This window comes from Girardinichthys multiradiatus, chromosome 2 (assembly GCF_021462225.1).
Source record: "Girardinichthys multiradiatus isolate DD_20200921_A chromosome 2, DD_fGirMul_XY1, whole genome shotgun sequence".
Lineage (NCBI taxonomy): Eukaryota > Metazoa > Chordata > Actinopteri > Cyprinodontiformes > Goodeidae > Girardinichthys > Girardinichthys multiradiatus.
In genome coordinates this window covers 31,908,499-32,027,619 of record NC_061795.1, presented here as the reverse complement: position 1 = coordinate 32,027,619, position 119,121 = coordinate 31,908,499, and the positions used below count along the sequence as shown (strand labels likewise).

Genomic DNA, 119,121 nt, shown 5'->3' with positions numbered 1-119,121 from the left:
CCAGCACCTGCCTGGAGCTGAGCAAAGAGGTCCCCAGCCCCATGTCTTTGTGGCTGACGAGGCATTCCCCCTGAGGAGGAACATGATGCGGCCCTTCCCCGGACGCATTAAGTGTTCCCTTTATGTTTTTCAGCAGTGTGTGTGTATATATATATATATATATATATATATATATATATAGGTCGTTAAGAGTGCAATGCATTTCAGGAATGAGAGGAGCTACAATATTTGCAAGAAACAAAATTTATTGCAATAAAAAAACTACAGGTCCTTCTCAAAATATTAGCATATTGTGATAAAGTTCATTATTTTCCATAATGTCATGATGAAAATTTAACATTCATATATTTTAGATTCATTGCACACTAACTGAAATATTTCAGGTCTTTTATTGTCTTAATACGGATGATTTTGGCATACAGCTCATGAAAACCCAAAATTCCTATCTCACAAAATTAGCATATCATTAAAAGGGTCTCTAAACAAGCTATGAACCTAATCATCTGAATCAACGAGTTAACTCTAAACACCTGCAAAAGATTCCTGAGGCCTTTAAAACTCCCAGCCTGGTTCATCACTCAAAACCCCAATCATGGGTAAGACTGCTGTCCAGAAGGCCAGTATTGACACCCTCAAGCAAGAGGGTAAGACACAGAAAGAAATTTCTGAACGAATAGGCTGTTCCCAGAGTGCTGTATCAAGGCACCTCAGTGGGAAGTCTGTGGGAAGGAAAAAGTGTGGCAGAAAACGCTGCACAACGAGAAGAGGTGACCGGACCCTGAGGAAGATTGTGGAGAAGGGCCGATTCCAGACCTTGGGGGACCTGCGGAAGCAGTGGACTGAGTCTGGAGTAGAAACATCCAGAGCCACCGTGCACAGGCGTGTGCAGGAAATGGGCTACAGGTGCCGCATTCCCCACGTCAAGCCACTTTTGAACCAGAAACAGCAGCAGAAGCGCCTGACCTGGGCTACAGAGAAGCAGCACTGGACTGTTGCTCAGTGGTCCAAAGTACTTTTTTCGGATGAAAGCAAATTCTGCATGTCATTCGGAAATCAAGGTGCCAGAATCTGGAGGAAGACTGGGGAGAAGGAAATGCCAAAATGCCAGAAGTCCAGTGTCAAGTACCCACAGTCAGTGATGGTCTGGGGTGCCGTGTCAGCTGCTGGTGTTGGTCCACTGTGTTTTATCAAGGGCAGGGTCAATGCAGCTAGCTATCAGGAGATTTTGGAGCACTTCATGCTTCCATCTGCTGAAAAGCTTTATGGAGATGAAGATTTCATTTTTCAGCACAACCTGGCACCTGCTCACAGTGCCAAAACCACTGGTAAATGGTTTACTGACCATGGTATCACTGTGCTCAATTGGCCTGCCAACTCTCCTGACCTGAACCCCATAGAGAATCTGTGGGTTATTGTGAAGAGAACGTTGAGAGACTCAAGACCCAACACTCTGGATGAGCTAAAGGCCGCTATCGAAGCATCCTGGGCCTCCATAAGACCTCAGCAGTGCCACAGGCTGATTGCCTCCATGCCACGCCGCATTGAAGCAGTCATTTCTGCAAAAGGATTCCCGACCAAGTATTGAGTGCATAACTGTACATGATTATTTGAAGGTTGACGTTTTTTGTATTAAAAACACTTTTCTTTTATTGGTCGGATGAAATATGCTAATTTTGTGAGATAGGAATTTTGGGTTTTCATGAGCTGTATGCCACAATCATCCGTATTAAGACAATAAAAGACCTGAAATATTTCAGTTAGTGTGCAATGAATCTAAAATATATGAATGTTAAATTTTCATCATTACATTATGGAAAATAATGAACCTTATCACAATATGCTAATATTTTGAGAAGGACCTGTATTTACGTAAGTGCCTGAGTTGTATGACTCAACACTGAGGGAGACGAGCACAGAAGGACCTTGTACTGAGAAGAGGAATGTAGTGGCATGGAGAGAAGGAACGAGAGGAAGTTTAGGTTCATCCCTGGAGAAACTGCCACAGGCATAAAAATGCTACATTATTCGGGGTCCACATGGTCCAAATTTAGCACAACTGTGCTATGTTCAATAATCATCCGCATTAATTTGAGCTTTATTAATTCCTGTTTCTCTAGTGACAGTCTTTCCAGGGATGGAGCTAAACCCAGGAGGAAGTGTTCCATGGAGGAGTAGACCCGCGTTGAACCTCAAATGGCTCCTCCCGGGGTCGCACTGTCCTACTCCTTCCTGCAAGATTAAACAGTTCTTAAATTAGATACCACACTGAGCTATTGTGCTGATGTGCAGGTCTACTCTTGTATACTTTGACATGTACACACCTACGGGAGGTTGGGCAGCAGCAGAGGATGAAGGAGCAGAGTCGGGGACAGATGAGGCAGCAGGTGCTTCTGTGTCCTCACCATTTGTGTCTGTCAAAAAAGACATGGCAAGATAGTACAATATTAACATTAGTCAAAGTTAATGTTTTCCTTTTCATTATTAAATGTTTTTTAGCAATGTACCTTCTGTCTCCGACGTATCCTCTTCCGGGGGTGGAGCAGGTAGGTCCTCTGCCATCTCCTCCACCTGGCCCATGTTGCTGGTTGTGGGCCGTGGAGCCACAAAGGGGTCGAGGAATGAGAGGACGGCAGAGAACCTCCACTTTTTTCCCGCACCTGCTGCTGCTCCACTCCTCTTCTCCAGCTCCTTCCTTCTCTCCTTCAGGTACGTGTCCCGCAAACCCTTCCACTTTTTTCGGCACACGTCCTCTGAAAATATAGGGATTTTTTGTGAGATGAAGTCACTTGAATATTTGTGTATTCCAGAAAGAGGCAATCGGCGACAAGCGGGTTTTCCCTCTTATTTTTTTTGGGGGGGGGTGAAGTGCCGTTGTAGCCTGTCTGCAGTTGCCATTTCACGGATGAATCGTGATATTGTCTTATTCTTATTATGCTTGAGAATATTTTCCCCTTTTAAAAATTAGCCCAACGACAGACAGGGTACAGCTTCACGTTAGCAAGTGACGTGCCGATATAAATTAGCCAAAAGACAGTAGTACAATGGTGCTATTTTAAAGTTGTACCTGCTACTCCAGTCTCCTCACTGACTCTTCTCCAGGCTAGGTCCTTCCTGTACTTGTCTCTGTAGTAATAATTAGTTGAGTCATACAACTCAGGCTTGCCGCACACCGCCACTATGATTTTGTCCTCCATTTTCACGGACAACCGCTTCTTATCCGCTGCGGTCTTTCACCCTACGTCACAGCCACATCCAGTCCCTGATTGGTTGACGCAACACGAATTTAGGAAATAGTTCAGATTTTTCAACTTGTCCATTGCGCCGCTCCGCTCCCGCTTTGCTTGCCGCGCTTTCCGCGCCGCGTCCTTGGCGCCGCTCCGCTCCTGAACGCGCCTCTACATAGGGATAACATGTAAATTGGCCGCTCCTTTCGCAGAAATCGCGTTTGGTGTGAACGCCATCCGCGCTTATGCATTTTAACCCTTTTATTAATGGTATTTTTAAAGGTGTGTGTGTTTGATTGTGGTGCTAAGCTATCAGCCTCCTTTGTTAGCTTTCACTGCTAACAAGCTAAGAACACGTGCTTGCCTGCTAGGGAACATTTAACAGAAAGGTTGTTAGTTTTCAATCTAGTAAATAATAGTCCCTAAACATTATCTTACAAAATCTGATAACTAGAAAACACCATTAAGCCCCATTTTTCCAGAAAGATTTGGCTCTTTTCCAAAATATTCCCTTAATATTTCTTTAAATATTATTTCAATAAATAAAGGCAGCTAATGAGACCCCATTGAGAATTCATCCAGAAGGTTGGTTTTATTCAGCAGATCATTCTTAAACATTATTTTATTAAAATATTTTATCTGATCTTGCATTGTGAAGGGTTGTCTAAAGGTTTGCTGATTATTGACTAAGTTGGTTCCAAGACTAACTTAACTTCACTTCCAGATTCTTCAAGATAATCCTTGGTTCTCAAACATAAACATTGAATGTTAATGTTGCATCACTCTGTTGGTCATGATTTTCAATCATTAATCAACTTGTTTATATTGTACATAGCCCATTAGTCTTCATTATTCTTTAATTCTGTTTGGTAGTTTAGTTGGATTGTTTTAGCATAGTAAAGAGTTTGTTGATTGAAATATGTTTGACTTTGAGTTTACTTATTTTTGTTAATAAATTCTTGTATTTTAAGAAATTGTGTGAATTCATTCCATATATGTTCAGAGTTTTTGCTGTTCAATAATGTCAGAGCTCATCTCACACCTTTCTATTTTGTCCTAATACCATCGCCTTACTGGGCTGGTATTCACAGGACAACCCTTAACAGACCGAAATATTATTTGATAAAATATTAAATAATATTCTCAGATTCATAATCCCAATACCTAATAGAAGAGCCTTTATGGTAATGGCATCTTCAAAATGTCGCCTGTATGGAGAAACTAGTAAGGTGTGACTTTAACCTGTTTTTCAACACAAACCGTCCTCAAATCTTGAAGAGTGTCATTTCTATGCACTCCACTCTTCAGTCCTTTCCATAGATTTTCATTTGGGTTCTAGTTGGGTGATTGACTGGAAACTTTATTTAGTTCCTCTTAAACCAATTGGCACTTACCTTGGCTTGGTGTTTGGGATCTAAAAAATCCCAACTTATCTTATCTTTAGGGTCTTATCAATAATTAAACCTTACATTTATTCTTTCTTCCTTCTTTTAATTACACAAGGTCTGTTAGTGCAATATGTTGAAAAGCAGCTCCACACCATGATGCCCCCATCTCCAAACACCACTGATGGCGTGTTTTTTTTTTTTTTGTGGTGTTGATGTGCAGATCTATTTCTCGTCCACATGTAAAGTGTGGAATGATATTCAAAAGTTCATTTTTGGTCTAATCACCTAGTATTTCAATGATGTGTCCACATGTTCTGCAGCAAACTTAAGAGGGGACATGTTATACTTTTAAATCCTTCCTTTTCATACTTAAATCATTCAGTTGTGGTCTATAAAAAGTGAAACTGCAATGCTTTGGTCTAAATGTCTTGATATTGCAGCTCCACAGGCCCCTCTTTTACCCCTGTTCTGAGGTGCGTCTGAGAGCAACTCATTTTGGTACGGCCTCTTTAAATGCTGCTGAGGTGCTTCACATCCCACCCCCCTACAGGTCAAAGAGCACTCCACTTTAACCCATTCAGCCATTTTTGTAGTTTGATAGAGATGCAATTATATAGCGGTGCTGAAACAAGACAAAAAGGGCAAAAACAATGCAAAACTGTTTATGTAATTTCAAAACACGCAGTTCAGCACGATGCTACTGCTATCAAAACAGTGGCCAGGGTGTCATATCAACACACAATCAATTCATGTCTGAGATAGTTTGTTGTCATTTTAACGTTATTTGCACCTTACCGCTTTGCTGTGTCCATCGTTCCCATAAACAGAAGGAACTGACCGCTTCATCAGATGAAGTCTTTCAGCAAATCCTTCTTGATACTGGCGGAGGTTGCTGAAGGCACTCGTTCTTGAAGTGGACCACTTACGTGGGAACATTTCCATGAAAAATAAAATGTAACCAGACACTTTGAAGGGGTTATGATGCTGGGGGACGGTGTAATGAATTGTGTGGGTTAATACATTCAACAACCGAACATTTAGACTTATCTGCTTGCAGAGGATAGAGAAAACTGAATGGACTGAAAAATATGACCCAAACAGAATATGAAGATATCTATGCAGCACCTGGAGAGACTAAATTCAACTTTTCGGCACACCTACAGACTTCAAGTATACTACAAAATGTATTTATGGGCTAAAAAAGTGTATTTTGCATGATATGTCCACTTTCACAGTGGAGTCCTGTGCAATGAGCATCCATGGAGGCTATTGCAGTTGAGTCCATTACTTATCATTTTCATTGAAAAAATGTTTCTGATAATTCTAGCTCTTTCTAAGGCTCTCTCCATAGTGTTCTTAGCCCTTTGATAACTCCCCTTTTTAATCCTTTGACTCCCATGACATAAATCTTGCTAGAAGCACCCAGCCGTGGCTGGTTTATAGTGAAACTATTGTTTTCGCTTTGGAATTGTTGCCACTACAATGATTATTGAAATATTAGGAAGTTTATAAATATTTCTGTAACCAATGTCGGCATTATGTTTTGTTCTGTGTTATTTTACAACAATGTGGCTGTAAAAGTCTTGAGAGAGCTATTTGCTTTACCCACAGTGGGATGCTTTTTGTGTGATACTTTGGTAACAGAAAATAGGAAAGGACCGCACCAGTTGATAATACTTTGCACTGATAGGAGACATGATTACTTTCTAAATACAGACAGATTTCAGGTGTTTTCTTTGCTCTCAATCGGTTGTTGTGGTGTCTTTTCAAGTTAATACACATTATTTATGGACTTGTGTATGAATTTCTTTGTATGCATGGGTTAGTTGGCTGTTTCATTTACATGTCTAATAGTAATTTCCTCACTGTTGATGAGAAAGAAAAAACTAATTTCACCAATTTCAGAGGCATTGGTTAAAGTCGTTTGACAGGGCATTGACAACTTAAGAGCATAACTAATAATGGAAATAATGAGATTGAAATTAGTTTCAGCCCACTGTCTTGATTCAGGGAATTTTCAAAGTTCCCTCTTACACATAAGATCAATATAAATAAACAGATATGAACACCACCACTGGAAAACACAAAATACAGACATGACTAATATGATATCTTGATATTAACATATATAAAGGAAAATCCCTAGATCATAATGTCAGACAGTGAGCAGTTGGTTACTGGTTGCCCTACAGAACAACCCCAGCATTATGACCGACTGCATTCTGAGAAAACTTTGAAAACCAAACTACCAGTTGGTCATGTTTGCTCTGACTCCATCTTCTCCTGCCTTTTATAGTTTTCAGACAGTGGTAGCCTACATATCGCTAGCAATTCTAACGGATCATAACAAATCCAAAAGAAATATGTTGCTGAGATGAACAAAACCCAAGAGTATAATGTGGTCAACATACTCAAAAAGGTTTAGGTGACAAAGTACTTTCAGAAAAAAAATACATATTTATGTGTCTTAAATGATTTAAAATTACTATACTATTTATCCATAAACATAGGCACCTACTAGGGTATAAATAAACCAGGGAGCTATAGCATCAAAAGTAAAGGTAAAAGATCGCCTCATAGAGGGTGGGGACAGGTAAAGGTGGGAGCATCCTAATGGTTAAGGTTTGAAGATCCAGCCTTATGACAGTGTTGTGCTCTATACTGGGCATCAGAAGCCGGTCACCTACAAGTGTCCCCTGTCCAGCGTATGACACTTTGCCTGCTCTGTGAATCTGGAGGAAAAGAAAAACAACATATCAAAAATATATTGAAAGAATATGGGAAGTATATATATCCTCAGCTAACTCTTTTAAATGAATTGAATCAGTTCTGAGAATCTTCACCTGTCCCCATTTTTTGGATTTCACACAGAATGACGTCACTACATTTTCAGAGTTGTTCCCACCAACCACAAGCAGCTTGTCAGCAGCCCCCAGGAAGTAGAGGGTAGGAAGGTCTACGTCAGCTCTTGTCAGGGTGGGAAGCAGTTCAGACCATGAGTCTAGGATATAAAGACAGCACATCTGTATTTTATGTGTATGCATATGCAATGGCAAATCTGCAACCGCAGAACACAGAGCAGTTAGAATGGAAAATTGTTAGGTAGAAATGTTGTGCTTATGTTGTGCACCTTGCTTTGTGTTGTACTTCAGCAGTAATTTCTCTCCTGTCCTCTGAATGCTCCCCAGCACATAGATACATTCTCCAAGGCTGGTAGTGAGGGGAACATCATGGGATAAGGACACAGTGAACTGGAAGTCGGTGAGTGGCAATGAGGATACAAACCTAAAACAGAAATGATGCACATGACTTAAGGAAGCATATCTGAAGCGGGGAACAACATTTTATAAGATGCTTACAGTGTCGGTCAGAGGATTGCATGCATTTTTAATTGGTGCAAATGTTAGCGTTTGGGGTTTTTAATGAAGCATTTCAACCATGTTTTTTTCTGGGTGGAATGATGATACAACATACAACTTCAGGGAATTTCAAAAATTGGGCTTCAAGTTGGAGTGATAGGTTAATGAAGATTTGCTCTGATTAAAACATGTTCATAATTATACATACAGGCTCAAATATACAGTGGGGTGAAAGTGTTTGTTCCCTTCCTAATTTCTTTTTTTTTGTGCATGTTTGTCACACTTAAGTGTTTCTAATCATCAACACAACACAAGTAAACACAAAATGCATGCACTTAACTGTGCTGTATCACACTGGAGTTCACATTCTGTAGCCACACCCGGGCCTGATTACAGACACACCCGTTCATGACCTCAAGCTGAAACGAACTTGGGTTCTGCACCATGACAATGATCCTAAACACACCAGCAAGTCCACCTCTGAATGGCTGAAGAAAAACAAAATGAATACTTTAGAGTGGCCTAGTCAAAATCTTGACCTGAATCTATTGAGATGCTGTTGCAGGATCTTAAAAAGGCTGTTCAAGCTGGAAAACCCTCCAATGTGGCTCAATTACAACAATTCTGCAAAGACGAATGGGCCAAAATTCCTCCACATGGCTGTAAGAGTCATTTCAAGTTATCGCAAATGCTTGATTGCAGTTGTTGCTGCTAAGAGTGGCCCAACCAGTTATTAGGTTTAGGGGCAATCAATTTTTCACTTAGGGCCATATAGGTTTGGATTTTCTTCTCTCCTAATAATAAAAAAAACCTTAATTGAAAAAATACATTTTGTGCTTACTTGTGTTGTCTTTGACTAATATTAAAATTTGTTTTATGATCAGAAACACTTAAGTGTGACAAACATGTAAAAAAAGAAATCAGGAAGGGGGCAAACATTTTATTCATAACATTTTTACATAGGACTGCACGGTGGCGCAGTTGGTAGCACTGTCACCTTGCAGGAGTTTGCATGTTCTCCCCGTGCATGCTTGGGTTCTCACTGGGTACTCTGGCTTCCTCCCACAGTCCAAAGACATGCCTGTTAGGTTAATTGGTCATTCTAAGTTGCCCTTAGGCGTGTGCATGTTTGTTTGTGTGTTGCCCTGCGATGGACTGGCAACCTGTCCAGGGTGTACCCCGCCTCTCGCCCATAGACTGCTGGCACTGGCTTCCCCGTGACCCACTATGGAATAAGCGGTAGAAAATGACTGACTGACATTTTTACATATAACCAGAGGTGGGTGGTAACTAGTTACATTTACTCAGTTGCAACTTTTTGAAAAACAAAACAAAAAATTACTACTAGGAGTAGTTTTACTGCACTGTACTTTTTACTCCCACTTGAATAATATTATTTGGAAATATTGAACAAGCAGGTTTTTACCAAAAATGCACCAGACATAGAGACACATGTCTGTGTTTGGTGAGACTTCTGGTTTGTAAACAAGCTTCATTGTTTTGATGTTACTTTCTATCTGCTGAGCCTGCTGTGCCATTTGGAACTGAACATGAAGCAATTGTAGATATTGTCACTGGATATACTTTGCCATGTTCTAACACATATACACAACCTAATGTGATGGTTTTATATGGTTTTATGTTGTGGAAATGTGTGTTTCTTCTGCTCTAATTTGCCCTAATTTGTTATTTTGTAATCATGTGATTTAGTTTTACTCATTTTTATTTTTCAAAGTACCAGAACCTGCACATAATTAATATTTTCTCTGTATGATTACATGATTTTCACAAATTAAATCAGATTAAACAGTGCTACTCAAGTACTCAGTACTTAAATACAGGTCCTTCTCAAAATATTAGTATATTGTGATAAAGTTCATTATTTTCCATAATGTCATGATGAAAATTTAACATTCATATATTTTAGATTCATTGCACACTAACTGAAATATTTCAGGTCTTTTATTGTCTTAATACGGATGATTTTGGCATACAGCTCATGAAAACCCAAAATTCCTATCTCACAAAATTAGCATATCATTAAAAGGGTCTCTAAACGAGCTATGAACCTAATCATCTGAATCAACGAGTTAACTCTAAACATCTGCAAAAGATTCCTGAGGCCTTTAAAACTCCCAGCCTGGTTCATCACTCAAAACCCCAATCATGGGTAAGACTGCCGACCTGACTGCTGTCCAGAAGGCCACTATTGACACCCTCAAGCAAGAGGGTAAGACACAGAAAGACATTTCTGAACGAATAGGCTGTTCCCAGAGTGCTGTATCAAGGCACCTCAGTGGGAAGTCTGTGGGAAGGAAAAAGTGTGGCAGAAAACGCTGCACAATGAGAAGAGGTGACCGGACCCTGAGGAAGATTGTGGAGAAGGGCCGATTCCAGACCTTGGGGGACCTGCGGAAGCAGTGGACTGAGTCTGGAGTAGAAACATCCAGAGCCACCGTGCACAGGCGTGTGCAGGAAATGGGCTACAGGTGCCGCATTCCCCAGGTCAAGCCACTTTTGAACCAGAAACAGCGGCAGAAGCGCCTGACCTGGGCTACAGAGAAGCAGCACTGGACTGTTGCTCAGTGGTCCAAAGTACTTTTTTCGGATGAAAACAAATTCTGCATGTCATTCGGAAATCAATGTGCCAGAGTCTGGAGGAAGACTGGGGAGAAGGAAATGCCAGAAGTCCAGTGTCAAGTACCCACAGTCAGTGATGGTCTGGGGTGCCGTGTCAGCTGCTGGTGTTGGTCCACTGTGTTTTATCAAGGGCAGGGTCAATGCAGCTAGCTATCAGGAGATTTTGGAGCACTTCATGCTTCCATCTGCTGAAAAGCTTTATGGAGATGAAAATTTCATTTTTCAGCACGACCTGGCACCTGCTCACAGTGCCAAAACCACTGGTAAATTGATTACTGACCATGGTATCACTGTGCTCAATTGGCCTGCCAACTCTCCTGACCTGAACCCCATAGAGAATCTGTGGGATATTGTGAAGAGAACGTTGAGAGACTCAAGACCCAACACTCTGGATGAGCTAAAGGCCGCTATCGAAGCATCCTGGGCCTCCATAAGACCTCAGCAGTGCCACAGGCTGATTGCCTCCATGCCACGCCGCATTGAAGCAGTCATTTCTGCCAAAGGATTCCCGACCAAGTATTGAGTGCATAACTGTACATGATTATTTGAAGGTTGATGTTTTTTGTATTAAAAACACTTTTCTTTTATTGGTCAGATGAAATATGCTAATTTTGTGAGATAGGAATTTTGGGTTTTCATGAGCTGTATGCCAAAATCATCCGTATTAAGACAATAAAAGACCTGAAATATTTCAGTTAGTGTGCAATGAATCTAAAAATATATGAATGTTAAATTTTCATCATGACATTATGGAAAATAATGAACTTTATCACAATATGCTAATATTTTGAGAAGGACCTGTAGCCTTTTTAATTTTTACTTGAGTAATTTGTTTGGATGGCTACATTTTACTTCTACACTACTTGAGTAACATTGAAGTAGTCCTTCAAATTTTGGCTACTCTACCCTCCTCTGCATATAAACCCACTTCTGTTTGGTCAAATTCCCTTTAGTAAGTTGCAGAATAATCAGATATCTATTGTTTTCTGTTAACAAATTTCTGCTGTAATTCTGTCTCAATGTTTGACTATACTTTGCATCAAAGCTTCGTACAGAGCTCACTTAATATTGTTGGTTGGTTTTTTGGCATGGAGCTGATTTTAAAGATTAGTCGAAGCATTTTCTCAAGGTTTGAGGTACAGGAAAGTGTGGAGGCCTAATTTTAGCCTTATTTAAAAACTTTCAAAACCAGTTTTGATGTTTGTTTTGGAACACCAGGATCATTGTCCATATTAAACTGTGTAGCTTCAGATTTCAGAAAGCTAAAAGATTTGGAGCTAGCCCATCTGTCCGATTGTAACCCCATTATGCTATTCAATAGTGCAAGTGGCACTGAAAAAGATGATCAGCATAATGCTCCCACCACCAGGCTCTGCTGAGCTGGGCTCTCCTAGAAGAAGTTAGGAGGAGGGTACGGATTACCAGGAAGTATTGGACTCTTGGTCCAGTTTTAAAAGTAATATTTCCTCATTATCGAGATGCATAATAGGACAGAACATTTCTAAGGGGTTGCCTCCTCCCCAGGGAGGAACGTTTGATGTTATGAGCATCGAGTGCATTCATTAATTTCAGTCTTTAGTCCAACCTTTCTTTACATTTCTTTCCTTTATAATGCAATATCCTTTTTCATTATGTAAAGCAATTTGAATTGTCTTGTTGCTAAAATGTGCTACACAAATAAACTTGCCTTGCCTTACCATGCTTGACAGTTTGTACAGTGTTCTTAGGTTTGAAAGCTTCAGCTTGACAAAAAAAACTTTGAGTAATTAGGATATAAGGACAATCTTTGTCTTCTAAAGACATTTGGCTTATACTCAATCCTGTATGAATATTACTGAGCCTGTATGGTTAGAACATCTGCATTTAATTTAAACCTGTGCATCGTTTTTTTTATTTTTATTTCGTGAGATCGTAAGTCATATAATTACTCGTCGATGATGAATGTTAACTTTTGGCTGGCACTGTCGCACAGTGCTGCCATAGCTGTTTCATAAGAGCCCAAACCTCCATGTGTCCTCCCATGGATCGTAGCGCTCCACAGCTGTGTACAGAGCTGTGCTGGAGTCTGGAGTCACCAGAGAATCCAAATACCAGCCTCCAACTGCATAAATATAGCCTTCACAGGCCACTGCGCTGAAGTGTCTTCTGTGCTGTAAAACAGTAAATGGTGATCATTTGTTTAATGCTGACAAATAAAGGAAGGAAAACATTATTCATCTTGGACAATATAACCAGACAGATTATTGCATCAACGGACTGTTATACCTTTATCAGAGGTGATGTAGCCACCCATGAATTGTTTAAAGGATTATACCTAAATGAAGCCATAGTGAACTCCCAGCCTCTCTTCATGCGCTGCCTGTAGCCTCCTATGGCATACAGGTAGTTATACAGCACCACTGCAGTAAAACACCACTTATCCGCCCTGAAGGGAAGCTCTGTAAGTGTGTGCCAATCTCCACTGTCCTCTGGCCCATTCATGGTGAAAATGCGCCGGGCACATTCCGTTTCTGGGTCGTTCCAAGAAGTTAGGTTTTCTTTCCTGAAGCTGCACAGGCATCGCTCTCCTTTTACTCTCAGGTTGATGACTTCCTCCCTCTCCTCATCGCTCAGACACCTGGTGAATAAATCTGTCTCAATGATTTCTGAGGTTTCAGGAAACCATGAATAATAACTGCAAATACCTCAGCACATGTGGCAGCTCCAGCAGGTTCCAGCTCAAATAAGTGAATACTGTGTTCTTCAGCTCTAAACAGAAAATCTCCTGAGCAAGGCTCAAGTATGAAAAGCAGTTAGATGGACTGAGTTCATGTGTCAAGACTAACAGGCACCTTGAGACGAAGGCTTCAGCCAAAAGATAGCTGCCCACCTGAGGAGCAGGAAAGACAAGAGAGCGACTGAATTTAGCCTTAAACAACCTGTAGGGATATGAAATATTGACCAAGAAGGCTTTATATTTGACTGGATACCTGAATGTGTGACCCCAGTTCTTCTTGGGGAACTTTAAAATCATGATTGAAGCAGAACTCAAGGAGATTGTGGAAAATGGAGGAGGACACGTGATCAAGATTAATGAGGCTTTCTGAGGTCTCTCTCATACTGGATTGGGACAAAGCCCTGAAGTACTCGCTGCACTCTGATAGCTTATGGAGGTCCACCTTTGTAAAATTAATTGTAAAACTAGATTTTCATTAACTTGGCAAGTTTGGAAACTTACAAACTGATATGTACTCACATGAAAGGCATGTGTGCTGGTTTGGATTGTAACCTTGGCTCCATTTTCATCTCCTAGATGATACGTGCGGAGAGCCTCGTTAGTTTTCCACTCCTCTGAGTCTGCTTGACATGATCTTCTATGAGGGATACGGGTGGATGCTATCCAGTTGTTGGGAACCAAATTAGCACCCAACAGTCTTTTAATACCATGTTTCAGCCATACGATTAAACACTTAATGAGTATCATGAAACACTGCCTGATTGCATTAATCATACCGAGATTGTTCTATGAATATGAAGTATAGGAAATTGAAACGGTGCTGAAATGCAGCTTAGAAGCATTCATTCGAACATCCAGAACTATAAACTTTCCACCTAAAGACAGTTCAGCATGACCAAAAAAGCCACTATCCAATGTGAGGGAAAACAAAAAGCATGGTGGTCACCAGCTTGATTTCTTTCACTTTCTCAGCTCACAAAGTGATGTTTCTTTTCACCAGAACAAGATCAAAGCCATTTATATGGCATTCCAGAGTATATACCGACAGAATAAAAATAGCTGCAAATTAAAACAAATCCTCTGCAGCAGATCTTCTTTTTAATTTTTACTGGGTGTAAATGTTGTCGGAGAGTCCCTCGATCTTTGAGCAGAGCTGTCCATTTTGGCTGGTCTATTCTTAGATCTTGTAGGTGGAGCAACTGTCAGCTCTGTGGGATTAAATGTGGGACCCACACTGCTCTCAACGTCATCACTAGGGACTCAAAGAACTGGTGCATCTCAATAACTTAGAATATTTATTTCACTAATTTAGTTAAAGAGTGAACCTCATATACAGCATAATATAGATTCATTACATGCAGGCTGATTTCATTAGTTGCAGAATTATGTCTTGCAGGTAATAAAACCTAAAACTCAATTTCTTTGAATATTTTAATACACTGAAAACTGCAATATTAATATAAGACCAAAACAATGAGACTACTCACTACAGGAATGTTAAGTTATGGCCTACAAGACCATGGGGAGGACTGCTGACAGCAACAGTACAAGAGACAGGCTTCAAAAGCAGGGTGATCCAAAGAAGGTCATTATTAATTGAATTGGCTGTTTACACAGAAATCTGTACCCAATATTAATGAAATGTATAGTGGCAAGAAAAACTAGTGAAAAAAGGTGCAAAAGCAAAATGGGTTAACCGACGCCTTGGGGTAACTGTAAAGCAACACTGTAAAGCAAAGCATATTCAAGAGTTTGGAAGACATTCATGAGATGAGGGCTGCAGCTGGTTTCAGTGTTTCATAGGGTAGCACACACAGATGTATTCAGGAATGTGTTTTATCAAGTCCAGAATCAACAGTCATCTAAACGTGGATTTTAGAGTCCTTCATGCTTCCTGAGAAGCTTTAGAGACTGAATTTTATTCTCTACCTAGTTGGTACCTTCCTACAATACCAAAACATACTAACACTGGATTTAATGACCATGGTATCTCTGTGTTTGACTGACCAGCGCACTGGACCGACCTAAACCCAATACCGAATCTATGGAGAATTATCAAGAGTGAGATGAAAACAGCAGAGCCAACAACAACCCAGATGAGCTGAAGGCCGCTAGTAAAGCAACCTAGACTTTCTTAACATCTGAGTAGAGCCACGGGCTGATCGCCTCCATACGACACAGCATTGATCAAGTAATTCATCCAAAAGGAGCCATGACCAAATTCTGAGTGCAGGTACTGTAGAGTGTCCAGACATTGTTCAGTGGGCTGACATTTATGCATTAAAATCATAATTGTGTTCTCATGTTCTGAGAAACTGAATTTTGGTTCTCATTAGCTGTAAGCCATAATCATTAAACGGCACTAAAGAGTTGAAATATTTACCCTGTGTGTAATGAAACTACATGACAGTTTGTTTTTTAATTGATTAATATAAAGTAACATTTTATCATATAATTATATATAATTTAGTTAGATACTCCTGCACTTTGCAACTTTATGGAAGATTAACTTCACATTTAACGAGAAATGTTAATACATTTAATCTACATTTTTACATAAAATAGACTGACAGACAAGCAGTAATACAGATTCTGAGCAAACATGTTTAATTGGTTTAGGATTTTCCTTGTTAGTAGAAAAATAAACAGTAAAGTTGTTATAGAATGACTGCAACAGGAAAACATTTTGAATAAAACAGCACCCTTATTTACTTCAATTCCATCATCACATTCAATTTGTTCAAGCATGTATGTTTAATTTAAATAAAACCTTTAGAGAGACGAGATTAAAAAAAAGCCCTCAGTTTACTGCGTGCTTAATATGAGGTCGTTTTCGATTTTATGGAGTTCTGAGGAATAACTGGAAAAAAAAATATCTAATTTTTTCCCAAAAAGTGACACAAGGAGTATTTCAGTCACAAGAAAATCAGTTTAAACACAATAGGACACAAATAACAATAATCACCATTGAGAATACATTCTGCTGTAGAACAAACATTGAAACTACTGAGATAAAATTACTAAAAACTCAACAGTAAAAAGCTTTCTATACTAAAATCTCTGTAGTTTGGAATTATTATAACAAAATAAAGCAGTGACCTCTGACATGCACAGATACAGCGAAGGGATGAAACATGCATGAAAGTCACAAAATGGTCCATAGATGAAAGGTCCATCAAAAATTGTTAACTTAAGTAGGTAGAAATTAAATAGCTAAACATCTACTCACAGAGGTTATTAACCCATAACAACACTGTATATAGTGTTGCAGTTTGTGCATTTTCTTACACTTTTCTTTACATTCACAAACCATAATCAGACAAAAAGCGAGTGTTTATAAAATCCTTGCATAGGCATGAGCAGAGCTGGAAGGATGATAGAAACAGTTAAAGACAGTACATTCAGATTTTTTGGTTGGAGGAATTCAGGAGAAGAGCTTTTTTTGCTTGAAGTAGGCATCAAAACGGCTCTGAGCGTAATCCTGCATAGACAGAAATGTTTGCAAAGCTGTAATTAAAATGGAAAACACAAAGAATTTAAATGTCGGAAGGTAAACTACATGTTATAGAAACTGTTTAACCTTTTGACGTACAGGTATAAAATAAACACCAACCCTGTTTGTATCTTTGTGTAATAATTTGAATAAAAATGATAGTATTCAAAGCAAAGGATATCTTTACAAAAAAATGGTGAAGCCCTAAATTGGTCTGTTCTTGGTTTTATATGAAACCATGTTTAGTTTACTTTGAATAGTTTTAGTTTATTTACCAGCAAAGTAAATGTGTCAGAAGGAGATCTTTCATCTGCTGTAACATTTATTACAGAGCTGCACTGTTCCTTCAGGCTGCTACTTATAAAAGAGAAACAGAAACGTCCATGGATAACAGCAAGGCTGAACATACTACAGCAACAGTTTTGTTTTATCCTTTAAGGTTAGGTTCTATATTCTCTAGAGAATTTACACAGAGACTAATGTTGACTGTACTGATTCTGCTGATATCTAATATACGATGCTAACCACCATTTAAATTGTGAGTGAATAAAACTATTTCACCTTAGTTGTAAAACAACAGTAAAACCATGTGAAATCACCTGTGTTTCAAACATAAATAATAATTAATGGCGACTCATGGGAGGAAAGAGAAAAGAAGAGAAATCAGAATTGGTTGAAATCAGTATGAGGAGCTCCATAAAGACACTAGAGGCATACCCAGTAAATTCCCATCAAAACCCAGTTCAGATCAATTGGCTTTCATAAAAAAATGTATAAGTGTGTAAATGTTTTAGATTCTAACGCTGCCATATATCATAAATCAACATCACTAGGGCTACTCTCTCAATATGTGAAAGACAAGGTAGAGCCATACTGAATGCTGTGACTAGTCTAACTTTAAATAAACGATGGGAATTCATGCATAGCGAGTCTCCATTTTTTATTTAATAAAAATATGATCATTAATGGGGGGTAGACTATATGTGCAACATCAATGTCTTCAGTTTTTCTTGGAGGTGCCTGGCCAATAAAAGAAATCCTGTTATAGGGCTGAAACAATCGTGATGGATGGATTATTGAAATAATCGTCAGCTCATTTAGTAATCAAATAATCGTTAACTGGAGTATGCTGACTCTAAAACATGACATTTGCTGAGACAACAACCCACTCAGTGCGGTAATTAAGCCAAAACCGTACAAAAAATATTTACATTTGCATTTAAAAAAAAAAAAAAAACTTCTGTCTGTAAATATGCTCTATCCAGAACTTCTCAAGTGGCAAAGCATTCTGAGCATTGAATTGAGTTTTTAATGTTGTTGCCATTTACAATGCATTTAAAACCGCTTGTTTATTGAGGTATGTTAATTTACTACCAGCATCTCTCGTTAGATTAATCAAGCAATTGAGAAAATAATCGCTAGATTAATCAGTTATTAAAATAATCGATAGCTGCAGGCCTAGTGCCTAATGGGCAATTCTGCATAATGCAGCTACAGCAGGTAAAGATGCAACACCTACTGGTAGGGATTTAAATAAATTATTACACTTATATCCCCACCAGTAAATGCTGCACAGTTACCTTAAAATGTAAAAATATTCGGACAATCAAGAATCTGTTTGCCTTTTAATTTTAATGTAAAAAGTGAATTGAACCATTTTTGTTTAATTTCTTTTGCAGAATAATTGCAGAATATCAGATTCTTGATTGTTCGTATCTTTTTAGAAAGTCAACAAACACTTGATGCATTGTTTTAAAGATCGTCATGTGCTGAAAAACCAAAACACAGCCTTACCATATATCCAAACTCAATCTTGGATATCTTAGCTTGAATGATGGACCACAGCCCCCAAAGGAAATGCGATGCTAATGCATATCTATGGTGCATAATAAAAGCAACACAAGTTTAGGAGTGTGGAGATTCTTCAGTAACTCTAAAAACAGTTCATCACGGCTGCAGTGAAGCATTTTTTAAATGTTTACCTGTTGGCTTCAATGATCAAATCCTCTTCAATTTGTGCCTGGTCCAGGTCAGTCCTGGAGAGCCGATGTTGCTCGGCTAAATAATTCCTTATGAAGTGAAGCTGAAATGATATTTTAATTATTATTTCACATGTCTTCAAATTGTAGAAAAAATATTAATTTACGGTTTGCGCTCATGAACACAATTCCATTACCTTGTTTTTACCACTAGATGTCCCCACACAACCAAAGCACTTGCTGTATCTACTGGGGTTGTGATAATCTTATAAGTCGTACTTAACCGTGTGAAGTGTTGCATATGTTTTTTGAGTTTAACATGAACTATTAAAGTGATTAAAAATAGTTCATCTGATTAAGAGTCAAACTGTCACTAAAGCCTCAGATATCATTCATTTTAAGCACACTAAATATATGATCAAAAAACAGCAATAACAGTGTTACTATTTAAGCATGTTTAACAATATAGAGCTACTTAAAGGGAAGCTGTATTTTCTATTGGGGCATGTTGGTTGGTCATTCAGGTTACTACTTTTGAACAGAGGCTGAGACTTCAGCAGATAACAGGAAGTCTGAACATCTTACAGTAAAGCTGCTGCTTTTTCAATTTGAGCTTTCATCCTCTGTTATGGACATTCTGGGTTTGTAAATATTGTTAGCCTATTGAAATTTCAGAGTGAAGCTAAGCGTTTACATTGTTTAGGCAAAACACCCAGAGACTGCTCTTTAATAATTTACTGATAAAAACCACGGCAATTGCCTAAATAGGATGGAACAAAGAATAAAAATGTTCAATGATTTTGTCTTTGTTGAAAATGATGAGTTTAAACAACAGATTCTTGATCGGTGCATCAGTAATCTGTATGGTTAACGAGATGAATAATCTGCATCATAAGGAGCCATGATTTGACTGACCTGCTGCTCTCTGGTTGGGTAGTTCTCAGGTGTGACTTTGTAAAACGGCCACTCGTTGTATGTGTAATCATACATCCACTCACAGAAATGGTTCCCAAAGTCGAAGCCCCTACCGAAAAGAAAATATGATAGAATTAACATTGTTTAAGACGGGTCCAAATGACTCATTCAAATAAAAGACCTTGTTAAGAGTTTCTCAACCCAAGACGTCATTCTGTTTCCAATGAATACAATGAATGATGAAAGTGCTTATTTTACCTGTAATTGTAACTGCTGTATTCGAAGTCTATAAGCATAAATCTTTCTGTCGATGTGTGGTCCCTTTCCTCCAGCATGAGGATGTTTCCTGCAAAACAAGAAATAAGAAAACCAACATTATACAGAGATAAGGCAAACATTTTGGTTTTTTTGATATCCGGTTTAAACAATGGCTGAAGTGATGAAAAGAAATTGGTCTCCTGAGCCAAGAAATGTCAAAGTTATTGTATATTTTACAGAACTAGTACGGTAATTAAAAGCAATATGGCACCGTGTTGAAAAGAAACGCTGCTGTGGATACTTTGTGGGCATGATTTTCAAGACCTAAAGTGTTGCTGACAATCACTTTCATCCTTTCCTGCCAAGCTTTGCATGTTAACTGCCAACTGAAAAGTTTAGATCTGTCAGTATTTTATTCTGTTTTATTTTATTTTACCAAACAGGTATTTAAATAGAGTTTATATGAAATATGAAACTTAACCATCAAACTGTTCAAATTTCCCATGTTTCATGAACGCAACATGACAGGGGCGGACATTTCAGCTCAGTGGGGCATGCTGTCTATCATGCTCTCCCACCCCTGACATCTGAATTTGCTGCTCTTCATTTAAGCTTGCTCTTCATCATATTCAGCTTCTCTTTTCATATTCATTCCTGCCTAAAAGTACAATTATGTTTTGGATATTCCCTGACATCTAAAAGTAATGTGTCACCAGATCCCAACATACTGAGATGCTCAAAAAGCAGAATGTTTAGGTATAATGTTGAGATCTCCATATTGAACAGATTTATTTGAACTCCACTACAAGAAAAATTGACTAATGGAGGATTATTGTATCTGTAACCGCCTGTCACCCAACTCTTAAAACATGGGCACAGCCACCTGCTCATCAAATCCTTCCTTAGTTTCACCTAGTTATCATACATCTAGTCAGATATCTAAAATGTATGATATCTGAAAAACCTTAAAAACCCAAAAATTGTCACTTTTTACCTTCTTGGACGTCATTATGGCAAAACACCACTGGAGACGGGGTTGCTGCCAGCAATGAACTGTTGATGAGACAGTCAAAAGGGCGATATACACAGAAAAAAACACAGTAAAAGGTTTTAGTGTTGCATATGCAGATATTGCAACAGAATTCAATCCATATATTTAGTGGTTAGGCACAAAGAAAAAGTTATTAATTGTGGTGTTAGTTGGAAAAGAGAAAGAAAAAAAAATAAACGCTTTTAAGCCAAAGAGGGTGCATCGCATGTATGTTTTGTTCCAGTTCTGCTGCGGTTCCAGTTTCTTTAAAATCCCTGTCTCTACTTTATCAATAATGTTTAAAGGTTTAACAAATATAAAATCTGACATACTCTCTCATAAAGCTACATAATCCACGGACTTAATAAATAAAAGCTAACTCTAAAATCCCATTATATTCTTCTTAGGAGCCAACCGAGTGATAGATGAACAAACCAAAGGAAGCTTCAGGGAAAAACAAACCATCCCCTAAAGTCTTGTGTGCTAATATCAAAAGACCATAATCCATCCAAGATGAGATTAAGTACAGCTGTCAAAGCAGATATAAATGGGTTCCAATAACTGTAATGCTAATCCTGCTTCAGAAGACAGGTGCATATCTACAAGATAGCATCTGTTTAGACATAAACACAAAACAGATAATAAACAGCAGCCTGATTCTGCGTCGATTCGGACTTTTGGACTATGAGGAGAAATCAGAAGTGAAGTTGTGGAAACGCTGGTTCAAAGGTCATTAACTGGTCTGAGAGCACGCAAAAAAAAAAAAGAAAAACATGTAGACTCCTGTTTTCTATGAGCTTTGTTCAAGCAACAAATTCTTTTAAACACTATTTGGCAGGTTTGTCCTAAATGGCGAAGAAAACCTATAATTAAATACCTACTGAAATGGATTTATAGTGATTTTAACAAATAGTTGAGAAGAACCTTGTATTCACTGATAATCAGCCCAATGGTATTTCTTATCAACCACGGACTCCTCATGTGGGTTATTAAACCATATTTAAAGATTTGGCTTAATCATTTGTCTCTTGCCTAAAACGCTATAAAACCTACCCTCTGTAATATCAGCTGGTTTTATCTAGATATTTACTCTGGTCATTGGACAGAGTAACAAAGATAGGTCTCAGTATAACCTTTTGTAGAGAATGTGAAACTGAAAAGCACTTCAGAGCTGGTTGGATTTACTTCAAAGAAAAATCGGATCTAACGAGAGATGAAGAAATAAAAAACGGAGCACTTTCTCTGGCTCTTCAAAATGTTTTAAATCTAGTTGGAGACAAATCTTAAGCTCCAAATGGCTGGTTGGCAGATTCAGGATCTTAAGATAGATAAAAAGTAAAGCCTTTACCAACCTACAGTCTGACCTCTAAAAATGGTTTTAAAAAGGGAACAAAGAAAAGGGTAATTGAAAAAAAGAGAAGAATAATCAACGCGAACTATTTTTACCATTAACATAGAATAACCCGTTTTTTCTTATTTTCTCTTATATTAAGCTTCATTGGCATAAAAATGAGAAACAATTTGACTCAAGTGGTTTTTCACTTAAAAAGGTGAAATTCTTTAGTTAAAAACATTTAAGCTTGACCAACCATATTGGATACTAGTATCTGAACCAGGGGTGCACCGATTGCAGTTTTCTGGCCCCATTTCAGGTCTTTAAAAAGCCAGACCTGCCAATTCCGCTTTTGGCTGATGCCAATTTTTTTTTTTTTTAACTGACACTGTCAGGTGTTGGTCACAATACACCTTCAAAGTTCCAATCCTATTTTATTGAAAAACATTGAACAATACCCGTGAAACAATACTAACTTGTTTTAACTATTTATGAGGCAGAGCTCTCAAATATAAATGAAATGTTTAGAGCATTTGGTCTTTCGTTTTTCACATTTTAAAAATAAGCAAAACTTGCACAATAGATTAGACAGGCATTAACAGAAATGTGGGGGATTGTGAAGGAGACTCAAATCACTCCCCAGTCAAAGCATGAATACCCTAAAAAGAACCAGATGCGTACAGATGATCCATACGTTCATAAAGTACAGCCGCTTACGCTCTACATCCCAACTACATTACATATAGGGATGGACGATATTACAGGTCCTTCTCAAAATATTAGCATATTGTGATAAAGTTAATTATTTTCCATAATGTCATGATGAAAATTTAACATTCATATATTTTAGATTCATTGCACACTAACTGAAATATTTCAGGTCTTTTATTGTCTTAATACGGATGATTTTGGCATACAGCTCATGAAAACCCAAAATTCCTGTCTCACAAAATTAGCATATTTCATCCGACCAATAAAAGAAAAGTGTTTTTAATACAAAAAACGTCAACCTTCAAATAATCATGTACAGTTATGCACTCAATACTTGGTCGGGAATCCTTTTGCAGAAATGACTGCTTCAATGCGGCGTGGCATGGAGGCAATCAGCCTGTGGCACTGCTGAGGTCTTATGGAGGCCCAGGATGCTTCGATAGCGGCCTTTAGCTCATCCAGAGTGTTGGGTCTTGAGTCTCTCAACGTTCTCTTCACAATATCCCACAGATTCTCTATTATGTTCAGGTCAGGAGAGTTGGCAGGCCAATTGAGCACAGTGATACCATGGTCAGTAAACCATTTACCAGTGGTTTTGACACTGTGAGCAGGTGCCAGGTCGTGCTGAAAAATGAAATCTTCATCTCCATAAAGCTTTTCAGCAGATGGAAGCATGAAGTGCTCCAAAATCTCCTGATAGCTAGCTGCATTGACCCTGCCCTTGATAAAACACAGTGGACCAACACCAGCAGCTGACACGACACCCCAGACCATCACTGACTGTGGGTACTTGACACTGGACTTCTGGCATTTTGGCATTTCCTTCTCCCCAGTCTTCCTCCAGACTCTGGCACCTTGATTTCCGAATGACATGCAGAATTTGCTTTCATCCGAAAAAAGTACTTTGGACCACTGAGCAACAGTCCAGTGCTGCTTCTCTGTAGCCCAGGTCAGGCGCTTCTGCCGCTGTTTCTGGTTCAAAAGTAGCTTGACCTGGGGAATGCGGCACCTGTAGCCCATTTCCTGCACACGCCTGTGCACGGTGGCTCTGGATGTTTCTACTCCAGACTCAGTCCACTGCTTCCGCAGGTCCCCCAAGGTCTGGAATCAGCCCTTCTCCACAATCTTCCTCAGGGTCCGGTCACCTCTTCTCGTTGTGCAGCATTTTCTGCCACACTTTTTCCTTCCCACAGACTTCCCACTGAGGTGCCTTGATACAGCACTCTGGGAACAGCCTATTCATTCAGAAATTTCTTTCTGTGTCTTACCCTCTTGCTTGAGGGTGTCAATAGTGGCCTTCTGGACAGCAGTCAGGTCGGCTGTCTTACCCATGATTGGGGTTTTGAGTGATGAACCAGGCTGGGAGTTTTAAAGGCCTCAGGAATCTTTTGCAGGTGTTTAGAGTTAACTTGTTGATTCAGATGATTAGGTTCATAGCTCGTTTAGAGACCCTTTTAATGATATGCTAATTTTGTGAGATAGGAATTTTGGGTTTTCATGAGCTGTATGCCAAAATCATCCGTTTTAAGACAATAAAAGACCTGAAATATTTCAGTTAGTGTGCAATGAATCTAAAATATATGAATGTTAAATTTTCATCATGACATTATGGAAAATAATGAACTTTATCACAATATGCTAATATTTTGAGAAGGACCTGTATAGGGATGGACGATATTATATCGTCATTGTACACCAACTGGAAAAATAAAAGAAAAGTACCAATCACTCAAAGTTATGAATTGGCCAATTTATTCTTGATTGGTGATCCAATTCAATAAATGCATCAAAACCAAGAACGACACTTTGTTAAGCTTAATAAAATCAGATAAAGGGTAGGGATTAATGCTTTGGCATAAATGGGGAAAATCTTGTAATTCCTTCTTTTTCTGGTTGATTATAACACCTGCATCATGTTTTTTTCTCTCTTTTGTTGAATATATTTTAGGCAAAACAATCGAATTGGTCAAACTTGGAATCAACAGCTCAGACCTCAAAGAAAACGGATTATTAGCATGGAGACGGAAGTGCCGGATAATTGCACCTCTAAAAATGTATTATTGTGATAAATAGTCTTTCTGCAGCGACAACAACAATAAACTCTAAATAATGACATTTATAATACCTAAACTGATATGATTGAGATTACTTTTGCTATTGGGATCTTTTTCCTCCACTGTTGGCTTATGAGTGTAAGTCAATGCTATATTTGTTTCAAAGTGGAACTAAATATGTGCTGTTTAGCTGTACAGATACACTACCAACCATAGCTGGTTTAGTGATGTAGTCTATTTGATAATGAGTAAGTTTTATTTAAAGAGCATTATGTGTGTCTATCAGTCTGTATGCAGGGACTTTAGCAAAAATGACTGAATTAAGTATTATAATAATTACCATTGTCCTCACAATACATATCGTGCAATCATTCAGCCGAACTCACCGGAGACTCTTGAGCTCAGCAGGCAGGTCAAACTTCATCAGTTTCTTGTACTTCTTCACATGTGTGTCACGCACAAAATGAATCTTCATCACTTGATCCATATATCTTTAAAAACAGTAGAGGACGCAGATGTCATGTACATACAATACAGTAACTGTACACAAATAAAGTGGGACAGTGTTTTGTTCTTACTTGTCAATGGTCCCGAACAGCCACTTGGGCTCTTTGTTAAAGGGCATGACCATGTCATGGAAGTGTGCCAGCTTGGTGGCAATCTCAGCCGAAATGACTGGATCTGACAGCTGTTCCGTGCGCATGCGTGTGTTCTAGGTATTAACAGAGACATTCAGAAAAGAACAAACAATAAAACAACTATCATCTAGAGTATCAGGAAAATGTATTTAGACTCCAAGTGTTTTATACTGGCAGGTACTGTTCCAAGCGTCCCTCCGGAAAAATGCCATAAAGTTTTGGCCCCAACGTTCGCTCTGCCAGAATAGCAAACATCACACTCTCCAGGACAAGAGAATCCACACCCTGAGTGGGAGAAAACAGTCAGCGGAAGATGTTTGTTTCACTCTTAGGAAAAAAGGAACTTTTAAAGAAGAGCCAGTCCAATAACAAACATTAGCAGTGAGGCAGACTCATGGCCAAATACAGCTTCTTCATGACCCCGTACTAAGCTCACCAACCTGCAAGATGGCACCGTAGACTCTCAGGAGCACCTGCCGGGGTTCTTCCCCCAAACATGGAACATGTTCAGGCAAACTACACATGTAAAGTAGATTACTCAATCCACCACTGGGAAAACAAAGACAACATTCACAGCACAGGTTACATAATTGTTCCATATCCTGTTCATCAAGAGGTCAAGGAAAGAGTTCTTTCAGATTTAAGAGCACTAAAAGAGATTAATGGCAGTAAAGTAAATGCAACTGGTCAAACATTTAGAAATTGAGAAAGTGAATAAAATATAAACTCTAATTTTCTATTTAATATTGCATTTAGCAGACCTTTGCAGCTATATTGGCATTGCAATAAATGATTTAATACATTGTGCAGCCATTAGGAGTCTGCACTTCATCTCTCGTTTAAATTCTAAAATACTTTAGACTGGTCAGATACCAACTGGATAATTCTGTGCTGAACTGAGATTCTTTGAAATACAATTTTAGATTGAAAAAAAACAACATTGTTTTATTTGCGGAACACCCACAAAATGAGCAGTTAATGCTCTCTTACACTGAAAGCCAATATCTGCAAATGGAGAAAGCATGGAACAGGGGTGAACCTTCACAGGAGCAGCTGCCCAACCACAATTACTCCAAGAGCACATCAATGACACATGTAGGATGTCACAAAAGGACCATGAACAACATCTAAAGCACTCCAGGCTCTACTTGACTCAGTTAAGGTCAATGTTCATAGCCAAAACCCATGCTGAGATAAAAATAACACAATGGCCCATTTCATGTTTGCAAATAACATCCCGAAGATGCCTAAGCCTTTTTGGGAAGACATTCTTTGGACCAATGACACAAAAGTGGAATATTTTTAAGATTCGACTCCTGGGACATCTGCTGGAAGACTAAAACAGCCTTTCAGAAAAAAAGAGCATAAATACAGTCAACATAGTGGAGATTATAGTTGGACAATTTGCCTTAACTGATAGAGCCATGTATCATGCTCTGAATAGCTCAGTAAAGTGAAGGCTTTGGGGTGGTGTAGTCAAAGTTCATAAACAGGATTTTCATGCTCAGAATACTTCAAATGTGGCTGTATTAAAGCAATTTTGCAAAGAAGAGTTGGCCAAAACTCCTCCACAGCAATATAAGGAGAACATAGCCAGTTATTGCAAACACTTGATGCTCCAAAGAGTGGCACAAAACAGTTATTGATTTAGAGGGCAAATTATTTTTCATATATAGTTTTTCTCCTTAATAAATTAAATCCATTTTTTAAACTGCTCTTAGATTTGCTTTATTTAACTTAGTCTCATGTTAAAAATTGTTTGGTTGATTAAAACATATAAGTGTTACCAGAAAAGAAATTATTTGTAATGACAATGTAGGAATTAGTTTATTTTTGCCAAGTGAGAAAAGGGATCCATTCGCCCAAGAACCCAGTTGAGAATGAACCGCCACTGAAATACAATGATAAAACCAAAATAAAAATAAAAACTAAGTTGGAAGTATTGTGTTTCCCTCAAATTAGTACACATTAGAAAAAAAATACGTATCCCAACTTGTCCTACAATGATACAGCCATCCTAGCGCTGTTCCTGTTATTAATTACCTGACGATACTAATTTGAAAGTCCGCTTCTTGGACAGTTTTCCAAGATCCAGACAAAAAATCTCTGCACCACAAAAACGCTCTGCATTTTGTGTCCCGATCGACCTCATCGCTTCTTCCATCCCGAAAAGACTCAGCCTCTGAGTCATCGTCCAGCGGGGGGCTCGGGGTCCTCAAGTGTCGCTCATCGACCAAAAGCGAGCTCGCAATGACTCGCTTCTTCTCTCCCGGAGATCGGGCGTCTTCCAAGGAGAAAGTGGGCCTGGAAATGTTACCGCAGCGGAGCGCTGGCCCCGGTTTCTCCGCTGTGCCCAAACCCTCCGTGCCGCAACAGATACTGTGGGTCGCATTTCTACAAGACTGCATCGTGAGTTTCCGGGTGAGGAGTAAATGAACCCCGCCGTAAAATGTCGATGTGATGAGGCGTCGGGACGGGCAGGCTGACACACGCAGTTCACCGATAAAGCTGCTTAACTGGAGGAGCCAAACATAGCTGGACGTCCTGAACCGCATGGGAGGCGCTTTAAGTATGTTGTATTCAAATTACTTTTTATTGCCGTAAGGGTAACCAGCAGTAACATCCGTATAGCCGGAGCGACGTAATAAACGTCCAATCACAATTCAAGGACCGTCCTACTATCGATCTTATTGGTCAGTGGTACGTTGGTCTCTCGCTTCCTAAAGGTTTCTGGGAAGTGTAGTGCTAAATAAAAATTAAAAAAAAGTTCGAAAAATGAAAAATATTAATTGCTTCAGTTTTGATAAAGACCTGACTCCGTTCAATAGCCTATGGCTATAATTTACATGGAACCGTAATTCAGGGTACTTGACTTATTAAATCATTATGTATCTATTATTAACTTGGCTTAAAATGCTTTAAAATGAAATATTCACTTGTACAGAGCACATGCTAAACTTACATATCGCCATATTAGCATGTAGGTAAATCTCCACATCATTGGTCAACATATATATAATATCCTAGATATTTAAATACAGTACGCACATTTTCAAGAACAGTATAAGACAGAACAAATCAGGAATTGCTACTATACAAACAGCCCAACTGCTTGCGATCAGAATATTACTGTACTGTTCATTACAATTAATGTCAAGCTCTAACCCATATTGAGAGAACATCCTCAATAATGTTTTGAAGGCCAGCAGTAGATTAATAAATAAAAAAAAGAACATCTATCTACATTAAGCAGTTAGTTATGGGTCCACCAACTTTACATACTGTTCCACTGTCATTTTTCCAACTTTTATAAATGTAGACACTGAAGACAAGAAGAGACAAAATGCTATCTTCTCTAACCCTATTGCAAGTGTTAAATAGAACAGACGAACAGGAACCTCAATTTATGTGCATTGACTTACTAAAATAAACATACTAAAAGGACAAAAACTGTGCACTTTAACCAGTTAAGCCACGACAATGTGTTTTAGGTGTGTACACAATACCATGCTAAAGAAAATTATAAAGAAGACTTTTTTACATTCACCCTCACAAACTAAAGCACCATTATATTATTATATTATTCCATCTGTTTCCTGGTTGTTCCTTATACAGGAACTTGTCTTTATTAATCATAGACATTAACATTCACTTTTTGCATTTTGTAATTAAATAGCAAGTAAGTAAATTTTATTTAGTTGATCAAAAGTCTTGAAATTATAAGTCAAAAGTGGACTAGTCTAGAGTCCCTTTTTTAAATAAATTAAAAGTGCTGATCAGCGACATTCTTAAGAAAACATTCTGACTTAACCTGTCAGATGAAAACAAATCTCCATAGAATTTCTTTCTTATTCTTTTTTTTGTTAATATAACATGGTACAAAACTCTTGCTGGACTGTGCCTTTTCTGCTTTTTAATCTTTAGTAGAAATCATCCTTATTCCATTAGAATTCTAACTGGGGTTATTTTTGGTGAGAAAGAAACTGATTAACTGGCAATCTAAGAAATACTAAAACAATGTGAACATAAGAACGTGTGCTTTTATGTAAAGCTTAATTATTAAGGTTTATGTCTAATAACGTTGATAGTGTTGTTTAAATTGATTTTTTGCAAGGATTTTTCAAAGTACAGAATCAAGTTCAGACAACAGAATAAGCCAGTATGGTATTTATTTGAAACTCAGTTGATTTTAAGTACACATCAGGAAATTAGACGTGACAAAGAAAATGTCATTGCCAGGTTTTTACTGCTGCAATGAAGACAACTTCTTTACTGCTAACAACAGTGATCTCTTCTCTGGAAAGCTTCCTGGTGGAAGCAGAAATATCTCTCTCTGCACAAAAAAGTATAGCAGTGGGCTAAAGTGAGTTAATAGTTGATAAAAATGGCTATGCAATATTATGTATTGTACACAGTCATTTTAATGGCACAATTAAAAACAGGAGAAGCAAATCCCACACAGTCACTGTGAGTGTAAAGATAGTGAGCTACTTACTTTTTCTGGAGCATCTTGGCTCACAGCTATTTGTCACAGTAGGCTGGCACACTGCAGCATCACAGCGTATATACACCTGGTGGACAAAAGTACATTGTTTACCGAAATATGGGTGAGAAAAGTGAACAAATTAATAAGGATTTTTTTCTGTATTACTCATACCTTTTCATGGAGTGGAGTCAATAATAGATCTGCAGGTCCCTTCTTGGAAGGATCAGAAACAAAACGTCTGTAGTGGGTTGGATACAACAGTCCGGATGAGGCGTCCACAGGGATGAGGTGTGTAAGGTAGTGGTCATCGCGGTAGGGGCAGCTGTAACAAGAGAAAAGAGAATAATAACGTTAAAAATATATAACAAAGTTTTCCTAAAAGTTACACCTAAAATCTTCTTACCCATCAATTAGCAAATCCCACTGTGGAAGACTTTGAGGGAAAGGGCTATCAGTTGCCCAGCATCTTCCAAGAGTCAAAACAATGTTGGGATCAGTTCTCTCCAGGATACGGACCTCAACATATACTGGGTCTCTCAGAACATTTGTGACAGGGTAGTCGGCATCTGTGTAGTAAGAAGTGTAGACCACTTGCTCTGTTAGGACAAAAACAGTGGTATGTGAGCCAGTCATAGCTAGAAAAAGTCTAGTGTACAAAGCATGTCCCTTCCACTAACCTTCGAAACAGCCTTGACAGCGCATTGTCCATTGCCAAGCCTTAGCTCAACACGCAGAGGTCCAGGAGCTGCAATTCCAGGTGGTGGAGGAAGTAAACCAACCTCTATGACCAAAGCCTCAACGGAGGTGCCAATGTATCTGCACTGGACAAACAACCTAGAAAGAAAAGAGAAAAAAACATGTTGAATTTCTGCTAAGTAGTTTCAAATAGTGGATTTTGCAATCATCATATCTTTGAATTGTTGCCAACAAGCTGTTGGCTTTTAGTCCAAGTTTTAGCTTTTTATTTAAAAAACCTTAAAACTCATACTCATATTGGCTGTCCCTGGTAATAGCCCCATAAGGTCCAACAGCCACTTCATATGAAGAGGACATCCTGTTCTCATAGACTATAACACCAGGTTCCTCCTGCAGTAAAATGACAGTATTTTATTTTGAACAAAATTGCCAACCAAATATATACACCTTTTAACAGTAAAGAGATAGCTGACTTCCAAACATTACCGTCATGACAGTACTACAGGCAGTCACTGCCTGATGGCAAAAGCTGAAGTTGTACCAACAGGACTACAATTTGGACCACTTCCAAGAAGATGGACAAACTCTAAGTCAATGTGTGGTAGAGTAGCATCTCTTGCCACAACTATGATAAACTGACCGTCCTTGGTGCACTGAAGAGTCACTGAAAGAAATCAACAAAAAAAAAATCGCTTTTTTTTTTTTGGTTTGAATTTAACTTTCACATCAGAGTATCTTCTCAAGATTTAGGTTGAAAGAAAAAGAGAAGCACTTACCAGATTTGCCATAATAGCACATGCGTCCATCAAAGCAGCAGTGTATAGCTTCACATTCTGTGGGAGAGATGGTGGGGGCCCCACATTGTATCTTGTAGGGCTCAGGTACTTCACAGGTGTGAAATGCCTCTGGAGGTGTCTGAGGTTTCTGAGGACGGGGGTGTTTCACAGGATCATGAGGGTGCTGGGGTTGTTCAGGCTTTGTAGGATATTGAGGCTGCTGGGGTTGCTGAGGCTTCGTAGGATACTGAGGCTGCTGGGGTTGTTCAGGCTTCGTAGGATACTCAGGTTGCTGGGGTTGCTGAGGATACTGGGGTTGCTGAGGCTTCGTAGGATGCTGAGGCTGCTGGGGTTGCTGAGGATACTGGGGTTGCTGAGGATGGGGTGGCTGCTGGGGTTTCTTGGGGTTGCTGAGGCTACTGGGGTTGCTGAGGCTACTGGGGTTGCTGAGGCGTCTGAGGATACTGAGGGTACTGGAGTTGCTGAGGATGCTGAGGTTTCGAAGGCCAAGGATATGAAGGCGGTTGTGGCTTCACAAGAGGGTTCTCAGGTTTCCCTTTTTGAGCAACAGCCAGGTAGCCATGGATGGCAACGGCCAAGAGACAGAAGTAAATCAGATTCATTGGAATGGACTGTGCTGTGGAAACTGTGAACTGAAAACGCTGACTTTTATAAGGTGTGGATCACACTGACTACATGTTTCTCACCCCGTTTGCTATCCACTGCTGCCAATCAGATTGCACCCCTACTGTTTGTCCTGACATAATGTGCTGAACAGATAAGCATGCAATGGCAATGAGTAACTAAATATTTTAGAGAAATATGTAATTAGGATAATTTATAGTCATGTTATAGTAAAGATATAAGGCGTACGGAGACGTGTGCAAAAAATCTTTTGTTAAAATTCAAAATTAAAATATTCATTCTTGTTTTCATAGAGCAAAGCTTTCAGTTAACTTTTCTGTTAGCTTTCTGTTAACAGATCACATAGTAAATAAATAATTCTTATCTTTTGGTTTGACATAGATGTTGCATCTGCAGGTCACATGAGTGTCCTTGCAATATTTTGTACTTCGGTTCAGTTAACAGTCTTGACAAATAAAGTACGAATGTTGTTGATTTTCTGGCCTGAGGTGCAGATATAGCAACAGCAGTAGGTGTTCTTACATTTTTGGCACAATTATTTAAAATTTTGTTGAGAAGAATTTGTGAATGATGTGTATACTTCTAGATATCTTGTTTAACTTCTGATTGCCTAACCACTCAGCCAAGGCAACTGAAGTAGAAACTATGAGTAATGACAGTACATTAGGTAGGCAAACTTACACCTGCACACAATATGCACCAAAACATTGTTCTGGCTCCAGCATACAAAAATGCATTGTCATCTGGCAGAAGACAGTGTCAGATAAATGCAAAGGTTGTGCCTTAAATCTTATAAAACAAAAATGTTGATGGATCTGGCAAATTTAAAAATTGTTATCAAAATATTTTTTAATGTTGGGAAAATAATATTTTACCTATTATTTTCTAGAATAGTGTCACACAAGGTTCACCTTTATTACATTCTTTCTGATTTATTCTTTTTTAAAAGTTTTCTTCCTCTTTTTCTGAATTAATTTTTTTTATAAATTTCTTGTTTTGGATACTATACAGCAAGATACTGGGATTTTTCCTGTTGGGTCAGGGGTGGTTTTGGTCTGCTCCCTCTCCTGGATCAGCTTAGGCCCCCCATCAAATGTGGGGCCTATTTCCTCCCCACCACAGTCCCTGCGGGTGGCTGGTGTCTCTGCCCGCAGGTGTCTTGGTGGTTCTCGGTGTCCGGGGTGCTTTGGTATGTGCCGGCTCACTCCCGGTGGCTGCTTGGTGGGTCCTGGGCCCCCTGGCTCTGTCGAGCCTCTGCTAGGCGTAATGTACCCTAGGGTACCCCCATGGCTGGATCTGCTCTGGCGTAGACGGCAGCTGTTGGGGCCTGTGGGCTTCTGAATACAACAAATACAACTAGGGCTAGGATAAATAAAATGGCAAGAAACTTACTGTTAAATAAACAAAAGAAAGATATAGAGTTCAAGAAAAAAAATATAGGATTTGAGAATTAATGATTTAAATCAACATAGTGGATTAGAATTAAAAAAATATGTTTATAACCGATTAATTGATCAATTATTAAATATATCTGTTTTTTTGTTTTGTTATTTTGTTTCAATAGTGCACTAATTAAAATTTCTACCTACTTTTTGGCCCAGTAATTATTTTACTAAGTAATTTATTTATTCTGTATGTATTCTTAATTATGTCAGGATTGGTCCTCCAAAGTTAAAGTAGTTACAGCTAACAATTCAAATCAATAAAACATATTAGTTAATTCCTAATATCTATTTTGTTTGTAGTTCTACATACTTGCTATTTACTGTTCTTAATTATTATTTTAATAATAAAAACAAATTCTAAATGATTTGCAATAAAAAAGTAATTGAAGCATCCCTTAGTTGTTCTCTCTATCCTTTCCCAGATGACATTTTTGTTTTTCTCAGTTATTAATTCTTCCAAATATACACAAATCTACGCTGCTTGGACCTTATTGATCCCCCTTCACAGAATTGGATTTGGCAATATACTGTTCTATTTGCTCAGAGCAGAAATTCCTAACTCAGGGTCACAATGACTTTTTCTGACCTTTTTTCATCAGTTTGCCAACCTTTTTATATCTTTGTCATTCATTTCATGAGAATGTTCTCACTGAAATTTACAGACAAAAAATTAACTTTGACTTGTTTCTTTCAATGCCCTAAAACTTGATTAATCTACTCTCAGCTTTGATTAATCTGTCCTCATTTTTGACTAGCTGAAATAATGTAACTGGTACAGATCTGTCTCTGTAGTGAGGTTGGGACATGTGGCAGGGCAGGTTTGGGGGGGGGGGGGTTGTAATAAAAGTAAACAGATTCACTCCATTATAAAAGCAGGTGCACTTTCCATATTCCCTACAGCCCCTGGTGAACTCCTCAGATCACTGTGGTTGTGAAGCCATGATCATGAATTTGATGGCTATTTGCATTGTGATGTTGGCCTTGTTTGGCAGCTTCTGTGATGCTCAGGGTTTTGGAAAACCTGGGTTTCCTCCCAAACAACCACCTCAGCAAACCCAACAATTTGAGACATTTGAGAAAGAACTCACCTGGAAATACCCTGATGAACCCAAGCCTGACCCCAAGCCTAATGTGCCATTTGAGCAGAGGTACCCTGTTGCTGCTGCAACCGTTGCTGTCGAGTGCAGAGAGAACATAGCTCACGTGGAGGTCAAGAAAGACATGTTTGGCATCGGCCAGCCCATCAATCCAAATGACCTCACCCTGGGTAACTGTCCTCCTGTTGGAGAGGATACTGCCGCTCAAGTGTTGATTTATGAAGCTGAACTCCATATGTGTGGAAGCCAGCTAATGGTAAGGATTGAATTTGTTCCATGAAAACACCATCATGGATGTTTATTAGAATTTTGTAAAATATATTTGTTTTCTAATTATTTTTATGCATGTCTTTCCAGATGACAAATGTTGCCCTCATCTACACCTATACTCTGAACTATAACCCTTCACCTGTGGGCTATTCTCCTGTTGTAAGAACCACCCAAGCTGCTGTAATTGTGGAATGCCACTACCCAAGGTGTGTAGGGCAAAGTCCAAGAGTTTGTCAAATCCAGATGTAACATACAAAATTCAAAGCAAGCCAGACTCAGAGTCTATGAATATCTTAATCCCTATTATAATTTTTTATGCAAGGGGCACATTAGTCTGAGAATTATAATTGAATTTTTTTGAATTTGAAACTATATTTTATCATTTAGGAAGCACAATGTGAGCAGCCTTCCTCTTGATCCCCTGTGGGTTCCATTCTCTGCAGTAAAGATGGCTGAAGAGTTCCTGTACTTCACTATGAAACTTATGACTGGTGAGCTTTATAAAAACTTTATAAAAACAGGTATTGTAGCAGTGCAAATAATACAAATACTAAAACAAAATTTACATTCATCAGCATTTTCTATGGACAAAGTTCAAATTTATATTTTTAGAAATGGTGTTACTCTTCAGCCCGATGAAGCGGGTATATAAAATGGAAAGAAACAGATGAGGCATTTCTGATTGTTGTTGGTAGATTTTACACAGCAGAACTACTTTTATGTGCTGAACTTATCTAAATGTATTTTGGCTTTTAAGAAGTAGGGAAAGTCCATAATCAGATTTAAATCAAATTTAAAAGGGCCATCACAGAAATAGATTTGGTGCAAAGCTAGGATTTGACAAAAGGTAGTGTAAAGCATTCTAAGTAGGTTTTTAGAAGCCTATCAAGAACAAAGCATGAATGGAGGTTATACAGCATAAATCATTCATCAAGACCGGTCAGGTCTTCAGAACAAGAGTCACTAAGAAGGCAACACAGATCCTTATAGACCCTTGGCATCCTCTGCACACTGAGTTCAAACTTGTACCATCAACAAGGAGGTGCACTTATGCCCAAAGGACATGATCAAACTGGTACATGAGGTATTTTATTCCTTTAAATGTTGGGTTTTTAAGTTCTAGATAAAATGTGCTGCCTAGAGTCCTGATATAAACTTGTAAACGTTTCTGAGGGCTGCACGGTGGTGCAGTTGGTAGCACTGTTGCCTTACAGCAAGAAGGTCCTGGGTTTGACTCCCAGCCAGGGGTCTTTCTGCATGGAGTTTGCATATTCTCCCTGTGCATGCATGGGTTCTCACCGGGTACTCCGGCTTCCTCCCACAGTCCAAAGACATGCCTGTTAGGTTAATTGGTAACTCTAAATTGCCCTTAGGTGTATGAATGAGTGTGTGCATGGTTGTTTGTGTGTTGCCCTGCGATGGACTGGCGACCTGTCCAGGGTGTACCCTGCCTCTCGCCCATAGACTGCTGGAGATAGGCACCAGCTCCCCCGTGACCCACTATGGAATAAGCGGTAGAAAATGACTGACTGTTTCTGATTATTATTTATCTCTGAGTGTTTATTGTTGTGTGTGGACTCTACTGCAAATGAATTGCCCCTTGCGCACAATTAAGTATTTCAATTTAGATTTCAGAAATCTCTGTTCCGTAAAAATTGAACAGTTAGCTAATAGTTTCCCTCAAGGCTATCTGTGGAACAAATACACATCCTTTATTTGGCTGCTTATCATGGCATCTACTAAGTTGTTGCTAGACTACAGATAGTGACCTCAAATTCATTTAAGTTGATCTCTACAGTTGTTTTTCTCAGCAGTATCATTGCTTATCATTGCACAGATGACTGGATGTATGAGAGGCCAAGCTACCAGTATTTCCTTGGAGATCATATCCATATAGAGGTTACTGTCAAGCAATACTTCCACGTACCCCTACGTGTTTTCATGGACAGATGTGTAGCCACACTCTCACCTGATGCAGCCTCCAGCCCTTATTATGTTTTCATTGATAACATTGGGTAAAGTATTACCAAAACATTAGTAGACCTTGCTCCCAAGAGCAATTAAGGTGAATATAGCAGAAACAAAACACATTTTTTGGAACCTCATTTGCTTATTTTGCATGAGTGCAGGTGTTTGATTGATGCCAAGATCACAGGCTCTGACTCAAGGTTCATGCCTCGCAGTGAAGATAACAAGCTTCAGTTCCAGTTGGAGGCCTTCAGGTTCCAGGATACGTCCAGTGGTCTGGTATGCATCACAGAGACTTACACAAATGTAACGATGTATTTTACTTTCTTGCATGCAATATTAATCCTAGTCCTCATCTGCTCTAATAGATCTACATTACCTGCCATTTGAAGGCAACACATAGTGCCAATGTCATAGACAGCCAGCACAGAGCATGTTCCTACATTGGTGGGTGAGTATGCTTGCACACGTATTGCATAAATAACCAGAGAGTCCTGTTTGTGCCTAATATTTCTGTCCCCAGATGGAAGGAGGCCAATGGAGTTGATGCAGCTTGTGCTTCTTGTGAGTCTGGCGATGTTGCACCATATGTCCCTCCAGCAGTTACATTTGGTGCCGTGCCTGCCACTCCTGGTGGTGGAGTAACGCTCCCAGCTCCTGGCTATTCAAAATTACCTTATAATCCTCCAAGGAAAGTTCGTGATGTGGCCCAATCTGAAAGTATGTCTTCTGGAACACCTTTTTTTTTTTTTAAATCATTTGATTTTATATAACCAAAATGGAAGTAGTGGATCAGAGATTATATTATTTACTTCTCGCAGATGGAGAAATGTTTGCTTTTCTTGTTAGATGAACCATGATTTCTGTTGTAACAAACCTGATGTCTTTTTTTCCCCAGCAGTTTTGGAATGGGAAGGCGATGTCACTCTGGGTCCCATCCCCATCATGGAGACGAAGCTCTCAAAAACAGAAGTGTAACATAATTTTCTGCTGAAGCCATGAACATGAAAATATAGACAATATTACTGGTTCATATCTCTGTCTATATTATGCTCTGGCCTCATGTTAGCTGTTCTTAAACAAGAAACAAAATCGCACTTAGTCTCTTAAATCTACTTAAAAGTTTAAAAACTTCAACAACTTACTAAAATTGTGAGACTGTGGAGGTCTTTTGAGAGAAATAAAAGAAATTCTCTTTGTAATGGTGCGGATGTGTGTGGACCCCATGTGTCCAGCACTTAATCTGTGACACTGCAATCCATTGAAATAAAATCGCAACTGTCTAAAATGCTTGTTTGATTTCATTTCTCTTTAAAGCTGAACACCAAAAATACAATAAAGATGAATTAGGAAAAAAAATGAATACTGATTTCCTGTTTGTAAAAATCTAAATAAATAACAGGAATTAATGAGTAAATGCATGAACACTTCAGATTTTATATTTATCCTACAAGAACTGCTTTCCTCCAATTCCCCTCAAAATATTATTGACGAACCACAAGTCTAGTCCTAATCACTTATCCTGCGTCATTTGTGTCCCTGAATCTCCATGATCTCCAAATCTCTAGTGTTTTTATGACCTCGGTGTTATGCTCAAGAGTCTTGAACGCCTGTCAATTTATGTGAAAGTTATATGAATGTTTTTATTGCGTAAATTAAGAAATTCAGAAAGTTTTGGAATAATCTACAATTCATCATACCGGTAAATATTGAATGATGTGGGGCGTTGCATAATGTAGTGGTAGAGCAGGCATATGGAGTCCATAGCACTCGACGCAGCCTCTCTAGTTTTGATTACCAACCTTGAGACTTTTGCTGCCCGTCTCATTTACTGTCAGGTAACTGTCAATAAAGGTAAGGTAAGTTTATATAGCGCTTTTCAGTAACGAGACACTCAAAGCGTTGTACATACAATTAAAATACAATCACAAAGAACACAGAAAAACAAATCAAATGCTAAGAAATGTAAAAATCTCTGGTCAATATTACAATGATACAGATAACATTAATAATCCTTTGGGTTTTACTGGTAAGAGCTGGTTCTAAACCAATCTTTCTAAAGAGGTAATTATATCATTAAGTCCTCTATGTAGGGAAAGCATCTTGTGCTAAGAAGTCTCATCATTCCACTGAATTCTAACTAGTGAAGCTCAATCACTGGTACAAAACAGCTTTAATCCACATTTTCAGGTGCTAATAATATATTGCTTTTAAGTTGAACTAAGTAATCTAATTAAGAAAGCTGGGTCATTGGTGTAAGAGCAGCTAAAGTTACTAATAATATTTGGTTTTCGCTGGTAAAATCTATGAAAAGTAATGAAATCACACATTTAGGTAAAGTAAGATAGGAGAGAAAAAAAGTCATATTTCAGGCCACTAGTGCAAAAAAAAAAAAAAAAAAAGCTTGGAAACAGAAATACATGTTTGAAAACTTGAATGTGAACAATGCCAGACAATGGAGTAATCTACAATAAAAAGTAACTGTTTTGTTTTTCCTTAATGCCTTAATGCTCAATACATTGCACTTAGGAACATCTTTTAAGAGTGTTTTTCCTTCCTGTCCAACCTGGTTTCAAAACCAAGTAGGGAACCATCAAGAAATATAAGAGACGTGGGCCAGAACTGAAAGCTGCCAGTCTCTGACAAACCTCCAAAAAAAAAAAAAAGAAAAGCTGATTATCCTTCCAGTTGGGAAAGAGTGTGAAAGAGAGAGAGTGAGAGCGAGACAGATTGAGAGGTGAATGAGCGCTGGGGAAGACACACAGATTGGTTCAAAAGAATCAAGCAGCTAGCGGTTGTGTTGTTAATAAAAATAGGTTTTAAAGAAGTCTCTTCCAGTTATTTGGAGTGTGTAGCTCAAATAAAGTTAGTCAGACATCTTATTCTCATACAGCGAAAGAAAGAGTTTCTCTTGACTAGATACAAAACTGAATGCAATGAACGGGAAAAGACAATGCTTGTGGCATAACTGCACAAAAATATAAAATATTCATAGAAAGACACATCTACAAATATAAAAATAATAACTGCGTGTTATGTAGTCATAAAGCCCTTTAAATACTTCAGATAATAAAAACAATTAAATAAACAAAGAAATTGATAATTTAATAACACAAATATAAAAGTTAAATATAGATAAATGACCAAAAATTTTATAAACACTACCATAAAACTAGCCAATAGTTAAAGAAAAACGACTTTAGTAGCCTTGAATTCTGTGGGACTAAAGTATTTCACATACAGGATTTTTTTGTATTAGAACATAAAATTCAAAAAACAGACGTAGGTAAATGACTGAACTTTCTGTTAGCTTATGTATATTTGTTTTATCTAATTGAATGATTATTTTCCTGAGTAAGAACACGCGGGTACAATAAACAAGTGAATGGATTTTTACTGACCCCGTGTGGCAGAAAAGGTGTACTGTAGTTGGGCACACTGCTGAGGTCCAGCACCACAGGCAGCGACCAGCAACAGAAAGAAGCTAAAAACACGATTATTATTATTACTGGCCATAAATTTCTGAGCCAAATAGACAAATGTAATTTTGACTACAGCTTTTCACTGCTCTTTATCTGTGTTAATTATGTTTGCCCTAGTTTAGCTGATTTGAATAAATCATTCATTTGAAACTAATATATCTTGTTTTATCTTGTTAAAAGTGTTTTGGTGGCTTGTTCTGGTTCAAATTTTTAAAACTGGTAACTTTATTTATTCAAGAAATTTTATATAATAAGTTGTTATAGGCTTTAGCGGCAACTTTGCTGAAAAACTCTAGAACTTTAACAATTAATATACGGACACAGTGACTTCTGAGAGCAGCTAGTTGTACTGGGGTATTCTTAAGGGTATCAGAGTAAAGGCAGCTAAATATAAATGCACAACAAACTTTTAGGATGTCTATTTGTAAAAAAAAAAAAAAAAAGTACCTTTTCATTTCATAATTTTGCACAATTTGTGTTTGTCTAAAATATCTTGAGAGTCATAACTGTCAAAATGTGGAAAAGTTAGAGTTTTTTTTGTGTGTTTCTCCTTTAGTTTGGGTTCCCTTCTTGAAGTGTAATATATTTATGTTTGTGGACGGCATTAATAGCATGGGAAGGAAGCTGTACTCATAAAAAAAAAATCCAAAATCTAGTGCGCACAACACCCTTGGCTCTCCTTGTAGACGTGTTGCTACACGTCTACAGACCTAATCTTTGAGAAAAACCCTTTCAACGTCCGTCACGCTGAAAAAGAAACCGAAATCTCAACTTAAACTGTTTTCTGTGCATTGTGAGCTCAGCGCGTTGTATCCTTTCGGGATAACCTGCTCACACAGCAGCGACACTGACGTGATATTGTCTCAGCTCCTCTGCGTCTCCTCCTCTTTCCTGCCTCCGCCTCCGCCTGTCTCCGCACTGCTGGGTGTCACAGGCAGCATCACGGCAGCAGACATTTGGCGAGCAAATCCAGGACTGCGATCAAACCAGCTGCGCGCTTCAAGGCTCCCGTGGACATTTACGGGGAACACGGGAATATCCGCGGCGTTGCACGCTGCCTCTAAAGACCTTTTTTTTTTTTTTTTTTTTGTCGTTTTTGGCTCCCCTCTGTTCCCAATTGTGTGTGGATGCTGCAGATTTGATGGTGCTGAGCAGGCTTGTCTGATTGCGAAGGCGTCCGGCCAGGCGGGCATTTGCGGGGTTGCGGAGAGAGACCCCGCCATCAAGGTTTTCTGCGTCCCTCCTCTGCCCTGTGATTGTTCATGGACTGCCACTGCGCTCCGTGATTTTCTGCAGTTTCTCTGAGTCATTTGTAGTAGAAGATGGCGGACAGGGCTGAGATGTTTTCTCTATCCACTTTCCATTCCCTCTCTCCGCCTGGCTGCAGGTAAGGGCTTCCACCGGGAGTGAGTGGAAGGATGATGTGCTAGGTTGATGAAAGAAGGAAAAATAAACAAATAAACGTAACAGTATATATGAATATCACTTTTACACTAATGGCTGTAACACAACATTCATTTATGGGTTGGGTATAGATATTTGGAGGAACCTGCTATAGGCCTGCTAGTACCTTATCCCGCTGATGCTGCTTCTCAGTGGTAACGGGTGACTTCAAGAATATTTCCCAAAATGATTTTTATTCACACGCTTTATTATAAAACCTAAAGTGTGAAACAAAAACACATAACAAAACATATTGCAAATGTTTGATCCTAAACTATCGCGACAGTTACCAGTTTGCGCATCCTCTGTGTGAGGCCCACGCCCTGTTGAGTCCAACCCTAGCAAGGGCATGATGCTGAACAATGATTTACGGAAGTCACACTGATGATGATGATGATGATGCTGCTTTAAATGGATTCTGCAACAAATCTATATATGTTTTTCTTCTTGCCTAAGCACAACGGAGAATATGAAGAGATCTGTTCATTGCAGCAGAATCAGTGAAACAACGAAAGCATTTGGTTTATGTTGAAAATTGACCTATGCTGTTTATGTTGCTGATTGCATGAATGGCTGCATGGGTGAGGCCATTCTTCTGTTATCCATGCCATTTTTTCTTTTTTCTTTCACATTTTAAATTCGTTTTTAAGAATATCCCTGTGGTATAATTGAGTCCAGCTCTTACTACTTTATAAAGGCAGTTTTCATGCTTGTCGTGATCTAAAAGATCCTAATGGCCAACCCCCCCCCCGAAACAAATAAAGACCAACAAACAAAACTATAGATATGCTCTTTTTTGTGCATTCTTAAATTCTTGGTTTCCCACAAAGTTGGGCCTCTTCCCATATAATGAATGTTACAATATCATTTATATTTAATAGATTAAGTGCATATCTTTTAAAAACTTTGGAAATTAAACACAGTAAACAGAGGAATGTATATGAAAATAAGACTTTTCCATCTTTGTGAAAAACGGTGGAATAAAAAATGGGTTTTATAAATCTCAAACTGTACTTTAGGAAATCTCAGATCAATGTAGAACAATCCAGACCACGTCTCACCAGTATTCCTGGGATTATAGATGATCAGATCAGAGCGAATCAGAATGAAATATCTTTTAACTGTAGAGCCGAATAAGAGTTTGCGTCTCAGATATTAGCTTCCAGTGATGAACATACACTTTTCTAATAGTGCTTAAACTGTAACAATACAATGGGGTGCAAACTCCCTATTGACTGGACATGCAAATAAGCAATAAGCAATAGAAAACCTATTACAAGTTCTCTTGCCACCCACTTAAGGAATGGCACCCTGGGTGGTGTACCATATCTCCCATTTCAAAAACACCCCTGTCCCTACAGTATGGTTACAGAAATGTTAATACAGACAGTGCTACTTGTAATAATACATTAGATGGAAGAGTGAGATTGGATGTTTTTTCAGGATAGGAGAGTCACTGATACATAAACTGCCTCAGGATCTCATCGACCCTCTCTACTCCCACATGGACCATGGGCCTACAGAAGCAATCACATTAGCCAGCCACTCCTGCTGGGTTTTCTATCCAGGCCATGTACTCATGTGGGAATTATCTCAGTCTCATAGATGGATCATGTAAGATCGATGCGACTGACTTTTTCCTCATATGTCATCCACTGACCTTAGATGAGATCAAATTGTTGGGAGATATGGTCGTGGTATCAATATTTTAGATGTGCAGCATTGCCAGGTAGCCAGAGCAAGAAGCGTATCAAATAGGTAGTGTATCAAAAAACCTCTTTATGTACACTTTTAACCTGCTATTGTGTGTGACAGAATCCAAATACACATAAAGGCGTTCTCTTTTTGTTCTCAGCTCAGGGTTTTAAAAAGTTACAGAATCAAAACTGCTAAAACTTTCAGAATGTTTCTAAGGTTTAAAGTTCTTTTAATGAGCTGCCAAAGAAAGTTTTCATGGCTGTATGCAGCATAGATTAATACTGCGCTGCCCCTTCACCACCTTTCACTTTGCACTGCTGGCCAGCTGGCTGAAAGGAAGTTACTGCACTTTTACCTTGCTTACAATAAAGACAAAGTCAACTGTTTGAATATCTTTCGGGTTGTGAAAAACACGTACAGTTGTGAAGTGGAAACTAAAGGACCAACATATATTCTGCTCAATCTATTGCAAACATATCATTTCAGTATCAGTGCATGCTGTATTAGTAACACAAAGGACATCTAGATATGCAGTAACTGTAGACTAATACACTCAATGCAAGTGTCATGAATATACATTTTGTATTCCAAAAAGATATTCAGCTGGATGGATGGAGTTTCACTTCCATAGATGCTCAAACGTGACACAGGTGATAGCGGCCAGGTTGCTAAAGCTCACAAAGAGAGATGGAGGCACACAAGGAAGAACATTTCCATTGCACAATTTTCTATTATCGTGCAGCTCAACTACCACCTATCACTGTAACTAAGACAATAAATACTCTTTGGCAAATCTTTGTATCAAAGTCAAAATAAAAAATGTTTAACCTTATTTCTATTAATGGTACTAATGAATATTTCATTTTAGTAGCAGTAGAAATACTTTTTGTTTTGAATAACAGCAGGGTAAATACCATAAAACCATTTTATTTTTGCCCAAGGTCATCATTCTGTGAGAATCTCATACTGGCCCAGGTCTTTTCATATGTATTTATTCAGTCAATTGCATTTTCCCAATCTTTCTGATTTTATTTGAGTGTTTGTGTTCCTGTTTACATCAGAGGTGTTGATGGTGTGGTATGGTAATCTGCTTTACATAACCCTGAATGTTCACAGTCAGCAACATAATCCATGAGAGGGGCCATCTTTTTTTTCTGAGCTGCAGAAATTTATGACAAACTATAATTGCTCCGGCACTGAGGGAAGCCTCTTTCTGCTGGATGTTTAAACCTTAACAGATCATTTCAGGGCATTTATCAATGTGTGTTTTTTCATTCATGTTAAAAAAGAAATCCCACCTTGTACTGAATAGAAAATTTGTACTTTCTGCTCATTGCAAAAACTAATTTGTGGTGCTCTTGGTGGCTGTAACGCTTTATTTTACAGACATATTGGTATAGAAATGGATTTCTGTTTTTTTTTCTTTTAAAACACACCATGCTGTGCTTTAATAAAGGTCTCAGTGTGATATCAGCCCAATCTGTGCCTTAAAAGGACATTTTCTCAAAGATGCTGTGCTGGTTTTGGTAAGATTAGTTGAGTTAGCATCTTTGATAAAGAAAATAGTTTGCTGTCGTTTTTGTCAGATATTCATTTAGATGGTTAGTCGTTCAAAAATGGCATAAAAAAAAAAAAAGAATCAGCTTTAGATGGGTGCCGGTCATCTTGCCTGTACTCCATTTAATGCTTTTGCAGTTATGAAGGTACAGAAAATCCTTTTAAATATTTGACATTTGGGACATAATGTGATTTAAAAATTATTTTCTGTTATTTTGCTTATACCAACATCAATGGAAATATGGTATAATGTAAAATCTTTAGAACATAGTATGCAAATGTATAAAAATATATGTGAGAAGAAAGAGAGAAAATACCTGATATGTAATTTATACATCAAACAAGGCTAAAGTTGATTTATGTGACAATATAGTTTAATTTTCTTGACAATGATATTAAAGTAAATCTAACAGTATATGTCCACTACAGATTGTAATGGTTGTTATGATGGTCGAATGTTCTGAATATTGAAATAATCTTTCTATGAGAAACATATTATTTTTGCTATTTGTATGGCTTATTTGGATTGTATTACAGTAATGCCAAATGTTGGAACACCTCCAACTAGTTACTACTGTGTATATTGTGCAATTAAAAATATGTTAAATAAAAATATATTTACAGTTTTGAGTGTATTTGCAAGCACAGATCCTAATCCTTTGCATCCAAGTTTGCTCCTAAAAAATCTCTGTTTTCATTGGGCTACAGGAACAATTGGGATGCTCTTCCCCATAGCATGAACAGGCAAATATACATAGAGGTCTAAGAATGATCGCCAAAGGATGACATGGGATTTGGTACTTTATTGTTTCACATTGTGCATTTTAATTCTCATGGAGCCAGATGAGAATGCAGGACTGTACAATCCAATAATTTCAAATTCAGGATTTGAAAACCTGTTTGCAGATAGAAGCAAAAGTCCATAATATACATTTGCTTGTAAGACTGGGTTATTTTCACTGAGATGATGCATCAGTTGAATTATTAATCAATATGTCAGTAAATGGGATTCATTTAGTGTCTGTTTCATTTTTTATGCCAGAGTAGTAAAAGTTGATGTTTAAGGCCAAGGTTTACATAATTTAATAAAAGATTAGAGAACTACATATAGTACTTGACTTGCTTTTCTAGTTATATCAACCAAAAATCAATATTCATTTACTGCTTTGTTAACTACAGCTTCTGTCACAGATGACAAATGTGGTTCAATATTTTCATTTGATGACACTCGAAAACCAGAGGAGCCGTAAACTGAACCTCCAACCTTTGACTTGCAGCTTATCCTGAGTTGCAGCTTCTCCCTATGATGGTGCATCATTACTGGAAAAGATGTAGTATTTTCAGAAAACTCCATCCTGATTTCTTCTACTCTAACCCCTTTCAGTGTGTACCTCATGTTTATTGACTGATGCTCTACTTTTGCTTTCCAACTCTTTGAAGGCAGCTGGAGGAAGCTGAGAGGGGGGTTGGGAGCACTGGTGGGTATGGTTACTATGGAGTAAGAAGCTTAACTCAAATACAGATTCATTTTGGCCTAATGCGCTCCATCTCTGCCAACCCCCTGCTGTCTCCTCATCCCTATCGGAAGGGTTTTTTGTGTTTCCCATTTCTCTCCTACTTGCTCCATGCTTACGTCAAACAATGGTTCAATAAGGACCATTATACAGGTCCTTCTCAAAAAATTAGCATATTGTGATAAAGTTCATTATTTTCTATAATGTAATGATGAAAATTTAACATTCATATATTTTAGATTCATTGCACACTAACTGAAATATTTCAGGTCTTCTATTGTCTTAATACAGATGATTTTGGCATACAGCTCATGAAAACCCAAAATTCCTATCTCACAAAATTAGCATATTTCATCCGACCAATAAAAGAAAAGTGTTTTTAATACAAAAAATGTCAACCTTCAAATAATCATGTACAGTTATGCACTCAATACTTGGTCGGGAATCCTTTGGCAGAAATGACTGCTTTAATGCGGCGTGGCATGGAGGCAATCAGCCTGTGGCACTGCTGAGGTCTTATGGAGGCCCAGGATGCTTCGATAGCGGCCTTTAGCTCATCCAGAGTGTTGGGTCTTGAGTCTCTCAACGTTCTCTTCACAATATCCCACAGATTCTCTATGGGGTTCAGGTCAGGAGAGTTGGCAGGCCAATTGAGCACAGTGATACCATGGTCAGTAAACCATTTACCAGTGGTTTTAGCACTGTGAGCAGGTGCCAGGTCGTGCTGAAAAACGAAATCTTCATCTCCATAAAGCTTTTCAGCAGATGGAAGCACGAAGTGCTCCAAAATCTTCTGATAGCTAGCTGCATTGACCCTGCCCTTGATAAAACACAGTGGACCAACACCAGCAGCTGACACGGCACCCCAGACCACCACTGACTGTGGGTACTTGACACTGGACTTCTGGCATTTTGGCATTTCCTTCTCCCCAGTCTTCCTCCAGACTCTGGCACCTTGATTTCCGAATGACATGCAGAATTTGCTTTCATCCGACAAAAGTACTTTGGACCACTGAGCAACAGTCCAGTGCTGCTTCTCTGTAGCCCAGGTCTGGGGAATGCGGCACCTGTAGCCCATTTCCTGCACACGCCTGTGCACGGTGGCTCTGGATGTTTCTACTCCAGACTCAGTCCACTGTTTCCGCAGGTCCCCCAAGGTCTGGAATCGGCCCTTCTCCACAATCTTCCTCAGGGTCCGGTCACCTCTTCTCGTTGTGCAGCGTTTTCTGCCACACATTTTCCTTCCCACAGACTTCCCACTGAGGTGCCTTGATACAGCACTCTGGGAACAGCCTATTTGTTCAGAAATTTCTTTCTGTGTCTTACCCTCTTGCTTGAGGGTGTCAATAGTGGCCTTCTGGACAGCAGTCAGGTCGGCAGTCTTACCCATGATTGGGGTTTTGAGTGATGAACCAGGCTGGGAGTTTTAAAGGCCTCAGGAATCTTTTGCAGGTGTTTAGAGTTAACTCGTTGATTCAGATGATTAGGTTCATAGCTCGTTTAGAGACCCTTTTAATGATATGCTAATTTTGTGAGATAGGAATTTTGGGTTTTCATGAGCTGTATGCCAAAATCATCCGTATTAAGACAATAAAAGACCTGAAATATTTCAGTTAGTGTGCAATGAATCTAAAATATATGAATGTTAAATTTTCATCATGACATTATGGAAAATAATGAACTTTATCACAATATGCTAATTTTTTGAGAAGGACCTGTATAGTCGGTGATTTATTATACTTGTGGATGACAACAATTGAGTTGATCCCCTCCAACTGCAGATTTTACATCACATTTTATGACTCCATTAATCCAAATCCAAATAAATCTACATCATATCTACATACTGAAAATGTGTGCATCATCATCATCATCTTCGCCATCTTTGGCTCAACATGTTGTGATTTTCACATTAGGATAACGCACAAATAACTGAGAGCTCTTTATTGGGTGAAGCTATGACTCATGCAATAGTGATGTGTGTGTGTGTGTGTGCGCGTCCTTACCGGAGACAGGCGGTCGGAGACAAGGAAAATGATCTTTTTAATGACTCAGTAGCAACCACATCGAATGTCTGTGGCCTTTAAAGATGATGTCACAGTGAAGAGTGTGCTCGTGGTTAGAAGCTAGCTTAGTTAAAACAAAGACTATAGTCGGACCTCTGTGTCCGTGCTTTGACTTGGTTATCAGAGAGATAGAGCTATTTTTGTCTTATTCCTTTTTTGTTATGAGCATTCATCATACATGTATACAACATATGATGTTTTATAGGCATTTATTTACCATAATCCTTTACTAGAATAAAGGATGTTGAAATTATAAGTGTGTAGAGTGACGATTAGATGACTTATGATTGCTGCAGCTAGCATTAGCCAATATCAATTGCTCTCCTCACGCTTCCAATACTGCAGGAAGAAGTCGACCGGTTTTATGTTGTTTTTGTTTTTCCAGACAGGTTCCGATTTCCAATATTTGCAAAACCCTGACTCGCCAGGTTTAATTTTGGGCAACTCCATTTTCCTGCTAAGAACCAGTGCAGGAAGCAAACAGATAAACAAAAAATATATTCTTGTATTTCTGTTAGAATTTGGCCTTTTCTCTGGCAATATATTGAGAAATTAAGAAGTGCTCCACGTTACTGAACATCCACACCATACAGCTGAACAAGAATTTCAGTTTATGTTGTATATAGACTTTTTTTTTTTATAAATAGACATATGGACCTTGACCTTACAAATATTACCATTGGCTAACTTATATGTTTCTCTAATTCTTTAGATAAATGCATCTTTTATTGCAGTAGCATAATCTCACACTACTAAATTTCAAAAAATCAGTGGGTTGCCGGTTAGAACCCCAAGTCTGGCCGTCTCAGCTGTTGTGTCCTTCAGCAAGACACTTCACCCGCCTTGCCTGCTGATGGTGGTCAGAGGGCTTGGTGGAGCTGATTGTATGGCAGCCTCTCTTCTGTCAGTCTGCCCCAAGGCAGCTGTGACTACAATGTAGTTTACCACGGTCAGTGTGTGAATGAGTGGATGCCTGATTGTAGTGTAAAGCGCATTGGGGCCTTCGAACTTGCGCGTTTCAAGTGCAGGCAATTTACCATTTACATCCACAACCTTTATCTTGATTACAGTACTTTTCTTACTACTTTTTTTTGACAAAATCACCAGTGCCACAATTATTGTAACCTCTAACAATCCCTCTAAAATAATTTGTACTTTTTTACTTGATGCTTTCATGTTGCTTGGAGTGTCTAAAAGCTTTTAGTTTGTTTTCCATAACCTTTTTTTCCCCTTGAATTATACGTATGATGTGACAAGATGCTCATTTCTCTTAGCTATTCGTCAAAGTGGGAAAGACGAGAACATGCAATTCATTTAAGATCGATGTGTCTGATCTTCATGAATGCTGGAAACGGGTACAATTAAGAAGCTAATCACATCAAATTATCTAAATACAGCCAGAGCTAAAACAAATGGAACTTTGCCACACAAGGCTGGATGGGGTTTATCTTGTCATGGGAGGAGGATGAAAAGGATGTGAAATAATCACCTAAGCTCACGGTTAGAGAACTGATGCAAAGAGAGGCATCTTGGGATCATCTACTCACCCCGAACATTATTTATTCTAAGACTTTGATCAAGAGGGCGCTGTAGAACACCAAAGATATTCAGTCTTATCAAGAGTTAACTCTTTGCTGTGGTGCGTTAACTGACGGGAAGAAAAGTGAAAAATACAAATGTATTTATGAGCATGTGAAGGTGCTCAGTCAAGCTAGTCAAACTGATTTGGGGTCTCCTGCTGAGCCTCATCAATGCATCAACTTCAGCTTTAAATTATTACTCTTCATGGCCTGAAATTTATACTTTATGTTGTTTTTGCTGCACTAGTGGCCTTTATTTTTCTCATTTTGTTTGACAGTAAGCTGACTGGGAAGGGGTGGAGAGAGGGGGAAGACATGCAGCAAAGGTCACCTGGGCGTTTTACCCCTGTGCCTCTGCCACGCCCATGAAATTTATACTTTTAAGTTTTAATGCTTTGAGCCCTAAACCCATTGCTGTATTTCTGCACTTTTAAAACAATGTAGATGCATATCTTTAAAAAACCTAAATGTTTTATGAAGATGTGATAAGTAGATGTTAAATGCATCTAGAGACTGTCAGTATCTGAACAAACAAGGGTAACTTTGAAAAGGCTGCAGAAATTATGCAAAAATCTACATAGTGACAGTGAATTTATAATGGTGCTATTGTTTCTAAATTGTTGTTTTAATGCTGTCAGGAAGTGGTTTCTGGAGTAGACCCAAGTGCGGACAGGCAGGAGGTAGCAGAAGATGGTGAGTGAATAAAGATTCAATGAAAATAAAAACTTACAAGCAGGTAGGCGGTAGCAGATGCACGTATGAACATGAACATGAAGTAGTCTGAGCTTGGCTGGCTTAACACACACGGTAATGGACAGACTTGGCATGAGAACAACAGACCTGGAATGGATAGCAAAGCAAAGCAAAGCAGAGCAGAACAGAGCAAAACACAATAACCCAGCAAGGAGTAAACAGCAGAGTATATATGCAGGTGACTGATTGGTATGGTGCAGGTGGACTGAATGAAAGTGATTACTATGGCAGAGAGTGAAATCAAAACTGGAATGAAACAGAAATACAAGGACACAATCCAACCTAAGAGACATACAGATAGAACATACTAACTAAACTGCACCGTGAACAGCATACAAGAATCATAAGAAACTAAACCTCAGGAAATAACTACTCAAACAAAACCTGGAGAACTTAATCATGAACAACAAAAAACTCAAAACAAAACGCAAACACCCTTTAAATCATGACAAATGCAGAATGATTTATTCCAGGGGGATTGGGATTTGTTTCAGTTTAAAGCAGAAAACTCCAGTTTATTAGCAACAATCAGAAGCACACTTGAATTAAACGCAACTTAAAGCTTACTGCTAAGTTAAGCTGTCGGCCACATGGTGGAACAGGCATTGGGCCATCTCGTGGATGCTAGCAGCATCCATGAGATAGGGTTAATGATATTTGGAGCGGATTTTTAGGAAGGCTTTGGTCCAGTTATTATTCTGTGTCTGCAGATTTTACTGAGACAGATTTCTAACGATTTACCATATAAGGAAAATGGGGCCACACTCTGCTGATACAATATAAACAGGAAACTAAAATGGTGTCTCTCAACCAGGAGCAGATAAGAGTTAGAGAATATCAGAAAAGAGAGTGAGGATAAGAGGTAATGAGAAACAGTTGTCAATGTTAAAAGGTTGGTTATTGTGTTCCCCAATATATTTATGATCCAAATACAATACTTTAAAGCTTGCTGTGTAAGTATGTGAAAACAAAAACAGAGTTCCGGCGGGCGACCAGGAGGTCGTCCCCAGCGGGCACAGAGTTCCGGCGGGCGACCAGAAGGTCTTCCCGAGCGGGCACAGAGTTCCGGCGGGCGACCAGGAGGTCTTCCCGAGCGGGCACAGAGTTCTGACGGGCGACCAGGAGGTCGTCCCGAGCGGACACAGAGTTCCGGCGGGCGACCAGGAGGTCGTCCCGAGCGGACACAGAGTTCCGGCAGGCGACCAGGCCTGCACCAAAGACGTGGAGGCCGACTGAGCAGAGTAGAGGACCTCCCAGACGCTCTGTGGAACTCCAGAGGCGTGGAGCCTGGCGCACCCTCAGAGGCAGAAGCTGAGGCGTCAGCCGGACGCTCAGTGGCATGAGCAGAGACTGAGGCAGAGCCTGGCGAACCCTCAGTGGCGTGAGCAGAGCCTGGCGAACCCTCAGTGGCGTGAGCAGAGCCTGGCGAACCCTCAGTGGCGTGAGCAGAGCCTGGCAAACCCTCAGTGGCGTGAGCAGAGCTTGGCGAACCCTCAGTGGCGTGAGCAGAGCCTGGCGAACCCTCAGTGGCGTGAGCAGAGCTTGGCGAACCCTCAGTGGCGTGAGCAGAGCCTGGCGAACCCTCTGTTAGGGCTTGAGCAATGGACGAACCCAGAATGCAGACTAGCAGGCAGCATGATGTTAAATGGAAAAATATTTAATAACAACAAAACTCACTCACAGGAGGTGACGGCAAAAACAGACATGGGCAGGCTTGGCAAGACAGGCTTCGTGTGAACAGCAGGACATGAGCATGAAAATGAAAAATGTTTCCGCGCCGACTAACTGAACAAGGTGTGTTTAAATGGAGCATGATACAGGTGGAACACAAAACTGATTAACATGGTGCAGGTGAACCGAATAAACTTAATTGACAGAACAAAACGTGACTGGAGCAAAACATGGCTTGAACAGAACGCAAATCCAAGGAAACAAACTAATAGAAACATAACTAGAAAAACATGAAACGAAAGCATAACCAGATCCAAAAACTTAACTTGACCGCACATGAACTAGAAGACAAAATCTAAAGCATGACTAGGAAAATAATAAACAGAGACATGATTAAAGACTGGAGCAGTGAAAAACATAAGGACTATGCTTTCCAGGACAGGACGTATCTTGCTAAAAGGACAGTTGCTGCTGAAATATAAATATACCTTTTTTCATTTAATCTTGCAAAGTTTAGCTTTAAATTGTATCTTCACTCCACTTCTTTCAGTTCAACATCTCTTATTTCATAGCTCAGTGAGTCATAGCTATACGTGCTAATATTTATTCATTGCTAATTACACTTCCACTTCCACATTTAAAGCTGTGCTTATAAACACACCTGCCCTGAACGGTGTTTAGTAACACCTTTCTTTCATGATATTTGGTTAAAACAGGTAATAAGGTTTGACAGCTTTTAATGAACCACAGTCAGTCTGATGAAGATGTGTTCGGTGACATTTTGCACCTGCTCTAATTGCAACCTCTCAGCCCCACGCACACTCTACAACTAGGCTCTATGTTCTTTTCTGTCCAGTACCATCCAGTCTTATGATGAAAGAAAAAGCTGGTACTGATAAAATACTTTGAAACAACGACCTTAAAAGTTAGCTTTGCATCAAAATTTTGAGAATAATTTGATGTATTATATTTCAGTGCTTGGTCTCTACAGTGATAGCAAAAAATTTTGTCTTAAAATGTATTGAATATCACCTTCATCAGAAGGGTGTCAACGTTTGAAAGACACTCGATTCAGCATCAACCATAGAGCTAGACGTTTCTACTTGTTAGAAGGGAGCTTTTGCTCTGAACTGTAAAGTCAATGACTCAATGCATTAGCTGGGCTTTCTTTGGTAGATACAATGATGTCTTACAAATTGCCATTAAAGAATCAACTGAATTTGATTGGATTTTATAGTCCTTAGATATGGATCTGACTACATGGTTAGACTACAGTGGAATGAATTGAACTAATTTCATTGTGGCTAAATTGGATTCTATAGCACTGAATATGAATTTGACATATTTGTCTTGTAAAGTGAGCAGGTGTTTTATAAATAAACTTTATTTAAGCTTAATTAAATAAAATAGTTGTCTGAGGTTTTTTTTCTTTTTAACTGTCTGTATCACCAGTGTAATCAATAAAATGGTGAATTTCAATGATCTTTCTAAGGACTATGGCACATACAGATAAATCAGGTTTCTTGACGGAGGTTACACATTTGATAGCAACAAATAATATAGCCATTAATTGACTATCCCTATGTCCTAAGTGGATTAAATATAATGATGTTTTTATTGTGTTTGTAACACAGGAATGAGGGGGACCACAGTTTCTATTTCTTTATTAAAGAACAGGAAGAAAAAAATCAGATTTTTCATTGTTTGATTGCCGTCACCAGCCAGAGCAGATGATGTTAGGATTGGCACTTTAGCCACTGGCCAGCACTGACTGTGGCTCTTTGATGTATTTAATTGACATTTTTCCAGTTTTGCTTCTGTCACAGTTGAGTTTTTTTAGTACCCATAACCTAAATGACATTTAAAAACTAAAAATGAAGTTCTTCATATTGCGTTATAAAGATATGGCATTTTTCATATTGCATTCCCATTGTATGGTAACCATGAGTAGAAATGCATACACTATGTCAGGAAAATACTGTATATTACATGATCTAATTGCTTTTATTTATAACAGGAAAACAAAACTTACACTTACTGTTGCTGAAAAACTGTAGTTCTGGTGTCTATAAATATTATTTATTTTTATTTGGATTTTCATACATAAACTTAGGCAAAAATATTAAGCACCCAATAAATTAGGTACAGTAGCAGCTTTAAAATGCTTATTTTGCAGAACATATCTTTTTTGTTGTTCTGATTTTATAGGTATACAGAAGTATAGCAAGCTGATATTAGCAGAACAATTATGTTGTTTACCTGAGGAGAGCTCGCAATTGGCTTCTTACCAGACATGCAGCTCGTAGCTTATTTATTTTACTTAAACAGCAAAACCTTAAAATAGGAGGATTTGCTGACTCTGTAAGTTTCCACTTTATGCCTTGTGTGTATTTCAAGATGAAGAAGTAGTAGTCCGTACTGTAAGCAACATAAAAGTGTAGTAGCCTTCTTTCATATGCTGACCAACAGTGCGCAGCTACAGGTTGGAGAAAACTCTTGCCATTCCAGCACTTTCTATGGAATCTCATTCAAATAACTTTTAAGAGCAAAAACATTATAATTGAAAACTTTGGTTTTGAAACAGGAACTTTTTAGTATTACTGTAGTACTTTTGTATCAGTCACAGTGGGTCCTGGCTTGTAGATATTTCCACCAGAAGGGAGCACACTTTGATTTATTTTTTTTGCAAAGCTGTCCCCTCTGATCCATGAGATGTTAACCAGTGGCCTAACCACCCAATTCTCTCTCCTGCATGGTTTCCCTAAATGATTCCAGAACAGGCATTGTTATGTTAATCTGGGATCCTGAGTGACTATGAGGGGGATCTGTTGATTGATGTTAGTCTCGGGTGTTTTGGTGTGGGCCTTATGATGGACTGATTGTCTACAGTGAAACCTCCCTATTTTCCGGTAAGAGCTGGGATTGGTTCTAGCCCTGGTTAATCCTGAACAGGATAAGGTGAGAGTGAAAAATGAGTGAATATTGCCATCTTAATTTTGCCTCAGTTTTATGTTTTACCTTCACATGTACCAGTGTATTGCCACTTCTTTCTTAAGCACTATTACACTGTGCAGACATGGAAACTATCTGACAAAGTGATTGATAGAGTTAGAAAGCTGATAAACACAGACAAGTGTAAAATAAGACAAGTGAACCAAGTAAGTTTGACTTGCAAGGGTGAGACAGTCCTCTGCCAGAACTGCGACTTCCTTCTCATAAAGGGAAAATCCTTGCACCAGCCTTTTATTTACAACTCACATTCCTACAAGCAAAAAGTGGGAATTGTTTCAGCCAATTCTTACAGAGATTTCAACCTAAAAGAGTAGTCATTCCCATATATGGTATAAGCATGTCATGTCCAGAGAGTGATCCAGTCCAGACCGCATTCATAAATCTTCCACAAACACTTTTTCACACTAAAAACAATCATAGGAATCATCTTAACTATAATAGAACTTCAGACATAAACATGATTTAAACTAAACAAGGATAACTTATATACATTTTTCCAACAATTCCCTCCTGTTTATTATTGATTAGTTTAATATCACGTCAATGTATGCACTTCCAAAAACGTTATGCATACACCTCATTAAACAATAAACTATTGTTAAGTTTAGTGACTTTTCCTCCAAAATGTCATCATTGTCCTGGTCCTCGTCCAGAAGTTGGTAATCCTGGGGGAACATTGTATCAACAATTCCTCCAACCATCCTTAATATCATTGCTCTGATACAGGGAACAACACACAGAGTAAAAAGGCAGAACAACAATAACACAGCCATGACAGGGGTTATGATTTTCAAAAACAGTTGCCACCACGGTCCTGAAGTAAGCCACGAAAAAAAGGCTTCCTCGGCTGGGATGGACATCCTGCTGCATACCCCTTTTAATTTAATTTAATTGGTGTATAGCATCGCTCACTCTGTGTCCATCTTCGCCGTTGGTCTCATCAGGGATGTAGGTGCAGCAGGTCTCGTTCTGGAGAGTCAGCAAAGTCCCCCAACCGTGGCCGTCAGCAGGTCCAACACCATCCTGATCTGCAACACCATGGTTCAAAGAGCTGTGATTGCATTAACAAGCAGTCCCAGTCGATAATCTATAGTTTCTAATCTAAGCATATTCTTTCCTACTCCCAACCATGGGAATAAACTTAACAAGATCTTAATTCCTGTTGATCTATGCTTGAATTCCTCAGGAACATCTGATCCCCACACACCGTCATGTGGCTTCACACGGATGAGTTCCCTCTTACTCCTATTTAGGGAAAGTTAAACTGAAATGACATAAGTGTGATCAGTGACATAAACAGGTGCACAAACACCACTCCAACTTGGAGGCAACTGCAAATAAATGGCATTTCCACACATCCAGTGAAATCCATCTATTGCATAAAAGCCCTTTAGATCATGGACCTTTCACCCTGGTCCAGCTTGGTGGGAAGAATAATAGTAAGTCGTGTTACACATGCGCATTGGAATAGTCCCCACTGGGATGGAACCGGTGCCCACGACACAATGAGAAAAATGGGAACCTGCAAGAAGGTCCACATAGTTGGACACAGGGGTTGTAACATTAAACTGTTTAAACTCTGTAACATCACAGTTGTAAAATGTTACTTTACCTATTCCCACGCGGAAACTGGTACTGACACAATAAACGCTATTTCTGATAAAACACTCATACCTTGGCGCTGCTACTGGTCTAGCTGTCAACCTGGGCTGGTTGGAAGAGATAGGAATTGCAGTGCATACATAACAACCAGAAATGTTTCTGGACAATTTTTGCATATTGGTACCAGTTGTTAGTCTCATACAATTTATATCTTGTATAAACATTCCATGGAAATCTTCTTTTATCCACCTCTTTCTGGAGATCCTGAGATTGTGTAAATTTCTAGCATATTATTAACACAATCAGGGCACACATGATAAACAAAACTAAATGTTTCAACATCTTTCCTTTAGATTTACCTGTTAGTCTCTCTCTCACCCCTAAAGGCTAGGAAGGATCGTTGGTTTCTTCACTGACATTGAGACGAATGCTCCTCTAGATGGCGACAACCCCTTTGTAGTCAGACTATCACTTCCTAGCCTGTGGGTGGACAGACTGGTGCTTTGTGCATCCAAGTAGCCCTCTCTTGGATTTTCACAGCGGTAGAACATATCAATAACACTTGGAATAGACCCTCCCACTTTGGATCAGATACATTTCCTTCTTAATGGTCACCAGGAACCTGCAGGGCTTCAGAAACATCATTTGGCAGATTATTAACATTTTGTATGTCTCTAGACTGTAATATCTTCCTCATGTAGTCTGCTAATGTCGCATCTTGTAGTGGATCTTTCAGGTCTTTTTGTAGATCAGGAATATAATAAGGTCTGCCATATATTATTTTAAAAGGTGTTAATCCACCCTGAGCTGATGGGGTTATCCTCATATGACGTTTTACTATATATAAACATTCAACCCAGTTTCTCTTTATTTCTTCCATTGTCTTTCTGAGCTTACTTTTAACTGTCCCATTTGTTCCTTCTGTCAACCCTGCACTCTGGGGGTGGTAGCTACAATGTGTTTTCAGGTCAATCTTAAAACAGTTACCAAGTTCTTGTATGACTTTGTTAACAAAATATATTCCATTATCATTATAAATCCTTCTTGGAATTCCAAATGTGGGTATGATATATTTACAAAGCCCCTTTTGCCACCTTTATAGCATCTGGTCCTTTGCAAGGAAAGATTTCCTTGGGGGTTATGTTTCAGACATTTCAAACAAGATGCAAAATTTCTTGTTTTTTAACAAGTATTAAATCCATATGTAGTGAATTGTTTGTTCACTAGGCCAATCATCCCCCCTGTTGAGACATGGCTCTGCCCATGGCTCACATTTGCAGCCCAGTGGAACATTGATTTATGTAATATTGTCATATTGTTTTAACGGATTTGACCCAAATGCAAAAAGCAATTCAGGAGACAAGAGTTTTACGGTGTTTATTTACAGTGCAGTGACGTGGGCAGGGAAACTGGAACCAGGAAACCAACTGTAAAAATAAACAGGCTGGTAAGCAGGGAATACTCAGGGTCAAAACTAAAGAATAATTATTCAGCCTTACTGGGTTGAAGGAATAATCCGCCAGAGGGTGAGGAGCGGAGAGACCAAATAGTTGTTTACCCGTGAGGCAGATGATGGTGGATAATGGAGTGCCAGGATGATAAGACGGTCCAGGGTTTTTCAGAAGTAGGTGCAGTGGAAGGAGGAGGGTGGACAGGGTCCTTGAATGGTATTCAAGGAGCGAAGAATTCAGGAGGCTGCCAACCAGTGAGGTCCAAGAGGTTTGAGTCTTTGTTCATGGAGCTAGATAGCTTCTTTCCAGAAGTGGTAGATCAAGGCAGAGTTCCATACAAAAAGACATGGTCAGGTTCTGGTAATCCTGCAAGGTAACAAATACAAATTACTAAGAGTCAAGGCAAGGCAAGGAACAAGACAAGGTAATGTGGCTTGAGCTGTACCACTAAGGGACAACACTCTGGCAGTGAGTTGCTGGCAGCCTCCTCCTCCGCAGATAATCAAGGGAATGATGAACACCTGTCACCTCTCCTCCAGGTTCCACGCCATCTAGGGGCTAAGCACAGTAAAAGCACCAAACAAACAGATAAAGCACAGATCCTGACAAATATAGGTTTTCCTTCAGGGCATCTAGTAATCCCTGCACATTTACACTCAACTAATTTAGCTGGTAACAGTACAACATTTAATAATTTTAGTAATAACTGCATTTTTCCATTGTGCTGCCAATTATACCTTTATTTTATTTCTTTCCATACATAATATGTGCTGTCCAAGATATTAATAAGACCTGTGTGTTGTCATGATAGATAGGGTTAAATAAAATTAAATTGGATCTTTCCTGCAAATGTTTGTTTGGCCGTGATAAAGTTGCTCTCTTTTAATCATCTGGTTCCATAACAATTTTTGTGGTATTCATCAGCAAGATTATAACAGCTCTGAATAATCCATTATGATCTAGCTTTTTTTTAGATGCCTTTATTCTAATCTAGCCTTTTTTTTATGCAGTAAGTCCTCATTATATTTAAGAATGAGGTCACTATTTTTGTTAGTTGCTATTATTTTAATAATGCTTGGTTTAGTTTAGGTTTCATTTGGTCTGAAAAAAATTCACTCCTGATCAGTTTAGAAGGCTTAATAAAATTGATGAACACAAAAATGAAGAGCATGTTATGTCTTACATCTTAGTTTGTCTTACCCAGTTTTATAAACACACTGTACAGTTTCAGTCAGCTATAGTTCTTCCATTTTAATTACACTTTGTATTTATTTCAAGTAACTAAAGTTTGTTTCAATTAACTCATGTTTTCTCCATTTCAGTCCAGTCCAGTAATTCTGTTAAGGAACCTTTCATCTTGTGTTCAATTTGAGTATAATTTGATCATTCTGAACCTGACTGGAAAAAGTCCAAACATCTGTTAAAATCTTTTTGTTTTACCATAAAGAACTGACCTAATATTATGGTACTGTTGAGGATCGGACTTGGTCATGTAATCTTTAATTATTATCGTGCACATATACCCTAATTTTTACACAACATGAAACAGACATTAATTTCACAAAAACAGACACACAAAATGGACAGACATTGGCCACATAAAGGTTTGATCACTCCGTTTGTAAAAGAATTGTGAAAAATCGAAGACAGGTCTATGAGCTTTTCTCTATGTTTATCAGTATTTTCAATACAGGTAGAACCATTGCTATCTTTATATGATTTTGGAAAAATTCTGGAAACCTTATTCAGATTGAAGTTCGGCAATGATCATTCAATTCAATTCAATGTATATAGTTTATATAGCGCCAATCCACAACACGTGTCGTCTCAAGGCACTTCACAAAAGTCAGGTACATACATTCTAATTAATCGTAACCATTGAACAGTGCAGTCAGATTCAGTTATTTATTCAAATTGGATAAAAAGTTTTTCTATCTAAGGAAACCCAGCAGATTGCATCGAGTCAGAGATTTGCAGCATTCTCTCCTCCTGGATGAGCATGTAGAGACAGTGGACAGTCACAGGCGTTGACTTTGCAGCAATACTGAGCATGCATGTAGCGACAGTGGAGAGGAAAAACTCCCTTTTAACAGGAAGAAACCTCCAGCAGGACCAGGCTCAGTGTAAGCGGCCATCTGCCACGACCGACTGGGGATTTGAGAGAACGGAGCAGAGACACAAAGAGAACAAAGAAGCACTGATCCAGGAGTACTTTCTATGGGAAGGAAAAGTAAATGTTAATGGATGTAGCTCCTTTAGTTGTTTCACCTAGATAGAACAGATAAACTCTGAGCCAGTTTTCAAGGTTAGAGTCTGAAAGAGAGCACATAGAGTTAGTCACATTAAAAGCTCAGTCAATTTCCATGTCTAGGAGAGAGAAAGGGTTAAACACTGAAAGACAGGGCCAAGTGGATCATCTGTAGAGGGTGAGCATTAAGTTGTTGCCAGCAAAAGCTTGGACGATGCCCGTCTCCAGAAAGGTGTCACAGGTAGAAACAGAGTCAGGCCAGGTGTAGCTTCTAGGAAGAAAAAAGAGGGAGAACATAAAGTTAAAAACTGAAATAGCAGCAAATAATGCATAATTGGAGAGTAGTGTGAGAATGTAGCAAAGAGGGTGAAAGTGGTCATTATGTCCTCCAGCAGCCTAAGCCTATAGCAGCATAACTACAGAGATAGCTCAGGATAACCTAAGCCACTCTAACTATAAGCTTTATCAAAAAGGAAAGTTTGAAGCCTAGCCTTTAAAGTAGACAGTTTGTCCATCTAGAGCCCACTGATGGTCATTGTTATACTAAAAACCATAACGATTGGGATACCTCTCTCTGTCAGATTGACCATAACCATTGGAAAAGAGAGGGGGTCATACAGGTAGCAGAAATGGAGGGTGTGTTTGCACCTCAACCATAACTGAGCCGGTTTAGGCTAAACCTGACTCCCCCTCACTCCATCCAACAGGGAGGGAAGAAGATAGATAAATAAGGAAGATAGCTCAGGATAACCTAAGCCACTCTAACTATAAGCTTTATCAAAAAGGAAAGTTTTAAGCCTAGCCTTAAAAGTAGACAGGGTGTCTGCCTCACGGACTAAAACTGTGAGCTGGTTCCACGGGAGAGGAGCCTGATAACTAAAATCAGAATTAGAATCAGCTTTATTGCCAAGTTCGTAAAACAAACAAGGAATTTGACTCCGGTACACTTTGCTCTCTGGTTTTGTTTTTGCATTACATAATATACATATATACGATATACAAATACAGGTCCTTCTCAAAATATTAGCATATTGTGATAAAGTTAATTATTTTCCATAATGTAATGATGAAAATTTAACATTCATATATTTTAGATTCATTGCACACTAACTGAAATATTTCAGGTCTTTTATTGTCTTAATACGGATGATTTTGGCATACAGCTCATGAAAACCCAAAATTCCTGTCTCACAAAATTAGCATATTTCATCCGACCAATAAAAGAAAAGTGTTTTTAATACAAAAAACGTCAACCTTCAAATAATCATGTACAGTTATGCACTCAATACTTGGTCGGGAATCCTTTTGCAGAAATGACTGCTTCAATGCGGCGTGGCATGGAGGCAATCAGCCTGTGGCACTGCTGAGGTCTTATGGAGGCCCAGGATGCTTCGATAGCGGCCTTTAGCTCATCCAGAGTGTTGGGTCTTGAGTCTCTCAACGTTCTCTTCACAATATCCCACAGATTCTCTATGGGGTTCAGGTCAGGAGAGTTGGCAGGCCAATTGAGCACAGTGATACCATGGTCAGTAAACCATTTACCAGTGGTTTTGGCACTGTGAACAGGTGCCAGGTCGTGCTGAAAAATGAAATCTTAATCTCCATAAAGCTTTTCAGCAGATGGAAGCATGAAGTGCTCCAAAATCTCCCGATAGCTAGCTGCATTGACCCTGTCCTTGATAAAACACAGTGGACCAACATAAGCAGCTGACACGGCACCCCAGACCATCACTGACTGTGGGTACTTGACACTGGACTTTTGGCATTTTGGCATTTCCTTCTCCCCAGTCTTCCTCCAGACTCTGGCACCTTGATTTCCGAATGACATGCAGAATTTGCTTTCATCCGAAAAAAGTACTTTGGACCACTGAGCAACAGTCCAGTGCTGCTTCTCTGTAGCCCAGGTCAGGCGCTTCTGCCGCTGTTTCTGGTTCAAAAGTGGCTTGACCTGGGGAATGCGGCACCTGTAGCCCATTTCCTGCACACGCCTGTGCACGGTGGCTCTGGATGTTTCTACTCCAGACTCAGTCCACTGCTTCCGCAGGTCCCCCAAGGTCTGGAATCGGCCCTTCTCCACAATCTTCCTCAGGGTTCGGTCACCTCTTCTCATTGTGCAGCGTTTTCTGCCACACTTTTTCCTTCCCACAGACTTCCCACTGAGGTGCCTTGATACAGCACTCTGGGAACAGCCTATTCGTTCAGAAATTTCTTTCTGTGTCTTACCCTCTTGCTTGAGGGTGTCAATAGTGGCCTTCTGGACAGCCGTCGGGTCGGCAGTCTTACCCATGATTGGAGTTTTGAGTGATGAACCAGGCTGGGAGTTTTAAAGGCCTCAGGAATCTTTTGCAGGTGTTTAGAGTTAACTCGTTGATTCAGATGATTAGGTTCATAGCTCGTTTAGAGACCCTTTTAATAATATGCTAATTTTGTGAGATAGGAATTTTGGGTTTTCATGAGCTGTATGCCAAAATCATCCGTATTAAGACAATAAAAGACCTGAAATATTTCAGTTAGTGTGCAATGAATCTAAAATATATGAACGTTAAATTTTCATCATGACATTATGGAAAATAATGAACTTTATCACAATATGCTAATATTTTGAGAAGGACTTGTATAATAAAAAAATAAAAAGGTGCATTTGCAACATCTGTATGCTGTTGTTTTGTACTCTATTGAATGTTCAACAGAGAAACAGCCTGGGGGAAGAAACTGTCTCTGTGGCGGCTGGTTTTAGTGAACAGTGCTCTGTAGCGGCGGCCTGAAGGTAAAGCTCTGAACAGTTTATGTGCAGGGTGTGTGGGGTCTGCAAAGATTTTAGCAGCTCTTTTCTTGACCCTAGACCTGTATAAGTTCTGGATGGAGGGAAGGTCAGCCCTGACTATTCTCTCTGCAGTCCTGATTATTCTTTCCAGTCTGGACCTGTCCTGTTTTGTGGATAAGCCAAACCACACTGAGATGGATGAAGACAGGACAGACTGAATGATGGTAGAGTAGAAGATGACCAACAGCTCCTGTGGAAGGTTGAACTTCTTGAGTTGCCTCAGGAAGTACAGTCTCTGCTGGGCCTTCTTCCGAACAGTATCTATGTGTGAAGACCATCTTAGGTCCTCAGAGATGGTGGTTCCCCAAAACCTGAAGTGGTCCACAGCCGACACGCTGTTGTTGAGGATGGTGAGGGGGGTGTATGGGTGTGGTGTTCTCCGAAAGTCCACCACCATTTCCACAATCTTGAGTGGGTTCAGTTCAAGGTAGTTCTGACCGCACCAGTGTACCAGCCGATCCACCTGCTGTCTGTATGCAGACTCACCACCGTCCTGGATCAGTCCAATGACAGTGGTGTCGTCTGCAAACTTAAGGAGTTTCACGGACGAGTCCGATGAGGTTCAGTCATTTGTGTACAAGAGAGAAGAGGAGTGGGTATAGAACACACCACTGGGGGGCACCAGTACTTATTGATCTGGATCGGGAGAAGATGCTCCCCAGTCTCACCTGCTGCTGTCGGTCTGTCAGAAAGCTGTTGATCCACTGACAGGTGGATGCTGGGACGTTGAGCTGTGTAAGCTTCTGGTGGAAGATGTCTGGTATGATGGTGTTGAAGGCCGAGCTGAAGTCTAAAAACAGGATCCTGGCGTACGTCACTGGACGGTCAAGGTGTTGCAGGATGAAGTGTAGACCTAAGTTGACAGCATCATCTGCCGACCTGTTTGCTCGGTAAGCAAATTGCAGGGGGTCCAGCAGGGGGCCTGTGATGTCTTTCAGGTGCTTCAACACCAGCCGCTCAAAAGATTTCATGACCACAGACGTCAGGGCTACAGGCCTGTAGTCATTTAATGCTAGGATGGTGGGTTTCTTGGGCACTGGGATGATGGTGGATCGTTTGAAGCAGGATGGGACCTCATATGTCTCCAGTGATTTGTTGAAGATCCGGGTGAAGATTGGAGCGAGTTGATTAGCATAGGCTTTCAGGCATGATGGGGAGATGTTATCAGGTCCTCCAGCTTTCTTTGTTTTCATGCACTGAAAGAGCCTGTTAACATCTTCCTCGGAGATCTTTAGTGCAGGCAGGGGATCTGAAGGTAGGGGGTCGGTTGTTTTACAGGTCGAATTTGTTCCTGCATGGGATGTGGAGGAGTTGGTTTGAGGTGTGAATGGCTTCCTATCATGTCTGCAGTAGAAGCCATTCAAACGGTTAGCCAGGCGAGGACTCTGTTCAGGAAGGGTGGGGGGGCTCCTATAGGCAGTCAGGTTTCTCAGACCAGTCCATACAGCTGAAGCTTCACCAGTAGAAAGGCTGTTCTTCAGCTTATCACTGTAGCTTCTCTTGGCTGCTTTGATCTCCTTTGATAGTTTGTTCCTGGCCTGCCTGTACCGTGCCCAATTACCACTGCTGTGAACTTCTTCCTTGTCCTTGCGCAGATTCCTGAGGTGTGGACTAAACCATGGCTTGTTATTCCCAAAGGTGCAGAAGGTCTTGGTCTGCACACACATGTCCTCACAGAAACTGATGTATGATGTCACCACATCAGTTAGTTGGTTTAAGTCGGTGGCTGAGGTTTCGAAAACAGTCCAGTCTGTGCATTCAAAGCAGGCCTGTAGCGTCTGCTTTGATTCCTCAGCCCACTTCTTAACAGTATGAACCTTGGGTTTGGAAGCTCTTAGTCTCTGTCTGTAGGTTGGGATGAGGTGGATGAGAGAATGATCCGAAAAACCCAGAGCAGCCCTGGTAACAGCATGATATGAGTCCTTTAAAGTTGTGTAGCAGTGGTCCAGTGTGTTTTTGTCTCTGGTGGGACACTTAATATGCTGTCTGTATTTGGGGAGCTCATTTGAGAGGTTTGCGCTGTTAAAATCTCCCAGTATTATGGTGAAAGAGTCAGGATATCTTTTCTCCACGTATGTGATCAGCTCAGCAAGATGTTTTACAGCGGCAGAAGTGCAGCCATGCGGTGGAAAATATGAGGCAATTATTATAAACGAGGAAAACTCTCTCGGTGAATAAAACGGTTTACAGATTATGGAAAATGTCTCTACGACTACATGTTTCCCCCAGCACTTTTATGTCTCTGCACCAACCTTCATTTATATAAAAGCAGATTCCACATCCCCGATAGCTCCACGCTATCGGGGAAGATCTGCCTCCCATTCTACTTCCAGAGACTCTAGGAACCACCAGTAAACCTGCAGTCTGAGAACGAAGTGCTCTGTTAGGAACGTATGGAACAATCAGATCTCTGTTGTATGATGGAGCTACATCATTAAGGGCTTTAGGGATGACTTTAAAGTCATCCAAGTTTTTATGTCTTCAAGACATGCTTGTAGTCTGTCTAACTGGTTGGGCTCATGAGGATTCATGGATAAGTAAAGCTGAGTATCATCAGCGTAACAGTGAAAATTTATTCTATGCTGTCTGATAATTTGACCTATCGGAAGCATAAATATAGTAAAGAAAATTGGACCAAGTACTGAACCCTGTGGTACCCCACAATTAACCCTGGAGTTTAAAGATGATTTATCATTTACATGAACAAACTGGAATCTGTCAGACAAATAAGATTTAAACCAGCCTAGCGCTGTTCCCTTGATTCCTACAGCATATTCCAGCCTTTCTAAGAGAATATTATGATCGACTGTATCAAATACAGCACTGAGATCTAACAAGACAAGTACAGACACAAGTCCATTATCTGAGGCCATAAGAATATCATTAGTGACTTTCAGCAGAGCTGTTTCAGTGCTATGATGAGCTCTGAAGCCTGACTGAAACTCTTCAAACAGGTCATTGCTGTGTAAATGCTCACACATTTGATTAGCAACTATTTTCTCAAGAATTTTAGATAAGAATAGAAGATTGGATATAGGTCTGTAATATTTCAAGTCATCTCGATGAAGCGAAAGTTTCTTAAGTAAAGGTTTAATTACAGCTACCTTAAAAGCTGGTGGTACATATCCATTTACTAAAGATAGATTAATCATACCTAAAATGGGGCTAGTAATCAGAGGGAACACTTCCTTAAATAATTTGGTTGGGATTTGGTCTAACATACAAGTTGAAGGTTTAGATGAAGCTAATATTTCTGATAACTCAGGAAGCTCCGCAGGATCAAAGCAGTCCAAACACAGATCAGGTTCTACAGTTACTTCCAATGTTGTCTCACTTGCTGAGGATGAAGTAATCATCTTCGGGAGTATGTCAAAGATTTTCTTTTTAATAGACTCAATTTTATTTTGGAAGAATCCCATAAAGTCATGACTGCTGAGAGCTAAGGGAATGGATGGCTCAACATACCTATGACTGTGTGTAAGTTTAGCAACTGTACTAAAGAGAAACCTAGGATTATTCTTGTTCTCTTCTATTAATGATGAGAAATAAGCTGTTCTAGCTTGGTGAAGTGTCTTTTTATACAACAGTAGGCTATTTTTCCAGATTAAGTAGGAATCCTCTACGTGTGTAGAGCGCCATTTTTTCTCCAATTTTCTAACATTGTGCTTTAAAGTATGCAGCTCTGAATTAAACCAATGAGCTGATACTGTCTTAATAGGGTAATGGGTGGGTAGCAGTACAGAAGCTGCAGACATTGGCCAGATTACCTAGAAGGAAGAGCTGCTCCATCCAAAGTGGGATGGATGCCGTCTCTCTGGATCAGACCAGGATTTCCCCAAAATGTTCGCAAATTATCAATGTAGCCCACATTGTTTTCTGGACACCACCTAGACAGCCAGTCCGACATTGTTTTGGCAAACTTACACACCGAAGAAACACTAACTTTGGTGACCTCCGATTGACGTAACCGGGTGTCATTACCACCAGCGTGAATAACAATCTTACTGTATTTATGCTTATCCTTAGCCAGCAGTTTCAGGTAGAATTTGATGTCGCCCGTTCTGGCCCCTGGCAGGCTTTAACTGTGGTCGCTGGTGTGTATAGGGCCACGTTTCTGACTATGGAGCTGCCAATTACCAGAGTTGGCTTCTCAGCGGGTGTGTCAGTGAGCGGGGAAAATCTGTTAGAAACGCAGACGGGTTGGTGGTGACCTGTGGGCTGGGATCTAGTACTATGCTTTCTACATACCGTCACCCAGCTGGCCTGAGGCCCTGGCTGCGCGGGTTCTGCTGAAGGAGTGCTATGGGGAGCTACACTCGGTGGCTCCACGCTGGCTAAGGGCCCTCGGCTATCTGCTGGTTTTTCAACAGCGCAGAGCCGGGCCTCCAATTCCGACACCCTTGCCTCCAAAGCTACAAAAATGCTACATTTATTACATGTACCATTATCACTAAAGGAGGCAGAGGAGTAACTGAACATCTGACAGAGAGAGCAGGAGAGAGGAGGAGACTCAGAGAGAGAAACAGCAGAACGGGTAACCATGGTGGAGCTAACGCTAAGCTAGCGACCCCTTACCACTACTAGAAACACGGAGAGTCCCCAAACGTTAAAAGCAGCAACAGAATGTATGTGTTTTAACGTGCTTATGTATTAGAACAAGTAAGAGGTATCAAAGTAGAGAGAAATCAGATCAAACGAGAAAGCCTTCATACACCAAACAATCTACCGAGTGCAACAGCGAAAACAGGAAGTGACGAATACGCCTTACCACGCCTCAGCTCAGAGGTTCTGACAATGAACCACAGCTTCTCCAGCACAATGGTCGTGTATACACTGTGCATCATCAGAACATCAGAGCTTTATTAGCGCTTTTAAGGTCCCTCAAAGACGCTCTATAATGAAATCAGTTATTCCCATTCACACACATTCACACACTGACAACATTTCTCCCATGACTGTCATGAATATCCACTTGATGGTCTTTAGGATTTTGTGTTTTTATAATGTAAAGCACTTTGAAATGCCCTGCCGCTGAAATGTGCTATACAAATAAATTTTACTTACTTACTTCTCTATCAACGCAATTTTATTTCCCACTATTCCTTTTAAACACTTCTACCATTGTTATTTTGTACTCAATGATTGGCTCTTCTATTTTCTGTTTAGTCTGGTTAATGATGGTATAATCTGCTCTCTGTCTAAACTCTCCTTCTAACATTTTGTTGGGGGTTATGATTATTGATTGATTAATCTTGATCAATAATTATAATTACAAATCATAATTTGACAAAATCAATTTCTTAACCAAAATCCTCATTTATGAATCGAGACCAGAGATGTTTCTGGTGTTGTAATTGCGGCTCAACGCCTTTGACAATTACAACCGTTAAATACTCCGTAATAATTAATAACTATTGCCGGAGATGTCCATGTTTAATCGACCGTTTCTGCCGAAACGTGTGGAACGTTAACCTTATCTTGACTGACAAATCACTTTTTGCACACAATGAACACAAAACGCTCTTTCTTTATCTATGTGAATATTTATTAATCTTCACCTACTCAACATGCAAAATTCTACATAACAAGGGTAACACATCTAACTAAGCAAAAATAAAGAAAACAGCAGTGGGTGTTGAATCAACCAGCATTTATGGCAAAATTGAGAATATGACGAAGAGGTGTGGTGGTGAGTGGAGAGTGGGCGGGGGCGCAACTCCAACTGTACTCAGTGATGTCCTGATCATAAAACTTCCCCCAACTCCTGAGCACACAAAGAGTTATAAAACTTTTGGCGGCAAGCTAGCAAGCAGTGAGGTTGAAGACAAAGGAAAATGGAGAATTTTACCATGAGGTTATTTTAACAGTCCAGTCTTACAACGTACCCGCGTTGACTCCCAGATAGTAAAACACGCACAAAGCTAGGAACGCGGTGGCTCCAGATACCAAAATAACACATCAAAGTTTCAATAAGCAAGGTTACATGCACATATCATTCAGAACACATGAGATCCTAACTAGCGATTCTGATCGCTCTACAACCTCTGACCCTGCCCAGGCCTTCTAATAAAGAAATAAAAGATTAAATAAAAGATGGGTTTTACTTGGTGAAGCTCCTTCTGGGGCAGCGAGTGAGAGGGAAAAAGGGGGGGGTTTTGAAGCGTTGTTGCGCGTCCGCAGTTACACTCCAAGAGAGCAGTCAGTCCCGTCCTTTGGCCTTCTTGACAAAAAGGAAAAATAGGATTTGACCATCAGCAGTCGACTAGGGATGAAACACGGTGGCGGTTTGTTTCCTTGAACTCCGTGTTTTTAGTTACGTGTTAAACTCACGTCTTCGATCGGCAAAGTGAAATTTCTGGCCTTCCTAGTCCAGAAACCTCAGTTATGACTTGTTCGTTGGCCAACGAGAGAGAATAAATGAAGACTCCACATGGGATCTCTTCTTCTCCAGAGGATGCTTCAGTTGCATGGTAACCATGTCAAGGTTTCCAGCTTGTGACGTCAGACCTGGGACGCTCGTCATATCAGTCGCAGTGCTCGACGGGATATGTAGTAGCGGGCTGTCCACACAAAATGGCCGATGCCATTGGAGAGGCACAGTGACGTCCAACAACGTGCAGATAGTCCAATACTCAGCACACAACTGGTTCAACAATTTTCCCACAACACTGCAAGTCGTGGATTATCTGTTCCACTGGCGCTAAGGGTTCAGGGTAGTTGCCGCTGCAGCAGCCCCCTGGGGTTGTGGCTGCCTGCCCCTCCCCCTTAGTACATAAGCATTGTTATCTTCTTCTCTGGCTTCCGCTATATAAACATCCTTGCTCTTTTTTTTCTTCTTTTTTTTTAAGTTTAACTTTCCGTTTTAGTCTCTGTACCAAATGGGTACAAGCAGGAACCGAAAAACGTCCTTTAAAATTACAATCTTTCTGCCATTCAGCGAGATTTTTTACTGTATCTGGATCTTTTGAGTGCATAAACTTTGCATCTCCTTCCAACGGGGTCTGCTTTTGGACGCAGTTTCCCATTTTAAGAGTTGTTTTTTTTTATCTATTAAAAACTATCTATCTATTAAAAACATCAAATCAAAACAGAATTCCTCAACGGCCCCCAACATCTCCCAGAAAACAGGCTTTTAGATCAAACACCTAGTTTTGATCCGGTTTTCCGCATTGAGTTCTACTCTCGGAGATTGCAGGGGTTTTAGACTGAGATTTGTTGGGACCTAATATCCAAATCAGAATTCCCCACGATACACCTCAGCAATCAACAACTTTATGTTAACACCAGCAAGGTTTCGGGTTTTCTCACTGAGTAAATCATGTAATTCTGCATTCATACACACACCCCCTGTTTATCATCAGGCCTCTTCAAAAACTGCAGTTCTGTTAAACGCCGAGCATATCGGCTCGCGTACTTATCTAGCGCTAACGCCAAGCTTACCGGCTTGCGTATTTCTCTTTATATGCTTAGTTGGTTCTGTCTTACCTGTGCGTTCGTTCACACTGTCTATCGGAACGTGCTCATCCACCCCCTGGTGCCCCTCGGTCGATTCAGCGGTTACCAGCACAGAATTCACTGTGCAGGATTTTCGTTCTCCAGACGTTCTGAAGGCTGCGCAGACTGATACCCCACACGCGCCGCAGGGCTCTGGGCGGCAGATTTCTAGCGCTCCGGCTCAAAGGACCAAGAAATGATAGTTAGAAAGCTGATAAACACAGACAAGTGTAAAATAAGACACAAGTGAACCAAGTAAGTTTGACTTGCAAGGGTGAGACAGTCCTCTGCCAGAACAGTGACTTCCTTCTCACAAAAGTAAAATCCTTGCACCAGCCTTTTATTTAAAACTCATATTCCTACAAGCAAAAAACGGGAATTGGTTCAGCCAAGTCTTACAGAGACTTCAACCTCAAAGAGTAGTCATTCCCATATATGGTATAAGCATGTCATGTCCAGAGAGTGATCCACTCCAGACCGCATTCCTTAACCTTCCACAAACACCTTTTCACACTAAAAAAGCAATCATAGGAATCATCTTAACTATAATAGAACTTCAGACATAAACATGATTTAAACTAAACAATGATAACTTATATACACTGCTCAAAAAAATAAAGGGAACACTCAAATAACACATCCTAGATCTGAATGGATGAAATATTCTCATTGAATACTTTGTTCTGTATGAAGTTGAATGTGCTGACAACAAAATCACACAAAAATCATCAATGGAAATCAAATTTATGAACCAATGGAGGCCTGGATTTGGAGTCAAACACAAAATTAAAGTGGAAAAACACACTACAGGCTGATCCAACTTTAATGTAATGTCCTTAAAACAAGTCAAAATGAGGCTCAGTATTGTGTGTGGCCTCCACGTGCCTGTATGACCTCCCTACAATGCCTGGGCTCCTGATGAGACGGCGGACGGTCTCCTGAGGGATCTCCTTCCAGACCTGGACTAAAGCATCCGCCAACTCCTGGACAGTCTGTGGTGCAACATGACGTTGGTGGATGGAGCGAGACATGATGTCCCAGATGTGCTCAATCGGATTCAGGTCTGGGGAACGGGCGGGCCAGTCCATAGCTTCAATGTCTTCATCTTGAAGGAACTGCTGACACACTCCAGCCACATGAGGTCTAGCATTGCCCTGCATTAGGAGGAACCCAGGGTCAACCGCAGCAGCATATGGTCTCACAAGGGGTCTGAGGATCTCATCTCAGTACCTAATGGCAGTCAGGCTATCTCTGGCGAGCACATGGAGGGCCATGCCGCCCTCCAAAGAAATGCCACCCCACACCATTACTGACCCACTGCCAAACCGGTCATGCTTAAGGATGTTGAAGGCAGCAGATCGCTCTCCACAATGTCTCCAGACTCTGTCACGTCTGTCACATGTGCTCAGTGTGAACCTGCTTTCATCTGTGAAGAGCACAGAGCGCCAGTGGTGAATTTGCCAATCCTGGTGTTCTCTGGCAAATGCCAAGCGTCCTGCACGGTGTTGGGCTGTGAGCACAACCCCCATTTGTGGACGTCGGGCTCTCATACCATCCTCATGGAGTCTGTTTCTAACTGTTTGTGCAGACACATGCACATTTGTGGCCTGCTGGAGGTCATTTTGCAGGGCTCTAGCAGTGCTCCTCCTGTTCCTCCATGCACAAAGGCGGAGGTAGCGGTCCTGCTGCTGGGTTGTTGCCCTCCTACAGCCTCCTCCACGTCTCCTGGTGTACTGGCCTATTTCCTGGTAGCGCCTCCAGGCTCTGGACATTACGCTGACCGACACAGCAAACCTTCTTGCCACAGCTGGCATTGATGTGCCATCCTGGATGAGCTGCACTACCTGAGCCACTTGTGTGGGTTGTAGAGTCCGTCTCATGCTACCACGAGTGTGAAAGCACCACCAACATTCAAAAGTGACCAAAACATCAGCCAGAAAGTATAGGTACTGAGAAGTGGTCTGTGGTCCCCACCTGCAGAACCACTCCTTTACTGAGTGTTTCTTGCTAATCGCCAAAGATTTCCTCCTGTTGTCTATTCCATTTGTACAGCAGCATGTGAAATTAATTGTCAATCAGTGTTGCTTCCTAAGTGGACAGATTGATTTCACAGAAGTTTGATTTACTTGGAGTTATATTGTGTTGTTTAGGTGTTCCCATTATTTTTTTGAGCAGTGTACATTTTTCCAACAGTGATCTAATTTTGCATCTAAAGGTAGTATGTAAAGAATCCTCCTCTTTGCAAAAAGCTGCAATGCAGCATTTCCTTCAACTCCTTGCAAGGCAGTAGCTGCAGACTTAGGAGGCTGCTGGATGTAATGAAGCATAGATGAAATAAAGCCTGCACAACCAAACTTCCTTTGGCTCATTACAGAGATGTAGTCACCCCCCCGCTGTGGAGCGGTGGTGCTGTAAAAGAACATTTAAAAGCTTTAATATAACCTAGAACTTCTAACAATTCCTTACTGTTTTGCTGTTTTCAGAAATATTTTTCACAAATTTATGTTAAATACTGTCTCCCTTCTGTGTTTCTAGGCCGTCCCATGACATCAGCCTAGAGGAGTTTGATGATGAAGACCTCTCCGAAATCACAGATGACTGTGGGATTGGACTCAACTACGATTCTGATCCATATGAGAAGGTGAGTTACTAACATTTTACCCATTTTTATGAAATGTCTCTCTTATACGTAGCACATCTTCTGTGTATTTGATTTGGCCTGCAGCAAAATAACAAAATAATGTTGCACAAGCAAATCTCTGATTATAAAAATATTTGTGACTCAAAAACTCAAAAAGGTAAATTATACTCACTCGGATATTTTAGAAATATAACAGTGAAAGTGCCCATTGATAAAGAAATGGTTTATCTGTTGCTAAAGCAGCTATAAATGACCAGAAAACATTATTTATCAATACAACCTGAAAATATAACGTGGTAAATTACTGATATGACACCCAAGATTCACTTTAATTCAATTGCATTTAGGACAGCATATCTTTAAAGAAAAAAGACAGAGATACTGAAAGGAGGAACATTGTAGGATGTCCATGAGTATCTTCCAGCTATTTCAGCTCCGCTTCCAACTTTACGATTAAACAGAACCCCAAACAAACCTGTGGTTAATACAAAAAAAATAATTATTGATTAACAGAGAACCCCTGCTAATTCCCATTATCATTTTGAAGAAGCTGGAAGGTTTTAGAGAACTTCTGCGACATTTGGTCACTGAAGAATAAAAATAATGAAACAATGAAGCGATGATCCCCCAAGCAGATTTTTGTCGGGTAGACTTTGAAAAGCCCTGCCTTCCGTCTAAACATTATGAAATTGTGGCTGAAGAGTGAAAGGTGAAAAGACAGTAGCATGAAGACTTTTACTGATGTCTAGATGTTGCGACTCAACATCTCTGTTTTGGCTAAAACAAAGACACGAACTGACCAGACTGGAATAGCCATGAAGATGTCCACGGACATCTAGTGTTTGGAAGGAAATAATTTTAGTAGTTTTCCCTCTGAAACAAGAGGTCTGAGATGGACCTGATTTTGGCGGCATTGCAAAGCTGAAGACAGGTCAGTCATCCAGGCCAATTAGTTTTATCCAACTTTATGGATATAGAGAGAATCTGCCTAGAAGCTGAAATTAAAGTAATGCTCTCTACTGCTTTTATCAATATTATATTATTCTTGCATAAACTGCAGTAAAATGAACTTGTTGACTAACTGAAGTTTGAAGGACTTGATCTCATGTGTAATGGAAAAAAGGTGCACCTTGATTTGTTAGTAAGGTACTCATTTTAGGAGAAACAACACATAATTATTTTTTAAATATATAAGTAATAAAAAAAGATCTGTTATAAACTTAAATTAATAATTTTCCAATAGCTAGTTTGGGTTTCAGACCTCTGGCTTTTAAAGAAAGCAGCCAGCTTAACCCATTATAAATCTTTATTTTGTGTGATTTTGCAGCTAAACTTTAATAGGACTTTCATAAATTAAATATTTCCCTTTAATTTTTTTCTCATTGAAATAATATAAAAATTAAAGGGATTTTAATATTGGTCTAGGCAGCTACAAAAAGCTTCTCGTTGGGTAATCTGAGGGTCCAAGTTGATATGTTTGATTTTTAAGGATTTATCAAATCAGAATTGATTATTGATAACCAATGAATTTCCATAAAAAAGGGGTTATTTATGTTCTTTTTGTTCAAGTTAGATGTCTCACCTTAGAGATCTGTACAATCTGAAGATGATCAAGGACTTAGACAAGTGATATGTGGTATATTCAGTAATCTAAACTAGAGGAAATACAATTATGGATAAGTCAAAAACCCTGCAACTCCTGATAGAAATGTACTGTGTGAATTTTAGAGTTTGACTTTTGTCAGTCAGTCAGTCATTTTCTACCGCTTATTCCATAAGGGGAAGCTGGTGTCAATCTCCAGCAGTCTATGGGCGAGAGGCAGGGTACACCCTGGACAGGGTTTGACTTTTGTCTTAAGTGTAATTATGGCAATTTCATATTTCTGTTATATTATGTATTTGCACATGGAAAGTTTGAGTCGACAAGCAAGATAATTGTCATAAATCTTAGAAATTAAAAATTATTAGCTGTATCATATGTTACTCAGAAATTGTGAAGATGTTATGTGGCAGGAAAAGGAGTGTTTGTGACTTTTTGATCCACTAAATTGCCATTTGATCCACAACACAGATTTTTATTAGATAGTTTTCACAAGAAAGGACCAGACAGAAGTAAATGACTCCAGAAATGCGCCATGTTGATGGTATATCAGTAAACAGTGTTACATAGGAAAAGCATTACAAGTGGCATTTGTTTTTGTTCATGAGCTATGGCCTTTTCAAGTGCTGGAACGCGTTACAGAGATGTGTTTCCTTCAAAGGGTACGAAGCAAAGATTGCTGTAATTGGTATATCCATACGAGGTGGACAAATGCAACATGTCAGAGGAGTTGGATTTGCTCCCAGGAGTCACCTATATACAGTGTGAATTATTTAATTCACAAACGTGAAACTATGGAGAAACTACAGATATTGAAGTATTTGGGCACTTTTAACCCTTTTTTCAAGCATATGTGGTGAAACAAGCAGAAAGGTGTACATGTACATTTGCACATTTACATTTTGTAGCTACTTACATTTTATACTTTGTGCACACGCAAATTTTATGACGTTTTCTTAGTTGTATAGTTATATATATATATATATATATAGTTGTATACTGGTATGTCACAAATTGGCATGTTAAACAGCATATTTCATAACGTTGTGGTGTTGCTCCTTTTCCTACTAAACAGTTGCATTGTAGGTCAAGCACAATATAACATCAGTTGAATGCAATGAAATTATTTCTGGTTCATGCACTTTGCGAAGGTCCAGCAAGGCTCCGGCTGTGTTGTACATACACCTGCTTAAACAAACCCACTGTCATTTGGACAAAGCTAGCAGCACTCTGAGGATCATGTTCTTTGATTTCTCCAGAACATTTAACACAATTCAGCCTGATTTGCTTTGTCAGAAACTCCAAGCATTCTGGTGGAGGCCTCAACAATCTCCTGGATCAAAGACTACCTGACAAACACACCACAGATTGTGAGACTGAAGGGTTGTGAGTCTAACCAGGTAGTCAGCAGCACAGGAACACCACAGGGGACTGTATTCTCACCATTCCTCCTCACTCTGTACACCTCAGACTTCCAGTATAAGACAGACTCCTGTCATCTGCAGAAATACTTAGTTTCATAGAGTCTCCTTTTGCGGTCAGTTTGTGAGGGATCTCATGGACATGTACACGTGCCTCTGTCATAACAGCAATCTTCTGGGTTATACAAATCAAGACCTGAACCCCACAACTAATTAGAAACACAGTGATCAGTTTGTGTCGGTCAGCCTCAATCTGTGTTGGATCTGTCATACAAGTCTGCAGCTTTGCCTACAAAGTACATATTTTACAGCAGTTCAATACTGACTGACTGACAGTGTCACAGTTTGGTTCTTGTTTGAAACATCTGAAAATGTCCTTACCACTAAAAAAGTGATCAAAGCAAATCCGTGCCGTATTTAATGTCTTGTGTTTCCTCTGTATATTAGCCAGTCACACTCGTCGGCGCTGAATGCTTAGTTGCAAAGTTTGCTCACCTTTACTTCTTCTGATTCTCGGTATGTAATGAATACTTCTCTGTACTCTTTTAACGCCTTTGTTTTTATACCCTTGAGCCCAACAACACACAACAATCGTGGTTATCTTACGTGCGACCAAACGAAGTGGAAAGCTGCTTCTGTACTATCACAAAGGTGGCCGAGTACCCGGATGTAGGACGTGTGACGTCATGTGGGAACTATCTATTAAAACTGGCACTTAAGCCACTAAATGTACAGATCTTTGGTTAAAGAATCTATAACTGTTCATCTGCTTTGTCGGCTTCATAACCATAAACATCATTCTTGGTCTAGTTAAAGGAAATTTAGTCACCAACCAAATCAGTATCTAAGTGAATTTCCACCCCCTAATGTCAATAACAATCATACCCAAATAACTATTTGATGAAGCATAAATAAATAAAAATCTTCCTGCAATTCTGACCATCTTTGACTTAAGGTATGAAGTCATCTAATTTTAGCTGTTCTCTGTTTTCCTCCGTCCATCCATCCTGTAGGATGTTAATGTTTTATGCTAGTGGCATTGAGCCATGGCTGCAGCAGAGGCTGGGTGACCCAGTGCAGTTTGCTGCTATGCAGAGACAACCTCCTTCTTTCCCTCCCTCCCAAGTGTGTTTTTTATTTCTCCCCGCACAGAGCGTTGCCTAGAGACAGAGCTGACACTCCCTACTTGATCTTTGCCACCTTTTTCACTTCTCTTCCTTTGAAGCTTCCCTTCCTTTTATTTTTCCTCCCATTACCTTGACTGGGAATGGGGGTATAGCTCAGGGATTTTTGGGCCTGAGGCTTAAGCTCCTGCCATAATATTGCGGTAGATATTTTGCTTCCTTCACTTTAATCCTGTAACAAAGCTTATTTTAAAAGATTGCTTAAATCCAAGCTGTGGAGAAAGCATAAAGAGAAGAAAAAAATATAAAAAAAAAACTTTAGGCCAATGATGTCATACATGCACTAGTCCCCCATCATCTCCACTTAGATTTAAACTCCAGCACATCATTGGACACCCTAACTGCTCACTTCACAAATATGAAAGCATAGTTCAGACACAGTGTCAGTTCCTGTTAGGTTACATCATTGCCCAGAGGAAGGAATAATGCTGACATGGGAAGGATAGGACACACACTCGGATGCCCTCTGAGCTTTCATACATGTCTGTGTGTGTATGTTCAGATAACAAGAGAAATAGCCGAGACTACTAGGGTTGTTCGAAAGAATCGATATTTTCATATAGTCCATACTAAAAAAATGTTTTTAAAGATATTTTTTTGAATCAAAATCGATATAAACTGACCTGATCTTATTTTCCCAAATTTTGTCACTTCTTTCGGCAGCAGCGCTGCAACAACATCCACTCCCCTACCTGCAGCAGCTCACCTGACCAAAACAATGAGCTGCTGCTGGAAGTTTCAGAGTGTATTCACACCTGCCACGGTTGGTCTGCCATAAACGGACCAGAGTTAGTTTCCCCCTTTGGTTCAGACCTTTTGTGCTGGTGTGAATATATTCAAGCGAACCCTGGTCCAAATGGACACTGGTCCGGTTCGCTTTTGGTGTGAATACTAATCAGCATTGTTTCGACCCAATTATAGGAAAACTACGCCTTTTTGAACTTAACGAGCAACCATAACGAATGTTGTGAATAGTGAATGGACTGTGGGTCAGGCACAACAGAGGACATTGTCTCCTTCGGCTTGCAGCACGCATTCAATGATGCTTTTTCAACACTAGAAACCGAATGTTGCGACACCTGTGTTGAATGAACTGCTCTTGACACAATGATTTTGTAGCTGTAATAAGAGCACAGAAATGCAGCAAGCATTACTTCTATGATAGTTTTCCTCAATTTCTGGGTCTGTGCTCTGTTCTGCCCTAGCCATTTCTGTCCTATGGGAGCAACGATCGTCACAGTGAGTTTGTCTACAAGTTGTTGTTCACTTGCCAAAAGTACAATGTGAAAGTGAACAGCAACAAACAAAAAAAATATAGTCCTCCTTTGGTCCTGACCAAACAAGCAGACCAAAAGACTTTCCGGCTGTGAATACACCCTTGAACTCTGCTAACATTTCAATTATATCCAGAGAAAAGGACTCTAGCCGACAATGCAAAAATAAAGTGTTGTTCGATGGTACTTTCCCTATCAGGCACATCAACAAGAAAAAAGCTGATGGATGCCACATGGTAGCTCCACTAACGCTACAAGCTAACGCTGCAACACTGATGTTTTAGAGCAACTTAAAATAATTGGTAAAGCTCCTGTCTTTGCAACAGTGAAGTAGTAAACCTCTAGGACAACACAAGCTTACAGTATCTGTTTAAATATTAGCTTCATGTATATGGACAGCCAAACGATGATGTATTGTCGGTTGAGATGTGCAGTTCCACACCAAGCAATGGTCGGTTCTACTGCGGTACGAATTAACATAGATATATCAGCTGATGGCTCAGTCAGCTACTAAATAATGAAGCAATGCAACAAACCAGTGCGTGCTGCCTCCATTAAATGTAAAGACATTGGAGGCTAATATGGCTAATAATAACACAAGTAAATGGTGGAGCCAGACTAAAGCTGATAATAAGAGCAACCTACTCTGCTTTTATAAATATATATTTATAAAATGTTTTTTACATATTTATAAATATCAACATCAAATTGACAGACAAATGGAAGCACACGGTGTCATGCTAAAGATAAGCATCCCTAATAAAACTGCAAAAGTACATACTTCCATAAATGACATGTTTTCTAAACAAGGGCTGAATTGTTCCCTACTTTCTCTTAACTAGAAAGAACCCCGTGCCTTAAAAAAATGTTGCCGCAATTTCCTATATCAAGTATTTTTCAAAGTATCAGTATCAAGTTTGAAATTTTGGTATTGTGACCACTCTAGCCCAGACAGAGAATTACATGGACAGGGTGCTTCACATGCTATTTGAATTTGCTTGCATCAGTAAGGTGCATGACACCTTGTCAGCTCATCATCCCCAGCAGCAGCAGCAGACGTTTATCCCTCTGAACATCACCCTTGCGTAGAAGACAGGGGCTTGTGGGTTTCTTGTCAGTATGATTTCATCATATTGGGCAGGATGCCTTTGATGTCGAGGAAGAGCTGGTAAACTAAATACTGAGATTATCTTCGCGCCCCAATCCCGAGTTTTGATTAATTCTAATTAGTTGTGGGGTTCAGGTCTTGATTTGTATAACCCAGAAGATTGCTGTTATGACAGAGGCACGTGTACATGTCCATGTGATCAAAACATGTGATCCAAGCTCTCCAAACTGTAAGTTTGTTTGTTTCTCCTTAACCAGTGTTTCACCATTACAAGCAGAAAGATCACCACAGCAGCAAAGTTTCCCCGCTCTCTTTCACGCTTTTGAATCTTTTTACAAGGTCTCACATGCACACTTACTCACGATCGTACAACCCACTCCTCTATGCCTCATTTCACCCCTAATTCCCTTCTTCCTGCCTCTGTAATAGCCATCTTCATCCCTACAGAGCTCTGACTGAATGACACGAGTTTATGCATAATTCAGCATGTGACAGAGCAGTGGTGTAAGTGTCCTAGCTGTGTTGCAACTCTTAGTTTGAAATGCTGACATTTACAGATGCAGCAATCCAGCAAATTCAAATTTAGATCCACTGCAAGTTTTGATTTATGGTGAGTGTCTTTTGCCTCCTGTAGTTAATTTAGATTCACTTGGTAACTTAACGTTTAGACATAAACTATTGAGACATAAAAAGAAAACGTCTGGCTGTGACGTCACTTTATCTGCCACATCTTTGGTTCAAATCAAGATTCAGACAAATAATTGACAACATATATCTTTATATCACTGCATATTTTAGAGTGTACCATTATGAAATCCTTCTTGTTATATGGGTTGATCACAGAATCAAACACTGCCACATTTTGTATTGTATTTGGTAAGTAAGATTTATGAAAGCCAACAAAATAAAGAAATACAGCCAGTGTTCTCTTTTATTTAGTATTTAAGTATATTTTTGACTAAAAAGGGGTGCAATACAAATGTTTGAAACACTTTGAAAAGAAAATCATGTATTATTTTCTTTGCACTTCACATTGATGTGCTACTTTATGTGGTATATAATAAGAAATCTTTGTAAAACACATTGAAGCTAAGGGCTTTAACATGAAAACATTTGTAAAGGTTCAAGGAGTGTGAATACATTCGCAAGGCACTGTAAATTAAATTGACCATACATCTTACACACAAAATAAGAGATTAAATAATCTCTGCCTGTCTTCCTTAATCATTCTGCCGTTTTTTTTAAACTTAAACTATTATGTCTCCCCCAGGTCCAAGCTACTTTTATTTTATCTGTAATCATTGTAATTCTCAGCATCTTTTATTCTTTTCTGTCTGTTTCACTGGTTTCACCCAAAATGTGTAAAATGTTGCTGATTTTTGCTTTAAGCTCACATCTTCAGTATCTCTAATCCTTTTTGCTGTCGGCTTGTACATTCAGTAGGCTACATGGTGCTGCAATTTGACCTGAAGTCTATTCTCTGCGCTGGTGAATAGAGCATTTTTGTTAGGGCTGCTATCCCAAATGATATTCAGCTGCAGCAGCAGAGTCGTTTGATTTAAAATTAGCCATGCTGAACTGGCCTGTGGTCTCCTAATTAGAGATTGCAAAGCTTCTCTGCCTTAAAGTATATTTGTTGCAAGTATATCTCTGCTAGCTCCTGCAGAGTAGATTAAATATATGAAATATATGCATATATGAAGGACATCAGCACGATATCAACTGGAAACTCCTGCTTTCCAGTCCTGGTACAGTTAGATGTAAGCCTGCTGATTAACAAACTGAATACATTTTCTGTCTGAGTAAGTATAAGTACATGTATATACCCAGTGGCTTGCCTGCAGGACTGCAGGATTGTCTGCTGATAGACACAGGATGCATGGCCACTGATCTGTGTGGGTTGTCCTTGGGAACTGGAGACTGCAGGGATTTATTTTTGCCGACACACACTTTGTATTTACAGTATTGTGTTTTTTTTTATTTACGTCTGCCTGCCTGTCTGTCTGTCAGGTGGCCTTGCTAGGGGATGTGTCCTGATGCTGCAGAGCATTGTCCCCTGGCAGTTGATGCATTTTCACAACCTACTTCATATGGATCTGTGAGAATTTTACACTGTCATGTTGTTACAGGTTATATATCCCAAATGGTGGATTATTAAGGATTAGTGTGTGGAAAAAGCTTAGTGAGCCTTGGCTGTTTGACTTTGCAGATGCAGATATTTGCCTCAGAGCCATCTTGCATGGAGAACAATAGCTCTTTTCCAAACGTTTCACCTTGACACCTAAATCATCAAAACAATATACATTAAAGAGATAAAAGTGTGCATATTCGTGTGTATTCCCTAGGCAGTAGACTGAGTGTTGGTTTCTGATTCTGTAGCATAACGTGGATGCCTCCAGGCATCAGCAGAATTGGGTGGTGGGTGTGGGTGAGAGGGTGAGCCTTGATTCCTCCATTAAACAGACTGCACTTAGAGGCACAGAAACTGCTGCGCTTGCCAAAAGGATAAAACTGACAAATCAATCCAGGCATTGTTAAATTCAAAGAAGGGAATATGGCATCATGGGAAGAAAAAGCTAATCAATGTGATGACAATGCATTTTCTTTGTATGTGCAGTGTCGCATAAACATGTTTTTGGTTTATTGAATGGTGTTGTACTTTCTGGTAAACCTATGAAACCTGATTCAAATCTGCTTGATATAATTTCATTTTGTTGCCCTCAAGCTTGCTAGTCTACTCTATTACCCCACCTTCTGCAAAACCGTGTTACCCTTTTCATAATACTGATGCTGAGAAAGGTAAAAACAATCCTTGTTAGCAAAAACACAAAAAACGGTTGGGCATGAGTTCTATTTAAATATACTCGTCCACCTCTTATAAAAGAAAATACTATGTCTTGCACAAGTATCCATCTGCTTTGAACCCTTCCACATTTTATAACCAACTCAAAGCAGTTTGTAACTATAGTGGAAAAAAAAACATCCGCCCGTCCGTCTGTCATTGATGGCAGGATGGAACGGGAAATGCAACGACAGATTGGGGCTTCATCTGCTGGGACGTGGAGACTGCTCTAGTCAGTTGTGGTGAAGAAAGATATGAGCTAAAAAGCAATTCTCTCGATTTACTGATACGTCTATGTTCCTACCCTTACCTATGGTCATGAGATATTGATCATGGCCAAAAGAACAAGATACTGGATTCAAACCAGCGAAATAATCTTCCTACAGATGGTGGCTGGACTCAGCCGTAGAGATGGAGTGAGAAGCTCTGTCAGCCGGTGGGGTGCTTCTCCACATCAAAATAAGTCAGTTGAGGTGGTTCGGGCATCTGATCAGTCTGCCCACTGGGTGCCTCCCTTTGGTGGTTTTCTGGACATGGCAACTCCCTGGAGGGACTATATATCCTGTCTGGCTTGAGAATGCCTTGGGATACCTCAGAACTAGCAGATGGATGTCACTGGGGAGAGTGGTGTCTGGAATTCTCACCTTGTCACAACTAAAACTACATATGGAAAAGTTACATAATAAACAACAAAACTACACTGCTCAACAAAATAAAGGGAACACTCAAATAACACATCCTAGATCTGAATGAATGAAATATTCTCATAGAAAACTTTGTTTTGTACAAAGTTGAATGTGCTGACAACAAAATCCCACAAAAATCATCAATGGAAATCAAATTTATTAACCAATGGAGGCCTGAATTTGGAGTCACACACAAAATTAAAGTGGAAAAACACACTACAGGCTGATCCAACTTTAATGTAATGTCCTTAAAACAAGTCAAAATGAGGCTCAGTATTGTGTGTGGCCTCCACGTGTCTGTATGACCTCCCTACAACACCTGGGCATGCTCCTGATGAGATGGCGGATGGTCTCCTGAGGGATCGCCTCCCAGACCTGGACTAAAGCATCAGCAAACTCCTGGACTGTCTGTGGTGCAACATGACGTTGGTGGATGGAGCGAGACATGCCACCCCACACCTTTACTGACCCACTGCCAAACCGGTCATGCTGAAGGATGTTGCAGGCAGCAGATCGCTCTCCACGGTGTCTCCAGACTGTCACGTCTGTCACATGTGCTCAGTGTGAACCTGCTTTCATCTGTGAAGAGCACAAGGCGCCAGTGGTGAATTTGCCAATCCTGGTGTTCTCTGGCAAATGCCAAGCGTCCTGCACGGTGTTGGGCTGTGAGCACAACCCCCATTTGTGGACGTCGGGTCCTCATACCATCCTCATGGAGTCGGCTTCTAACCGTTTGTGCAGACACATGCACATTTGTGGCCTGCTGGAGGTCATTTTGCAGGGCTCTGGCAGTGCTCCTCCTGTTCCTCCATGCACAAAGGCGGAGGTAGCGGTCCTGCTGCTGGGTTGTTGCCCTCCTACAGCCTCCTCCACGTCTCCTGGTGTACTGGCCTGTCTCCTGGTAGCACCTCCAGGCTCTGGACACTACGCTGACAGACACAGCAAACCTTCTTGCCGCAGCTCGCATTGATGTTCCATCCTGGATGAGCTGCACTACCTGAGCCACTTGTGTGGGTTGTAGAGTCCGTCTCATGCTACCACGAGTGTGAAAGTACCACCAACATTCAAAAGTGACTAAATCATCAGCCAGAAAGCATAGGTACTGAGAAGTAGTCTGTGGTCCCCATCTGCAGAACCACTCCTTTAATGAGTGTTTCTTTCTAATCGCCAAAGATTTCCTCCTGTTGTCTATTCCATTTGAACAACAACATGTGAAATTGATTGTCAATCAGTGTTGCTTCCTAAGTGGACAGTTTGATTTCACAGAAGTTTGATTTACTTGGAGTTATATTGTGTTGTTTAAGTGTTCCCTTTATTTTTTTTGAGCAGTGTATATTCGATTTATAACGATCTAGATTAATTATGTAATGCAAGGACGTTTTTTAAGATGTCTATTCCAGCTACCAAAATTAGATATTGGTTAACTAGATTAAAAAGGCCCACCTACTTTACAAATTCACAGTGAGTAATTCGCTTACTACGTGTCCTCCTTTAATACTTATCCAGCATAAGCTGAGAAGCATTCCAGGATGACCGGTATAAACTAACACTGCAAGCTTGTGTCTGTGTTTTTTGAAAACTAGAGATTAATACATTTGCTGACACTCGAGTCTACACCTAGCTTTTGTGTTTTATGTGTCCACACGTTCATGTAAGCTTTATGATAACTATGCTCTAATTCATTTGTGATTAACAAAGGCCCGCTGTGTAATTAAAGGACATTATGCTACCTACCATCTAGCTTCTTCTAATTTTGTTCCTATCTTGTTCTCTTGAATGTTTTCCTTTTTTCTTCTCAGAGCAGAAAATGCTTTAAACAAGAGCTGCTATTGTTACAACTTTGTGCTGAGTGTGTGTAACAATGTAAATCACTAATATCTAATCTTTCATTAAATATTTACAGGAGTCTCTGTCTCCATATTCTGCTTTTAGGATTCCCTCATCCTGGAGAAGAACGACATGCACCACCCAGTCTGCTCCTTCCAGGATGACTTCCAAGAGTTTGAGATGATTGATGATGAAGATGAGGATGAAGAGGAGGAAGAGGACGAGGAGGAAGAGGTTGACCCTGATGCACCACCATCTCCCTCTGCATCCCCTCCTCGCTCCCCTACCCTGGGCACTCTGAAGAGCAGACCTACCACATTGAACCTCACCACTGCTGTTTCGCAGGTATGCAGATTGACCTAACCGCACAAAAAAGACCAAGCATGAGTCAGCTCTGTGTGTTGGCCACACACAATCTTTTACAACACTGCATCACTTTCTCTAGGATTCGCTGAACAACAACAGCAGTCTGTCCCCAAAGAAAGGAAGCTGGCAAGACTCTTTACGCAATCCAACTTTACAAGGTGAGCTCACCACATAAAACACTTGATGGAAATTATTTTAGCTTAATGTCTTTGTTATTGTTATTATGTTATTTGCATATGACTGCACAAGACGGCACCAGGTGCTAGTAAAGTTTTAGTAAAATAAACCCTCATTTGTCTAGGCTTAATTTTTACTGCATTGATAACTGTAATGACAATGAATTTAACAGAAGTATGTTTTGTAAAAACTAGCAGAATTTAAATGTACCAGGGCTAAAACAAAACCTACAACAGTTGAACAGCATGTTAGACATTTGTGGTGCTTAAACACTATTTAATGTAACAATGTCTCGACAAGAAATTTTCGTCGCTGAAGACAATCTTAGCTATTTAAGATGAGATATTTGCCGATCCCAAATACCACTATATATTATGTCAAAGTTAACAAAATCAGCGCCATATAAAGGCATAAATTCTGAGTAGCTGTAAAGTGTATTAAAATAACACAACATTTCATCTTGATTACATGTTGTTTATTAGTGTTGTGATTGTGGCCCATTGAACTAACTCACCAGTGATGTTTGGGATTCTGCAGTATTCAGCTTTCTTGACAGTGAGAGATATTTAGTCCCAAGAGGTGAAAAAAGCTAATATAATGCAACACACCTCCTGACACACCTATGCTCTTAAACCCAAAAACTATTCATACCCCTGGCCAATATTTCTTTTTATTTAACTTGTGACTTTGTTTCTAATAGGATATTAAACAATCATCTCACAATGGAAAAATATCAGTTAGAAAAATCAATTAGAATTATTTACTTCCTTTTCAATCAATAGAAAACATATTTATTGGTATTACAGCAATCACACCCCTCTTATAAATGCTGACCAGCTTGTTCCTACAGGTATTTTTATAATTTTACTTTGGTGAGAAGCTTCAGATCAACGAGGTTATATGGCCTTATTGCTTTCAGCCTAATCTTCAACTCCCTCCACTTATCCAATTTATCAGATTCAAGTCCGTTCTCTGCCTGGACCACTCCAAAAATTTTAATATTATTTACAATTTGAAGAAACACGTTGGTAAAATTAAAAAACAAACAGCCCCAAACCTCCATAAACATCAATAAAACGTGCTCCTGATTTCATGGAGATAAGTTTGTTGACATGCTAGGCTAACACTAGCATATTTATGGTCTGTTTTGATATGACTCTTTAGCTCGTAACATTCTTAGTTACGGGCTGTAATCATTTGCAGACAAAACTTACAGAAAACATTGGAAGCAAACCTTGTGAACACAGCGCTTTTTTGTTGAATGTCATAAAATTCAGTGTCTAGTGTTTCAGCTCTCTTCCATGCAGCAACTGTCTTAGTATATCTGAAGATAGCTTGAAGAGAAGGATGCATTACACAGACAGACAGAGACAGAAAACTACAGTAGCCAAAACAGTCAACAGTTTTGCTTGAAGCCAACCACTCGCCAACTGTCTCCATTTATAATAAACAAATTGACTTGGAGTACTGAAACAGAAATATAAACCCACACAAAAACCTATGGGAAATTACTTGGGTTGTAACATACACAAAAGAAAATTGAAATATTAATCAAATCAAGAAATTATTCAAGACAAACTATGAAAAAATGAGGGATGACTTAAGGCTTTTTCATAAGTTATATGTATGCATAACAAACCACAGTAAATTTAAAAATAAATATTTTCAATTCTCATTCAGATGGCTTTGAACTCTGTGACAAAATGAACACCTTTCATATATCCAGGTCGTCTGTCTCCAACCCACTCATGCTTGGAGGACGGTAGTCATGTGACAGGCCAGTGCAGAGCTTCTCCACTTTCCCAGGCTCCAGGGTCGCAGAGCAAAGGTACTCCACCAAAACAAGCAGGGGAGGGCGGGAATTCCCAGTCTCCTCATAGGCCCCTCCTCTGCGACATGGAGGGCAACAGACGGGAAAGGCCAGAATATGGTAACACGAAGGCCAGCCCAGCAAGCTTGGATTTCATCCCCATTCACATTAGCATGATGCAGTGCTGTTTTGTGGATTTGCTTTAACATACAACCTGAATCATCAACATTGTGCATTTTCTAATAGGTGTTTCTGTACATCTTGTTTTTTAGTGAATATTGATCAGTTAAAAGTAGAGATTACCCTTTATTTTTATCTTGCATGTTTACATTTGTCCATCTCAACTCCTTAGACTTGTCTACCTTGACCTCCGTTTCTTCGTCATCAACTTCATTATGTCTGCATAGTGCTGCGTTTTTTTTGTTATTACCCTGACTTCTTTCTGCATGACGTTTTTATTCACAGGCTCATTTGGTCAGCACCGGTCCCACCCATGCCCTGCAGAATTCACTGAGTCCAAGGTAGACCCATCAACCCAGACAGCCAGAGTACCTTCCATAGACGAGCACTCCCAGTGTTCAGACACAGAGGTGGACCATGACCTCAACAGTGACCACAACCGTAAGCACTCAAACCGTTGCGCCACAGACACTTACACAATTACCAGCGAGTCTGGTGTGGAGCCCGAAAATGATCCTGACCCGGATGGAACCAGTCGGTGTTTGTCATCAACGGCTCCCATGGGAGGAAATGAGGGCGCTGATACACCTCTGTCTGATGAAGAGCTGGAGAAGGACTTTGAGGTGGAGTTCATGTATAAGGAGATCTGCAAGGAGAATCAGTCGTCTTATGTGGAATTCCCTTCGATTGAGCCCTCTGAGCTCGCTTCTTTCTGTAGCTATCAGTCCTTAAGCCGCTCCGAAGCTCCAGACCAGTCTAATAGTTCAGACGCTGCAATAGCTTCTGCTGTGGAGATAGCAGCTAATGATTCAACCTCCCCATCTTCAGACCCAGGGATAGCAGATATGAACCAACAGGGTTATGTGACTTCAGACCAGGACAAGGATCTTAGCTCTCCAGGTTCTGATTCTGATGTTGAAGGGGAGCTGGAGGCAGCATTTGCTTGTGGTGGTCCTGTGGTTTCCAACATGATCTCCTCTATCTCAGAAACAGAGTTGGACTTGACAAGTGATGAGAGCAGCAGCGGACGATCATCTCACCTTACCAACTCGATAGAGGAGGCTAGCTCACCGACATCTGACCAGGAACTAGACCCAGATACCGAGTTAGAACAGGACAGTGGAATTGTTGGCCTGAAAACATCTCTGCTCTTGGGCCAGCGTGACCCAATCAAAGAAGGCTCTGTTCTATCTTCTCCTTCCCATAATCCCTCACCTACTATTGCCACACCCTCACCAGTTGACTCACCCATCTTACCTGCAGAGTCCTACGATGATGGTCAGGCTCTGATGGGTTTACAGAGTGTGGACGATGAGCTGGCTTGTGAGCACCATGCCGACCCAGATGAGACTCTGCCTCCAGCCCAGTGCTGTGACGACCGTCTGTCCAGACCAATGGTGCTTGAGATAGAACCAGACCACAGCCTGGAGAGTTTCAAACGCTCTTTCTACCTGCCAGTGGGTCCAAGACTAATGCCATGCGCAGATGAATACGATGAAACAAGTGAGGGAGAGTCTGAATCAGAGAGTGAAGATGAGCTAAGTGAGAACTCAGACTCCCCGTGGCTTCTTAGCAACCTAGTCAACAGGATGATCTCAGAGGGCTCATATCCAATTAGTTGCCCAGAGGAGTGCTTTAGGAGGAAGGCATCTGTGTCTGATACCATCTCACCATCTTCAGACATTGGAGATGGAGACGATTTCAATGATGAGACCCAGGATAAGAAACCAGAGATAGGGAGATCACAGCAAAATGAAATGGAAGGTGAAGGGTACAGAAAAGAGAGGATGGAGCCAGGAGCAAGTTCCCATCTCTATATGACCAACCCCCCTGCTGATACTATAAGCCCACTGATTTTTGAGCCCTGTGCCAATGAAGAGAAGGGAACAACAGATTTGCACTCCTTGTATACCAATAAAGGCTGTGACAAGAACTCCACAGAGAAACTATCTAAGAATGCTGGGAGACCGGAGGATGAAGAACCTAATAATGACTTGACCATGCTGGAAGGCAGAAGAGATTTGGACTCACCCAGCCTCAGTGAGAGTGTGATCAGTGACAAGGATGAGGGGCGAGAAACCGAACCCAGGCCAACAAGTCGTTCATCAGCGTCTCTTGAGCGCATCACGGAAGTCAAAAACAGTCTGACGCTCGACATACCAACCACTCAGACCAACCGCTGCTTTAGTCTCACCTACTCCACTGACAATGATGAAGAGGAGGACAATGGTGATTCTTATCCTTTCATGGGTAGCACGAGGAATCAGTCATATGTTTGTAGTGACATAGAGCTTGACAACTCACCACCCATTGATTCCAGTGTGCACAATCATTCATTACCTGATCATGACCTCCCACTGTGTGAGAAAGACCTGATTCTCAGGCAGCCGAATGAAGATGATGGCCTGGCTTATGACTCCATGAAGTACACATTAGTGGTGGATGAGAATACAACGCTGGAACTAGTTAGCCTTCGGAGGTAAGCCTAACATTATATTTGAAAGCTGAGAAAAGTGTCAAACCTTTTGCTCTGTCAATATTATCTGTGATCAACCCTTTAGGTATGACTTTACTGGTGTGTTCTTTTAGGTGCACCTCAGTTTTGAGTGATGACAGTGAGCTGTCAACCTTATGTGATGAGGAGCCATTGGGGACCGGAAACATGGGCTACAGGCATGATGATGAGGAAGTCAGGCCAGAACTTTTGAGCTCTTCTGAAGACTCCTCTCCTGAGGCTGATCTGCCATTTTCCAAAAAGTTCCTAAACGTGTTTGTCAACAGCACCTCCCGCTCCTCAAGTAAGCCACGTAAAAAGAAATCTCGCAGAGTGTAAAATACAACTTTTTTTTACTTGTTTTTTGTTTAAAATAAGACAGAAGAAGCTTTAGCCTCGTTTTAAAGGTTCAAATATCTGTTAGCTAAACACAGTTGACAGATGGACATTCTGTAGTCTGATTATTTTCAAATTAAAGAATCTCAACGTATTCATCACCCATACCTGTTTAAGTTTTCTACATAATGGGTTTAACATGTTGCTGTCAGAATAATACATATGACCTGAAAGGCCAGCAGTCTTATACTCAGTGTAAATATTTCTCTAAAAATTAATCAATGATCTTGTTGCGAGATTTATATCTTTAATGATTGTGAATTGTGTAGCAAAAAGCACATTATGAAGGCTTTTATTTGGTTTTAGGTTGAGACAAATACAGCTAGCTTGTAATTACACAAACTACAACACGTTTCCATTAGGAATGGCCATTATACAGTATAATATGTTTAGGCAATGTGTTTTGAGAAAATATCTTCTATTTTGAAATTGATTTCCAAAGAAATCATTAAAAAAAGGCTTAAACTTTCCAAAAAAAACAATCTAAAGTGCATTTGTAATGCTAAAATTGAACATACTGACTGTATGTCAATAATTTATTTAACAGGTGTATTTACTTTATTGTGGGCAAGAAATCCATTTAAGTAACAAAATGCTTTAAGAGCCGATTAGGGGCCAAAAGAGCCAGCTCTTTTAAGTGAGCCGAGTCAAAAGAACCATTTCTCTAAAGGGAGCTGAAGTTCCCATCACTAGTTTCTACTGTCCTACTGTTTATGTAAAATACGTCTGCTGATCCTGAGAGGATTGATTTAATAACTCCTGCTGTGAAGGTTCCTCCTCGGTACTGAGCCTAAGAGGAAGATTATTTTATATGTTTTTTTCACCTTGAGTAGATTAAAAGGTGGAATCACACTAAAAACACGTTTCCCCGAAAAATAATCAGAGGGAATGTATACCTTTAGCAGATGTTTAATAAAGTAAGTCAGAAAAATATTGTAAAACCCTAAAATATGATTTTGCCTGGAGGACTATTTTTAAACAGGGCCAAAAGTAGAAGTTTATGATTTAAAAACCTAATTACAGTTAAAGTTAGCAGAAAATATGGACTGTAAAGAGATTTAAACTGAAATGAGTAGTTCAGGGTGATAGGAAAAGTAATTTATCTCTACTAAGGATGTTTTCTGGGGTAAATATCTCCCTAGTATTCTGTTTAAATGCTGTGTAACTGGTTGGCCGCTGTAAACAGGATTCTCAGCAACATGTAGAACAGCTACAGATATAGCTGAGAACAACAGTAAAACATCCACAACAACAAAATGATTCAAAGAAACAAGGATTCTGCAAAGAACAAAGGGAACCAACGTGTTTACATTGGGCAAATTAAATCAAAATGTGTTGTTTGTAACTTGTGTCTGTCTCCCATGTAGGCACAGAATCCTTTGGACTTTTCTCGTGTACCATCAATGGAGAGGAGCGGGACCAGACGCACAGAGCAGTTTACAGGTAAACCTTTAGTGTTCATTTTTTGGACAACAAGTGAATAAATATGGTATAAACCATCCAGATTTTAATGCTTATACATATTGATGCGGAAATATGTTAAATTAAAGCATTATGGGAGGAAAATCTTGTATACACAAGCTAAATGTGATTTATGTGGTTGACTGTGCTGTTGGTGTTCATCCTCCATCACAAGCTGCATTAGAGGTGTTCTTTCTCCACTCCTCTGTCTGTTTTACCCTCACAATGGAAGATAGCTGATAAAAGCAGCATTGTTTTCTTTTGCCCTTCTTATTGCTGCTGCCGTGTGCAGATTCATTCCTAGACATGAGGATGAACTGGAGCTGGATGTGGATGATCCCCTATATGTGGAGGAAGAAGAAGATGACTATTGGTACAGAGGCTATAACATGCGAACAGGGGAAAAAGGCATCTTTCCTGCCTTCTATGCCCATGAGGTCATAGGCCAGTCCAAGGAGTTGCTGGGTAAGCAGTGACATGCACCCACTTTTTAACTTTTAATCAAACTAAAGATAACAAAAAGTGTAACACATTTTGTCGCACCATGTAGGCCTGAAAAGGAATCCAGGGTGGATTGAGACATTCAATGTTCAGTTTTTGGGTTCTGTTGAAGTACCTTATCACCAGGGCAACGGCATTCTCTGTGCCGCCATGCAAAAGGTAAGAAAAGGAAAAATATTAAAACATACATGCTGTCCAGTTGCACAGACCATATTTTCAGTGTTCGTAGGAAATTCAAACACACTCATCATGAACATGAATGGCACTTCAAAGTTGGTCTTTTATTGATGCATTTGCACTGTTCTGTTTCCAGACTAAATTGATAGAACAACAACCACTTCAATACCTTTCTTGTAATATGCTTGAAGTGTGCCAGTTTGAATTTATGGTGGATTTTTTCTAATCAATGATCTAATAAATGATCTTTGCAACTTGGAGAGAAACCACACACTTTTTGTCGTCTGTAACAAGTTTCTGATATCACTTATTTTTGGATATTTGGCTACCCTTCTTGTTTGAGTTCATTGAGATTTGTTGATAGTCCAAAGTCCATAAATTGTCCATCTGGTTGAAGCTTCAGCCACTCCAGAAGCTTAATGTTAGCTTGATCTATCTATCATTGTGTTTGGGATCATTGTGTCCAAGTTCCAACCTTCTAGCTGCTGATTTGAGGTAAAATTGAGGAGACCAGATTTCCTTCTAAGACTGCATGGTGGAGCTGTTGATAGCACTTTTCTCTTGCAGCAAGAAAGTCCTGCATGAAGTTTGCAGGTTCCTCCCATGCATGCGTGGGTTCTCTCCAGGTACTCTTCCTCCCACAGTCTAAAAACATGACTGTTAGATTAATTGGTCTCTCTAAATTGCCCTTAGTTAGGAGTATGTGCGTGCATGGTTGTTTGTCCTGTGTGTCTCTGCATTGCCCTTTGATGGACTGGCAACATGTCCAGGGTGTACCCAGCCTCTCAAGATAGGCAACAGCCCCCTAACAACCTTGCACGGACAAGTGGGTATAGACGCAACAGAGCCTCAGCATGATGGTACAGTCATGCTTTCAGTCGGTACAGTGTTCTCATTTTTGAAAGTCTTAAAACATGGACTCATATTGGTCCCGGACAAAAGAACAGCAATTCCAAAGGAGTATCAAAACTGCTCTTGAAAGGCTTCCTGAATGCCCTCCCCAGTGTAATGACCTCAAGTTATGATCCATGCTTAAAAGCTCGGTCCATTCCAAGAAATCAATCAATTTAAAAATATTGGTCAAATCTCCAGCCAGAGGCTTGTTCATAGCTACAAAAGCCTGTTGTTTCTCTGCTACTTGGGAGGGAAAAATACGCCAAATATTAGTAGGGATGTATGTGTTTAGTTGAGCCTATGTTGATACGTTTGAACCTATGTGGATTGGAAAAAGGTTTTCATTAAATTCAAACTTGTGCCCTTAATTCTTGATTTCAAAAAAACAAAGAACAATACATCTTAATCTTTGCATGCCCACAATTAATGCAACATTCACTGTACTGATCATGAGCTGATGTCAACATCTGACCGACACCGTACTCTCAAACATTATTAATACCTTCGAACACATTTTCTGTCATTTAGATTGCGATATCGAGAAAACGGACGGTACATGTGCGACCTCCTTCTCTGTGTGAGCTTGAGATCAGCTTACAAGGAGTTAAACTAATCATGAGCTTGGAGGACGAATATGACACCCTTGATGAGGTACAAATGAATAAATAAATGAGTCAGAAAATCCGTCTTGTGCAGAGTAATTTTACCTCCCTGATTCATCTACAATCTAATTCTCTCTCTCTCTCTCTCTCTTTTGCTCGCTCTCTCTTCTCTTCCAAAGTATGACAGATGTAGTCACTTCTTCCAGATGAAGAACATCTCGTTCTGTGGATGCCATCCGAGGAACAACTGGTAAACAGGCCCGCCCATCCTATGCTGTCCTGTTATCACACTTTGACATCTGACTGATTGTATTATATGGCTCATCTCTCTGCAGCTACTTTGGCTTCATCACCAAGCATCCAATGCTGAACAGATTTGCTTGCCATGTGTTTGTATCCCAGGAATCCATGAGGCCTGTGGCTGAGTGTGTCGGGTATGTCCAAATTATCAAAATATGAATTAATTTAAATCCAACAAGGGACAGTAGGACTGTTATTTGTGTCTTTTAGCTTACAGTTTAAGTTTCCTTTCGACAAATGAGGAAAAGTGCCTTATTTATTACCTCTATAACCAAAGCATGCTCAAAAGCTAGGTGCTTATGATTATTGTTATCTACATGTAGTGTTAAAATATCATGCACTTAGGCAAGGGTTGAAACCGTCCTTTTGTTGCAAACATACCCTTTTGTTTTAAGCTTCTTTACAAACAAAATAGTTTTATTGTCCCTGGAAAACTGTGAATATGGGAACCAGAAACTGAGATTTAGCTGTAAATTCTAATATTTGTCTGTTTTACTTTTTCTTTGTTGTAAGGTACTGGCCTAAGTAACACTACCTCCTTTTGGATTATTTATTAATTTAAGCTTTTAAAACAGACAAAGATTAAAAGAAATCGGGCCTGGCATATTTGCTGTTTTTCAGCAAGTTCCTCTACTGCAGAACATGAAAATACACATATATCCAGCATCACACCAGTATACACAGAAAAACAAAACAAATATACCAGTTTACATTGTGAGAGAGACAGCATTACACAGCAGCCACCTATCAGTGATTGCAGTGATTTTGTATCATTCCATGCCTTGGTACAGACATAAAAGAAAGACCTCTGGCCGTAGCAATTTTTAAAGGCTAGCAGTGGCAAATGTCCCTTTGTACCAGACCTAGTGGAACAGCCATTTCCAAGATTGGTTTATGACATCATAGCAAATAGGGCTACACAATTAGCACTAAAACAAATTTTAAAACACAATGTAGTCCCAATGTTTAAAATATAATTTTGAAAAGTTAAAGCATTAGAAAGAGAGAGAGATGCACGGTGAGTCCAACCAGAAAGCCTGAGTAGATAAGGTTTGCACATGGTCACTATAGATCAAGTGAGAGTCCAAAATTATTCCAAGATATTTATAACTAGTGACAATAGAAAGTAGGTTGTTTAAAAAAGTAATAGGATTTGATATAACTAAATCTCTCCTAGATGAGGAAAAATACATACTCAGTTTTGTTATTAATTGTAAATGATTATCTTGCAACCAGCAATGTAGTTGTCTTTTAATAATCTATTAATTATTATTATAAGTATTCATAGATTCAATATTTGAGCCAGACACAAATAGAACAGTATTATCAGCATCATTAGCAACATTAAAGTCTTGGAATGACTAAATACATTGGGAAGATCATTGATATATAATAGAAAAAGCAATGGCCCCAATAAGCTAGCCTGCAGGACTCCCATAGAGCAGGGTAGTGGCCGTGATAAAGACATACAAACATATTGACATACAAAATACAGTATGATTACAAAGAATTTGTCCCTTACAGTTTCCTTCTGTTTTTGCTTTTCTTCACACTTAGCAGTCCCAGATCAGCAATTTAATTTTAAAATCAGACAAAAACGACTAGAATAGGAACAAAAAGGTTTTTTTTCAAAGGAGGATTTCATTTATTGAGGAAAAAATAATATCTGAACTGACCTGGTCGTGGCCAGCAACACCTGCCATCTAATGTTTGTGCATCTGTCGCAAGTAAAATTAACATTAGCATCTTGTACATAGATATTCCTAGCTTCTATGTTTGTGTTTCAGTACTGTATCCATATAAGGGTCTCATATTTCCCCAAATCCCCTCTGTCTGTTAATAAGCTTATGGCTCAGTTATTTTTTTCTTTGGCTGTCTTGGTAATTTTCCTGCATTACTCATTAAAAAGGACAACATTCTTTGCTTTCCAATGTGTGAGTATAGTTCTACATGCAGTGATGAGGGCAAGTCTGCACTATTATCTATCCCTGATAGACTGTCACCTTGAGCCCCTCCGATATTAATGTTTACTCAATACACAGAGTGCTGGGTTCTGTAGTAACTGTGCTTCCAGGACCTTGTTAATTAAGATAGCCTTACCCTAAAAAATAAGCAATAATGTGCCTCTACTCATTTCACATCTCCAGCAGACACCTGAATCTCTTACCTTTAGTCTTACCAGTTTAACATTGAACTTGCTCTGCAGATAATCTTGACAGTGATTATTCGAGTCTCCATTTGCCTTAATATTTTATGCCAGGATCTAGTTACCTCCTCTCACAGTCGATCCATACACAGGACCATATAACTGTGAAGGTGGAGCAAAATGATGCATAGTATTCAAAATGTTTTACACATAAAAATCTGAAAAGCATGGCATGCATTTTGATTTCAGCCCCTTTACTCCACAAAATAAAATCCAGTGCAGCAAATTGCATTCTAAAGACAACTAAATCCTCCTGATTTTAATGTAATCTAACTGTAAATACTGCTGTTCTCTGAAGGCCCAAGTGGTTTTTTTGGGGAAGTCAAAAAGTACCCATCCTCAGATCTGGTTTTAAATCCAGTGACAAGAGGAAAGCTGTTGTTAGAGGAAAACTATAATATGTCCAATCTACAGTTTCCCACAAGGTAGGTAGCGACACAGAAAACCTGTGGAAAAATGTGCTCTGGTCAGATGGGAGCAAAATTCTTTGACCATATGTTTGAAAAAAAAAAATACACTGCACATTGGCCTAACCATACCATCACCACAGTGAAACCTTGTGGCACCATGCTGTAAAGATGCCTTTCTTCTGCACTGACATGGAAGGTGGTCAGAGTTGAGGGGTACATTGAAGGACCTAGATACAGAGCAACTGTGGAAGGGAATCTGCTAGAGAATGCATAAAATACTGATAATACACATTACAGTTTCCGGTTTAAACATAATAAAATTTGAAAACATCCAATGGGTACAAATACTTTTGCAAGGAAGGAAATAATTAACCGACACAAAATGTTGGTGTTTATACTATAGTTGTATCATTTATTACCAGGCTGTTTAGATTCTTTACCAAAACAATGTCCTCTATTTTTTTTTATTACATTTAACCGACTCCTCCAAAAATAAAGGATCCTAGATCTAATGTGTGAAGATTTTTCAAGATTTTCTTATTCCAGTAATTCATGAAAATGCAAACACCCAGTGTAATACACTGTAATACAATCTCAAAGTTGGATTTAAACATTAGAAGCGAGAAGTAAATCATTTTTTCCCCACCTAAGTTTTCAGTGTGCAGAAGGTGACATGGTAAATGATCACAGCATTTGTCACATCTCATTCAGCCGTTACAGGTTTAAATAATGAAGGTGCAGATATGTCACTGTCTGTGAAGATTTAATTGCCGACAGCAAAGCTTATTTTTATCTATCGGCTTCTCATTCTGCTTTCTCTGGACACAGAGAGACCCAAACCGAAGTAAAACTTGTATTTGTTGAGTTTATTTTTAAATGTTTGTTTAGTTTTTTTTTTTTTTTGTACTTGGGTACTCATTTAGAAACATCAAAGGGAATTTTAGCATATAATACACGTCTGTTTTTTTTTCTACAGTCGAGCCTTCCAAGAGTACTACCAAGAACACCTGGAGTATGCCTGCCCCACTGAAGACATCTACCTGGAGTAGAAGAGGTTCACATGACGACCCTCTTCCTCTACAGCTTGTGGACACTGGTTAAGTTCTCCGCTAGAGGACAGGGAACTGTCAGTCTTTCTTTACTTTTATTTACTTTCCTCTGGGATCATTGTAAGATGTTTTTCTGCATTCTTCTCAAACTGGAATCCTCATTTTTACAGTAAGCTATTTATTAGACTGATTCCATTCATCCCTTTCCCTGTTGATTTTCCTGATCTCGATGCATTGATTGCCTGTTTCTTTTACCTTTTTTTCTATGATATAAAACTAAAAAGCTGAGCACCTGTTTATTTAAAAAGTTTCTGTTTTGAACTGAAAACATTATACCTACTACGGCTGTATCACTTCTCAATGCATGGCTGGTAGGGTTGCTGCACACAGACGAACCAACAAATACATATATCCAAGTGAATGACAAGCAGCTCAACAATCGTAAGGGAATCAAAAGGTGTGTAAATATCTTTTTTTGTTTCTTTAAAACAGCTAACTTGCTTTGTACTGAAGATGATGTTGGAGTTGACTAGAGAAAGTGGCCCTTTTATTCAACCGTACCCCCTGCGTCTCGTACAAGATAAAGTGTTTGTTGTACATACGTGTATAGAAAGTAGACATACGTTGCCTCATTAAGTCTGTGCGGGAAAACAGTCGGGACTGAATTTGCTATAGATTTTGATGTAGGTAGAAGAAAGAAAACAATGGCTCGCTTTGACAGGGGTCACACCAGATGTAAAAGTGGAATAAGTTTGCAAAACCTGACTTGGAATTAAGTTTTGATGCTATTGGCTCTGCAGATATTTAATTCACTTTTGATTACATCTAGAAACTGTTAACAAATCTGAATCACATAACAGCAATGATTTTCCCTCCTGTCCCGACCTGACAGTTGTATAGCTTGTTGACTTTTTACCACGAGTAGCTTTTACGGCACAGCTATAGAGGCCAAAGGCGCCACAATTCAATAAATAAATAAATAAATAAAGGATGTAAATATTAATATATTTAATAACTGGAAATATATGCATTAGATTAATAAACAAATCTAACATTATTTAAATGTTTTAGAAATGTATTAAATACATAACTAAAAGTTTATTTTCTTTATATGTTAAAAAGATTAATAATTGTTCAAGTGCCTGTTTTATTTAATAATTTTGTAGTATTTTCTCGCAGGATCTTATGAATTTATTTTATTTTGCCGCCTTCTGATGAAGTTCAGCAGGGGAACAAACTCTGCTACCGGCAAGATGATTGGTCTGCAATTGAATTGCTGTGACTATTAACCATGCAGACCTTAAGAGTTTGTTTGACGAGCAGAGTAACAATTTACATGATCATGTTTTATGTTTTATATTCTATTTATTATTTATTCATATTCAAGTATGCACATTCATTATTATTGCTTTTATTATTAATTATATACGTTTTTGTTCAATTCATGATGAACTGTAGCACAGGAAATATAAAATAAATACTGATTTAACACATAATCAATTTGAGTTTTTATTGATTATTTCAATTTTGAATGATTTAATTAACATATATTGACACATTAATATGATATCGAACATGTATTGATTGATTTAATGCATTTATTAGCATTTTATTTAAATTATCATATTATAAATATTTATTTATTGAATTGTGGCACATTTGAGCCTAGATACCAAATCATGCAACAGTTAAACCTGCAAAACCTGCTTTGCTGGAGATGATGTGATTTTCTGGTCCAAGGTAGCTGAGTCTGCCCCGGACAAGCCATATTCTCACAGTCATGACTGATTTATTGTGGTTTTAGGTGATACGTTAGCCTACGTTTCGCTGCATTCTGACATTTCTGAAAAAGAGACTAGTTCGAACCGTGGCTGCATGTCAGTGACACAGTAAACTGCTAACGGTTGGTCCAGATATCACAAATCTAGCCTTTTAATAGAGCTTTGAAGAAACTTTTTATAGTGGTGTAATCCACAAAATAGCAAAACAGAAACAGGCACCGCAGTCATCTGTTGTTTGAAACTCAGGCTTCCAGCTTCAAACATGGCTCTTGTTATCTCTGCCAGATATTTCGCGTCTTTCTCTGCTACTTTCAGTCATAATCGAGAACACGCTCTGATCTGCAGGATTTCAGTGGTGAAAGTTGGCTCGGCAGGAGTGAGGGTTTTATCTACACACACACACACACACACATATATATATATATATATATATATATATATATATATATATATATATATATATCTATATATATCGCTGTCAGTTAGGTCATGTATATACAATAGAAAATCTAAGTGCTGTGTCCTTTATGTTGAGTATGTTGACAAAATGAATATGTAAAATGATTAAAAACAATTAATTATAAAAAAAGATCACAACCAGACGAACATCCTTGAAAACATAGAAAACACTTCAATCTGTGTGATCTGCAATAATTTAATTTGAATGTCTTGTTTTACCACTCAGGTGGAATTTTCCTGCTGGCTCCGTAATTTTTACACAGAAAGGCTCCGGCAGTACATTTAGGGCACATTTGTGAGCTGTGGCGCAACCAGTATGCGAGCGACACTCCGCACCAGCTTAACTAATGCTGGTATAGAGTTAAACCGACTCAGATGCCACTGGAAAACTATTGTAACGCATCTTTGCCCGTTGCGGCCATTGTCTCTAAGCAACAACAGCGTGATCCATCTCCGATCTATGTATCTACTTGCTTCCTATGTTTTTCTATCTTGTTCCAGCCGAGTAAAAAAATCCCGGCTTTTCAAAGCAGCTCCACAGAAACAGCCTTTGAGGATGGTCTAGTCCCATATAGCCACTGAGAAATACAGTTAAACCAAACTGACTTTATTACTTCAACAGGATTCATAACTGTATACCTAGAGCAAAACAGTATGTGAAAAAGCCAACATATCCTATCTTGTATCTTAAAAAAACAAAGACTTGTGAACTTCAAGGAAAATCTTAGAAAAATTGAAAAATGAATACAAAAAAAAAAAAAAAAAATCACTCTGCCTTGTCATGGGTTTGGTCTTATGAATAAAATATATGCTTGATGTCTGAAACTTTGTTTGTTGTCTTTATTGAGCTTGCAAACGATTTCACATAAACATTCTTATGTAGGAATATCAAGGTGACAATTATCATACAAATCTTCAAACATCATTATTCAAGTTGGAGAACATACAGTATTAAAAGTCAATGTTAATAAAAAGAACATCTCATTGAGGAAAATGTTGTAATATCCCTTTTCAGTAGCAAGAGAAGATTCATTCTCCAAAAGCTAAAAGTAGCAGATAAGTGCAAACTTCACATAACCCTTAATGTACTTTGATCTTTAGGTTCAGGGGTAAATTTAACCTCCCCCTCAACACCACAATCAACAGTGGCAGCAGGTTGGTTTGGGGCTACATCTGGGAGTGCAGCAGGGCTCAAGATCTGGGTTCACTCCCTTTGATATCTGGCTCTCTCCAAAGACCATGGTAGCCTCAAACTGCGCCTTGACTGTCTCTATCTGCGCCAGCACGGCTTGGATGTCGGGTCTCCCCTCCAGTGGGAGAGGGTAGCGCTCCGAGGGGTCAGCCTCCAGGTCAAAAATCAGAGGTGGATCATGGGCCTTGAGGACTGCGATCCCGGAACAATCAGGATCAGGGGTGGTAGCACTGTGGGTGGCACCTGGTGGAAAAGAAGCAACAGGTTTTAGATCAACCCAGCTGTGACTGCAAGGCTCTCTTTTTGTTTTACAAAGCAAATGGGAATCGCATGTATTTGAAAAAGCACATTTAGAAATGTGAAATCTGATCTGCTGTTAAAATAATTCCGACAGATCAAAGTTACACCTCTAGAAATTTTGTTTTTACATCTTGCCATGCTACAACTACGAATTTCAGTAAATTTTATTTTGACTTCATAATAGGCCAACACAAAATATCACATCAGTATGAAGTGAAAGGAAAAAGGATAGCTTTTCAATTTTTTACAAATGATCTGAAAAATGTGGCAAAATTGTATTCAGTCCCCTTAAGTCAATATTTTTTGTAGAACCACCTTTTGCTGTAATGAATGCTGTAAGTCGTTTGAGTCATGTCTCTACCAGTCATTCTCTACCTGCCTTTAAGCTTTTATATTTCCCTCTACTTAGTCTTCCCAGAAAATCTTGCAAAACAAAAGCTTCTCCACAGCCTGATGCTACCGTCTGGTCCAACCAGAGCACCTTCTTTCAGATGTTTTCTATATCCTATATGGCTAGTGGCAACATGTGAATGGAACTATTTATGGCTTTCTTGTTGTCACTCTTGTATAAAGGCCAGGATTGTGGCGTGTACCACCCGAGCTGAGGATGTCTGCAGCTTCTCCAGAGTGACCGTGGATGGACAGCCAGGGTTTGGTTGGTTTTGCAGTTGTGCTATACATTGTGTTTTGAAAATATTTAATAGTTACATGACTTCTGAGATCAGTTGGTGGCATTGAAATTTTGAAGGGGCGCCAGGGTAAAGAGATGCTTAAAACAAGTGAATGTGACAGTTTTTATTTGTGAAAAACAATAAAACCTTATCATTTCCCTTACATTTCAGTTAAGCTCTACTTTCTTTTGTTCTATCACTTAAAATACTGACATAATGACATGATAGTTTTTTAAATCACTTTAGTTAGCTGCACCTCATAGAGATTTTTAGCAACAAAACCAACCAAACTGAGGAAATCTATGCTTCAAACCAGTGGTGTCCAAACGTCCATGTGGGTAAAACTTGGAAGGTTGAAAGTACTTAAAAGCTAAACAACCTAATTTTTTTTCAAAATTAAAAACACAATAAGTGATTGTTTTTTTGTTTTTACTTTGACAACAATTAACTACACACAATATGACATAAAAAAAGTAGTCTGTGTGAATCGTTGTAGGATCTGAAACATAAAAAGGGTCTTGTTTGCCTTACTAAAAGAAAGACATACATTTTACGAAACTTTGGGGTCAATTGTGTTTTATTTCTTGGTCTTTTAATCTACTTTCAGCAACATTATATGGGCCAAAATGCTTGCTTTTCAGTAAATGTTGCTCAATGTGGTCCTATTTACTAGGAAATTAAAATGAAAGAGAAAAATTTGTTTAATAAAAGACAAATACTTTGAGCTGAACCTAACATTTTCCATTTTCAGGAGATATTAATTTGTCAATGAAAATCTTTCTTTGATAGATCTAAAAAATATCCATCTGCAACAACTGATGGCAGGACCAATTTTGGCCCTCAGAATGATTAGGATGCCTTTGGACATCCCTGATAAAACTGCCGTGGCACAGCCTCTGTCCACTGTTTTGTATAACGTCATCAACAGCCGCCCTTCCCCACAGCATTTTAGAATAGAGCAGGACAACTTTCTATATGTGAAAATGAGGGGGTATGAGAAAAATCAAGTTTTTCCATTTGGTAACTTATCAATCACAGCAGAAAACTACCAAATGCTAACAGATATAAAACTGCAAATCAATGAGCTTTAATATTATTTATTTGTCAATTCATTTATTTATTAATAATTTATTTTGATTTCTATATGAACTGAATGATAAATCCTGCCCACACATTGAATATCTCTTCTTTTAAACCTTTTTAAATAGAACTGTGAGACACATTAACAACCAATGACCAAATGTCATTATTTAAACAGCCTGATAAAGCCATTAATGTTTCACAGCTCATGTCTCAAAAGAGCTGAAGATTACGCTTTATATTCAGTATACTCTGTGTGTTTTAGGTGCTACCTCGAGTGTAGAAGTGGGCCTTGTACTTCCCCAATCTTAGCGCAAACAGTCCAAGTTTTTCATTAGGATCTGTGGGGTAGAACATCATTACCTCCCTTTTACTCTGTAAAACAGAGAATCAGAACAAAACCACACATTATGCTTAAGCCAGGCTGGTTTAGATAGCAGTCTTTAAAGAACTGAAGGGACAAAGCTGCTACCTTTCCATTTTGAAACAGGACATCTTTCATATCAAACCCATCCAGTACCACTGGGGGTAGCTTGGCTCCCGCCAGACTCGCAATGGTTGGGAGGATATCCAGAGTGCTGGCCATCTCATGGGTCACCCCTTAAAAAAAAAAGTCCAGGAACAAAAAATTTTACTTCAAGCTCATTACAGTAAATACTTGACTGGGAAGATAAAAACAAATTAAAAACAGTTTGCTCTTAAACATGGTCATTAGTGTCATTTATCATGAGTAATTAAAACAAATAAAAACATCACCTGAATCTTTTATTTTTATTCTTTCAGAGGTTCTATCACTCAAACAAGACTTTTCGTGTCCTCACCTGGTTTGATGACCCCCGGCCAGAATGCAATGGCTGGCTCCCTCATGCCTCCCTCATAGGTTGTACCTTTGCCACATTTCAGGAGGCCTGAGTTTCCTCCACGAGACTTTCGCATCAGTTCAGGCCTACACACACACACACACACACACACACACACAAACAAACAGACGTACACACACAAAGAAAAATAATATTCTGTTTAATGACATTAAACTTCACTGGTTGTTCATAGGTTTTCCGTCTGTTGTCACCAATCATAATGCAGCATTTTTCTTGGTTAGCACAATGCTGAGATGGGGTTACAAGCTGTGCAGAATGAGTCTCTTTTATCAATTTTGCTTCTGTAATTTACAAATGACACTGTGACATTAGAAATCACGTTTCAAGGAGATCACTTCTTCATCTTGCTCTACCAATATTATGTGCGTAGATTCATGAGCAGCTCTAAACTTCCTTCAGAAAATATTGTTTTACCTGATATGCTACTAGAACTTAAGTTCCTCGGTGAATTCATTTATTCTTAAAGCAGAGCAAAAGCCGTCTCTAATGTATGACTTTACCCCTCTTGAGCGGCCGGTGTTGAAGCACCTGAAAGACATCACAGGCCCCCTGCTGGACCCCTGCAGTTTGCTTATCGAGCAAACAGGTCGGCAGATGATGCTGTTAACTTAGGTCTACACTTCATCCTGCAACACCTCGACCGTCCAGGGACGTACGCCAGGATCCTGTTTGTAGACTTCAGCTCGGCCTTCAACACCATCATACCAGACATCCTCCACCAGAAGCTCACCCAGCTCAACGTCTCAGCCTCCACCTGTCAGTGGATCAACAGCTTCCTGAAGGACCAACAGCAGCAGGTGAGACTGGGGAGCATCTTCTCCCGATCCAGTTCAATAAGTACTGGTGCCCCCCAGGGGTGTGTTCTATCCCCACTCCTCTTCTCTCTCTACACAAATGACTGCACCTCATCGGACTCGTCCGTGAAACTCCTTAAGTTTGCAGATGACACCACTGTCATTGGACTGATCCAGGACGGTGATGAGTCTGCATACAGACAGCAGGTGGATCGGCTGGTACACTGGTGCGGTCAGAACTACCTTGAACTGAACCCACTCAAGACTGTGGAAATGGTGGTGGACTTTCGGAGAACACCACCCCCATACACCCCCCTCACCATCCTCAACAACACTGTATCGGCCGTGGACCACTTCAGGTTCTTAGGAACCACCATCTCTGAGGATCTGAGATGGTCTTCACACACAGACACTGTTCGAAAGAAGGCCCAGCAGAGACTGTACTTCCTGAGGCAACTCAAGAAGTACAACCTTCCACAGGAGCTGTTGGTCATCTTCTCCACTGCCATCATTCAGTCTGTCCTGTCTTCATCCCTCTCAGTGTGGTTTGGCTCATCCACAAAACAGGACAGGTCCAGACTGCAACGAATAATCAGGACTGCAGAGAGAATCATCAGAGCTGACCTTCCCTCCATCCAGAACTTATACAGGTCTAGGGTCAGGAAAAGAGCTGCTAAAATCTCTGCCGACCCCACACACCCTGCACATAAACTGTTCAGAGCTTTACCTTCAGGCCGCCGCTACAGAGCACTGTTCACTAAAACCAGCCGCCACAGAGGCAGTTTCTTCACCCTGGCTGTTTCTCTGTTGAACATTTAATAGAGTACAAAACAACAGCATACAGATGTTGCAAATGCACCTCTGTATATGTGTACATATGTATATTTAAGGACATAAAGATATATACATAATATATCTTATAACGCATAAAAAAAAAAAAAACCAAAAAAAAAAACCCGGAGAGCAAAGTGTACCGGAGTCAAATTCCTAATTTGTATGTATGAACTTGACAATAAAGCTGATTCTGATTCTCTAATTTATTTGTTATTGCAGTACATGAGCGTTTTCATATGAAAGGTTAACATTGCCTCTTGAAACAACTAGAATAATAAAAGGTGAGTCAATTTTTAAATTTTTCAGGGGTTACTTCTACAGCAGGGTTGGAATTTTTAAACACTGTATAGGAAAAGGACGAATACTTTCATATTTCTGCTGAAATATCTGCTAAACAGTCAGTTATATCTCTGTAAAATCTGTTGTCGTTCAATTCTTTACAACAACAACCAACCGACCCATTGTCAGAAGTGAAGAACACTAGTGTGTTGTTGATCACGCCCATCTCCTCCAGGGTTGCCATCAGGTTTCCTATTGTGGTGTCAAACTCAAAGAGGGAATCACCAAATGGACCTCTCAAAGAGTGTCCTGCAGCTCCGGTACCTGCATACAATGGGTAGTGGGTGTGCTGCAAGAAGGGCATGAAAGAAGGTGGAATTATAACATTATTTAGCACAATATTTCCACATACAGCTGGAAAATGTAGATATTACTGTTTTTAAACAAAACTCTCAGAAAGGTACTATGGACTTTAAAAACACATTTATCCTTTTAAAATGGTAAAACTTCCTGGTTGTGAAATGTCTGAGAATAAATTACCTTTGATTTGATGATATCTTCAAAACAGAAAAAAGGGTTTGAGGGCAAAAAGCCAAGAACTTAAATTAGCATAAAAAAATAAAAAGAGAAAGAACAGACATTTATGCTATTAAGAGTTTTCTAGAGTCAACATGCAAATGACAGAGAAAAGCTAATTTCTGCTGGAAAAACAAAAATGTTTGATTTCTAAGAGACTTTTTTTCACCTTTCAGTAACTCAAAGATTTCTCATAAGCGTAAACCAACAATGTTTGCACAGTTCTTACAGAGACAGGCCAAGGGCAGGCCTCCCCAGCAGGTCGGTCAAATGTTCATCCTGCACTTTCTACCATTATGTAAGGCAACGTTCGGCTTGAGACTGCAGTTCATAGAGGGTTTAGCCTACTTTCATGTGACAGAGACACTGTGTGATTGCATAATTAAGTTCTTACAGGTTCTGCATTTTTAAAATGAGAGCATCTTTAAAAAGTTAATTTATTTCAGCAATTTAATTCAAAAGTAAAACTGATAGATCCGTAATACGGAGATATATTTCAAGTGTTTCTTCTGCCAATGAAACCCCAATATTCTGCTTCTCAGAAAAGTTTAAAGATGATGATGTTTATTTTAAAAGGGACAATGCACATTACAGAACATGCCAGAATTAGCCATGAAGGCTAGTTTTTATCTGTAGTCCCTTGGGGTACCATATAGGAAACCATTTAAATACAATACATACAAGTCGTCAAGATACAGCCTTCACAAAGTTAGCCAAATTTTAAAGTCAGAATACATCTGATAAAATAAACAAAAAAAAACATATGAAATAGCATACTTAAAAATCAATTAAAAACGCCATAAACACAACATCACATAGGGCCAAAAAAGGACTGTTAATGGAGAAATGTTTGCCTATTTTAATTATTTATCAACTATGCTTATGACAGTGACATCATTTACTTCTTCCACTTGTTTATTATGGAGATGTGGTGCGACGGTGGAACATGTTTATTAACATGGGATAATAGATTAACTAAACATATCTTTAACTGGCACTTGTCCAACAGATACACCTGGCCTAGACAGAAAGAGAGGATATTTGAGGGGGTTGATTTTCAGTACATTTACAAAAATAAGCTGAAATGTAATATTGAAGAAATTAAAATATCTTACTTTGAAGCTTAAACGTGTGAATGGCCTAGTTTGCTTAAATCAAAATTACAAACTTATGTTTTAATTAAACATGTTTATGGTCCAGAGCCTGAAATACTCTTTATGTGTTATTGCCCCCTGTATACGATTTCATGGAAAGAACTGTTTATGTCATAATGGAGCGTTTCTTTAAACTCTGAGGAGAACACAACCACAAATTCAGGGCAGCGTTTTAACAGATTTATTTTGTGAAAAAATGAACGGAGGCAAGACAGAGATCCAGACAACGACAGCAGAAGACTGGTTCTTCTCTGGAAAGGAAGGTGACAGGGTTATGGATATCCCAGGAGAATTAGAAGGTGTTTTCTTTCTGGAGGATTTATTCAGGGACTTACAGCCAGAGTGGTAGTGGTTTCGCTGGGGAGGAAAGTCCTTCCTCTGTGATGGAGGTTGGCAAGATGAGTGTGGTCGGCAGCAGTTTCTTTTCTTTCCCTTAGTTCTCAAGTGACGTCTCAGCTTAAGCGTTCCCACGTAGGAGGGTGGACAGGCAGGTAACAACAGGAAAAAGGTTCTCCACAAGAAACCTTTCCCAAGCCAGGGCCAGAAGCTGAGGAGGCAGGGAGACGAGGAACAAACCTTGAAGCTCGCTCAGAAACAGATCATAGGACTAGGAGCCTTAAAAACCCAACAGGCAAGGTCTGGGGAAAAATAGACAAGAAAAATTCCGATTAGACTCAGGAAAATGTATGCAAAAGCATGGCACACCACGGTCAGTTACCACAAAAATGTAGCAACGGGCTGACGTCTCCCTCCTAGTCTCAGCTCCTTAAGAAGCCCAGTGATTAGACTGATCAGCAGCACCTGCCAGGGAACGCTCTAGAGCAGAGAGACGGGAAAAAAACACACATACACACAAACTGCGCACCAACACAGAGACCTGACATTACCCCCTCCTCAACGGGCGCCTCCTGGTGGAAGGAGTGGACGGTCTCTCAAAATCCGTGATTGGAGAGGGGTCCAAGATGAAACTGCGAGGGACCCAAAGATGAGCTTCAGGACGGTACCCCTCCAAGTCCACCAAATACTGGACGCCATGACACCTGCGCCGGGAGTCGACAATGCGGCGAACAGAGAAGGCAGGGTGGCCATCAATGTCCCGGGGGGGTGGAGGGGGCCTGGAAGGAGGGCACAAAGGACTAGACACGACTGGTTTTATCTGGGACACATGAAATGTGGGGTGGACACGATAATGGGATGGCAACTGCAAATGGACGGTGGTGGGACTGATGATAGACTCAATCTTGAAGAGCCCCAAATATCTCGGAGCCAACTTCTTAGAATAAGCCTTTAAAGGAAAATTCTGGGAGGACAACCAAACCTCCTGTCCCGGGGAATAAGTCGGGCGAGTCTTTTCTTCTTATCGGCGTAATTCTTGTTTTGAGTAATGGTGCGTTCGAGGCAGGTCTTAGTTTGGTTCCAGATTCTCTTACAGGAAAGGACAGATGGAAAAATGGGGTCAGGCAAGGCAGCAGGGAGGAGTGAAGGCTGGTAACCAATAGATGCCTTAAACGGCAAGAAGCCAGATGCAGCAGATATATGGCTATTGTGTGCGAATTCGACCCAGGGTAGATGTTGACTCCAAGAGGTAGGATTATTGTTACACAAACAACGAAGAGTGCTCTCAAGCTCTTGGTTGAGCCTCTCGCATTGCCCGTTGGTCTGGGGTTGGTAGCCAGAAGAGGTCTGGGATCTAGTCCCTAAAGATGAACAGAAGTCCCTCCAAACCTGAGAGACAAACTGTGGACCTCAATCAGAGAGAATCTCTGTGTGGGATACCATGTAACCTAAAAACATGATTTATCAAGAGCCTAGCTGTCTCGGAGGCAGAGGGGAGCTTAGTGAGAGCTACTAAGTGACAAGCTTTAGAAAAACAATCAATGATTGACAGAATGACCGTCCTGTTTCTGGATGGGGGAAGTCCAGTAACAAAATCCAAGGCTATGTGTGACCACGGACGACTAGGAACTGGTAAAGGTTGAAGATAACCTGCTGGGGGTTGGTATGATGGTTTGTTTCTAGCGCAGATAGCACAAGCAGAAACAAACTCAGCAGTGTCCTTATTTAAAGAGGGCCACCAGAAATAACGGCAAAGAAAACCAATAGTGCGGCTAGTTCCTGGATGGCCCGAGAACTTATAGTTTCTTACAGTTTCTGGGACGAACAGGCGATCAGGCGGACCTCCACCTGGGTCAGGTTCAACCAGTTGTGCTTGGTGGATAAGGTCTTCAAGTTCCCAGGACAATGCTCCCACAACGCAGGATGGAGGGATAATGGGTTCTGGTTCGACCTCCTCTTCAGAGGCAGAAAACTGTCTGGACAAAGCATCAGGTTTTACATTCTCTAAACCTGGACGGTAGGTGATAGAAAAATTGAAATGGGAAAAAAAAGTGACCAACGTGACTGGCGGGGGTTAAGGCGCTTGGCTTTCTGGATATAAGCCAGGTTTTTGTGGTCTGTCCAGATAACGATGGTTACCCTCTAACCAATATCTCCACTCAAGCGACATGTTTATGGCGAGTAGTTCTCTGTCTCCAACATCATAATTTCTTTCAGCAGGGGAGAATCGCCTAGAGAAAAAAACACATGGGTGCAACTTGCCATCTTCCGGGGAGCGTTGAGAGAGGACTCCTCCAACCCCGATGTCAGATGCATCAACCTCCAGGATAAACTGTTCCTTGAGATTAGGATGGGTTAGAACAGGAGCAGAAGCAAAATGCTGCTTGAGGGTGGCGAAAGCCTCCTCTGCCTGGGGAGACCATATAAATGGTTGTTTAATGGATGTCTGGGCAGTAAGAAGAGAAGCAATTAGGCTGTAGTCCTGGACAAAGCATCTGTAAAAATTGGCAAAACCTAGGAAGCGTTGAAGCTGTTTACGGCTTGTTGGGATTGGCCACTCCAAAACTGCAGAAATCTTGCTGGGGTCTGGCTTCACCTGTCCACCCTCAAAGATAAATCCAAGAAAGGTTACAGTGGGGACATGAAATTCACACTTCTCGGCCTTTATGAACAGACTGTTCTCTAAAAGTCTCTTCAACACTGACCGGACATGATGATGGTGATCCTTTGGGTTCTTTGAAAAAATGAGGATGTCATCCAGATAGACAAATACAAATACGTTCAGGAAATCCCTCAGGACGTCATTTACAAGGGCCTGGAAGACAGCTGGAGCGTTTGTTAAGCCAAAAGTCATAACTAAATACTCAAAATGTCCGATTGGAGTCTTAAAGGCTGTTTTCCATTCGTCCCCCTGCCGAATCCGAACAAGATAATAGGCGTTACGCAGATCAAGTTTTGTGAAAATAGATGCTCCTTGAACTGCTTCAAAGACTGAGGAGAGAAGGGGAAGAGAGTATTTATTCTTGATGGTTATGTCGTTTAAGCTGCGATAGACGATGCAAGGCCTCAGAGACTCATCCTTCTTGGACACAAAAAAAAAAATCCAGCTCCTAAGGGAGAAGAAGAAGGGCGGATTATGCCTGTCTTAAAGGAATCATATATGTATTTCTCCATAGCTTCACGCACAGCCTCAGCTAGCCGAAACAGACGACCAGAAGGGAGAGGAGCGCCAGGAAGAAGATCAGTAGAGCAATCGTAGGGACGATGTGGAGGAAGTGACAGGGCAGAGGCTTTACTGAACAAACGTTGGAGGTCATGATACTCCTTTGGTACGTTAGAAAGATCAGATTCACAAGGTGGGTCCGTAGGTGAAGAGGAACAGATGGCTGAACGAAAGCAGGAGACATGACAATTTTGGCGCCAGGCTTCAATACGGGAATGAGTCCAGTTTATATGGGGGTTATGAGTTTTGAGCCAAGGGTGGCCCAGAACCATGTGCATTTCCTTAGTGGTAAAAACAAAAAATGAGACAGTTTCGTGATGATTCCCAGAAGTGATTAACTCAAGGTTTTCAGTCTGATGAGTGACGGAGTGAAGGACTTGGCCATCTAGAGCATTGACTTGGATGGGTTGACTTAGTTTACAAACGGGGAGATTGAATTCTTGTACCAACTCAGGACTTATTAGATTTTGTTCAGATCCTGAGTCAATCGATACCCTTAAAGGAATGTGAACCTGGGAAGCAATTAAATAAGCAGGGAGAGTTAATCGCGAGTAATGCATGTTATGAACAGCGCCCGCCAGTACCCCCTGTTTTACTGGCGGGCCTGATCTTTTGGGCGAACCGGGCAGTGAAGAAGGAAATGACCGGAGCCCCCACAATACAGACAAAGACCTGCACTGCGGCATCTCTGTTTCTCCTCCAAAGTGAGACTGGCTCTGTCTATCTGCATGGGTTCGGGTTATTTACATTTAGTGGCTTGTCGGAAACTGATGACGTCATGTTATGCGACTGGCTAGGGCGTCTGGGATATGGAGTGCTATACTCCTTTATTCGATTTCTTTCTCTTCTCCGATTATCAATACGAATTGGAGAGTTCAATAAGCTCTTCTAGTGAGCTTGTTTCATCTCGACATGCTAATTCATCTTTAAGGCTCTCATTTAGTGACTTTAAGAAAGCACTTTTCAGGCCCGGAGGATTCCATTTAGATTCTGCCGCAAGCGTACGGAATTCAATGGCCATGTCTGCTACTGACCTGGTGCCCTGTCTAAGAGCCAAAAACTTCTTTGCTGCCTCCTCATCACTTGTTTTGGGGGAGAGTTAATTTGAATAAATCCAAAAACCCTTGAAACGAATAGTACTGTATGGTATTTTCATCAATAACAGCTTCAGCCCATTGTAACGCCCTGTCCCTGAGTAAACCGACTATATATGATATTTTACTGGCGTGGTCAGGAAAAGAGGATGGGGATCGGTGGAAAACAAGCGTACATTGTACTTTTATTTAAATCTCCAGAAAAAGGCTCACGAGGAGGTGGGAGAATCTCCCGGCTTACCGCTTGTGATTGGACCGAAGTGCCTGAGCTGGAGGGAGAGCAGAGGGAGCACGGTAAGTAGAAAACGAGGAAAATACAACTTGAAGCTGCTGAGCCATGAAATTTACTGTTGAATGTTGGATTGTTGTTGGGACAATGACTGAAGTGTCGACTGATGCTGCCCTAAAAGAATGCCCTGATGAGAAACAGCTGTTCGTAGTTGTGCCTCAGAGTTTTCCTGGTCAGCCCGTCCTGTCATAATGTTGCGTTTCTTTAAACTCTGAGGAGAACACAACCACAAATTCAGGGCAGCGTTTTAACAGATTTACAGGGATCCAGACAACGACAGCAGAAGACTGGTTCTTCTCTGGAAAGGAAGGTGACAGGGTTATGGATATCCCAGGAGAATTAGAAGGTGTTTTCTTTCTGGAGGATTTATTCAGGGACTTACAGCCAGAGTGGTAGTGGTTTCGCTGGGGAGGAAAGTCCTTCCTCTGTGATGGAGGTTGGCAAGATGAGTGTGGTCGGCAGCAGTTTCTTTTCTTTCCCTTAGTTCTCAAGTGACGTCTCAGCTTAAGCGTTCCCACGTAGGAGGGTGGACAGGCAGGTAACAACAGGAGAAAGGTTCTCCACAAGAAACCTTTCCCAAGCCAGGGCCAGAAGCTGAGGAGGCAGGGAGACGAGGAACAAACCTTGAAGCTCGCTCAGAAACAGATTACAGGACTAGGAGCCTTAAAAACCCAACAGGCAAGGTCTGGGGAAAAATAGACAAGAAAAATTCCGATTAGACTCAGGAAAATGTATGCAAAAGCACGGCATACCACGGTCAGTTACCACAAAAATGTAGCAATGGGCTGACGTCTCCCTCCTAGTCTCAGCTCCTTAAGAAGCCCATCGTAGACTCTGATCAGCAGCACCTGCCAGGGAACGCTCTAGAGCAGAGAGACGGGAAAAAAACACACATACACACAAACTGCGCACCAACACAGAGACCTGACAGTCCTTGATGTTTATCCAGACTTCTTTTATAAGTACGGTGAAGATAAATTACAGTATTTGTTTAAGTATCATGTGTTTCAGTTAGTTCTGGAGGGCTGGGCACTGTTATGAACTGCTAAAAATATAATATATATGTATTAATTAATAATAAACTATCTCAGATTATTTTATTACTTACATGTGATGGATAGTAGAGGAAGAAAGGCTGTTTTTTCTTGGCAGATGTGATTATAAAATTGGTTGCAAAGTCCCTATATGCCCTTTCCAGATCAAGGAAGTTGACCGGTTGCTGCTTGATGCTGTCATTATGGACCAGCGGGACGGTTACTACTCCAATATCACACCATCCAAAACACTTTACATCTGGAGGGAAGCAGGTCAAGTTGTGGCATGGGCCCTGAGGAGGAAACACAGAAAAGCAGATTTAGAGAAAGGTGACTGTAAAGTCCAGTTTATTGAGGTTTTTGAAACACTCACCTGGTCATGAGAGTATGGGATTCCTAAGTATTGGTCAAACCCCTGTTTGGTTGGGAGAAATATCCCATTGGCCCCATATCCTAAGTGCCACTTCCCCACAGCGGCTGTGGCATACCCTAAAGGTTTCAACACTTCTGCGATAGTGGTCTCATTCAGTGGGAGACCCCCGATGGAGCCTGGGTAAAACACACCTGGGAAGATGCCTGAGCGGGTCTGGTAGCGACCTGTCAGCAATGATGCCCTGAGAAGCCAGCAATACAAATGAGGTGTTTAGTTAAAGCAATGGCATATAATGTGCTGAGAAATCAGGTAAAGCTGCAGAACAGGACAGAGCAGGCGTCTCAAACACTTGTTATATTAATAAATCAGCACGTTGTAATAAACTGCTTGTTTATAAGCTTTTCATAAAGCGGTGGGATACCTGGATGGACTGCAGACCGGACTGGTGCAATAAAAATCTGTAAATCGCAGTCCTCCTGCAGCGAGGCGGTCTAAGTTAGGAGTCAGCGAACTGGGGTGCCCATAACAGCCCAGGTCCCCGAATCCCAGATCATCTGCGAAGAAGAGGACGAAATTCGGCGGTGAAGCGGAGCAGATGTAAAACAGACAGAAAACAAAGCAGGTGAAGACCGGGAAATCCATTCTGAGCCGTACTGTGGAAAAAAAGGAAGTTCAGGGTTTATAACAACGAGAAAACCAATGTGGCGTTTGTGGTGCCTCGGAATTAAAACGAGGACACACAGAACCGTCTAATTTGTATTCACTGAGATAAACTAACATTATAAATGCCTTTAGGTTTACTTACTAGAGATTTTCAAAAGTAATAGGTTCTACTTAACTAATTGTACCAATTTAATAAAAATCACAAAGTTGGACTTAAACGTTTTGTTGATGAAAAGCGTCAAAAGATAGATCAGGCGATTAGATCAGAAAATATTTCGGAGACCCGAGTCCAAAACTAACCGAAGAATTAAAAAAAAACTTTCAAAAAAGAAATACCGTTTCTTATAGTACTTCTGGATTTATTTTTCTTCTGCTGAACCTGAATATCCCGATGCTGTGAATGCAACAAACAAGTTACGTCACGTGGTTGATCGCGGAAAAGTCGAGCGCCTCGATGTCATACGTTTAGGGGTAATGTAGTTTTTTCCGCATAATTTGGACTGGAGAAAATAGATGAACTGTTTTTTCTAGTCCTGTGTGCCCGGCATTTTGAAGTTATCACTTCATACTAACAGCTGTGTTTTTTTTACTGCTGTCTCTCGTATTCATTAACACACTCGACTATTTAGGACATTTAACAACTGTATAATTTTTATCAGTTATCCCTGAGCAATCTAAGAAACAAAGTGCAGAACGTTTTTATCACGTCTTATCATTTGTTTTTATTGCAATATAGTTAATAATAATAAGTTTGAATGGAATTTACGTAATTCCTTTTTATATGCCTTCACAAATAATACTTTTAGATACCTTCTGTAATATACATTATTATATCACAAATACATTTTTATCTTGTTTCTATTTTAAACATCTTTATTTTTTTATTTATTTACTTATTGTTCATCATAGCTCAAGCATTCTTTCTCTGTGAAACTAACACCTTTAGTGTCATCAACAATATAATAATCTCCAAAATTGTTTATATACCTTAGTAACGAACAGGTTACTTCTTCATTCTAATCCCCCACCTGTCTGGCTGGCATGAATTATTTTCTCAGCCTGTTCATCACATATTTTGTCTGCCTCTTGAATAAAGTGTTTAAGCCTATGGGCTATGTTTTGGTCCTCTGTGACGCCCACTGATTCAGGCTGGCACATGTTCAATTGCACAAACATAGGAGAAAGAAATCATTGGCAGTGTACCGCAGAACCCACCATTACGAAAAGAATTGGACGTCACAGATGATTTTGAAAAAGAATACAAGGCCTGTTTATTTTGTGTATTTTCAGAGTCAAAGATCAGTGTGGACAGGAGGGATTAGGATAAAATATGGGGCACCCCCTGCATTTGATCAGGGTGACATTATGTGAGAACAAAAGAGAGGTATGATTTGAATTCATACTGCACCTGCTATCTACAAACATAGGCTTTGTAGGGACCCTTGCCTGATCGCTCTCTCGTGTAATTTTAAAATGTCTAGTTTACAGGGAAACCAAATCCTGATAACAAAACATTGATTTTTAAGGTTTTAATGTTGGGTATAGTTGAGTTAGACAATCAGCAGTTGTGGCAATGGTTAAAAAACTTCCGAAATTAATGTGTGCCATTGCAGTGTCCTTTAAAGTCATGCATAACTGTGTGTGCCTTTGTCTACCTTTCATTTAGCTTGCATGCTGTCCAGTGCCACTGTTTAGCCACAGGGAAAGGATACTTTTGATTTATCATTCACTTTCACCCTCTCTTCAGTCATGACCTAGATTTAGCATCCACTGTGCATTTGTGTATTCAGGTACATGCTTAAGTTGGGGGAGCGTGAAATCGAGGAATAGGAATGTTTTGTTGTTTCAAAAAAAAAAAAAAAAGAGCATTAGCTTGATGTGTGTATATTTGTACATATGTATATATTGCTTGTAATCTCTTACACCATTACTAAATATTACTAAAAATATGCAGTTATTTACAATGTTCATGCTCAGTGGTTGAGAAGAATTCAGCTGTGGCATGCAGGAACAACAAAGTTGACATCACAGTCACGAGGAACCTTTGAAGAACTGTCTCACTGCTGGAGCTCCCTTTTTCTCATCTACTTAAAGGCAGACTCATAGAAACATCTCTGCAGGGAATGACGTGACTTTGGAGCTTGGCTGAGGAGACTCCTGTGTTCCTGAACAAATGTCTTATTTAAAACAAGAACCACTTTTAAGACTTTATGCTCAGTAAGACCATCTACATGATGAGTAAATCATTAGTCCATTATCCTTTTCTGGAAAACATAGAGGCAGCCATAAACTGGAGCAAAATATTATTATTCATTGTTAAGGTTTTGAATACAATAATGGCACGTGAGGTTGTTTTTCAGTTCAGGTGTAAATATCTCATGAAGAAGAACGAGGAGGGCTGTTATTTATCCACAACAGCTCCATCATAGCAGCCCCAAAGATCTGTCTACAATGTGATTTAGTATGGGATTGACTGCTCTGACCTTTTTATACATAGTAAATGCAAACTGTTATCAAGAACAAGCACAGAACGGATTAATTAGCTTGAAGCAGCTAAAGCTGCGAAAGCACTTTCAACCTTTGGCGTGAATGCAGGTGGGTGTAAATCTGTGCTTTTCTGTGACCCAACATTAGTTAAGCTTGTTGAATATGAACAATGATATTGTTCACATTCAATATTTTTACAGAAAGTTGCTGTAGCAAGTATTTACAATTGTGTTTTATCTATTTTTGTGTAAAATGGCCCCATGAAATCAAAATAACATTTCCATGTGTGTCTGTGTGTGCAGGCAAGCAAGGGGCATCTTGATAAAGGAGAACATAGTCAAAAATTATTTTAGTTCAGAATCTAATTTGAAGAAATGAAATTGGAATATTGTATAGATTCTTTACACACAGACTGATATATTTAAAGTTTTTTTTTTTTTTTTTTTGCTAATTTTGATGAATGTGAAAATACAAAACTCAGGTTTTAGAAAATTCAAAT

The 119,121-nt window shown here is 39.8% G+C and overlaps 5 protein-coding genes and 1 pseudogene across 10 annotated transcripts; 2 read left to right on the top strand and 4 right to left on the bottom strand.

Annotated features, from left to right (window-relative positions):
- Positions 1-6,884: 6,884 nt before the first annotated feature.
- LOC124859046 (kelch-like protein 21) lies at positions 6,885-14,479 on the bottom strand. Of its 2 annotated transcripts, XM_047351516.1 has the most exons (9): positions 14,104-14,479; positions 13,847-13,986; positions 13,581-13,769; positions 13,296-13,480; positions 12,877-13,228; positions 12,616-12,761; positions 7,743-7,897; positions 7,456-7,613; positions 6,885-7,344 (listed from the first exon to the last, which is right to left on the bottom strand). In XM_047351516.1, exons 3-9 carry the CDS (start codon positions 13,707-13,709, stop codon positions 7,162-7,164), a joined length of 1,308 nt encoding a protein of 435 aa, XP_047207472.1. In that variant the 5' UTR covers positions 13,710-13,769; positions 13,847-13,986; positions 14,104-14,479; the 3' UTR covers positions 6,885-7,161. The 2 variants fall into 2 exon arrangements, with proteins under 2 accessions (XP_047207472.1, XP_047207461.1); XM_047351505.1 differs by having other exon boundaries at positions 13,847-14,479.
- Positions 14,480-15,911: 1,432 nt separating this feature from the next.
- On the bottom strand, positions 15,912-28,293 carry chkb (choline kinase beta). Its single transcript, XM_047392261.1, has 11 exons — positions 27,782-28,293; positions 26,179-26,287; positions 25,910-26,023; positions 25,679-25,812; positions 25,487-25,591; positions 20,967-21,025; positions 19,973-20,060; positions 19,715-19,823; positions 18,803-18,903; positions 18,615-18,696; positions 15,912-16,808 (listed from the first exon to the last, which is right to left on the bottom strand). Exons 1-11 carry the CDS (start codon positions 28,291-28,293, stop codon positions 16,752-16,754), a joined length of 1,470 nt encoding a protein of 489 aa, XP_047248217.1. The 3' UTR covers positions 15,912-16,751.
- Positions 28,169-38,392, top strand: LOC124884381 (zona pellucida sperm-binding protein 3-like). Of its 4 annotated transcripts, none has more exons than XM_047392301.1 (9): positions 28,169-28,307; positions 34,779-35,139; positions 35,241-35,359; positions 35,541-35,644; positions 36,991-37,168; positions 37,283-37,400; positions 37,490-37,572; positions 37,645-37,841; positions 38,020-38,392. In XM_047392301.1, the coding sequence occupies exons 2-9, from the start codon at positions 35,008-35,010 to the stop codon at positions 38,097-38,099; spliced, it is 1,011 nt and encodes a 336-aa protein (XP_047248257.1). In that variant the 5' UTR covers positions 28,169-28,307; positions 34,779-35,007; the 3' UTR covers positions 38,100-38,392. The 4 variants fall into 4 exon arrangements, with proteins under 4 accessions (XP_047248257.1, XP_047248263.1, XP_047248249.1 ...); XM_047392307.1 differs by having other exon boundaries at positions 28,203-28,307; positions 34,933-35,139; XM_047392293.1 differs by lacking the exon at positions 28,169-28,307 and having other exon boundaries at positions 34,638-35,139; positions 38,023-38,392.
- LOC124884372 lies at positions 29,799-32,929 on the bottom strand (annotated as a pseudogene).
- A 1,369-nt stretch (positions 38,393-39,761) lies between the features above and the next one.
- On the top strand, positions 39,762-102,187 carry mapk8ip2 (mitogen-activated protein kinase 8 interacting protein 2). Of its 2 annotated transcripts, none has more exons than XM_047387660.1 (14): positions 39,762-41,990; positions 74,052-74,157; positions 86,205-86,444; positions 86,545-86,623; positions 88,369-88,470; positions 88,918-91,111; positions 91,222-91,430; positions 92,890-92,965; positions 93,276-93,448; positions 93,534-93,643; positions 95,084-95,206; positions 95,337-95,407; positions 95,493-95,591; positions 99,050-102,187. In XM_047387660.1, the coding sequence occupies exons 1-14, from the start codon at positions 41,926-41,928 to the stop codon at positions 99,120-99,122; spliced, it is 3,720 nt and encodes a 1,239-aa protein (XP_047243616.1). In that variant the 5' UTR covers positions 39,762-41,925; the 3' UTR covers positions 99,123-102,187. The 2 variants fall into 2 exon arrangements, with proteins under 2 accessions (XP_047243616.1, XP_047243608.1); XM_047387652.1 differs by having other exon boundaries at positions 88,369-88,572.
- On the bottom strand, positions 102,188-116,167 carry arsa (arylsulfatase A). Its single transcript, XM_047387666.1, has 8 exons — positions 115,894-116,167; positions 115,473-115,713; positions 115,174-115,392; positions 107,573-107,742; positions 105,427-105,551; positions 105,078-105,205; positions 104,878-104,980; positions 102,188-102,797 (listed from the first exon to the last, which is right to left on the bottom strand). The coding sequence occupies exons 1-8, from the start codon at positions 116,112-116,114 to the stop codon at positions 102,502-102,504; spliced, it is 1,503 nt and encodes a 500-aa protein (XP_047243622.1). The 5' UTR covers positions 116,115-116,167; the 3' UTR covers positions 102,188-102,501.
- Between the last annotated feature and the right edge of the window lie 2,954 nt (positions 116,168-119,121).

Excerpts from the sequence above, each read along its gene's own strand:
- arsa (XM_047387666.1), bottom strand. The coding sequence starts at position 116,114 with ATGGATTTCCCGGTCTTCACCTGCTTTGTTTTCTGTCTGTTTTACATC. Across the intron at positions 115,714-115,893 it reads CCGGTCTGCAGTCCATCCAG|GGCATCATTGCTGACAGGTC; the intron begins GTATCCCACCGC and ends CTGGCTTCTCAG. Across the intron at positions 105,552-107,572 it reads TTCTTCACTTCTGACAATGG|GCCTGAACTGATGCGAAAGT; the intron begins GTCGGTTGGTTG and ends GTGTGTGTGTAG.
- mapk8ip2 (XM_047387652.1), top strand. The coding sequence starts at position 41,926 with ATGGCGGACAGGGCTGAGATGTTTTCTCTATCCACTTTCCATTCCCTC. Across the intron at positions 86,624-88,368 it reads ACGCAATCCAACTTTACAAG|GTCGTCTGTCTCCAACCCAC; the intron begins GTGAGCTCACCA and ends TCATATATCCAG. Across the intron at positions 95,592-99,049 it reads CCTGTGGCTGAGTGTGTCGG|TCGAGCCTTCCAAGAGTACT; the intron begins GTATGTCCAAAT and ends TTTTTTCTACAG.
- chkb (XM_047392261.1), bottom strand. The coding sequence starts at position 28,293 with ATGCGGTTCAGGACGTCCAGCTATGTTTGGCTCCTCCAGTTAAGCAGC. Across the intron at positions 19,824-19,972 it reads TACAGCAGTTACAATTACAG|GGGCTTCGACTTTGGGAACC; the intron begins GTAAAATAAGCA and ends TCTTTTCGGTAG. Across the intron at positions 18,904-19,714 it reads ACCCAACCAGAGAGCAGCAG|CTTCACTTCATAAGGAATTA; the intron begins GTCAGTCAAATC and ends ATATCATTTCAG.
- LOC124884381 (XM_047392283.1), top strand. The coding sequence starts at position 34,726 with ATGATCATGAATTTGATGGCTATTTGCATTGTGATGTTGGCCTTGTTT. Across the intron at positions 35,360-35,540 it reads GTGGAATGCCACTACCCAAG|GAAGCACAATGTGAGCAGCC; the intron begins GTGTGTAGGGCA and ends TTTATCATTTAG. Across the intron at positions 37,169-37,282 it reads GTTTTCATTGATAACATTGG|GTGTTTGATTGATGCCAAGA; the intron begins GTAAAGTATTAC and ends GCATGAGTGCAG.
- LOC124859046 (XM_047351505.1), bottom strand. The coding sequence starts at position 14,101 with ATGATTAATGCAATCAGGCAGTGTTTCATGATACTCATTAAGTGTTTA. Across the intron at positions 13,770-13,846 it reads CCAGCACACATGCCTTTCAT|GTGGACCTCCATAAGCTATC; the intron begins GTGAGTACATAT and ends AATTTTACAAAG. Across the intron at positions 7,898-12,615 it reads CCATGGGAGGACACATGGAG|GTTTGTATCCTCATTGCCAC; the intron begins GTTTGGGCTCTT and ends TTTCTGTTTTAG.